We start from the raw sequence: 109,174 nt of genomic DNA, 5'->3' as shown, positions 1-109,174 counted from the left end.
TCTGTAATTCTATTATCTATTATTAGGTGCACTGACCAGTGTCTTGTTAAATGAACTGCCTAAAACAAGCAAGCGATGAAAGTCCAAAGTACATTCAAATCAATAAAACTGCACTGGCACAAAAAACATGAAGGATTGTGACCATCAGACCACGCAGAAACAGAGAAAAGTGACAGGAACAAACTCAGGGCATGGCTGAGCAGATGCCACAGATGCCACATGGTTCACAACTGGAGCAGGGGTGTGATAGCAGCAGCACAGGAGTTTTTAAGAGGCACCTAACCAAGGAAAAAAAACGTGGGTTATTAAATGACTGTACACGTACCAACGTTGCCTCAGACGGCCAAATTGCTGGTTAGTGGAAACCTTTAATTACAGAGGTACAGATGAGTGACACAAAGATTAGGGTGATTGCCAATCCTTATGCAGATGTGGTACAGAACGTTTCTTCTATGTTGCCTAAAGAAAAATAGATACATTTAGGAGATATGACAAGCAGCAAAGAAGAGTAAATAGAACAGAAGATGTAAAAGTAATGGGGATACTGGGAAACACCAATAACAAGATTAGTTTCGGGTGAAAGCTCAACTTGAGCACAACTACTTGTGTTTTTATGATTATTGACCCAACTCAACAGAAAGAAACAGCATTTCCAACACCACAGGACAGGAAACCTGCACTGCTTCACTGCTTGACACTGACTGGGGTAAATTATGGGCAGATCAGTGCAAGTGTGGAACCAAAGGAAGCCTCTCTCAGCACTGTGTGTAGTTACAGACTCTGCATTCCCAACACACACGGGAGCTGGGAATTTCCTGGATGAGAAAGGCGAAATAACTCCTCCAGATTTATAGCAAAAGCTGAGCAGAGTACCTGAGCAGGGCGATGGGGTTGTCACCTTCAGTCTCACACAATAGGAACAGTAATTTAACTCCAGCCAGGCTACACAGGCAGGTTTCATCCCAAATAGCCTGAATTCCAGGCTGTCTATATTCCAATTATTGTCTGTATATGCAAATTATTGATTTTTTTTTCCTTGCTACCCCTTTTCCAGAGGTGGCTCCTAATTCCTTGGTGCTGTTTTGACCACTGGCTGACCTCACATGGAGCGTGCCAGGTAAAGCCTCCAAGACAAAACAGAGCTAATGGTACACTATCTGAATTTCTCCATTTTCCAATTGCAGTAAATTTTTGGCATGTGTTCTTAGCTTAGCATTCACCCATAAAATCTCTATTTTACGGCTTAGGAAAGACTATGCAGCTGCTTAGTTTTTGTATTGAAAATATCCTGATGGGTGCCTTATTAAAAAAAAAAAAAAATTACCTCAAGCCGTATTTGTATTTCTGCTCATGGTTGTTCCCACCACTGGCATCAGTTATACGGCCTAAAAATCTGATTCTTTTCAAACCAAGTACCCAGTGGTTAATGTACCGTAAGATTTATTATTGCGATTATTTTCTTTAGCAAAGACAATCTGCAAGGCCATTTTAAAGTCGAAAAATCTTTCTACTTTTCAGGGATGCTTCTACCAAGGTGCACTAAGGACATGGTGGTCAGCGCCCTGGACCATCCCACCCGGGGTGCCCGGACACCGACTGCGGGTGGGGCCGGCGGATGCTCGGCCGGAGCCGCCCGGGCCGGGGCCGGGTGGGAGCGCAGCGGGTCCCGAGCAGCACGGGGCGGCCAGCGGGCAGCCCGACAGCTGCGGAGCGCTGGCCGCGGTGCCGGAGCTGGGCGGAGGAGGCGCGGGTGGGTCCGTGAGGGGAGGACAGGGACAGCGACAGCGACAAGGATGAGGGCACGGCCCCGCTCCCCTCACGGCCCCGCTCCCCTCACGGCGGCCCCGCTCCCCTCACGGCCCCGCTCCCCTCACGGCCCCGCTCCCCTCACGGCGGCCTCGCGCCCCGCCCGCCGGTCACGCGGCGCGGGGGGCAGCGCGCGCGGGGCCGTCACGTGAGCGCGCGCGCGCGCGGGCCGTGACCTACTTTGGGCCAATGGCGGGGCCGGCGGGCGGGCGCGCGCACGGCCCCTCAGCGCCCTCAGCGCCCTCAGCGCCCTCAGCGCCCCCCGCCACGGCCAAACGGGGGCGTCCCGGGGGGAAAAGGGGCGTCCTGCCGGCAGGGGTCTGCGAAGGATGCGGACCCGGCCGCGGGTGTCCTGCCGGAGGAACGCGCTGTCCGGGCGGGACGGTTGCCGTGCCGCGGGTTGTTGCCCTGCCGTGCGATGCGTTCGTGCCGCCGAGGCGAGCGGCGGCTCCGGCACCGATCCCATCATCGTCCCCGTGTCCCCCCTCATCTCCCGCCGGCCCCGGGCGCCCTGCGGGATGTGCCCGAGCTGCCCCGGCCCCTCGGGATCTCCGCGGCCGCTGCGGGTCGGAGCTCGCTCGGCTCCTCACCGCTGTGCCCCGTTGGGTGACCCTGGGCCTGCCCTGCACTCGCTCCTGCCCTTAGGTCTGAATCTGTTCGTGCCCCTTCGCTTAGAACTCAGTAACTATCCCCGCTCCGCACCGAGTTATTTTAAACGCGTTCTACAAAGGAGGGACTGCAGGGTTTTTAGGTAAAAATCTCCAGTTCATGAGATTCATTTTCTCCACTGCTTTGAAGCAGTTCCCATTCTCCTACACATTGCCTTGGCATAGCCTGTAATGGAAATTGGGAATTCTGTTCTGAAATATCTCCTGGAAACATGACTGCGGAGTTTTTTCCTCGTACAGAAAGCTGGAGTGAAATTGGTTTTTTAGGGATCCAGCTGACCAGTATGTTCCAAGGGACCTACCTGTATTTTCTCCATAAATATGGATAAAAGTGGGGCAGGGAGACAATGCAGCAATCATAGCTCAGCAGAAATATGGTTACTGATAGATGGAGAGACACTCCTGTGCTGGGAGACAGGGACTGTACAGTCAGCTTGTGATCTGGAACTCTGTGTGTATTTAAATATAGACTGGTCTGAAGAATCCAGGCTTTTCTCTTTCTCTCTCAGGGCTAAATGGGAACCAGTACTGTATGTGCAGTGTGAGAGATCTCTCAAACCTGAGCAAAGCTTCCAGTCAGATACATGTATGGTCACAGCTGAGCTGCTACTGTCACTTCATTCCTCTGTTAGATATGTTCTGTGTGGAGAAAAGAGTTGCAGAAGTGGGCAGGCAGAGAACAAGGTGCAAGATGGAGAGGATAAATAATGCAGAAGGATTGTTTGGGTCAAGGCACAGGACAGACCGAAAAAGCAAATGGTTTGCAGTACCTTAAATACCCACTGGTCCATCCACTGAGTGCATCTCCACCTCGGCCCTTTGGGAGCCAAAACAATGGATTGAGCGAGATACACGAAAAACCCAACAAACAAACTAACAAACAAAACCCCCCGAACCACAAAAAGACTAAAGGGGAGAATTGGAAGAGGCTCATGATTCAGCCTTTGTTTTAGCCCTGGCTGTCCCGGAGCAGTGCGAGTTCCCGGGCTGGCCTCACAGGGCAGTGCATTCCCAGCTGTGTGACGCAGAGCACGGAGGGCTGTGAAAAGCCACATGAGAACGCTCACATACCCACACCCAGCTGAGCTGAAAAGCAGCGGCTTGTGAAGAGAAGGTCGAGAGACACCGAGGAGCAGTGCCTGCCCTCCACCTCCCTCCCCTCCTCAGAGGTTCTGGCCAGAGCCCCACTTGGCTTTCCAAGCAAAGCTGCTACCCACAGCACTGATTGCTGAAAAATGGATGTTTATTGTCCCCGTGAGGTGCAGCTGAGGGATGAAAAATGCCTGTTGAATGAACCATGAGCTGCCCCCACCTTATTTTTTTTTCTTCATTATTTTTAATTTTTTTTTTTTTTTTTTTTTTAAGTTTAATTGAATGTGGGAGAGACAGGTTTGGAACTGCTTTTGGGAGATGGCAGAGGAACTTCTCTTAAGTAATCTGGGGTGGTTCCAAAAGACATTCCAGTTCTCAGAAAAAGAGGTATTACTAGTCATTGCTTATATGCTGTGAGTTGAAAGATTAATAATTTTCTCTGCCAAAATTTACAGGCAGCCTTTACCATGACAGGGTAGATCAAATACATGTTCTTGCCTGGGCAGCTGACCTGGTTTGAACTCAGTAAGTGTGGCTCTCAGTGATGACTACAGTTTTGGAACAAATACTCCACTCTGCTTTTTAAAGCAACCTTCCCCCTGTAAAGCATTAACCAGACTCTCAAGGCCATTCCAGGCACCTCGTGCCTTTGGTGCCTTGGCAAATTTTTTAGACCCAGTAGGTGTAAGCAGCCAGATGACAGAACTGGATTGAGAAGAGAGATAAAGGAGAACTGGCCTGTTTTGCAGTCAGACCTTCCCCTGATTAAGGACAACTCCCAGATGGTGCCAATGGGAAAAACAACTTGATCCTTCCGTTTATTCCTCTGCACTCCATTCCTCTTCCTTTTTCACTCTTGGCTTGCGTGCTGCAAAAAGACAGTTTAGAAATAGCTGTTCTTACATGCTCAGGCTGTTTGATTTTGGAATTTGGCATTGGTTTTACTGGAGACAGAAGAGCACCCACGAGCACAGAATAAAAAGCCCATCCCCAGGCAGAGCTGCAGCAGAAGGGAGGAGTGAAAGGTGCAGGAGCTGAGCATCGTCCCCTCCTTAATCAGAGTTTCTGTTGAAGTCAATGACCCAGATTTCTCTGACTTCAAATGGCTGCTTTCAGAGAGCTTGCCGGAGGCACGGTGCTGGGGAAGGTCAGGCAGAATTTCGCCTGAAGAATTCCACATGCACGGGCTTATCAGCTCGGGATCTGTACAGCTTGATACTGCAAACCCCTGCTCTCCAACCAGCTCTCTCAAAGTCACCCAAGTGATTGCTGCCTGGGCTTCAGGCTTGCTAGGCTGCCCTAAGCTTGGGATTTCTTCCTGTGATTAATTCTGTGACATCCACCTTGCTCCCAGGTTTTGCTCTCGAAAAAACAAAATGCAGAAAGCACAGAGCAGTTCTTAATCGTATGGGTTTAAATTACTAAGAAGCCAGAATTGTGATAAACCTTTCTTATCTTTGGCAGGAAAGCCTGACCTGTGCAAGACTGGGAAAATTCCTACAGACAAAAATCAGGCTTCTAAATGTAAAGCATTAAAGTCATGCTATGTCTTCTTATGAAAGAATTATTGTAACAGCAGCAAGTACTGCAGAAATGCACATTATTAACTGTATGCAGTTTGTCCTGCAGGTTTAGATTAATTAAATCATGGTGATGAGACTGAGGGTGTTCTTTTCCTCTTCTTTTTTAATGTACTCCCCCTCTCAGTTCCATGCAGTGCCTGAGCAGATTGCTGACAGTGCTGCCAGCCCTGCCTGGGTACCCCAAGTACCCCCAGCCAGGGCATTCTGCTAAATTACCACCTCTCTTATGGCCCATTTCATTCTATTTAAATCTCTCATCAGGAATTTCAGCTGCCAACTAGTTGGCATATCATATCAGAATATGTTAAATACCAGCCTACCAGGCTTCCCAGGTTTTTGTAAACCTGCTTATGCAAATATCAATGCAACACAGAGACTGAACACTGTCTTAAAAAGCAAATGCACTGTGGATTCTATGTGTGTTTATCTCCCTACTTTATTTGATACAGAAAGTCCGATTAGACCTCTAAAGATTACAGGTTAAAAGGGCTTGGAAAAATAGAGTATTAGTTAGCCAGAATTTAAAAAAATGTGTATTCAAACCCAGAATCAGCTTTACTGATAGAGAGCATCCCAGAGCTGGGTTTGAGTGGCATGGCTGGGTGTTTATCAGAAGGAAAAGATGATATTTTCCCATAATCATATGTTGGCTTTGTCTTACAGTGTCCAGGGTGACACAGGACAGAGCAGCTGCACCCTGGGGACTGTGCTCCAAGGGACAGGGACAGATGAGAGCCCTCCTGCCTGTCTGCAGAGTCCTGGTGCTCCTCTGCTATTCCAGGCTCATGGCTTGTGTCTGCTGCAAGGCCTGAGCACACAGAGACAATGAACACTGGAACACACTCCTCGTGTTTGCCATTTCAAGCAGCCCTCAGCTTTGAAAAGTTTTTCTGCATTAAAGTGAAATGTTGAAGTTAATTGAGATGAATACAATGATAGCTGGCAGCTGTATCATAACAACCCCTCAACATACACAGACACAAGAAAACAGAGCAACCCTGCTATTGTTTGTTGCTTTATTCTGCCTTTGACTTTTTTTTTTTTTTTATGTCATGATTTCTTTTAAAATTATCTGCACTGATCTGCAGCAATGTGGGTGCATAATTGACTGTATTTGGACTAAAGATATTCTTGTCTGTATGTTTTCCTGGCCAGGCATTTAGACTACAAGCTGTATGGAAAGCATCAGGCAGAAAGTTATGCAGAAAACATCAGGCAGGACTGGTTTAATATTAAACCACCTTTGTAATATTTTTATTCCTATTAATTTTTAAAGCATTAAAAAAATAAAACAACAACAACAACCTGTATTTAATTGGCTTGCAGAGTAAGTTGGTTTTGAGGGCTTAAAACTGGCATTTTCATAACAAGTTTGGGGTTTTTTTGTTTGTTTGTTAACTGCCAAAGGGCATAAACATATAATTCTCTTTAGCCACCTGACAGCATCCATATAGGGAAATAAAGATGTCCTCCTCCTGTATTTTCCCTTAAATGACTTTGACCTGGAGAATACATTATGTTGATTGGCATGAGAAAGAAGGCTGTGATCTTATTTTTACTGTTTGTTATAGCGGCTTCAAACTTATCAAAGAAAGAAATGGAGGCTTTTTAGATGGCTGCTTGCCAACAGCACTAATCAGAATTTTAATGAGATTTTTTGAGGCCTAAATTAGGCCTAATTAACAATATATAAAGCTAATGTATAATGCCATAGAAGGATGTACCCTACTGCATATAGAATGGGTTCTGATCTCTTCACAAATAGAAATGTTGAACAAAATCCACATTTTTATGCAGGTTTCCATATCTGCAGCTCCCTGGCACTTCTACTGTTGTGCCTTATTAACAAATTTGGAAAATGTGGCCCTCAACTTCATAAAAACTTTGCCATCCTTGCAGGGGAACCATGCAGGTTCTTGTGGCTGAACCCCGAGTGGTTTCCACTGACTGGCACAGGCTCCTGTGTCCTGCCCTGCTCCCTTTGCCATCCTCCTGTCTCCCTCTGGCCCACGTGTTCCCATGGTTTGGGGGAGACAACTGCCCTGGGACTCCCATTTCCCAAGCTGCACTAAAGGCAGGTTTATATTTAGTCCACACACACTGTTTTTCTCCAAGCATTTAAGACAGAAAATGATTAACAACTCCAAAACCTTCATCTGCAAAGCAGAGCCCTGTTTCTGCCCCCAAAGGATAATTTGTGCAAGGAGGATGAACCAAAAGGATTTTGCTCTATACAGGAGTGTGTAGTTATTTATGGTACAATTCAGTTTTATCTTTGTCTGGCTGACCTTTTACATATAAACTATTAAAAAAAAGTCTTGAATCCCAGTTGTTCATATGAAGCTTAATCCAATTAAACACCTCAAAATATGGAATTGCTGCTTCTGCCTAAGTAAACATTTTTATTCACATACTCAGACCATTAACTGGGAACCCTCTTGCAAAGCCTCTTTCCAAATTTCATGTTTAGTAAACAAATCTAATTTCTTTATGCCAAATAAATCAATACCTCTTCTGATTCATTGAGCTCATGGAAGATGACCAGCAGCAGTAACAATGGGGGCAAAGATCCCACTGAAATAGGCCAGAACAGAATGAATATAAACCCCAAAATAAACTCTGCCCCTCTCACAAACTCAGCTCACCAGTTCTGTGCTGTTGGGCTGAAGTGTTCACAACACCTGAGTGGGCCTTTAAGTGCTGCTCCAGAACAGGTTTATCTGCAGAGCTGTAACAGAGCTTACACTAATTAATAGAATCTGTAGTTAATGAGGCAGTCTGTCAACTGACCATAAACATATAACCAACTTCAGACACACTCCAGGGAAGCTTAAATAGCCATTTCAGATGTGTATTTCTTGAAGTGTTTAAATAAATATATTCACATTAAGTTTAAGCAAAGAGCCAAACCACAGGGCAGAGGGAGCCAGAATCATTTTGCATCTGTTACAACACTCAGAATAATGTTTGGGTTGATTTATAGGGGAAATATTTGTTTTTGAGCTGGAATTTTTGGTAACTCAGAACAGATGTTCACAGTGTTGAAATACTGTCTGCCCATGCAGCTCTGTTAAATCAAGTGCTGTTACACATTTTAACTAATGTAGGAAAAAAATAATATACTGTGAAATTTCTAATCTTATAAAAGGTACATACTAATGGGATTCCAAATTGATTATCTTTCCATTTCATTGGAATCTCAAGCTATACAATAACACCTGTGAAAAATTACCAGAGCAGTGAGATTTCATCTGGTTTATGACCTTGAGTGGAGAGGAAGTGCTTTTCTATTAGGTTTTTTTTTTTCAAAGTGTTGAACCAAATCAGCTTTCTGACTTTCTTCCCACCTTCGCCGAGCCAGGGGATATTTAAACACTGCGGAGAGAAGAAGGTTCTTGTAATGAGAGAGTTATCTGTGCCTCCTAGAAATCATTAAGAATTCGGTATAATATATTTTACAAGTGCTATTTCTATCTCTTGGAGAGCTCTGAGTGCAAAGCAGCCTGAGCAGAGCTCTGTCTCCGCAGGGATTCGTTCACTGCCGTCCATCCAGCGGGATGGAGTCTCCAGCCTCCTGCTGTTGGCTGGGGGAGCAGAGAGCTCTGAGCCCCACGGATGGCTTTGCATTGGCCCAGGGGCACCGAGCAAATTCTCTCAGTTTGGAGAGGCTTTTTGCCTTTTCCCGTTTTTCACAGGCAGGCAAGTTACAGTCTCCTCTCCGAGCGCAAACATCCCAAACTATTTGCTGATGCGAATTCCAGGCTGCCAGCAGAGCTCTCTGCCTGATGACTTTACGAGGGCTGCGATTCCTTCTAGGAACTTTCAGATATTCTAGTGCCTTGTTCTTGCTTCCCAGGAGAGGTGCAGTGAGGTGTGCAGTGTTTAATGGCTATCCCAGTTCCAGCCACCTCTCCCTCCTGTGCCATCGCTCTGTTCTCAGTGACCGATGGCACTGCCCGAGCCAGGGGCTCGTTCCTGATTGAAGCAGATATTTGGAATTACTGCAGGCTGAGCTCTTGCAGTGGTTCCCAGCCACGTTCCCTCCCTGCCTTGGTGCCCTCATGGCATGGCATGACCCCTCCCTCAGCCCCTGCCCGGTGTGATGTCCCTGGATGCCACCAGCTGGGACAGAGCAGGGGGACCCTGGGATCTCTCCTGTTCAAACCAGGGTCTCATCCCGAGGGATGCATTGCCAACCCCGGGACAAGCGGAGTCTCAAGCTTGCTGTGCAAAGGCAGTTCAAATGCAGATTTTACTCCAGTGTGCTCTTTGCAGGCGAGTTTGTATTTATAGTGGTGCCATGAGTCACTCCTCAGCTGCCATGGATACAGAGTCCCATCCCTGGCTCCATTCAGCACCATCAGCCCCTCACAATACTCTGCATTTCTGCTTGTACAACTCGGGGATTGTTTTTCTCCTTGGGGAACTCCTTCCTCCTTGTCCTGGAGCCATCAGGCAGGGCGATGCCTCCATGGCCAAGAATCTTCCATGCAACAGAAACAAAAACGTCAGCTGCTGCAGACTTTTAGACAAGATTTTTGGAACATTTCTCTGATGCTTTGCTCAGACCTTCAGCATCATTATTTTATCTTGGTCATTATCTAACTGACTTGTCAACTATTCTGTTGTGTAAATTCTTTCCTGTTCTGCAAGAAGCTTATATATTTTTTGTTTGTTTGTTTTTATTTTCTTGAGCTAGAAATAAAAAGGTTAGAAACATATATATATATATATATTACTACTGTTTTTGAAGAATAAAATTTTCTTATGATTTAAACCTTTACATTTGATCTGCACCAGGCTGGTGACCTCAGCTCTCTTTGCCACCACTTGCTGCATGACTTTGGAAAAGTCATTGAGTTTTAATCAGTGTTGTCTCTCTCTCTCTCTTTGTCCCTGTTTCCTGTAGGATCAGGTAGATCTTAAGAGGGTAGCACCTTTTTTTTTTTGATTGCTCAGTGTTGTGAATAGGTGAGACTGATTTACTTAGGACTTGCACTGAGGTCCTTTGGAAGTCATTCAAAGGCTTTGTTATGCTAAGATTAGTCGCTCTTGAGTAATCTCTACTAGAACAATTCACTCTCACTCTTGAAACTTCGAAGCTGCTGCAGCTCCCTGCAACAGTAACCGGGTTTGAAATTCAAACAAATCTGTGGAAATGTCATATTTCTGGCATAAGGGTCAGAAAAGGGTCTGTGGTGGTCCATACAACTGGATTTTCTGAAAAGGGAACACTGGCTTTATTATAAACATGGGATTTGCTGTGTTCTGAGTGTGCTTGTAAATTTGAATAAAAAATAAAACATGCATGAGTTCATGGGAGAGGATCCTGTAACTCTAACACACACTGCAGTTGCAGACATAAAATGCTGCAGTTTTGCTTTGTTTAGAGAACAAACTTGTCAGCAGAGACCCCTTTGTGACACAGCAGCAGCACCAACAGCATTGATGGGAGTTTGAAACAAACCAAAAAAGTCCATTAGGCTTTCCAGTTTTATAATAGTTAAGAGGAGATGTGATTTATTTTTTATTATTTTTAACACTTTGCCTCACTCAAAATCACGAAAATCAGACTGATTTTTATTTCAGGTTGCAGGTTCTCTGTGCAGAGGGCTTTGCCTACAAGCACTGAGCACCGTGCAGCCTCTCCCCGGCTCAGGGAGTGAGGCTGTGACAGAGCATGGCAGGAGCTATTCTGAGCTCAAAAGTCCTCCCTAGTGTCACTTTCCTTTCATTCAGGCATGGGTTTCTTTTTTCTGTTCCACTAGCTGCTATTCCCTTTTGCAAAGAAAGTTCTCAGCTGGGTTTTCTGTAGCAGAACTTGCTCTGCTGGAGCCCTGTGTGCCAGCAGCCCCTGGTTTTTAGGTGCTGTTTTACAGCTGTTCAAGCAGCTGCTGTGAATACCAGAGGGACACCCGGCTAATCCATCAGAATATTGGTTTTTCCAAGAGCAGTAAAATCTCACTCCAGCTCTGGATCTCACCAAAGCAGAAGAGGTTTCCTGATTTTTGTGCCTCAGTGTATGGAGGATGATGTTTGCCCGTCTCGAGAGCTGCAGAGGAGTGACAGCATTCCCAACCTTGCTGGGAGCACAAGTGAGGCTTCCCTGGAAAGGTGGATCCATTTCAAGAGGAGACTCCGGGGAGAAATCTGCCAGCAGCCTCTTCATCTCTCTGCACCCTGGCTCATGAATCACCGTGGGCACAGAGGGAGGGATGGAAAGCAGCCAGGTGTGTGTTGAGCAGAGCTGTGCATCCTCCCGGGCAGTGCCTGGGGATTCTCCTCTCTCTCGGGGCTGCCCAGGGTTTTTAGCAGGTGTTCTGGTGTCTCCCTGAAGGGAAGCAGAGCAGCCCATGGCACCCGCGTGCTCAAGCAGCTCCCACTGATTTTAGGTCACATTAGCAGCAAATCTGGGGATTTGCTCTGCTCCCTCTGCTGCCGTGTCTGATCTGCCTTCAAGGGAGGCTGGAATCTCTTTGAATCCCACTGGTACCTACAATTTAAACACGTATTCCACCTCCCAAAATTGTGTGAACGGCACAGGGCTATCATGTGCAATACTCTTAAAAATCTTGGCAGGTTAACTTTGAAGAAAATCTCTGGTTAAGCAGTAGTTCCTGCTAACAATTACCAGGCTTTTATCTGTAGCTGTCAGTGCACTGTAAAAAGTGGCTGTTACTCCCATTTTATAGAAGCAGCAGATGTTCTAGGGACATCTGAATAGATTTAATGCAGAAATTGCATGCCTAAAAGGTGTTCTAGAAAATCCCATCATTATCACATGACTGATTTTATTCAGTGCACCCAGGAATTCAGATCTGCTGGCTGTGCTTTGCTTCTCTTATTTGTTTTAAAGCAATAGTTCTGAAGTTTTCATTTTGTTACCCTGCTTAGGCAGAGGAGCTGGAATGCGACTTTATTTTTGGGGCAAACTTTCATGTATAGATTTATCCAAAACTTCTTGAGGTTTAATTTGGTTTTGTGATCAAGAGGCACAGAAGTCACATTTGTGAAATCCAATTAGGCTGCAGTGCTGGCAGAGACACATGACGTGAGGCACGTACATCCATCCGAGTCCCTGTGCCTCCCTCAGCCTCCACAGCAGAGCTGTGCTTCTTATCTCAGGTATTTGGGATTACTGCAAACTCAATTTACCCACTTGGGAGCTGTCAGAGCTGCAGTGCCTGCCTTGGAAACGTGCCAGTGGCAGGGAGAGTGAGCTGAGCACTGCTCTGCTCCAGGGGAGGATCATGGCCAGAACTGGCAGGGCAGGAGATGGATGGATGGATGGATGGATGGATGGATGGATGGATGGATGGATGGATGGATGGATGGATGGATGGATGGATGGATCCAAGAACCATTTTTTGGATGCAGGGGGAGGAGGCTGAGCTGTGGCTTTGGCCAGGAATTCCAGCCTGCTCTGCACCTCTCTGCTCCTTCACCTCCCTGCCTGCAGCTGCAGCTTGCTGGTGCCTTTGCAGAGCACACTGGATTTTGGATTGAGAGCTTTCCCTCGTGAGCTGAAGGTTGTGAGAGCAAGGAAGAGCACCCCTGGTAACTCTCCCTAGGGTCCAGCTCCTGAGCTCAGGATGATGCCCCTGGCAGGGTGCCCCTGTCCTCACTCCAGCCCCAGAGCCCTTGGCTTGCCTTTCCCTTCTGGCTACAGCAAAAAAAGGGAACTCAATCCTTTCCTCACCTGGAGAGTTGTGATTTCCCTCAGCCACATCAGAAGCTGAACTGATAATTCCCCCCGTGCTCCAGGCAAGTGTCCCTGGCCCAGAACAGCCCCTGGCAGCAGCCACTGGTGCTGTTCAAAACTTCAGTCATGATGGCTATTGAATTTTCTTATAAATGAGAACCTGCATTTTTATCAATGTGGTGAAATTACCACGGGCTTTTCTTCCACTTTCCTGTAAGTGGATTTATGAAACATTGGGAAGAGCAACGGTAACAAACCTGGTCTGAAACAGACTTCAGGGTTTTGTTCCAAACAACCTCTGAGCACAGCAGTAAAACACTTTGCTGTTATCCTCAGCCAGCCACAGTAGTTTTCCTGTTACTGAACATTTACTATTGATTTAATTTTTGGCTTTTGTATCATTTTCTGCAGGACTCCAAGTGGTTATTGGAAACAGCAGAGCCTGCAGGATTGTGCTGTTTCAGCACCTGCAGCCAGAATGGGTTAAACACATCCATGGTGGGATTAGACTCAAGGAACTGAACTGCATTCCCAAAGATGAGCAGAGAAAGGAGTAAGAAGAGATTAACTGCATTTACACATTTTCAGTTAATCCCAAAATGACTCCTTTTGGTTGCATCTTTCAATTAGCCAAGTAACAATAGAGCCATACTTCAACAGTTAGGGCCTATGTCCTGATCCTCTGTATCTTTATTATTTACAACAGTTCTGCATTTCTTGAAGGGGTAATATTGTCTGAGAGGGCCAGGCAGGTTCTTAGGGGCCTGTCTGCTCCTGCTCATGCCATGCCATCAGTGCTGAGCAGCTGTCTTCATTTTGGAACATGTAACCCCCCAATGACTAACTCCAGTGCCTAGGGATGGGTCCCCAGTGGCTCAGGCTGGAGATGAACATGTGCAGCCCAGCCAGGGCCTGAGATCTCCCCTGTCCCTGGAGAGCCCCGGGCTCCTGCTGCTCCCAGGAACAGTGGGCTTGGAAAGGAGCAGGGGAGCATTACCAGCCTTTGGAGTGAAAATGAAAACATCAGCAGGAACCCCAATGCTCTGCTTTCATAGGAGCCTTTCTCTTTCCCATATAAGTGCTATTATTGTTTTATTTCTATTTCAGGCAAGAAACACAATTTTATTTCTTTTTCCATTTCAATCACGTTTTAATGAGTTCTCTTCACGTACAAGAGCAAGGAGAGTTCTTGATGATAACAATAATTGGACTACAGGGAAATACTGCTGTGGGTAGCTGACAGGCAGGGTACTAGAGAGGAGATGAAGACATTTCTGATCAGAATGTAGCTTTTAGGGGTCAGGGTGAAATAGTGGCTTATCAGAAACAGCAGCAGAACTACTGATTTTTCCTGGTTTGCTTTTAGCCAAGAAGCCTAACAATGAAACCAAAATTCCCCATAGTGTACTGTCTGGAGAAACTGGATTCTTCCTCATCAGGATGAGGGATCCTTTCAGCACCCTCCCTCACTGCAGCCCTCAGTGAATAATAAGGATGGTGTAGCTGCAGTTCAGTGTCTCCATAACACCATTCCTAAGGTGAAGGAAGAACACAGCTCATGTGTGCTTTGGAAAAGTGCTGGACTAAATTCTCTGGAGTCTTGAGCACTGCTGTGAACACCAAACACATCACTGCCCTGTGTGCTGAGAATTCCTGAGCTGCAAGGCACAGGCAAGGAAACATCCCTGGACAGCAGTTAACCCTGCACACACTTAACCTCAGCTAATCCTGGAAGTTGTAAATGGAGATCCTGACAATGGACATCAGATCAAACTTGTGGCCTCAGGGCCAGAATTTGCAGGAGACAAACCAACCTCTCAAAACATACCTGGGAGCAGGAGGGATAACGAATTTTTTTATCCACTCTCTTTAAATTATAGTTTTAATTAGTTTGGGTTTGACTGATACTGTACATGAGAACAGAATCAGCATTGCTTATCAGATTTCAACTTCCCAGCTTCACACTGGGAAACATGAGGCTCTATTTGGAACAGATCTTTGGCCCATGCCATTTTTTTTTTCAGCTCTACTGATTTCATAATGAACAATACAAAACTCATTTCATCTTTGTGGGAAGAGAATTAAATACCATTATTTTGTAAAAAAACAACTTATTTTAAATTAATGTTATGAAAATGCCAACCTACTAAATCCATGTCAACATCAGCCATTGTTTGTGGAAAAAATCTAGAATGAGTAACAAATAAGCCACCATAAAAATATGAGTAGAGTCTGGATGGTACAACCTGTGAGCTGGCTGGTATTTTTAGTGTTGCATGAAAACAATCCCAAGGGAAAGGCAAAGCTGGTTAGAGAGGACAAAGGTGAGGCTTTAGTCACTGGCATTTGATTTTTGGTACACTATCACTGCAAACAGCCAGGGGAAAGATTTACTAAGGTATTTAGGTACCTAAACATGCCTAGCAGCATTTATAGCAACATCTAAGTAGGTTAGGTGCCTAATTCCCATTAACTCCACGAACATGTTTAAGCTGCTAACATCTCTGCAAAGCTGCCCCAGTGCCTGGGCTGACAGGTGCCACTCTGAACTGGAGTGACTGGGCTCATCCCTGCAGGCTGCTCCTCCTTGGAGTGGGGAGTGCTGCTAACTCAAGCACCAGGAACACAGAATTGAACACAGCCAACCTAAACAGTTGCTGTTGACTTAATATGGAGCCACATGAAAGTCCCTCAGAGCAGCACTTGTAAAAAGGCCACTGAGTTTTGGAGCTGGGTTTGGAGTCCTGTGTGTCTTGAGCTGAGGGTTAAGAATCCCATCAGTTCCCAGAAAATGAAACATTTCCCAAGCCAAGCCAGAGCAGCATTTCCTGAGCTCCTGGAGAGCTTTGCCCACAGTCAGTTCTGCACAGCCCAGCCTGTTCCACAACCACAAATATTTTTCTTAAAGGATTTTACTTTACTTACCTCAGTGGTACCAGGCACCTCCTGAGTGTCAGAAAAAGACTTAAAACTATTCCTACAGCAGCCTGCTACAAGAGGAATTTCAAGAGATGAAGAATGTTATGTGGTACAGAATCACTCCAATATAAAGGTGTAGTTTTATTAATTTAAAGGCTATCACATGCACTTTAATATCTTTCCCACTTACTTTTTAAAATTCAGAAATAAAAATGAAAATTTGCTGTTCACAGTGTTGCACATGTTGACAACTGCTCTTTACAAATTCTCTTCCAAATTATGCTAGAACCATTTTCTCAATATACACAGTTGAGCTTAAGCAAAATAATTTTCACAAAACTATTTCACAGAAAGGAAGAGATAAGGGGAGATCAAGAGAAATAACCTAGGAAACAAGTATGCCAGTGCACAAAAATAGACTGGAACATTTGGAGATTGTAGGTAAGAAAATGTATTCTCAACCCCAGAGAATGTGAACTGGTGGATTATCTGAGGAGGGAAACGCTCACTGGAGCAGCTGAAGAGATGCAGAGATCTATTTCTAACATCTTTAATTTCTAGGCAGGTTTGTAGGAGAGAGAGGGAGAGGCTGCAGGTCTGTGCCACGCTGGGTGTGTGGGAGGCACAGGCAGGCTGTCCCCTGAGCTGATCCCACAGGACAGCTCTGAGCTGCTCTCATGCAGCCCCTGCTCCTGCCTGAGCCACAGTCCCCATCCCAAACAGCTGCTGCCCTTTGGAGAGCTCCTGGCACAGCCCTGAGCACACTGAACCAGCCTGCAAGGGGCAAGTGGTGCCTCAAACCTCTCCTGAGCAGACCTGGGGAGCTGCAGTCTGTGAGCAGGCTGGGTATCACTGAAATATGAACAGAAAGTGCTGTCACAAAGCATCCAAATGACTGCTACAGCTACAGCAAATACCACAAGAAATTCAGAACATCACATGTCTTCTGTAGGTCATGAATCTGTGCATTCTGAGAAAAGCAATTTAAATAAAAATGCTTCTGGAGTGTGCAAGCCTGGAACTGAAGCACATGCTCTGTCCCTCTGGCCTGATCTCTCTGTGCTCTCTGGGAGACAAAGGAGGCTCTGGAGCACACAGGAGCCACTGGAGCAAAAATGGCTAAACCATTCATGTGTTATTGCTAGGAGAAGTTTTCTTAGAAATGTAAGTTACTGTGGGTCTGCTGAGCAAGCTTTTTTTCCCTAATCCACACCACCTGTGTAGATTCACAGATAATTTGGGTCTGACCTAGTTAAAAGTACAAAACAAATTTTTCCTATTTGCTTATTCAATACACCCTGACATCTACTTCCTGCAAAGCCTCTAAAGGCCTCTTTTGTGAGCTTCAGGAAGAACATTTGGGGATGTGCTCTCCAGCTCTCAGGCCAAGCACAGGAGATTATTGGGCTGCTATTCAGAAGCCTGACTTGGATTTCAAAAAAAAAGGTCAATTATTTTGGTTCAAAAGGATCAACCATTCCAGTGAGCCTGACCTGGCACTGCTCTGCACTGCTGAGGACTGAGAGCGTGGTCCAGGCACCAGAGCTGTGAGTGAGTCTGGTTTTGATCTTCATTCCTCAGAGGACAAGGATTCCTAACTCCAGTGCCACACCTGCTGAGGACAGACCTCAAAAAATGCAGCTGCAGCCTGTGCCTTCCTCACACTGCCACAATTCCCTTCTGCCTCCTGGAATGAAGCTGAGATAGAAATTTCCTTTAGAAATCCATCAGTGCTTCTGCAGGTTCAGGTCTGTCTCATTCTTTAGTAATGCCCACTATTGTATGCACAACACATGGATAAAGAACCTCCAGAAAATGTAGAATCATGAATTTGACAAAGCTGACATCAGCCATTGTGCTCTGAATAATGAGATTTAAAATATCCTGTGCTATTGAGGTACACAGAAACCTCATTAACTTGCACTAGCACCCCCCATCATTTTCTTTATCCTCTTTAAAACATCACTGATGTGTACAAAATGATTTTGTTCTACTTAAAAGACCAATTCTGTGGAGGTGACTGCTTTCTGCTGATCCTGGAGGAGGTTTCACAGGTTTCATTGTACTTGAAACTTCACAGCTTCCACTAAAGTATTTGATGTGTGTCTGTATCAGTTTAGCAGAGTACAAATGTAGAATAATTTTCATATTGCCTCATATTGTCAGAGTATGATGTCCTCTACAAAAACTTCCTTTTCACTTGACAACTTATCAAAGAAACCTTTTTTCTAAAGCTCAACAACCAATCTTAGTAAGTATTTGTTTAAAAAGTCATCAGGGCTCCAATATTTGTAATAAATCACTAAATTTCTAGTAGCAAAACTTATTTGCAGATTTTGCCCATAGAAATAAGAGTTTTCAGTTAAGTCATCTACATAATTCTCACTGGCATTGGTTCAATTTTACATCTCTCAGTCAACCATCAGCTGGAATCTACCACCAGTGGTCCCATCTTAAATCTCACGTTGCTCAAAGCTGTGCAAATTTCAGCTGACCTGGGAAATTCAGCTTCAGGTCAGTGAAATTATGGGTCTGTGGGGAAATCATGAAAAGACTGGACTGGGCCCTAAGGTGAGACTGATCCTGGCACAGCAAAGTGGGGCAGATTAAGGACTCCTGTGGCACCTGCATCCTTTGCAGCACAACAAACCCATCTCAAAACCAGCACAACTTCCTCCAGCTTGGAGTTACCAGGTACTACTACATCACACTAGAAAATAGGTGGATTAAAACCTGTGCATCTTCTAACTAAGGGACTAAAACCAGACAAACTACTGTCTGTCCAGAGCTGTCCTCAGCTCTTGGGGGCAGGAAGGTCCCTGATGGCATCCTCCTCCTCCTCGCAGCACAGCAAGCTCAGCGCGCTGGTGACGGGGTGGATCCAGGATGTTGTTTGTGTCACGTGGCTGAAAACCAACAAGAAATGCTATTAGCAACCCAAAAGAGGATTACCCACCCCAAAACAGGGAATTCCAGGTGGAGTCTGCAGTTGTGACAATTATCATGACACCTTCAAACACTGAATTGTCTTTTTTCTTGAAAAGAAAATGTGGATTCTTCAGACAGCCAGAACTTGGATTGGAGGTTCCATTTCCCAGTACAATAAAGAGAATGCTTTTGTATGAGACTCCTGGTACAGACTGGTGACATTTCTTGTTAATTACTGGAGCTGCAGACAATTAGCACAGCAGGATATTAACACTGCAGTCTCACTGGTAACAGCCTGAGGGAGGCAGGGTGGTCCAGGGGACGTTGAGTAAATGTGGAGTCACATCACAGGAACACACTCAGCTCTTCACATCAGGAGCCCTGCAAGTGCCCAAGGCCAGGCTGGATGGGGTTTGGAGCAATCTGGGATGGTGGAAGGTGCCCCTGCCCATGGAGTGAGGGGGTATTTAAGGTCATTCCCACCCAAACAACTCTATGTTTTCTATTCTATTATAATTAATTAATCCCTCTTCTTGCAGAAAGAATCAATTAAAAAATTATGGTTTTTCCATGTCCTCTAGCCCAAATTCTGGATGTGCTCCCACAGCCTTTACACACACAATAAAAGGGCATCAGTGCTGATTTTTATGTTTAAACCTACAGTTGACATGCAGGCTAAGCTGCTTTATAGTTTCTGGAAAGCTTCTGTGTGAATGGAAAGAGCCCAGGCAGGACTCAGTAAGGACAGACACATGGACAGGTTTGGAGTCTGTGCTGAGAACACTGCACACCTTGTGAGTGGTGTGTGCATGTGAGCCATACTGTGTGTGGGCAACACACTGCCTCTTCTCCCTTCTGGAATAATGTGTTCTTGGGAAAGGAAATAGCTCCTTTTCACTTGAAAAAAAAAAAAATCTTGCTAATAAATTCACAGCTTTTATAGTAAAGTCAGTGCAAAGATTAATTTTGTAATATAAGTTCACTACAACAACAAGCTGAAGAATATTGCAGGTATACTAAATGCCACAAGGGATAAATGGCACTTCTCACATATTGTAGCACAACATCCTTAAAACCCAGGTCTGTACTCACTTTTCAGGTTAAATTAAATTTGAAGGAACTACTCTGGATTTACCTTTTCAAGTGAGAACAGGTTTTATCTTTCTCTGTGCAAGATCCCTCTCTTGAATAAGTGATTATGGAAACACAGATTGAAGTAGGAAATCCAGCCAATGTTCCAGTACTGAGTGATGGGTTTGGGATTTTTTTTCCCATCAACATGATCATACCATTCCCACCTTTCAGCTGAGTGCACTGAGCTCAGAACCAGCTGGGTGTGATGAGGATGACACTGTTCACCAAGAGGTAAATATGATCCTAATGTACATCCCAGCTGGGGCTGCTCTCAACAGGTAACCTGTGAATTCAGGCACTGAGGCAAAGCCTGAGCAAGGAAGACAAAGTAGAATACAAAGGCCATCCCCTCAGTTCTCATACACTAAAAAAATAAAACAAAACAACCCAACCAAAAAAACCACAAAAAACCCCCACCAACAAAAAACCAACCAAACAGACAACACAAACAAAAAAACCCCCAAAGCACCAGTTATGTGCAAAACCAATTCAGAAGTGCTCTTTTGGTCAGAGCAGGACTGGATGGACTCCATTCATTCTTTTCTTACAAAAATTTGCATTACTGGGGTTGTAGGATTAGTTTCACAGGAGTTAAAACAAAAGGATAAATAAAAAACATGTTCCTACAGAAAATACACTGCAGCAGACAATGACCACTCTCAAGGACAGGAATTGTTTCATTCTAAGAAAGCAAATGTACTTTTCTTACTAGGAATAAGAACAACTTGCCAAACATTTCCAATGTCTACCTTTAGAAAGTCAGGTGACAGCCAACACAAAGAACATAAAAAGAATAGTTTTACAATGTTTTATGAGAGACTTGAGAACAAATTCTGCAACCAAGAGCAATGTTCCCATTATTCCACAACACAGGGAAATGTATGCATTCACATTTATATTATGAATATATTACATTTGTAAATATACTCAGAAAAATATCCTTGCAGCATATTTCTGCAATGTTTTCTATAATGTCAGGAAATACCTTGTTTCCCAATTAAAATGTACTGGAGATGTGCTCCAAACTGAAGTTCCAGCATTTATTGGTATAACAACACAGAACTTCTTCCAATACCTGTAGAATTATGGGAGCTGAATGAACTGGATTCCATCCATTCCACCTCTGCCACTGCAAGATTTATTGCCTCCAGCACTATTTTAAGTGTTTATATTGCCTACTTCTATCAAACCATATCTGAGCAATCCATTGCTGGATTTAAATAAGAACAGAATGATTTTAAAATTTGTTTCTTTTTCCCATTTGACTTCCTTGTGTAGCATGCCCTGACCTGCTGTGTACCTGAAGCCTTGGCTCCATTTTCTCCTGAGCATGCAGAATCAACCCTGTGAAATGGGAGAGACTGCACAGGAGTGAAGAGTTACATGGAAAGGCATCCACAGGTCTTTGATGTAGCCAACTAAAAAATTCTTTGTAAAGTGTTTCTTCTTCTTCAGATTTTTCTCCTACATCCTCCAGGGCCAGGAGGCAAATGACAGCATGCCCAACTTCCTGCTACTTGCTGTAAGAACTTCAGCTTGCTCTCACACAAATTAAATGCACAAAATTCTCCACATCTTTACCAGTGCAAAGCTGTGGCACTGAAATCTGGGTTAAAACTCTCTGTATTTGATGGCATAAGATTGTTTCATCACTGCTAAGAAAGGAAAGAACCAGTTTTCATTCCTTTTCAAAACACAAGCTTTGCTCTGTTGTCATGCTGCTGCAAATGCTGCTGGTTTGAACCCAGCTCCTTTCAGCTTGCTCTAAACTTTATCCCATGGGCAATTCTCTTAAGACAGTTTGGTTTAAACCCTTTGCCAAAATCCTTCCTAGGAAAAGAGCTCTTATAAATAACCCTTAAGTCCAGATACCATGTCTCACACCGTAGACAGACACACACAATATGCACAGATTATTCTAGGTAGAGAATAAATGTATAAACCCTGCTGCTATTTATTTTTAGCTCTCCAAAAGTGCTGTGACTAAAGAGCTTTGACATAATCAGTCCGAAGAGATAATCCCAGATTTACTGGTTTGGAGAACATTCTTGTATTAGAAATACATCCTCTCTGATTTGTTGTGTTAGGGCCAGCAACAAAAAGTGAGAGGGAGTCAAAATCTACCTCCAGGTTTTGCTTAATTGATGCAACTGGTTTGAATATTAAAGGAATGCTTGGAAAGCCAGCATTACAAAGTTTAAATGTACAACATTTTCCATTTGCAAGTGTTCTTGCTCAAAAGTCTAATTTAACATTTTCAGAGCAATTAGCAACATTTAAAGATTTTTAGGTTTTCAAACAAATTACTGCTATCGGAGGGCAGCCAAATTTATTGCTAGAAAACAGAAACATTTGATCTGGAAATATGTCAATAGATTAGTCTGTCTTTTTAACATTAGCAAACTGCAGGACAAATTTCAGAGCTTGGGAAAACAAAATATGAGAACAGAGGGATGTTTTGGCAAAGAAATAGCAGCGGATTATTTCAAATGCCATTATAATTACTCTCCTTATGGCTCTTCCTTCTTCACATGGAAAATTATTTATTTTAAAACTACAACCTCAGATTATCTTTTAAGAATAGAATAACTCAAACATTCAGAGAAAGGCGAGTGGAAAAAATATCAGCATATATAGATATAATACAGATTTTAAGCATTGTCAAGACATTTTTTTCAATTTAAACTGTGTTCTCCAGCCAGGGCCAAACTCTGGAGCCTCACAGGGAACTGTGAAGTCTTGCAGACACCACAAGTGCTGTGGGTCTCACTGCAGGATGTTGAGCTACAAACCTGACATGCAGCATTACTGAAAGTTGTTTTTTTTCCCCCTTTTGACGTGGAATGACATTCACAACACCTGGCTCAATGTTTCAACTGCACCAGGGTTCCTGAGCTTTAAAAGGAGCCACCTTGTGAAAGACTCATTTCTCTGAGGAGATGCCACCTTAAGCAATTATTCAGTCAAATATAAATGAATAGGGACCATTACTCAGTAGGGGCCAAAAGGGATTTAGTTGTATCTGAACTTAAAAAGCCAAATTCTGCCCCCAGATGAGCCCTGTTCTCTACCCAACTGAGCAGTTTGGAAGATGAAAGTGAACTCTGTTTGTGTAAAACAACACAAACCCCATGTTTTCCTCCTTAATGAGCATACCCCACAAACTAAATCCATGTAATCCATTGTAGTAATTTTGCTAAACTTTTAATCTGCCCTTGCTTTTTGATTTCCCAATCTTCACTAGCCCTTTAACATAAACAAGAGTGCTCAGCTGAAGAATATTGGTTCTTGATGAAGCTGTTCCTGATCTCTGCACAAAATTTCTGCACACTGGTGGCCCCCAGTGCTGCTGAGAGCCTGAGCCAGGGCTGCACACCTGAGAGCTTCACCCTCTGATGCTTTCATGTTGCCATTGCCATGCTCATGAAAAATGCAGCAAACAGCACTGCCAGATGTAGATGCAAAGGGTTTGAAGGGGACATGCTCTGCACTACCCAGAAATGTATAAATTCCTCATTGTGCTTTGGGAGTTTTCAGACTTGCACGTGTCCCAGTGGGAAGGGCTGGGGTTGCTGTGACAGGAGTGTGTGCCACCTGCCAGAGGACTGGGAACACCAACTCCTCATCCCCCCCTGCCCATGCCCTGCAGCCCCTGGGCACTGCTTGGAGGGCAATGAGGAACAGAACTGCAGGAAAATAAAGAGCAGTGCCCCTGAATGAAGATCCTGAAACTTAATCCTTCATGCAGAGGCTCTGCCATCCTCCCTGCTTGCTCAAGCACAGACTGTGTCACTCTGTGCTGGACTACACACAAGATTTGCTGGAATTTTTGCCTTTGGCTTTTGTTTTCAGGCCTTTCTGTTCCTGCTCCCCTTCCCCTTGTGCTTGGACAGCTTTTGCTTTGCAAGGATCCTTTATCCCTTTCAAATCCATGTCCCAAATGTCACACCTCAGAGAAGGCTCTCAGCTCTTGCTCTCATGCTTCTCTAAAGCAACTCTCTTAAGCCATGATCAGAATCCCTTGGGCACATTTGGAAATGTATAATTAGAAAATATACAATCAAACATAGATCCTGCACAAAAATGGAGCTGCCCCAGCTTGCACCAGCATCTTGAGGACCTTCACATCCTGGCAAGGAGAGAGAATGATCCTTCTATATTAGAGCAGATCACAGTGGAGCAGGAGTTCAGGAATTCCAGGGAATTGCTGCTGCTGCAGGCAGTCCATGGATCATGGCAATAGCTGGCCTTAGTTACAGCCAGGCTCCCTCACATGGCTGTGCAGTTTAGATAAATGCTGCAATATTTGGAAGGCAGCATGGCCAAAATGCTGGAAGTGGGTTAATTCTATTGCCCTCAAATCTCTACCTGCTTCTGAATCACTCTACAATTCTATTAAATATAACATGGAGCTGCTGCTCCTGCATCTCACACATTTTGGGAATGCATTCCTAACTTGAACTATTTCTCAGCTTTCCAGACCAGTGCTTTTAACACCTTGCTGTTGTCCCTTATGAGTTTAAACTTGTATTCATTTTTTGTTCCTTCAGCTCTGCAGAGCCAGCCAAGGTGTCTGTCGTGGCTGGAATCCCCTTTGGAAAGGCCAGGGTTGGAAAGCAGATACTAAATGCTGTCAAGCACTGGAAAACTCTTGCTATTTTGAAGAGCAAATGCTGGGAGGATCTGCCAGGAATAACTTATTCTGAGCTGTAACTAAAGCATTTTAATTTAGCAGATAAGCAATTAGAGCAAAACAAAACAACTGAGTGATATTGATGCAAGTCTAATCAATCAATCAATCAATCAATCAATCAATCCTGAGAGCATCTAAGGATGCAAGTTCCAGACATGAATCCAGTTTGGGAAGGGTTTTTGCACTGCATTTATCAAGATCTGATTATTTGAATGGAAACATTCGTTTTTAATTTTTCCTTTTTTTTTTGTTAAAATGAATTTAAGCCTATATCCTCTTTCCAACCTCCAATAGTACCCCAGGAGATGCTGGGCAGGTCCTGGAAAATGTCAATGACCTTAATTTTACAGGCTGTAATAAGATCAAGAGCACTTGTCACCTCATGGAGCTGTGTCCTGAGGCAACATAAATGTTTCTTGTATTTCCCTCAGGGATTGCAGATTTTGCTTGAGTATTAATTAAAGATTGAGGGATATAAAGTGAAACCCCAGAAGACAGTCTTGCTATTTATTCCTTGATTAAACCGATTAAATCCTTGTCTACTCAGAAAAATCTATGAACCATTTCAGAGGGCAGTAATCACCAGGAAGAAGATTTATCCAGCCAAACAGTGTGTGCTGCATCATTAAAAATTGTCAACAATAAACAAATGGTTTGAGCTGAAATAAAACCAGAAACAACAGCAGGATCTGAGCCAAGGCTGAACCAGAACTCAGGTCTGAGTGACAGCACAGGCACTCCTCAGCTTGAAAGCTGTACCTGAAATCTGCCTCCCCCAGCACCAGCCCAGTGCTGCTCCTGCTTTAATGTGTGCAGCTACTCACACTCCTGTCTCTAAGTGAGCTGCATAAAAAATTTAGTGCTGGGTATTTGCAAATGAATCAGAGCGTGTTCAAAGCTTTTGTTTAAAGTCCTCAGTACTAAAGTGACATGAACCTGGAGCAGTGACTTTGCTCAGGATGAAGCACCTTGCTGAGTGCTTTGATTTGCTTCTGATGGCCCTCCCAAAACCCAGGGAGCAAAATGATTTCACTTTCTCGTGTTTTCTCACAGAAGTTATAACAGATTCCTTCTGTGACAGGCCAGGAGCTGGGCAGAGTGTGCAGTATCTGTGGAAGCTGAAAGAATGTTTCTCCATTTTGGTTCTTGATATTAAAAAACAAACAACCTCTCAGGAAACAAAAAAAAAGATTGCCCAACCAAAAGCAGCTTAAGGTCTTAACATTCTTGTATTACAAGCTCATGTTATCATAAAATCCAATGCCAAGTTTCCTAGTTCTACATCTGAGATTATTTTACTTATAGTCATGCAAAATTATTTCAGTGAGAATCAGAGACACTGAATTCTAAAAATCCAAGAGAAACATGTCAGGACTACCCAGATTCACATGGCTACATCTATCTGAATGTATGTGAACTGATGCTGAGCTGATGGATGGAGACAGCTTTGGATCCCTGGACATTAAACAGCAGTAACAGCAGATAGCACTTGCTGAGTGCTCAGCCAGTTCTATTTAAATATTTGCCACTTCTTCTGACTTTATAACTATTCTTTATTTTCATTCAGGAGGATTTGAGGATGACAGGTAAAAGAAAATATTTTCAAAAACAAACTTTTTTTTTAAATGTGTGAAATGTTAAATAGAAAACATCTAAATTTTAAGAGATGCAAAGTAACTGCAGCTTTCTCTGAACTCAGTGGAACCAGCACTGCATGCCTCAAATTACCCTTCCCTACCCACAAAACATCAGAGTTAAGATGGGGACACCTACAATGATGATTTGGAAACTGCTAATTTTGGTGCAAGTAACTTGCCTACTGCTTTACAAGGAGCTGGGAGCAGAGCTGGCACTGGATTCAGTCCAGGGGAATTTCAGCTCCATGCTGAAATCAGTATGGCAGATCATGGGTTTTCCTTGGTTTGCTGCTCTGAACTAACTGAAAATTAAGTGGAACATGCAGAAATTTACTTCTACATAATGTCTGCTATGATTTGAACCTAAATGATTTCTTCTAGCAAGGTCACAACCCTTGCTAGAGATAAGCTGCAGATAACCAGGATATTTTAATACACCAGAGTCTTCAGGAATGAGCTGAGCACACCTCAGTGTTTAGGGGTTTGCATCCTTCATTTTTAAAGCAGCAGAAATGTGCAGAGAACATTTAGAAAAGGAACAAATTTATATGTACAAGTTATCATGCAGTAAGTAAAATCAATGTGATTTATTTCCTTTTATTATTATATTGCTAACTCTAAAGCTGTAAAACTTCAATGTTTATACCCCAGAAGTTCTTAATCTGTCACACATGCTCAGCTATTCTTAGCTCAGCTAAAATGATAAACAGTTTCTGTGAATGCCCAGTTTTCAGTAAAATGAATGGTGTCTCTTTCCCAAGCAAGACCAAACAAAACAGAATTTTATAGTATCTAAGTACAATGTGTGTGCTTTCCAAGCAGAAACCTGATTTGTTAGGTGTGATTTAAAAACCCACTAGAACACATCATATGTATTTTATTAGTATTGACCTTAGGCTTCTACTTAACCTGGAGCAAATTCTTCACCTTCCCATGGAGGCACCTGAAGTACACAATGCCTCCATGGGAAACTTCTGATTTTTAGATAAATTGCTGAAAGACAACCCTAAACAAAGAATTACTGTTTCCCCTTTGTTGTAAGACAGAAAACATCACAGGCCCTAGTATATCTAAAGGACAAGATCCCAAAAGTTTTAAAATACTTGAGAACTTCTACTTGTCTTTTGTGAAAATTTAAGATAAGTGTTCTTGAAGAAAAGAGCTGTTAATGTAAAATATTTGGAATCTAGTCCTATTAAAATGCTAGAAAAACAATGTTTGCAGGGGTAAAATTCACAGCTGGTTCTTACAAGCCACACACATATGCAAGGAGTGGGTGGGAGTAGGAGGGAGCATAGCAAGGCCTACCTAATTTTAGGTGCCAGCCTCATGATACAGACCTGCCATATGTTAAAGGTGAACACAGTGGGAGGATGGAAGAGATTAACTAGAATGGGTTTTCTGGGGGAAAATTGGTGTGTCCCAGCTATGGGGTTTTATGCTGTTCTTCTGTGATTCTAAACTAGCAGGATGAAACATGCTAGTTTAATTAATTAATTGGAAGATATGGTGCCTTCCTGGGAGGGCATTTCTGCACTGACTCTTTCTCCTACTTGAAAATCAAACCCAGAAAATTCTAATTCACAAGATCAGTGCAGTGGTAGAATGAATAGACACAGTTTGCACTGCTGGAACATACAGCAAAAGTGAGATTTTGTTCTAGTGGTGGCTGGTTACAAAACTTTGTAAACTCATTTAATGCCTGAACTAAGCCTGGGCAAAACCAGCCACATAAAAACTTTAAAAGTGGATAAGATGGCCTTTCCCCTATTTACAAACATTTTCCCATCCTAGTGTCTCCCAGCTGTAAGAGCTCTCACACTCATCTGGGTGTAGGTGATATTTCATGAGGGCTCACTGGCCCTTTGTGTTTCTGATGAAATGCCTGTTTGGGACAGAAATTCCTATTAGAAATTCACTAACTTGAAAAAGGCCTTCATCCATCATCTCATAAGGAAAGTTAATTAATGAACCTTTTTACCTTATTACATGGGGTCTCTTCAATCTCTGATCCTCAAGTTCAAGACTGAGAATAAAAAATGGGGGAGGATCCAGAGGAAAGTCACCAAGATGATGAGAGGGTTGGAGAACTTGGTACATGAGAAAATCCTGAAGGAATTGGGTTTGTTCAGCCCACTCTTCTCACAAAGATGTTGGGCACAGACAAGAAGCAATGAGCACAAGTTGATTTAGGGGAATTTTAGATTAACAAAGTATTCTTCATTGTGAGAGCAACTAAACATTTAAATGGGATACCCAGCCAGTATAAAAAGGATTGAAATTCCAAATGTAAACAGGTGAGGAAACAGGCACCAGTGCTTTTTTCTCTTGATGGGGCATGAATCTGGTGCCATGTGTGAATGACTGGAGGAATTGCTATGTTAAAGTACAACAGTGTTTGTCCCCTCTGTTATTTTAAAGTACACCAAGTTATCTTAAAACACATATGGGCCCAAATTTCACCTTTACTACCTGGCAGGGGGGAAGTTACATTTGCAGTGAAGTTGATCCCTGTCTACTGCTGTAATTTTTTTCCTTTTGAAAATTGTTTATTTATTTTATTTTAGTAAGACACTTGAACTTGCTTTTTTCCTAGTGCACACTGAGCTGTAATTCAGAAAGGCTTCCATTCCAGTTTGCTGTTCCATAGTAAAGCTGTATAGATGAGTTTAATGCCCAGACCAGGCTCAGGTCAGTTTTAGCAGGTTTCTCACACTTGCAGCACTGACTAGTCCTGATAATCTGCTTGATTGAAAATAATTAAGAGGCTGAAATGATTTGCTGGATAAAAGTGGTAATTTCAAAAGTTGTCCTAAGGTCAGGATTCATGGACAAGATGCAGCTTTGCCTGGTAGGGACAAGGAGCTGCTCAGCCCCATGTAAATGTTTTATTCATGTCACTTATTCACATAAGTGGGTTTCACTTTAGTGTGTAACACAAGCCAGCTGGTTTGCTTCTTTTAAACTCTGATTTCTCATGCACCTCATATTGCTACACCCCTTCAGAGATATTTATGGAAATTTCACAGCAAGCTGTCTCAAGCTCCATGTGCTATTAAGATTCCTTTCTGGGGTGTTTACTGCATTAGATTTATAATGTATAGATTTATGGACTCAGCTACTTGATGGCCCAGTAAAGCATGTTGGAACTGAAGGCAACTGCTAATTAAAATAATATTTGATTGTATATCTGTATACAGGGAAGTGGGCTAGGGTTGAAATACTCTTAAGCCCCTCATGGCTTTGGCTGGGCTAAAAATGAATGAAAGGATTCTGAAGGAGAATAAAAGGATTGACATTCAGAGCCAAAGGGAACAAGAAGGTTACAGCATTAGTACCAGGGCTGTGAAGTACCAACTATTCTGATAATCCCCATTTAAACAATTAAGATTAAATCCTACTGGAAAGGATCAGCTGATAAGATGGCCCCTCAAGCAAAGTTCCTTCTAGAAAAAGGATATTTTCAATGTTGGTTTTCACCCTGAAATCTCCACCAGTTGGTGTTAGAAACAAGGGACAGTGCAAGCTGTGCTCCTTGCTGCAAACAGTTAACCTGACAGGTGACTTCATGTGCATTGCACAGTGTAGTCAGAGTTAGGGATTGCCAGGCATGCAAACAGCCTGGCTTACACTCTGCAAAGGCATTTGCAAACAGTGATGAAAGCAAAACAAGGACATAGTTAAAAATAATATTAATTACCATGATGTGTTATTGAAATGCTCAGTTAATCCCATTCTAATGAGCTGCACTAAGAGCTCCTAACACCACTGCAGTGTGGTGACTCCACTCAGATGAAGTTTTCAGCCAGTGATCATAAAGGGTGATTTCACACCCTTCTCTGCCATTAAATGGGTAAATTTTCCTTGTCTCCCTTCCTCACAAAGACTGACAGGCAGAACTTTTTAGGACAGATTACAGAAGGTAACAGCAATGGGAAACCTGGGTACAGTCACCAGGAGCAAATGAAGAGTCACTAACAGTGAGACCTGCAGAAATCCCTGAAAAAGCTTTTTCATGTGAACTCCTGAGTTCCAGCCTGTATTTTCAGCAAGTGGGGGATAAGATGCAAAATGTCTGATGCTTTCTGCACCACCTAGAGTAGCTGAGATTCTACTCTTGCTAATAAGCATCTGCTTGTCACATCTGCAATGGTTCAGCATCCAATGCAGAGCTCAGAAAGAAGTGTCTGACATACCCAGCAAACCCATTCTGCTGAGTCACTGAGATACATCTGTATGAGAAACACAGGAACAAACCCAAAAAACCCCAAGGGGGATGCTTCAACCATGTGTAATTTCTTCTATTCTGATTCTAAATTTTATTTGTTATTATTGATAATACAATCTTCCAGCTCAGTTTCCAGTCACACAGGTACAAACCCAGAGTTTTACCCAGAAAACTTCCCAACTCCCTGCATGAACAGAGTGCCCAAGGGAACAGTGCTCTATTTTAATAGTTACTTTTATATTTATTTCTTTGCTATGAAATTGGCTTTTAATTCCCTTTCATTTCCTAAGCTATTTTTCTAATTTTTTATTTTCTTTGGTATAAATCTCATGTAGTAACCTACATCTGTCTGCAAATAAAAGGCAGCCTTTGATTAGAGCTGGAATGCAGGATCATATACAGTGTGTTTGGAAACCTCTGCAGAAAAAAAACATGTCTGCTTTAATACATCTCACTCGAGGCAGCACGGGGTGAGGCAAGGACAGCTGAGCAGTGTGCTTGAATAAAAAAGGAAAAAAAAACCCTGCTTTTCTTGGCCAGTTAATACATCAGTGTTATTTATGTGACTTCTGGAAGAGTTTGGGATAAAAGTAATTTCTTTGCTGCCCTTCCTGTCTTTTAGGAGACTGGAGAAATCCACCTGCAAAACTCTGTGTTTCTGGCACCTATAACAATTAAATACTGGAAGTTTCAGCAGCTAGAATACTTACTATTAACTAGATCATTATATATATGGAATGGAGGTGAGTTATATTTTTCACCATTTCCTTCTATCTTTTAGAGGAATAATAAAAAAACCCTATTATATATATTCATCTTCACTATATTACAGAAAAAGCAAAGCATACAGTGCAATGTGAAGTATTTTTTTTCCATTAATTCTAGGACTGAAAATGTGTTTAGTTTGATGTGCTACTATTTCAACTCTGACCTGTTTTCCCCAGCACTACTCACTTGATAAAATATTTGATTCCATCAGCTGTATAAGCTTCTTCCCATCCATAAGGCAGACCTAAGAGGAAATAAAGAAATAAGAAGTCTCTCAAAACTCAAGTGACCCAGAGAACAGTTTTGTGATAGTGTAAGTTACAATGCTGTCATTTCAAATGTCATAAAAAGATTACAAATAAATTCCTACTTTTGTAACAGATAATAATATAAATATTCTATAACATAAATAATAAATAAATAAATAAAACCCCAGAAAACAATATAAATATAATATAAAGATAATAAAATAAAATAAGTATAAATATAAAATATAAAAAATAAAATAAATTTAACTAATGCTTGCTGTGCCACAAAGCTACTAGCTTTGATGATACATTTATCATTTTTGATGATTTGATGATACATTTATTACCAGATGATACTTTTTGATAAGTATCATTTGATGACACTTCTATTACTAGAATCATGAGTAATACTTTTAGTAGGGTACTATTCTATATTTCTTTAAAAATTAAATTGTCCTAGCAAATTTTTACCTTTTTAATAACTATTTGTTCACAATAACTCTTTGTAGGGTTTGAGAAATGCTGGAGAAAGAAGCATCAGTCACTGTGTAAAAATGCTCCCTCTTTTGTGATACTGTACTGTAAAGTAAATAATGGCAAGTGCAAAGTCCTGAAAAACTGTGGTTTTTTTAAGACTAGAAATATATAATAAATTTAAATATGCAAAAAAAAAAAAAAAAAATCTTGAAAGGTTTTGCCTGAACCTCATCTTGAAATGTTAAGTGCCTTAGGAGTTAAACTATTTTTGTTCCCATCCCAGTGTATCTCAAAGACCAGCTCATTAGAACCATCTGTGAGGCTGCTTTTGGTTTAAAACTTTTATTTGGAAAATGTGCTGGACTGCACGCACCATCTGAGCTTTGAAACTGCCTCCTCCCAAGGACTGCCCTAAGTGCACATGTTCATTTGTTAAAATATCTTTTTTTTGAAAGGCTGATTTTCTTCTGTTGTCACACCTTTGTCTCTGGTGTCTTGTCTGGAGAGGGGTAACTTCAGTTCTCCAGTGCAAACAGAGTTCATTGCAGCCACTGAACCAGGACTGGGCACTCTGGAGCTGGTACAAACCTCCAGGGAAGGAATTACACCTGCAGGCACCAAGTGAGGAGCAACAAGTGCCTCAGGAAGGGAACTCTAGAATGGGGAACTAGAACAGCACTGTGATCACTCAGTACAGCTTGAAAAAGAAAAAAAATGTATTGGATTGTTTTTTTTTTTTTTTTCTATCACTTTTACCCCCATTAGTCACTTATCTCAGGCTTCTTCCCATTTTCAGTTTAGAACAGATCTATACAATCTGTTCCTCAAAACACACCACCCACTACCTTTCAAAGAGAATAATACACAGCTACTTCCCTTTAAACACAAGGTAGCTGCTGTGTAGCAGTTCTCAGGCTGATTCCATTATGAAGGGAGGAAGAAAAGGATGTTTTAAGCTATAAATATGCCAGACATGCTCACTGGTTTTTCCTTCCTCTCCCATGAAAGATGGGACCTTTATTCAACATGGGAATTTTCTCATTATTTAAATGGCAATGGGATTCATCCCTCAATTGCTTCCATCTACCCTGGCCTTTCCTTTTTCCTGCATGAAACATGCATGTCCAAATAAATGACAATGGATTTGCTCAATTTTGAGTAAAAGCTCAGCATCTGCTCTGCACTCACATGGATCCCCTACATCACCTGTTCCATTTATCGGTGATAATTTCCACTGGTGATTTGATTAAAATTATGTCTTTTTTTCCTCTTCTAAATGAAGAACTGTACATAGGCAGCAACAACTGATGCTCTGTATTCTTCCCTTACCCACTGAAGACTTTGCTTTTCAAAAACACTGAATACATTTGTCACCTAGAAAAGAAACTCTGGAAATATCTCCAGTGCTTTATTTGCCTTTTTGGCTTTGTATGCATTAGATTGTGTATCTTCTCCATTTCTTTATATGCTTCCACATTCTTCCTACATCTGTAGATTTTTTAATGCTTCTATTTTCCACATTTTTACTTCTCTCCACTAGTTTTTCAGTGCTGTTCTCTTTACTACTTTCCTTCCCTTTCAGATTTGTATTTCTGTTTCTTGTATTTCCCCTGGTAACTAGGAAGCTCTCATATTTTGCATTATATTTCCCCAGACATCATCTCCACTTCCTCCAAGCTCACTGTCTCCATGAATCATTCATAAGTTGATCTACTTCCTCCTGCTTTATTTTTTCACACCCTCTGGCATCTAATTTGTTGTCTGTCCCAGGACTTGCTTTGAAAGGCTGCTAAGCTCTCACCTGGAGGAAATGGGAAGTAAAGGAGCTGAAAAATCAGAAAAACAGTCTGAAATAAAGAGGATTTAGCCTACATAAAATCCAGCAAAATCAGATTTCCTGCATATTTATAATTTCTTGTGTGAACTGCTACAGTCTCTTTGATGAATCTTCATAAATAATATATTTGGCTGCAGCTGTCTGCATAGATCATCTTAAGAACTTACAGATTTATAGTATTTAAAAACTAGTTCATTTCAGCAGAAAACACAGGGCTTCTTGCTATTCCAATATTTGTGACTATTTTACCTTCTGCAAGGTAAAGAAAAGGTAAAACTGCAAAAAGCAATTGTGCATGCAAAAGGAAGAGAGGTCTCCTGAGGGAGAGCACTTTAGTCAAAACACACAATAACCTAGCAGCATTTTGTTCTGAGTATATGCATTTCATTAGGGTTAATGCCAAAGAAATGTCTGTAATTCCCTGTGAAAAACACAGCCAAGGAAGCAGTTGCTGCTGTTTGTGCCCCAGCAGCAGGGCAGGGTCCCTGGGGACTGCTCCTCCTGCCAGAGCTGCCTGCTGGGATAACCACAGCTCTGCAGTTATATAAAGCTGAGAGGAAATGAAGCCCTTGGGCAAACAGAATCTCCCTGATAAGTGTGCAGCTCATTGATCTTTATCACCTTGTTGGTTTAACAGGACAAAAAACTGCACCAGCACTGACACTGTGGGTCCCAGGAAAAAAAACCAACCAAACAAAAAAAAACAACAAAAGAGATGAGCATCAGCCTGAATTATAAAGCTGGAGGAAGTGACAGACATGGAAGAGTTTGCCTGTAGCTCCCAGGAAAAAATGTGTGTACTCTCCCTCAATACCACTGGACATGGCATGAATCCCTCATCAGGGGGAAATAGAGGTATTAGGGGAAAAGCCTCATTTCCCTGGGCACTTATCAAACCTAGAAACTGCAGTAATGTAGTTGGGTGATTTTTTTCCCCCCTAAATCATCTAGTTAAAAATTATTAAAGCAAAATATATGTGGAGATCAGCAGATGAAAGCAGTAAAGCAGATATGACAGCAGAATATTCAGTTGACTCAAAACTGACATCAAAATACTGCAGTCCAAACTTGCTCTATTTTGCTTATTTTTTGATGAAATTACTCAAAGGAAATGAGAGATTTAGAGCCTATAGTAAGAATCAGAAAAATGCACTGTGCATTCTATCTAGATTTGGCCTATTTAGATGCTTCAAGATAAATCTGTCCTTAAGTGCTTTCTTCTGGCCTTGGGGCCAGAGTTTAAAACCCTCCTTCCATGGCAAGCAGGCACCAAACATCTCTGGTGAGTCTGGAAGGAAGGATTAGGGACAACTGCCTCCCAGAGGTGCTAATCTCACCCCAAATGCTCTTCTGTGAAACACAAACTGATTTCCAGCACTGTTCACACCTTTGTTATCTATCATTAAACGGGTCCCTGGCTGAAATTCCCTTCCTGTTATGGGTAAACAGTCAGTATCTGGAATTAATATGAAGTTTAAGGGATGTAGTAACTATGTGGAATGCTAAAGCCACATTGTACACATATTCTGTTTCACAATGAACCATTCTTTGATCAACAACAGAAATAAGGATGTCTTTGTTTCATATCCTTTTATGATTTTCCAGTTGTACATATCTTTTTTACATACTAGACATGGGTTAGATTATACCCTTTATTTATCTCTGGATAATTTACTTGTATTTAGTATCAGAGTCTCAGAAATGATGTTTGTTTTAAGAAACAGGAATTGCCTGCTAAAAGGGTTTCCTGTACAGAGGATTCGCTAAAGGACATTAAAACCAGTTTTCTCTGTCATTTGATAAATGTGGTTTTGAATTCTGATCTCTTTTCAATAGCTATCATTTTCAGCTCTTATCAACATTTAAATCTTCCTCCAGTGGCTTCAATAATATAGGAAAATGTGTTAATTAAGATCCCAATGCCTTTGGCTCTTCTCTTCTGAACTATTTAAGCAATGCAAAGAGGATGGAAAGCTGCAGGTCAGATTTCTTGGATCTAACTTGACTGGTTTTGGACTCCTGAGTGCTACTGGAATATGGGAACATCCCAGAGATGAGGTATCATGGTGTGAGACCAGCAGAGGAAATCCTCTGTGACTTATGTAATTTGATACAGCTAAAGCAAAAATACATGGAGAAATATCCACCCTTGTCTGTCCAGAGTGTGCCAGGGAGTGCAGGCACAAAATGGACTGCTGTTTTTTCAGGCTATCAATGTCACAAGCTGTATTTTGCTGCTTTTCTGTCAATTAAATCATAAACACTCAGGTTCAAGAAAACAGCTTTCACAACTGAATATGCACTTCTAGCATTTGCTTGTGTGTCACTTCAGATCATTTCAAGTGCTCTTCCCAAAACCAAATACGTTTCCTTTCATAAATAATACTCTGCTGAGGGGACATTCCATTCTTCTTTTTACATATCAAATTCCATTTTAAAGAAATCATTCTTTTGTTTTGTTGTTGGTCACTTAATGAAACAAAGATGGACTCAGCAGTCTTCTAGTGGAGACATCTGGGAAATACCAACAACTGAAACTTCTGCTGATTTGGACCATGGGTGGCAGATTGGCTTGTGTTCCTTCAGTCTGTTCCTAGAAACCAGGCTTCAGGAACAGTATTTGTCATACTTTGGACATTCAGGCCATGGTGAAAGATAAGCTTGTGTTTTCCCACTGCCTATTAATCATAACATATTGACCCATCTTTGTGTTGGCAAACTCATTAATCTTGGATTAAAACAATTACGACTTACAATTTAGAAGGAGTTATTAAAGAGTTTGTTTCATGCTGAAGGATTATATGACCAACTTTTAGACAATTCTGAAATTACAGATTGTTATAAATGTCTTTCTTCTATTCTAATACTTGTCTGTGAAAAGCTTAGTACAGTTAATTAGAAACAGTTTGAATACAAGAGCAATTGCAATTTATGAACAATGACCAGTCAACTGACTAAAATTTAAGGAACCAAGAATGACCTCAAACAGCACATGTGGTCAGACATCAGTACAGACATTTTCCTCTCCTACCTAACAAGGAAGGAAATCCAAAGTTAGAACAAACTCTGCTGAATGTGAGGTTCTCCAGAAATGAGTGAGAGCTACAGTCACCTGAGCAATGAGGTTCCTGCTATGTGTCTTTAAGAAGAATAGAGAATTACCTTCAAAATTGCACCTTTTCAGAAGTTGAGTTTTGGAAAAACAACAGAAGAAAAACCCCCAAAGTACATATTTTTCAGATTAAGACTAATTGTTTACTTTCAGAAAACTTTTAGGAGCTGTAGGTTCCAAGCAATTTGGGCTGTTAGGATGAGAAGCAAAGAGAGGAACTGATGCACAATCTGTGCAGAAGGTTAGTAGCAGTCAAAATAATATAAAATAATCACCTCTTGGGAAAAAAAGTAATTCTTTAGCAACGTGGATTTAAAGAAAAACAATCAACAGCTTATTTCAATATGCTTCTAATCAAGTGGCTTCCAAAGTCTTTCCACATCACACATTTGATAGTCAGATGTTCAAAAATGGATTTTGAGGAGGCGAAGATACCAGGAAGCTGCTTGTCCCTCAGCATTGTCACACTTCAGTCATGGCTGCAATGCATTTGTTTAGCATTAGCTCAGGAGAGCACAAACTTCAGGAGTGAGGGATAGTGAAGGCTGGGAGGGGTTTCAGACCAGCTGCTTCTGACCAAACACTGGATCTATGGGCTCTTAATATTTGCTTTAAAAAATACATTTAACACACTGATTATCTGACACTGATTTTTGCATTTTTCACCTACACTGCTTCTAAAATGTGTCTGGCTGTCCAGTGAAAATACAGAAGGATGCAGTTACCAACCACTCCAAAATATTTGCTTACTGTGGTCAAGAATCTGTTGATAAGGTGGAGGTGACACAGAAAAATCAGAAAACTGCAGAATGCAGAAATCCACCTCTTTCACAGAAAAGGCTGCAAAGAAGAAGAAATAATACCAGTGTTCCATATCCTCTAGTGGCTCCCATCTGTTTAGTTTGCCAAGTTGAAGATGCTTTATTTCAGTGTTAATAGTTTCTATAGCTGTCTCTCAATTAGTGACACAGAGAAATGCAGTACCCAAGGACCACAGGGCTGGTAGTACTCCTTGCTAAGGTAGAAAAATGGTAAAAGCATGTTCCCCATCACATTTTTCTCAGCCTCTTCCAGTTTTTAAAAATAATATTAATTTCTATGAATTAATTGCAGGCTTTTTTTTTTTTTTTTTTCCCCACTACTGACTGTTAACATGATGCTGTCCACTTGGGATGAGTCCAGAATGCATTATTGCTTCCACTGCTGACTCAATGCACTGCAAGTTACAAAGTAATTCTGGAGGAATAGTCACATAAATTAAATTGAAATTAATTTTGTTTATACCTATGAATCTCAAACTGCTGAAGAGCAGACAGGGAACATGTTATTAATTCTTAAATTAGAGAAACAGTTCTTCACTGGGGAATTTTACACCAATGCCATGCAAGCTAAAAGAAGTAAAATTGATGGAAGTACCCTCTGGGGGTCATTCTTGTTCTGAATTGGTACAAGCCACTTTCAGCTGATTAAAAAGAACCTGGATTAACCCATTCTTACTCCAGAATTACAAGACTCTGCACACAGGGCATTCACCATCAGGTAATTAGGAACAGCCTGGAATACCCCACTGTATATCCCAAGAAATCATTTTTTTTCCCCCAGTTTCCCTCTTTTCCTGCTCCCCTGGTTCCTCTGTTCCGGAACTCATCCATCTCCTTTCCCTGCTGGATCAAATCCTCTTGTCACCTCCATTGTGCCACCCACCCACTGCCATCACTGTCAGCTCCCAGTGCTCACTGACGCATGTGAGCCTCAACTGCAAGTTTCATTAGAAAGCATTCATTGGTAACAAATGAAAATGACTGCCTAAAATTAGAATTGAGCAAAAATCGTCTGAGATTTAAAAAGCAATAGTATTATATTATATGCCTTGCTTGCTAAGTAATATCTCACTTTTTTTGCACTGATGATGAAATTAAATTGAAAAAGGGGCTGCCATGAACCACCTACAATTGAGAGACAGAACCACTCTGCTCAGCTCATCTCACAGCAAGGATTGACCAAAGTAATATTTTTTTTTTTCCCTTTGCATCAAGAATTGTAAGAATACATCAACTGAAGCTATCCTTTTAGTCTGATATAAAAAAAAAGCCTGTAGCTAAATACAGGTAAAAAAGGGGGCTTTAGAAAGAATGTTAAATATTTTAGAAATAATGTTAAAAGTTCTTAAAAATCTAAGATAGATTTCCTTTTTTATTATAAATTCAAAGGGGAAAAACAATCCCAAAGTGCCTCCATTTAGCATAGCGAACTCTACCTGAAGTGTAAAATTTACAGTGAAAGGAAAATTTCTGTTACCAAACACAATATCACTAAAGCAATTACTAAAGCAAGGCAAAAATCTCCCTCCTTAAGTCCCAGTTAATGATCCATATGCCTCATGCCATGAGGTAACACATTTAGTGTGAGTTAGATTAATTAGAGCCATACATACATTCTGTACCTCCTTTAGGTTGCTTTGCAAGCACCAATGATGTTTTCCTCTAGCAAATTCTCTTTAAAACACACTTTTAAAAAAGTTTCCTCTCTCATTCTTGGCAATCAGCTTTCCTTGTACTTCTTTCCATTTAAATGAACACTTGTGCACCGTGCATGTCTGAGGAACTCTGCTGGCCCTCAGCTTCTCACTCCTACCTACTGAGGAGAAGTGAAAAAATGTGACAACTGCAGGAGATGACAGCAAAGCCTACGAGCCCTCTGAGACAAGATGAGCCCTGACAGCTTCAGCACACATTGATTCCCAACAAAGGGAATGCTGCTCATCCCCCTTCCCCCTGTCAGCATCAATCCAGATCTCTCAGGATGCTCAGAGAACATGGGCTGAGCACTGACTGCCAAAAGCACACACTCACTGCTCTGGACCAGCTCCACTGGTGCTGCTCACCTGCAGTGATGGCACAGGGACACTGGGGTTCCACCTCCCCCCACACCAGCTGAATCTGCCAGCCACAAAGGAAGGATGTCACACTTGGATCTGGGACTGACCCTCAAGGATAAATTCCTGTCTCTCCGGGGTGTTTTCTGGCTTTCAGACACTGATCTGGGGCTGATTCCTGCCTTGGGAACAATTTGCATCTCCGTGCCACAGAATTTCAAAGTTTGTTTCCTCCCTTATGTCAAAACACCATGCTATAATGAAGGATTAAAATATCAAAATTCTAAGCATTGTGTCAACAGAAATTAATAGAGAGACAGTTTAGGAAATATTTACCATCCAGTAAAATTGTTGAATCTGGAGAGTTTTGACTTCAGTCTCCATAGTTACCAAGAGCAAATACAACTTTAGGGGAAGAGGCACAAAGTCAACTAATTTTTTCATAAAGGGGTCACAGTCTGAACTAAACAAGCCCATAGACTTTTAATGAAGTTTTTTTCTCAGAGATGCTGGAAATTATCCTAATGAGACTGCACTAATCTTGTTAGGTCATCTGTATTTTAAGATATTATTATATCACTTGTTTTTCATTATTAAAATGTTTTGATTTGAAAGTCAGGACAGGCAGTGCTATTCAAAAGCTGACTCATCTTTTCTCATTAAAGGTAAGTGAATGGAGAGAGAATAATTTGCTTTTCTAGCAGCAACAGCAGAGTTCTGAAATCTAGGTCACATTAGAGAACTGTCTTGAAATACAAGCTTTAGACACTGAATTGTTTTTCCTTGCTGTGAAACATGGGGATTAACATGCATATTCAATCACCAATAAATCAGCATGCAACATTCATAACTGATATTTAAATGTATTTTCTGATTTGATCAGGGTCTAAAATTATTCTGTCCTTATTAGTGTCAGCTTTTATCTGGCTTCTCTGCTTGTCCATAATTGCTGTAAAGTTCTGATTCTTGGACACCTAATTAAATAAGCAGAGTCTAGTTCCTGGGTCCTGTAACATTCCTCACTCACACTCAACAAAACATGGGTTTAGTCTAAGGAAGGGGAGTTTGGGGATAAGTCAGGATTTAAAACCCATTGGTAAAAGGATCTTTCTTTGAAATGCCATTGAAAAACAAGATTAGAATTTCGTAAGGGTTTGATTAAGTGCATCAAATGTCTGAAATAAAGAAGGTGCATCTGAATAAATACAACAGCAAAGTATTGTGTTCAAGGTGTGGGGAAGTGGGCACAGCCAGATGCCTTTGGTTCTGGGAGGAGAAAAAAGCCCAAACTTGACAGGAACCAGTAACACGGAGCTACTGGGAAAGGAAACACCATTTGGGACTTGGTGTGATCCATAAGCAAACAAACTTATTCTGGTTTTGCTTCCTGCAGGAAACTCTCAAATACAGAACTCAGTACAACTTTGAGGAATTGGAGACAATCAAGAAAAATACAAAGGTAAAGAAGTGGCCAGGAGAGATGTGGTCTAGAGAAAAAAAAAAATCACCAAACTGGTGTCATATACTTGGGGAAACAGCAAACAGGGTAGAGATGCTACATGGTCTTCAAATGTTAAAAACTGCCACAAAGAGGAAGCAGTGAGGTGTTCTTAATAAGCACAGGGGCCAAGACAAGAAGGAACAGGCTTTAACCACAGTAAGGAGCATTTAAGCCAAAGGAAAAGATTTCTTGTGGCAAAGATAATTAAGGATAGCAATAGCTGGCCCAGGGAGGCAGTGAGATATGCTAGACAAATTCCTGTTTGGTTGAGCTAATTACAATAATTTGTGTTGCTAGAAGCACATGGAGGGATGGTCTAATTGTTGGAGGTCCTTCCCAGCTCAGTCTTTCCTGATGCCTTGGTGGCAAACTACTGAGTGCTACTTTTCTAAACTTTTGTGTAATTTACATTACATGCAGACATTTGTTCTGCTTCCCATTTGCAAGGCATTTTTATGTCTTGTGTTCACAGAAGTGATACATTTTAATTATATTCTGCACTGAAAACCTCCTCTCTCAACTCCTTTGAAGTATTTCTTGTAAACCCCAGGCAATCCTGGCCAGAGAAACAGGATTTAGGGAATGTTTTTAAGGCTTGTCAGACAGCACCTGTACTCACACCCCAACATAAACACTGAAACCAAACAAAACAACAAACCACAGCCAGAGGTCAAACAGCAAAAGGGTTTTGGGTTTTTTTTGCTCATTCTTTATTGAGTTGGGGGTTTTTTGGTTATATTTCTTATTAGCTTTGATTTGGCTGCACTGGGATAACTTATTTCTGTTACAGTTTAGGCACTGCTTTTAAGTGTTGCAGTGAAACATATTCAAATTCTTGGACAGCTTTTCTTTTTGAAATTATAGTTCTATGAACACTGTCAGAATTACAACTCTTCATTCTTATTTACCACGTAGGCAAAATTGGACATTTAAATGATTTCCAGAAAATTAAAAGTCATGTTACAAGTAAACAGTTATGTAGTAAAAATATTTTGAATTCTTGACTGCATCCTTGTAAAACTGTATTAAATATGATTAGATTTTTTTTTCCTGAGGATTATAGAAACCATTTTCCCTCTTATGCAACTTGGAATTTTAACTTTTCTGCAAGCACATAAGTTGTTCACCTTCAGGTTTCTTACTGTGATTTGATTTGCAATGTATCTAAAGAGTTACAGAAAAGCTATCAATTTTTTAATTAAACATTCCCATTTTCAAAATAAGGCAAAAGTTTAACAAGGTCTGTAATAGAGTGTGAAACAGATCCACATCTTGTGTATATTTGATGATGTTTATTGGAAAAATTAAAATAATGTAATTCTGAGATTCATTTTCTTTTAATGTCAACTCAAATAAGATTCAACAGCAAGAAGTTCATTAAGTAACTTAATATTATTACTTTTGACAAAAATGAAACTATCTACCCATTAAATATTTTTGTTTGGAGGGGAAAAAGAAAATCAACCTTCAGGAACTAGCAAAACTGTGAAATTTTCCTTTGAATGAAACAGTTGATAAATTCTCTTCTGGGAAAACACTTATTTTGCTGTTGTTTAAAGTTTCAAAGGAATAATTTCACCAAATTAATATTTTCTAGTGGAAGTACTGTCTCAGATAATGTTTAGCTAACAAAAATAAAGCTTTTTACCTCTAAAGCACAAAGCAATGATATTAATTCTTTTGCTAGCAAAAACTATTAAAAAGGGAGCTGTACAGCTGTGTTCAGGATCTGCTCTGTATAATTTATCAGGTCTCTTCTATTTCTGATTTCAGTAATTCACTGAAATATTTATGGCTTTGCCAGAACCAGGAATACACAGTGTTATCTCTTTAGTTATCATTATGCTGCTCCTTCCCAAGCAGCTCTTCCAGTGAGGAAGGAAAGGTAAAATTTTAGTTCATCACCTGAAAGAATGTCAGAGGTATTCCCTCAATACAAACTGGACCTTGCAGGAAATAATTTTGCCTAATACTAAAAGTACAAAAAGATATGAAAATATTTTTAGTATCAGGAGCCAAACTAACAGAAGTGAAACAGGACATGCCACAGTTACAGCTGGATTTTGATGTACAGCTGGATTTTGAGGCAAAAGGTAAAAAGGAGAGGAGGAACAGCCCATGTTCTGGCTGATAAACTACAGCCAATTACCTGCACAAAGTTACAGCATTGTTGTGTTCATAAAATGCAAGATTAAAGAACAAAATAACAAAAATGTATCAATTAATGCATAATAAATGTACAAATAAATAGCATTTATTCTGTTGTAATAACAAACACACCAGACCTGCAACAAACAAAAGAATATGAATACTTAATAATATTGTCTCTTTTCAAAATAGCAACATGATTTGTGAAGCCCTGCTACTCAACTTTATAGCATAGTTCCACCCACACTGTCAAAAGAATGGGAAGGGATAACTGACACTTTCCTGACTGCAGAATGGTTTTGGCATTTCAACACAATATAGCTGAAAAATCCCTAAACTGAAGAAATGGATAGATCCAATATTTCAGCTTTTAATGCCAAAGATGTAAGGCATTGCCCAAAAATCCAAAGCAATTTAACCATCAAGAGAATGAGCACTAATGGATACTGAGCAGCAGCAGCAGTTTCTATGATTTTCTTTTATCTAGTCAGCATTCAAGGGAAATGAATATAAAATCCAGGCAACTAAACTTCTGCCTGTAGGATCTTCAAAATCAAATGCACAGTGACTGGCAAGACCAATATAAGTAAATTAAGTAGTTTTGGAATCTATTAATTTGGAGATCCTTTGAGTGAACTTCAGCATGATTGCCTTGTGTCAGATCCCAGGCTGAGAGCAAATTAAAGGAAATGTGATGAGATAAAATAGCTCAAAATTCAGTGCTTGAGTTGAGAACCTGGCTTCAGAGCACTTCCAGGATGTGGATGGTTGGGATTGCATCGACTACAGCGAATCTGTATTTTTGGACAGAAGTTTGAGAGGCAGAGGGAGGAAATTGGCAGCCAAAATACTTGAAAGCTGTGTTATATTGAGTGCCTATTTCGAAATGCTGATTGCCTGTTCTTTGATGAGGAGATAAGAATGTTCCAGGGTTAATCAGGTTTTGGTCATTACCAGTACCCAGTGTATTCCTTTTCTAAATCTGTAATAGGAAAGAAGAAAATGCTATCTCTGTTCTTTTCAGCATGATTTGCACCATGTGGATTACTAAGTGCAAACAGCAACTACTTCTAAATGTTGCAGCTCTTCACTGAGGCATTATTACCCTCTGTATGATGAAAGCAATTTCCAGTGTTCAGGAGATGCTCACATTCTGTAAAGCACAATGGCCTCTCAAGGCTTGGTTTCTAAAAATAGCTCACAGTCTTCAAAGAAGATGAAGAATGGCTCTTTCAAGGGATGAGCTTGATAATTCTGTTTATTACTTCATTATTTGCATTTTGGATTCTGAAGTAGTAAGCCCTGGAAAACGAGCTGTTGGTTTTTTTCAGAGTCTTCAATTGAAAAATCACCCAAGTGCCTTCACAGAGCTGTCACTCAGCCTGCAGAGCTGCAAGCTGATCTGCAGCAGTATCACAAGGCAGTATGTACTTGAAGATTTTCAGGAATACACTGAACTTCTTCAAGCCTCTTCCCTCAGGCAAAATGTCAGGCTATTACAGAGGAAGGGGACAGTTTGTGTGGATAACTCATAAATATGTCATTTTGACCTGGTTGTCAAGGAAGATTTTTTACCAAAACACAGTTTTCTGTTGCAGAAATATTCCACAACCTTTTCTTGGCACCCAGACTTTATTTCACATGTACTGCAAATGAATCAAAGAGGAATTTTGGCTGGGCTCCTTTACTTCATATTTACAAGAATGAAGCAAATAATGAAAGAGAAGTTCTATTTAGAAGGGAAAATCTATCACAAAGATTGCCCAGCCAGACATTCTGATCCACTGAGCAACCTCAAAAATATTAACTCCAGTTCTCTCTCTCTGAATTCAATAACAGATTATTATGTTGTGGACACCTTCCTGGAAGGAGAAAACCCTTCAGTCTGCTCTGCAGTCTCTATTACACTTTTCTCTTTGATGGATGATATTTGTGAAATGCCACATACACAAGAGCCCCCTTTCCATGACAGCCCTGCAAGGAAACTTCAGATCACACAGAAAACATTTAGTGAGAAGCTGGCAGAGAACACTGCAGACAGAATGCTATTACACAGCTCCTTTGCCTTAACTGTTTATTTTTTTTTTTTTTTTTTTTTTTTTTGGAGGGAGAAAAAAGCCAGTGAGGTTTAAAGCTTTAATCTCATACCCAAGCTTGTCAGAGCCCAAATCTATCTGTAATGCTCTCCAAACCAGAATGAACTCAGAAAGATGACGTTCAATCTTCAAATCCTTCTCTGCAGACTTATTTTTAATTCTCAGGTTCATAAAATGGATCCCTGCTGTGGCTCCAGAGCTTTCTAACATGTATTCTACCTATTATGTTTGACATAACCACATGGTAGAATTCAGCTGCATTGAGAACCAAAAGTTTTCTTCACACAATTTCCAGTGTAGTGTAATAAAACCAATTCAGTGTGACAGAACTATGACTGTCATTGGTGGAAAACCAATTATCTCCTCTCCTAGTCACTGTTACTCTTTTCACTCCATCAGTAACTTTAATATTCTGAACACTTTTGAACAAATTTTATCTTCTTATTTTGCTTCCTTTGCCACAGAGTAATAAATAAATGCTTTATAAATCATGTCAAAAAACTATTTTTCCTCTCTCATTTCCTCAACAACCATTTTTTCAGTCTCTTTCTAAATGTGTTCCTAAACAATCAAAGCTATTCAAATATTTGATACAATAATTATGGGCAACCATAAATAATCACCTTTCCAAAACCTCCTGTGAACATAACCATTTCTGTTCCATTTTTGTATATCAATCCATTTAAGCTTAGAACTTAGAACTGACATGCCTGCTCAACTATAGGCAAATACCATCAAAACACACAATCATTTCAATGATCTGAACCAAGAATTATGTGATAATTCAAAGCTGTTTCTTAGGTTTTCATCTGATGCAGTTTATTACAGTCACTCCCATGAACTACCATCATTTTCACCAATGGGAACAGATTTCTGTTCATGACCAGAGGACACACACAGATATCTCCAAATGGAACTGCTGCCTACATGTACTCCCTACAGCAACAACATCTTCATTAAAACACTTTGATACATGTTCATGTAAATCCAGCAGAATAACATTTTGCAAATATTCCAGTATGAAAAACAGAGCATTAAAGTAACCAAATTCTGCTAGTTTTACATGATTCTGGTAATCATCATATTTCTCACTTTGGCATTAATTTTGTGCTTTAAGTTTTCCTGTAAAGAAATGTACTCTGGAATAACTATATATTCTATTTATAGTTTGATGAAGATGCATCCTGAGGTGACACTGAACCTGCTCTGTCCTTCTGTGCTACGAATGATTTATTCTACCAGTTCACATCCAATTTTAAATGAAAAATTATCCATCTTCTTGGCTGATGAGCTGATACCAGATTTCAAAGCACACAGAGATGGACACACTCACTCACAATCTACTTCCAGAATGGCACGGACAGACTTGGCAAGGTCCCTGGCTTCTGCTGCAAGAGCTGCTGTGACAGTAGGTCCAACCCTTCCCAGCCGAGCCAGAAGCGCTTTAGTGGACAATGACTTCCTGTCACTAAGACAATAAAAAAATAAGTGTTTATTTGTAAGATGATAAAGGAAACGACTCCTTTTAATAAGGTAAACTTTCTCACTATGTGAACAAATCAGTGAGTTTGCCCCAGCAGCAGTGCTGGCTGAACAATGAAGTTATTTGGAAAGCTCAGTTCAAATAACGTTCACTCAAAATGCAGCGTCAAGAACTCAGTGGGTGTCAGGAAAGGAACTTGAATGGAATTTTCATACCAGCATTTAAGAAGGGACACTGCTTGATGGGACCCAACTCTTTATCTTCTCTGCTGTGAGTGAGTCAGTTTGTCACCTTGGCTTAGTAGTTGATAATTAATCCATTCAGTAAAATAAATTCGATGAACTTATTAAAACAGACAACATCATTGCTGTGTGCAGTGACAATGGGAACTGCATCTCACTGATTATCTGTGATATCCTAGTTTGTCTGAGCCTGTACAGGTTTTTTGAAATAAAGTTCCAGTTCACCTCACTTAAATACAATAAATTTCCTTGAGAGGTGAATAGAAAAAAAACTGCAGGAAAGAGACTGAAAAATTTTAAGTTACATAAATATTAATGGAATGCTATCTGAGATATGTAGGCACAATCATGCCAATTTTCTGAAGGACCAAAGGCTGCTTAAATCTTCTTTAATATTTCCAGCAGCTTTTTAAACAAGAAAAGTAATAAAATGTAAATGGATACACATTTTATCCATTTATTTATATGCTACTGGATTCATTGTGATGCAAAATCACCTAAGAGAATCTAAAAAATATTAAAAAATATAACCCACTGTTAAGGTTCCTTGCATTTTAACTAATCCCCAGTACATTATAATTACTTTATGGAAACATCCAGACAATCATAGCTATGTAATTACTAACTGTTTTAATTTAATTCAGAGGTTTTTAATGAAGCTGTATCTTGAAAGCCTAATTTATAATTCATGCCATTCCCTCTCCTTCAATAAAATGACACTCAGTACATACAGTAAAAGTATAGGGAAAAAAAAATAGCTACAAGGCACTTTTTTGAGACTTGGAAACAAATAATTTTTCACTATTAATATTGCCATTTCATTACCTTAAAACTGTTGAAGAAGTAGAGTTATCTGAAAGTATTTCATGCACAACCTGTTGGTCATAGTCAAGAAGTTAACAGTTTATAAATCAACACAGTCAAAAAGTTAATACCTTATAGTTTGATGTCCTATCTGGGGGTGGGGGTTGTGATTTGCAATGAGAGTCTATGTATTTCCCAGACAGAAATGCAAAAGTAAAAACCAAAATCTTATAACCCTTTAAATGAAGTGAATATAACCACATCACTGCTTTTGTTATTGTTTCATAAGATGCCAAAAATTATCAAATTCTAACTCTTCTCCCTTTTTCTTCTGAGAAGTTTCACAGAAATTGATAGAGTTTAGGTGGAAAAAATTATCTGATAATTTAAATTTGTCCAGTATAGCAAAACACAAAGATTATGTAAACCTCTGCATGGATCTGTACACTTATACATCATCTATATTTCTAGCAATCAAAGCATCTCTGCAAACTAGTTTATAGCCATTTCACTATGCTCATTCCTCACAAACATCAACACAAACCTTATCCAAATAAATTATTGTTAGAAAAAAAAAAAAAAAAAGGTAAAGTTACCTCTACAAATTGTAGCAATTTTTCAGTGGCCACCTCAAAGGTCTTCCTGGCTGACTCTGATTTCCGCAGCTGGCAGTCCAGCACTGTAACCCTCTTTTTCAAGTCTTGAATGTTCTCCTGGGAAAGGTATTTTAAGGTTTTTAGTCTAATAATTTTCCTCCCATGGATCACACAGAGACAGAACAGAGTGTTTGGAATGTTTAACACACTCATTTCTCAATTTCTGTTAAACAAATAACTGGAATGCCTGAGCAGCTGGCAAATCAGCTCCAAACTGCAACAGATTTTGGCAAGTGATAGAAAGGTAAATTAAAATTGGAAGATAACAACAGGGATAGGGCTGAAAATTAAGTGAGCTTGAACTGACTGATGAATGGATCAAAAATACCAACCTGATGGTGACAGTATCTCTCATCAGGGTGCCATAAACAGCCAGAACAAACTCAGTCCAAGTTTGCATCCACACATCCTTTGGCCAACACAGTAATTATGGCACATCTTGGAGGAAACTGCCCCCTAGGATGTCTCTGCATGCACTTGTATAACCTATTGATCAGTGTTATGTATCTCTCCCTTCTTCAGTATAGAAGATGTGAGCCCTGTTAGCTCCAGCCCTGGGTTTCATTAGAGTCCCTGGCACTGCTCCTGTGACAGGACCACGAGTAAAATCCTCACATGTACCTGGGCATGCCTGTTTAGCTCAGCTCTCTACTGGACACAAGATCTTATTAACTTCACTGGAAGCAAATAATTTGTTTGTATACACTATCCAAAGCAGCAGAACCATCATCACCCTGAATGTCAAAGATGTTGATTCAAACACCTCCTTTTGAATTCCAGGAACTCAAGCTAGAATCTCTGTAACAAACCTCCAGGAAAGCAACCACACCCATTGAATTTCTTAAAATTTGGCTATTTAGAAAAGCCCTAGAAAACAAACAGTGCTGCAAGAATACCTGACATAAAAATGGGGCATCACACCCAGATGTTCAGAAAGAACATCCAGGGTGTGATTCACCTCATCACTCACAATCAGATGAAGGAATTCCTCCTGGGAACCACAGGGACTTGCTAAGCTGTTCTCTTCAGCTTGCTAACCACAGAGCTTGACTTTACCTTCTAACATCTTAAAATATTAAATTAATTGTCAGGATGAAATCATGCAACATTTCAGTGGGTTTTCTTCACCAGGTCATATGCACATCCATTTTTCATGAGGAAAACAAGGTAACCTCACAAATGCCAACCTGCTTGCACTTGTCAGTTCAACACTTGCTCAGGTCAGGAGTTAAAGAGAAAAAAATTTTAAGTGCCTCAACTATTTTATTTCTTAGCCTGTTCTGAACTGCCTCACTGAAGATGAAGTAGATTTAAAATACAAGGCTCAATTAAATGTTTTTGGCAGGATTAGTAGCATTTAAATGATTGCCTTGATGAAATCTAAATTCACTTTAGAGCAGGATTGGACTTTACAAGATTGTTATTTGCCTAGCAGAAACACAAACCTGAAGGCCATTTACACATGAGTACAAAAGCATACAGATATATACAAGGTGTAGTCTTTACAGACAATATATCTGCAGCCCAGAAAGGATTCCATGCTCAATGCTTGAGATGTGCCATTCTGACCTATAACCCACATATGCTGGGAGCTCCTGTTCTTGCAGCCCAAAGATGTCTGGATAAAGGAAGCCTAGTACACTTCACATTATCCCCTCCACTACACATCATCCCAGTTATTGAATAATACAAGACAAACAGTGACCTACTTTAGAAAAGCAGATGAAAAGAAAATGAAAACAAGATACATGACAACAGCAAGGAAACCATGGTAACTCTGACAGGCTTTGCTTACTTTATTTTGGCCAGAATGCTCAGTGAGCTGAGCCTTCAGCTCTCCAATTTCAGCCTCCAACAGGCGAATCACTTCTTCATAGTCCAGCTCCATGCCCCGGGCCTGCCTTTGTGCAGCCTCTGCAAGGTGAATTCTGCTTCTCAGGGCTCTTGTCTCCTCCACAGCTGCCTTGGCTTCCTGCAGATTGTATAATTCAGTGGAAAAGTTACAACTCCAGCTACCAAAAAAGAGCAGATTTAGCTCACAAGTACTGCAGTTGGCATCAGGGCTACCTGTTAGTGTTCATGGTTAGAGGGCTTAATTGCTAATTTTTAATATATGATGTGCCAATGAAAAACAGGTATGTACAGAGACATAATTTGCCTAATAATTTAAATAGCAAGTTCTATAATTACTGAAAATCTACTTGAGTGAAAGGTTTTCTTGAAATGCACCAGATACTGTTGATCTGTCCCACTGTTTCCATACCAAAAAAGTACCTAAATGAGATGTTACTTCATTTCATTACTATTGCCTGAATTCACACTCTAGTCACAGCTCCCACATCATATAGATGGGAATATCAGAATCAGTGCTTTTTATAAAATCTATTTTTCTGCCGAGTTCCTGCTCCTATTATGCTCCTAATCTCCTGGATTATCACAGGAGAGCATTAGATTAAATTTATATATAAATAATATACAGAAAATCAGAGACAGTTAGCTTTTAATTCAGCTAACATAATCCCTAAATGTTGCAAAACCTTTCAAGAAACATATTGCATTTTAGGACTGAATATTAATTGAAGTTAATTTTGATTAGTAAATTAGAAAGCCAAACTAAATGTCTGTACAACAGATGAGTTTACACTCATCTAGGAATAAAACAAACAAACTGCTCACACAAAATGTACAGGCTCACTGGCACCAAAACCACTAAATCATCTTTTCCCTCAGCTATTAATTAATCTGTAGGAAAAGTCACTTTATATCAATTTTCTGAATAATTAAAGTTAGCAGATTTGCATACACAAATTCACAGAGGTAGAAGTTTTTTTGTAGAAGCTGCTCAGTTAAGGATACTTAGGTGAATATTCTATTCCTGATCTACCTATTACATCTTACTATTGTAATTGCATCCTGGTTGGGAATGGAACTAGAGGGAAAACAGGTGGGTAAAGGAAAAATACACTATGACTCTTTAAAATGGAGGAAATCACCTTCTAGAAGCTAGGCTTGGATTGCAGTTTCTAAAAAACCTAGATAACCAGATCTTCCTGTTTTGTGGAAGAAATCACATTTAACAAGAGTCATCATAGAAATGTGTAGAGAGGCAAGTTAAACTTAAAAATGTAGATTTAAATCTTTCCTAACACAGAAGCATTTCTTCTGTACAATCAATATCCTTCAAGTCAGGTTTTCCTATACTTCATGAGAATGTTCTTTCTGTGAATTATCTACCAATCTCAGCTTCATATGACTTTCAACCTCTACACTGTTAGTCCTAATGAACAATATATTCCAGGCTATAAATCAGCTAATCTCAGTGACACATAACCAGTACATCTTCCTCATCTTTGCAATACAATACCAATTTGGCCCATGGCCAGGGACACCCTGGTCTCTCAGAGCAGCAGCAGAACCACACATGAAGAACAGCAACACCATTAGTGAATACAGGTGCCACTGCTGTTGTATAATTCAGGTTTCTGGTACAGGGCACAAACACTAAGATCCATTTAAGTGACCTTTCATTTGAAAGCAAGTGGAATCATTTCCTTTTTTCCTTTGGAAGCAATGGGTGAACTACACAAGGACCACCTGCACCTGGAACAGAGACATCCCCAGCTCCCTGCTCCATGGGTGTGTTACTCCATGTTGGTGTCACAGCTCTTTTTACAGCACTGAGAGCAGTGGGAGGGTTATTACTGCTCACACTCCCTGGAAGCACAGCAATTACCCCTCCTGCAAGCTGCTCCTGGCACCCTTTTTTCCTAGAAATAATTTGGGGAACACAGGGACTTCTAAGTTATCAACCTACAGAAGCAGAGGTCAAAATTACTGCCTTTGGGGAGGGCACTTTCTTGCCACTGTAAGAAATAAAATGTGTCCACAGCAAGAAGAGCTGGGCCCTGCTGCTTCAGAGGATGTGTTGGGAGCCTTCAGCAGCAAAGGCATCCTTGGGAAACAGGCTGGAGGTGGGAAAAAGATTCTTGGAGACAAAAGTGAAAAGATGCTCTGACATTAAGTTTGATTAATATAAATGAGCACAGAGGCCTTGAGAAAGGGTGGCATCTTAAAAACCCACACTTAGGAATTATTTAAATAAACTGACATGAGAAAAGTGAAGAGAAAATTGCTATTATGAAAAGGGAGGTCTTCATTTTGAAAGAAGACCTCCTTGAGATAAAGATTTAATCTCTTATAATCCAGAATTTACTTTACTCCTCCATTGTTTTTTGAGAACCCCAGTTGTTGAATATTAATTTCTCTGTAATAGCAGACTAAGTATGACCAGATTTCAACAGCTAAAGACCTAAAGGAATAATTAAGGAACAATGGCTTCTTACATTGCAATGAAACAATTACACACACTACAACTGAATTAGTAAAATCATCTGACACACCAGAGCTGTTTGCTGGAGCACAGGGGCACAAAGGGAAATGATTCCATCAGGTTTTCCCATTCTCCAGTTACTGGAGTTGGCACTGTGGGGACAGTGGGCTCTCTCACCTGGCAGGTAAGGGGCCCCCACCAGGTGGGTAACACTCACTTCAGCAACATGAGCTCCTGTCCCTCTCAAATGTATGAAAGAATTGTCCAGGGCCAGGCTGGATGGGGCTTGGTCACTCTGGGACACTGAGGGTGTCCCTATCCATGGCAGGGGGTGGAATGAGATGAGCTGTAAGGTCCTCTCCAATCCAAACCAATCCAGGATTCTAAGACACAGCAGATAGGGGATCTGCAGCTGCTAATATTCCATTTATATAAACACCTCATGGGAATCACTGTCCTGGTATGAAGCCACTACAACCAGGAAGGAACTAACAGCTGGAGGAGAGAAGCTGAATTCTTAAAAAAGCAATTGCAAGGTACAGGTTTCTTCCTAAGCCAGGTTCTATTTCTTCCTTGGATAAATTTGAGTGTCACAAGGTTTTATCCAAGTTTTATTCCAGCTGCCACAAACACCAGAACTAAGATATTCTTTCAAACCACATGAAAATAGTAGTTACAAATCTATCATGCTTGTTGATTAGTTCTACAAAAATTGTATGTTGAAATCATCCTATAAAAGAACTTTGATTATCTTTACTATGTATTAAAATAAAAAAACCTAATGAAATAAACCAAATACTTCTTTCAGGCAGGGTGAAATAAATTAGATACTGCTTCCAAAATATCAGCCATTCAAAGCCCCTCTTTTCCCCTTAGAGAAAATAACCACAGAGTAGCAAATCTCAGCCCCATGAACCAAATCCAGCAGTTTGGGATACCACAAACACTATCTTATCTTTACAACCTCTCCCATTTCCTATGTTTAGCTGAGTGCTCCAGCTGCCAGAAACTGCCCCAAAAAAAAAGCTGTAGTACAGAAGGGATCATTCAGGCTGAAACAGCCCAGGACTCTCAGGGAACACAGGATCCAGTCCAACTCCTCCAGGAAGACAGAAGACATCATTACAGATTTCACATTCCTGCTCTTGGCAACACTTCAGCTACTCAAAAGTGCCTTTCTGTCTTTTGTGCCAACTTCAGCTTACATGTGATTTCAAGGAAGCCCCAAAGATACAGTGCTACAGCACAACTTCAAAGCAAAACCAGATCAATTAATGAATTTTAATTGTCACATACCAATATCAGAAAATAATTAGGACCTCACTGCAAGTTTAGCAGCATTTCTAATCTTAAGAGTTTCCTCATGCTGTTAGTTACTGAGTCAAGCACTGTTTAATGAATTGGTACTAACAAAGCATGTTCATTAAGCAGAATATTTGCACCCCTGTCTTAATTAATCTGCAATCTCAGCAATTCACAATTAGTAGAGAAGAGAAGTATCACAAAATACACCCCAATACATGATTGGTAATCTAAATCCTCATTTAAAACCTTTTTTTTCAAGGTTTTGAGTTTTCAATGAGGAAAGCAGTTATTTTTTAAAAATATTTCAATTACACTGAAGTCAGAAGACCTTAAGCACAGACTTAAATTGGGTTTTTTTGTTTACCTTGGTTGTTTGTTACTTTTAATCAGGCCATTAGGGCTCAATAATGTACTCATTAACATTTTACTAACCAGCTCAAGCAGGAATGCACATTAGAAGTTAAATGGCAACTTGCACTATAAGTAGCATGTTTTTAAAAACCTTATCACCATGAATCTCAGTGCCAATATTGGTTTTTAAACAACAGAAAAATATAAATAATAATATATATAAAACACTTGAACATGCACCAAGCACAAACAGAAGAAAATGTCCATTAAAAGCCCACTTATAGCTCCTAAAAAGATCACACAATACTATAATTATATATAATTTATTATTTCTCTTTCACTTCACTATATGGAACCCTTTCAATTCCTACAGGAAAATCAGTATTTATCCCTGGGAGGTTTGCAGGGTAAAGCTGAATTTCACCACCACACAGCAGTACCTGAGAAAAATAAAAGTGGGAGGACCTCGAGTGGTGGAAATGGGCACTGCTGCCACTTAAAACATCTTAAACCAGCCCTGAGCAAGGCTGCAGGAAAAGCAGGTTTGTACTGGGGATTGTGTTCTCTAATAGCTTTAGTCTGGACTAATACACTCAACAAGTGTTCTGGTCTAGAGTAACAGTCAATCTACCAGAGAATGGAACTTCAAGTGCATTACTGGAACAATCTTCCAGTGAAATTTCATCCAGAAGATAATTCAATTTATTTCCCACAGTGTACATAAGGAAACAACACAGTATTAATGGAAAAAGCTTCCAATTAAGTTCTCTTATAGTCAAGAAACAAAAGGTGATAATGAAGGTGTTCAACCAATCTTACGAGCAAAAATATAAAACTAATCTTAATACAGGGAATTTTTTAAACTTTATCTTGCATTTTTACATCTGATATGAGAAACCTGCAAAGTATAGGTGCAGCAGTGCAGGAGGGAAGGAAAGCAGCCAGCTCATTAGAAGGAAAAGCTGTTCAGGAGCAAGAGGGAACAGGAAAGTTCCTTGGATTTCAATCCAGGCTATAAAAGACACAAGACTTACATTTAATTAGGAATTTCCTTTAAGAGACACAAGGAAGCCAAATACTCTTGATTTATTGGCTCATAATTATATATAGATTTGGAGGCAGAAAGACTTTCCTCAGAAAAACCTGACTACAACTTTTTTCCCTGGTAATTTTTCCCACTTAAGACTGGCTGACATATAAAGTAGTTAATGTTGGGCCTGTAAATTAGGCAACTGTTGCTTAAGAACAGCAAAATCTTTTCAAGAACACTCAGGACTAGAGAGGTTCTACTACATCATTATCCCACTTCATTGATCCAGCTGGTCTCAGGGTTCCTGTCTCAATTCAATAGCAGAGAAATAGATTACTGCTCTAAAAACTGAAGGATCAAATCTCCACTTTGAACCAAAAGCTCTGTAGTAACACAAGAGCCACTTTGTTTTGAAATCAGTGTGAAAGTATAGTCTATATGAGCACCAGGAGAAAAAGAAATGCCCCTTTCTCTCTTCCACAAAAACCAATTAATTTTAAAATAATTATAATTTCTAGAGACTTCAGCATACTTGCTTCACTACTTGCAGCTGCTCTGTTAACTGTTTCTGCAAGTTCACAGATTCAGACAATTCTTCCTGTTAAAAAAAAAAAAAAAAAGAATAATAAATAAGTTTGATAGAGAGAGTTTTGGTCCTAAAGCAATGAGCTCTTTCAAAACAACAGATAGCAATACTTCTATCAGCAGCTTTGATAAAACCTGTGATAAGACCATCTCTAAAAGCTAACTTTACTGTGAGTTCACTAATGCTGTTTAAGTTTCTTGAGTATTTTAGAATTATTTACTGAACATTTCTGGGATGTGTCTAAAAAAATATAAGAAAACAGGCAATTAATTATAGATTGATCATTGTCAGGTTTTTTTTTAATCAGCAATTTAGGGACTCCTGGTCAGTATTCACTGTGTTCACTGTAAATGGTGTTCTTTCATTTCAGTACAAAGCTCTCAGAAGAAGAATCCTTGTGCACAGAACAGAGAACTGATCTCTGGCCATTTCAACCCAATTCTTCTGTAATTTACAGCAAGAAATTTTTAGAATTGTCTTCATCCCAAGCTCAATATTCTTGTCCAAGAACCAGAGTTATATATGCTGAATACAGATTTTCTTATCTTATGGTTTGTTATAAAAGAAATTCAGGACCATGGCAATGTAGCAGCAACCAGGGGCAAGAAGAAATAATATTTATTGCTTTAGGACTTGGGAATTTTGCAGTATCTGGGAAAATATGTATTAATTTTGCACACAGACTAATTTATCATCCAGTTCTGATTCCTTTTAAAAGTATCAGCACACGCTCAGACTCTGCAGTTACCAACATCACACATTTTTAAATAAAATTGCCATGCAAATCAGTCATTTCTCCAAATTCACTTCTGTGAAATGTCTGCTTAGTCTCATTTCTCTGTGGATCAGATTAAAAAATGTGTTAGCATTCAGTATAACAGCTAAAATTCACTGTCTCCACAAATACATTGTGAGCAATCTTCAAACATGATCAGGATTTTTTGCACTGCCATTTTATTTATCTATGAAAAACTCCACATGAAATTGAAAAAAAACAGTAAATTACCAAACACTCTAAAAAAATTAATCTCTTGAATAATTTAAAGCAAATAAAAATTAAGTGTTACCTTTAATTTGCTAATTTCTTTTAAAGCTTCATTTCTTTCTTGCTTAAATTTTTCCACATCATCCTCCAAGCAATCACAGGTTACAAACTGTGTGTATACAAATACATAAGGTTGGAATGTATTGCTAACTGTGTCTTCCATAATCTATAACATCTTATTAAAAGTTTTGTTAATAAAACAAGAAGAAAATCTTAAGTTTAGGATGATTTATAGATCTGAAAATGTTAAAAATGCTTCATAAAAATTTTAACTGACATATCTTCCAAAGGAGCAATTACTTTTCATTTTAAAATGGATTAATAAAATGTTTTTAAAAGTATCAAGAATACATCACTATTTTACTATTTTAAATAATATTAATTATAATAAAATTTATAATATTTATAAATAGAAACATATTTAATTAAAATTTTAGTGTTCATATACTAAAAATGCTCTTTTTTCAAGTCACCTCTAGAATAAAATATTTTTCACTGTAGCTGTAATTCAAATCACTGGGCCCAGTAATTGTTTCTCACTCACACATTGTAACAACCCAAATTCTATTAAGATACCTCAGTAAATCAATGTTGTCCAGATTTACAACAAACCACAATTTAATTACATCAATTGCTTTCCACAAATTAGGCTGCTTAAAAAGCTTCACAGAATCTAGGTTATCCTAAAGAACCCCATGCTGTGGAGCTGTTTTAAACACCTACCCAAGATTTGGAGTTATTTTACATACAATAAACCCTCCAAAAATCTCCTCCCAGCTGTTAAAACATGAATCAGGCACATACTTTACCTGTGAGTCCTGCAAGCTGCCAAATTCACTGACCCCAAAGGTTGCAGATTTGTGGCCATCATGAGCTGCATTTGATTGCATGGACAACAGACTCCTTGAAACCTCAACAAAATCTGGAAAAAAACAGATTTTGTTGTTGTAGCCCAGAAATTCAGTTTAGTAACAGATCCCTGATGCAACACAACTGCCAATATCACCATGAACAGTCACTCTGATAAATGCAGTGTCTGCTCTTTAAGCTGTCTAAAGCAAGAAAAAGAAATTCAGAGAGATATCTCCAAAGAGAAAGTTCTGGTAAAGCTGGTAAGAATAAAAATGCTCAAAGACATCATGGAATGAAATATCCTCAAATCAAATTGTGAGGGAGAAAAGAAAACAAATGTGGTGTGAAGTTCACCTTCAAAGGACTTGATGCACAATCAACATGATTTGGATTACCCTTACATTTTGAATTAAAAAATTCTGCTACACTGTCCAAAATGTGGTAATATAAAGATCAGTTTACTCCACATAAACTCTAATAGAATATCCAGTATCTTTCTTGCTGAAGATCTTTCTGGATGTTTAGGTAGAGAATATTATTTTCCACACTAGTGTTTTTCGTAGACTTTAGAAAAAGTGAAATTCCCATCAGTTTTAGCATCTGAACCATCATGTCTAGCAGTTTGTGAAAAGTATTTTTAAATTGTCAATGTCATCAACCAAAATTGTTATAACCAACAGAAGCAACTCATTCCCATCAGAATTAGGTTTAGCTGGAAGAAGTGTGATGGTCTCCCTGCAAACCTGCTTCTCTATGCTACAGTTGAAATGTTCTTGCTTCCCACATAGTAAAATGATCCACCAGTTTATGTGCTTCAAGGAGTCTCTTTAACCATCAAAACACTCCCCAGAATTTTTTGGAAAAATTACAGTTCCCTATTGTTAAAACAAAAAATTCAGGATTTTGTGAGCACAAAATAAGACTTTCCCAAGGCTGCTCTTAATAAGATAAATTTGTGATTTGTATTCCCATTACTGTTTCATAACTTCAAGCTTATTTTCATACAGTAAAATAAGATTCTTGCCTCAAATTGTCATTTTATTTGCAGCAGCAACCAATACTGACAAAAATATATTAATGGTTATTATCTATCATTTCTGTATTCCTACTTTTCATTATTTTCCATGGTAATTAACAAATTATTACCTCCAAAAGACACTGTTCCTTTAGAATCTCTATGAAGTTGCTGCCTTAGGGCTTGCTGCTGTTCATCTGTGAGCTGAATCCCAAGATAATTCAGTGCCTGGAAGGAAAAAACTTATTTTGGAGTGAAAAAAGAAATGAGTAAGGATAATGACTGCAGGGACATGGGGGAGTAATTAAAGAGCTCCACTTCAAAGAGCCTTTGTATCCTCATACACTCACTGACAACACTTTTATTCCAGAGCCACTCAGTGACTTTTCCTTCTAATTGAGAGATGTTCATATATTATTTAACCTTGAATACAGATATGTGTAATAAGCAAACCCCTTTGTCTTTAATAACTGCTTTAAAAATTGTGAGGGATGTTCTGATTCCCAGAAGAGTTAATCAGTAATTAGATTAACAAAAACAGTAATTTGCCTAATATATAAACTGAAATGCTGCAACATGAAAGAACTACCCAAATAGAAAATTCTGTGTGTCATTTATACTTTAATGCTTGTCAGCCTAGAAATATTGTCCAGATGTTTTGTCTGGATCATAAAGGGGGAGGAAGGAGAACTCAGAAGATTTTAAATATTTACCCTCTCCAGCTTTTCTGTTTTCAGATGAATACTCGAGTTCTTTCCTTGGGGCTCATAATCATCATTCTGGCTGGGGGCAATAACTAAGAAATAAAAAAAATGAAGTAATAATGAAGTAGTGGTAACTATTGCTTTGAAAAAATTTGTTCTGAAGCTCTGCTCATCAAATGGATGCCAGCTAAATACCCACTTGCCAAAAATACACGTTAATCCTTAGATTGACTTTGTTTTTTAAAGGACAAAATCAACAGAAATTATGGATATTAATCACATCCACTATTTTTTTTTTTTTTTCACATAAAGTGACAAGTAGCAAATTAACAGAAAATAACCAGGAATAGCTTTGAGTGATCCATCAAGCATATGGCTTCTCCTTGTGGTATTTTCTCTTCTCTACTCAGGAAACAGAAGGGGAAACACAGTTGTGAATTCCAAGAGAGATCTCCAAGACACACCCTTAGTGTAACTGACAGCTGCCAAAAGCACATGGAGTGATCCAGAAAACACTGGGGAGAGAGAGGGAGTGACCTGTTCCCAAACATGGGCTGTGTGGAGGGAGCTTAGGCTGAACTCCCCAGGTTCCTCAGGATTTTTTCCTAGGCAGGAACTCTTTCCTAAGAACTCCAGTCCATGAGGCATCACCCATCAGCCCCTCCTACCCTTACAGTCAGAAAACCAGGTTTGAATGGGTGTTTTGAACTATCACTTTGGATGTTACAGGTATGCAAATTAAAAAAAAAATCATTGTTTGCATTCCTTTATTAATAAACATAATTCATAATTTCATTAATGAATTAAAAAGCTACTGAAACCAAAACCAACCTTTGACAAGTAAAGAATCTTGCAGTTTGAGATTCTCTCTAAAGGAACAGAAGGAATCACAGAGAATTCGTTTTAAAATTTTTTTAGTTTCACAGCATATCTGTTTCCAAGCTCAATGTAATTTACATTCTCTTTACATGCCAAAAGCATAAACCAAAATATCTTGAAAATCTCTGACATTAACACCTCTCACATGCTATATTAAATTCTGAAGACAGTGGGCTAGAACCTTGGTGGAATTGGCTCAATTTCCCTTCAGCTCAGAATGAAAAAGCCTTGTGTGTGAGTTTGGGCAAAAACTTCTCAAAACTGTGCTGATTTTTTCATAAAGTGTTTAAAAAAAGAGTTTCTCATCCAAGAGATGCTTTAATTTTTCAAGGTTATCTTTGAAAGTTTATCCTTGAAAAAGGGCAGCATGAAAGAAGTGGCAGGTTTGACAAAGGATGTGCTGTTAAATAAGAAGGAAATGAAACATGACAAGAAGCAGCACAAACTGGAGCTGACAGTGTTTGTGCTTTCTGCTCTACTCCCTATGTTCTTCAGATGTGTTCAGAGACTCTGCCCTTCTTGGTGTCTTCAAACAAAGAGGCTCCTGTGTACTGAATTATATTAACCAAGAGTCTTATATTCTGAATATATTATAAAAATAAGACTTTTGTCTTATTCCTTTGAGTCAGTTGTAGTGTTTTTCATGGCCAATATGTAAAAATTGTGTGATCATTAATCTCCAGGTGTTTTCAATACTGAAACTTTGCCAGTTTCAACAGACCACATTTGGTCAGCTCATCCTTCAAGGAACAGAATCAACTGGTCAGATTTGAATATGGGAACTATTTCATTTTAAACTTGAATATCTAATATGGAGTATAATAAATGCAGGTACAATTTAAATAACATCAGTAGAGAGACATCTGGAATGAATCAGATCCTGTGTATTTGTTCTTCCTCTCCTCATGAAGTTGAGAAAAATCAGCTTATGCTTAATTGCTACTGCTTGAAGAAAGAGAATAAAGTTCAGGTCTGCACAGAGAAATACTGAACAGAGTCAGTTCTACCAGTGTGTCAAAGGGGACTCCCATCATTGAGTCACTCTTGCATTTTCACTGTTTCTAAATACTATGTATTTATTTCCCACAGGAATTGCAGTTGTTCAGCTCAGATTTGGTTCTGACCAAATTTCCAAACCCTGTTTTTCCTTAACTGTTGCTTTTGAAATAGATATTTACAGATGTGATCAAAGTGACTCTTGTCCTTGTTTGAATGTCATGACTATAAACCACAAATATACATGATAGATTGTATTTGTTAATAACTGAGAAACTGTTAAGAGGGCTGCATGTTATTTCTATCCTTTCAATATGCTGCCCTGATTTAAGCAAAAAAACCATGCAAGCAGCATACGTGCCCAGAATTTGATTAAATTAAGAAAGCACAGTTTCTATGGCAACCTAATCTTGATCTATATGTGAGTCTTCATTATCTGGTTTCTACTGAGTCTATTATCATTACTGCTGTATAGCAAATGTTGTGATCACTCATTTTTGTTTGGTTTCAGCTGTTTGTTAGAAACAATGTAAGTTATATTTGACAGAAGCTACTAAAAATCCACCGATCTCAGTCCTTTATTTAGGAGTATAAAACCATGCAATATTCCCTTTTTTTTTTTTAAAGGCTGAGTCTCACTATGCACTATGTTCTGTTTGACTGTTATTGGAAGAACAGGGGAAAGGGTGGCAGGGAATTAAATCAGCACTTACCCGTGGCAGACACATCAGCAGGATTGCTGTCCAGAGCAGTAATTGGAGACTGCTCTCCCATCTTGACTCCAGTTTCCATCTACAAGAGGAAATGAAAAGTCATGAAATACCATTTCTAAAGCACATCACAAGCCAAACCAGAAATGCACATTAATGAAAAAAGAGACAGGAAGGAAGACTGAGGGAAGAAAAAAGGGCTGGGGAGATCAAAACAACCCCAGGAGAAAAAGAAAGGCATGGAGGGGGTGGTGGTGAGAAGGAATAGCATTGGAAAAAAACCGATCAGGGCCTCATCAAAACTTTGGGTTTTGAAAATCTACAGAGATTAAGATAGGAAAATCACTCTAGGCAACCCACTTCAATGTTTATATCCCCAACAGAAAAGAAAAATGGGCAAGAATTTTACCTACAAATACAAGAAGATTTGAGAATCACCTGTTTTGACTTCATGTTTGAGAACGTTTTATTCTTCCTTCTTCTAAGGCAATACTTTATTTAACTTTAAAAATATGATAAACTGAAAATGTTCTTTCCAAAACTGAAATATTAGTTTTAAAAATCTTCTTTCACATGGTCAACATTATTTCATTACACTAATGGTGAGCTGTATAAATTAAAACAATTGCTGCTTAACCAAAAGAAAAGGGGGAAAACCCCACATACTTCTAGGACTTTTTTTAAGCAAAAATATCATAATCATAGAGCAAGTGTGAGATTGTCTTGTACTCACACATATGTAGCAAACAGGGAGTGTTTTATCTCTGAAATATACAACTATTTATATCTAATTCCAAAACTTCAGAGAAATAGTAAAGGAGAACTTGGTATCTAAGGACACAGTTAATGCTTATGTAATTTGTTTTCTTACCCCAAGTCAACTAATTCCTCTCATCAGTGTGATTTACTCACCTGTTACACAACATGGTTTTTCCAAAAGTTTGGATATTCCAAAGACAATATTGTGCAGGAAAATAGACAGTCATTTTCTTACTAAAATGGAAACTCAATTACAATTAGGAGAAAAACAACCATTTGCTCAGTTTGTTCTAAGAGGAGTAGCAAATCCACTCACAGCATTTGGAGGGAATGTTGAAAGCAGCCTCCCAATAGGAGAGGGCAGAGGACCAAGTGCTGCAGCCTGTTGCTCTCCATGTGCTACAGAAGCTGTGAAGAGGCTGAAAGGATGCTGCAGATTCTCTGGATGACTGGGTATGTTTTTCTGCCTAATAAAAGCTATTTCCCAAAAATTTTCAAACCTAGAATTAAAATTTTATAAGTTACATACTGTGTACTTATATATTACTCATAAGATGATATTTCTGCAAAAGTTACACATTTCTAAACACTGTGTGTGGGTTTATTTAGTTATTTTTCTAAAAGGATGTAGTGTTACCCATCATTACAAATAAAAATACTGTAATTTTTTTTTAAATGTTAAAGTATCATAATTTTGTAGGTCTAAAAGTGCACTTGAGTCTTTTCTACAAAATATTATAACTGAGTATTTTTAAAAATGAGTATCCCTCATTTCCTCTAAGCACACAGAAACACATTTCACATTAATCTGACCATAGATATCATCTATGAAACCATTTTGGATGGATGGCTGTTTGACAGTAAATTACCTCATTTTTGTTCTGCTGATTATACTTTTTGCCTCTTCATAGGAGACTCCAATCATGGACTCTTTGTTGATGGACACAAGCTGATCCCCAGGCTTCAATCGTCCATCCTAAAATGACAAATACAAAACCAAACCCACAAACTTGATATTAATTGCTAACTCTAGAAAGAACAGTACTTAGACATATTCCCCTGGTTCTATTAGGACAAGAAATGTCAAGAACAGCTCTGCATTCTGCCTGTGCTTGACAATCTTCCAGAAATAAACAGATTAAACCATTATCCATCACCATTAAAGCAGCCTTTTTAAAAACTCATCAGAGAAAACAGAGTTCAGAAATTGTATTAAGAAGAACTTTGGACCCAGCTAAACATTTCTGTAAAAAAAAAAAAAAAAAAAGAAAGAAACAACAGATTTTTCTAGCACCAACACATCTGACTTTAGGAAACTTCTTCACTAATTAATTCAGACCTGGGCTGGATTAATTTGTATTTCAAAAGCTAATGTTCATGGCAATACATGGAACTCTTCAGACACTCACTGGCCATGTTAATGAGAAAACCAGCTTGATCTATTAGTACTCACCAGTCCAAACCATGACAGAAATAATACTGTCAGCTTTGTGCTTCTGTTGAATTAATTGCAACTCTCTACCAGCACAAGAACATCTCACATTTTGTCCCAGAGACTCTAAGACAAGATTTTAAACATGCTAGACTAGATTTGTCACTAAGATAGAGCTTTCTTTACTCACATTTTAACAGAGCCCTCAACAATTTAACTGGAAATTCATGCAATTCACCTACAGCTAGAGGGTTAGTTATGACATTTGTGTAATATAATACACATCAAATTACACAGATCATGTCTCTGCTCTTCAGCTCCTAAGGAATCAAACAAAAAAAATCAATATATGTGAAAAAAAAATTGTAAAATACCTTCTCAAGGCCAGGACAATTTTACCTACTTAACACCCACATATAATTTTAGCTGTGTTGTTTCAAACCTATGCCAGTACTTTACTACCTTTTTTTTTTTTTTTTTTGGTCACTTAGTCTTTTGGTTAAAGAATAAAGCTGTAGATCTTTTTTTTGCTTTCATCCAGCATGTTTTAAGATATCCATTTCAATGGTGCCCTCACGTGGCAAACATTTAAAATAAGATTCCTACTTCACCTTCCCAAACAGGATAACCAGGACTGGGAAATTACCTCTATTATTGCTAATATTAGAGCCTACTGAAAATTGATGTCTTAGCCTCAGTCTATTGATTATGTATGATAGGCTTTAAATTATATGCTCACAGGGAGAAAATTGTTTTAGAAGCCACAACAAAACAGGAGAAAATAAAAGGGGAATGATTACTATTTACCTACTGAAAGAGGCCTTTGAGAAACATTGCATTTTTATCTTCCAGCTTGCATTTTAGGATTAAACTTAGTCTACAACAATTCAGTAACAAATAGTGATTAACTGCCTGGGGACAAAACTCACTGCTCATGAACTGAGCTCATCCACTCCTGCTGGGCCAGAGGCAAAGGATGGTTATCTACAATTCCAAATAACCACAGTTACTCAGGATGCCAGAGGAAACACTTGGATAAACAGTTCTGTGTGCCTGAACCAGCCATTTAAATTATTTATTTACTTTTTACACAGTGACAAATGCCCCTGATGTTTGCATATTGCATTTGTCACAAATTCAAACAGTAATAGACACTGATTCATACATTTTATTAGTCTGCACTTTCAGAATATTTTTTTCTACTTTGCCTACACAATGATTTTCAACTGCAAGGCTCCATCTAAATTAAGTCTCAGGGAAATATGATTGTTTGAATGTCCAAGAAAATAAAAAAGTGCAATCTGTAGCTGTGTTTATCCTTCCTGATTTACCTTGCATCACACACTCTTATAGGATTTGATTTTGTACCTGCTCATACATGAACTGAGGAATAAGATCCTCATTTACCTCAAATGAACTTATGAATAAATTTTCATTACCATGTAACTTATAGTGCAGTGAGACAATTCTGTTAAAAGAGAAGGAAAGGAGGAACATAAACACATTTTATTTTTAAAATATGACTGCAGATGTAGCATACCAAAGCAAGTACTAAATTAAGGCAAAAATACAGGTGTCTGAAGGGAAAGGAAGGGAAAAAAAAGCCTTTACCTTATGGCAATCACCACCAGGGATAATTTCTTGAATATATACCAAAGGCCCTTCATTTCTGTTAATTCCTCCTACAATATTCAAACCTAGGTTTGTTCCTTTGCAAACAGAGATAATCTGAAATGCACTGTCACTAGAGACACAAAGAGAAAGAAAAGCAGAATTACTTCACAGAACTAGATAATAAAGACTGAAGCAATAACTTGTCTTTATTTTACAGGTTTTGTAAATATGTATTACAGTAACAAATAGAAAAGAGTGGAAATTTAATCTCAGTGTTCAAATATTAGACTATTTACAATAAAATCATTAATCTCAGGCACTTCTGACAATTACAAAAATAATCAATACTCTATTTTACAAGGCTAAAAACTCCTCTCTACTACATATATATATTTACATATATATATACACTATATCCCAAGGCTTATGGGAGTATCTGGGTACACATAAACCAGGAACATTAATTCATTAGGAGACACTAAAAAAATCAACCTGATTAATCCTCTTTTACCCCATAAACAATAAATAAATAGAAAAATAACATACTAAAATGTAAAGTCTGCCATGTCAATGGTATTATGAGCTACAGCACTACAAGTTAATAAATAAAACCAAACTTTAACATTTAGTGCTCAACCCAAATTTTCCTGACCAGCCAAATACAGCATTTCCTGCAGCTCCCACATGAGAGGTACAGTCAGTTTTAGAGATTACTTTGGATGCTTTGGGGATGGTGGTGGGACAGAATTATTTCTGCTGCTGCTGATGGTGATGTTGTCCTTTGGATGCAACTGAGGACTCTGTGACCTTGAAGATGACTCAGAAGAAAGGCTGTCCATAGATTTTGCTTAAAAAAAAAAAAAAAAAAAAGGTAATACTAAATAAATAAATAAAAGCCACATTTGGGAAAAAGCATAAAATTTCAACCCATGTAAGTAAGTTCAGTAGGACTATTTTCAAATCAGAAAACAGGCAAACTAAGCAATCAGACAACCAAAAAAAAAAAAAAAAAAAGCCTGCACAGTCAAGAACTGAGAGCCACCCAGGGTTCCAGAAATAAATTTTAAAACATAAAAAGTGATGATTTTTTTTCAAATTGGGTTGAAAATACAAAAGTGACTAATCCCCTGTACTATATAAAGGCATCTTAATTAGGCAGCAGTTCCAGAAAGATTCAAATTTATAGTGCTGTAAATCAAATTCTACTAGCATTTGGAAGCACATTTCAGCTACAAACATAAAAAAAAATTCACATAAATCATTAATTAAAATTGAAAGTATATATCAGTATATTTATTTTAAGAGCTGGGGAAACTGACACATGAATTCCTCAAGGTATTTCAATGTGTTTTGTCTGACTTTCAGCCACTTCCTCCAATACATCTCCCCTCAAATAAGGAATTTTAAGCACAAGTTTCTCCTCCACCCAAGGTGATTCTTGTCCCCTAAGATTGCTTCAGGCTGGAAGTGATCTCTCACCAGCTAACTGATGTGTTGGAGAAGTTCCTGCAGAGCTGGTGTCACTGTGAGAGCCATACTTATCCATCAGGTCATGAAATTCTTTCCTGTGCCAATAAAAACATGTTCTTTGTCAGGATTTGGTGTTAGTTTGAGTGGACCCTGTGAAACCTGCACCTGCACAGCTGCTCCTCCTCAGGGAGGAAAGCTCATCATCCACTGAAAGAGCAAAGCCCTGTCAAATGGTCAGAAAAGGCAAAAAAGATATCATGTAGTGCATCATAAAGATGGGAAAACAATAGACTATGAATGAAAGGACTGTTGGTAAAAGTTTTATTTTTACCTCTCTTTACCCTGAATTGAAAAACTTTAAAAACTTGTAAGACAATAAACTACAGATAATATGACAGTGGTACTGACAAGTTCCAGAACAATTTATTTAGTTAGAGGGAATCAGATTATACATCTATAGCATATTCATGTTTTCAAAGAATGCTTTTAGTTCAATTATACTGAACAAGAACCCAGAAGAGACTGACTGACTGTGACTCCTTAAAAAACAAGAGGATAGAAGAAATATTTATTAACTACTGAAAGCCAAAAAGCAGAAGTTCCTTGCTTCATATTGAAGCAGACTGGCAAAGTTATAGATCAAGTGTGACAGGCATTGAAGAGAATACAAACACTTGATTCATCTGATATTGACTCCAGCCTAATTTAAGAAAAAAAGTTTATAATCTGAGCTCTGAATACCTCAGTGATAACTGATTTAAACTATGTAAATAATCTAGAGTGATGTAAGCCAGAAACATCACTGAATTAATAATACAGAATTAGTCAGAAAAGAAATTAACTGATTGCAAGGAGGGTAATTCCCAGGTAATTCCAGTTTGACTTCTGAAGGTTGCTCAAAAATGCTGGGTGCATTATTTTTTAAAAATACCTCAACATTTATTGTACTAATGCTGGCCCCAGGTAGACACACAAACACAGATGAATGTAAATCAAATAATCCTTCAGCACAGAATGCAAAGTCACAAGAAATGAATTCACAGGTGGGTGATGAGGGACTGCATGGAGTGGCAAATTCTGCCCAGGCCACTGTAGAGTGGTTAAAGGACTGATGGATTTTAATTATTCAGGGAGTTTACAGGAACTAGGCCACTAGATAAAAGCAGATTAAGAGTGGACCTCACATATATCTGGGCAGTCTGAAAAAAGGAGACATCAGAGGCTACAGAGTGATTTAGATGTCTGTCAAATAGAAAAAAATAAAAGAACAGAAAGAGGAAGCTTAACTCGGACAAAAGGCTAAAGGAATTTAGAGAAAAATCCTTTATGGGGAGATTACTCTGGAAGTGGAACATCCCAGGAAAGGCAAATAACAGCAGCTACTCTCTCAATGATAATCAAAAGTAGTTACATAACAGCTGCTTTCCCCTGAGATTTAAGTCAAAAGGGGATACAGACCTGGATTGTCATTGCTGATGATTCTCTGCCAATATTGGTTTATATGCTTAACTTCCAACAGTCAGGGTAAAGCAATATGTAACACAAATGTCCTTAAAATGAATATATTTTGCACTACCTGCTGCAGTGAACAGTTTAACCTACTAATCCAAGCTATTCAAAGCTAGAGGTTGAAAAGTTTTGAGGGGAAAAAACCAACTAAATTTGCCTTTTGTCAGAAGGTTTAAATCTTATAGTTTTGGGGTAGTTCTAATAGAGTCCTCATTTTTCATTATTTTAAAATGTGAGAAGCATTTCAAAAACTATCACAGCAGGTAATTTTTAACTGAACTGAAGTTGGCCTGAGATTGCTACTTGAAGTGATGGATGCAAGTGATCTCAGAATGAACTGGTATCAAATACTACACAGAAAAATGTGACATGTGGTACAATTCTGCAATTAAAACTAATCTGAAATAAAAATACATGCAAGCCCACCCATCCACCCCGAGATACAGTACTGGATTTTTATTAGTTTTGAGGTTAAAACAATTTTTCTCTTACTTTGCTTCTTCATCTCTAGCAACCAGCAGAGACATGTGATTAGAGGCTGAGGCTGTTCTCAAGATGTCAACAGCTCTAGAAGGGGGCAGAAAAAGGCCAAATAAATATACCAGGGTGTGGGCAAGAAGTAAGGAGTGCTAGAATAGCAGGAAAATGGACAAACTGTTAAGGTAGTTAACAATTTTCATGGCTAGATACAGAGAAAAGAGCCTGGCAGCAGCAAAACTTAAAGTGAGCACTGGAGAACAGAGCAAAAGACAGGCTGTGGTGCATCTGCTGAGAGAAATAAACTGGGACTGATCTCTCTTTCCCTTCCCTTCTGTCCCCAGCCCTCCTTGGCCCATCCTGCTGCCTTCCTGAGCCTCCTTCAGGATTAACAGCTCACCCCAACAAAAGCTACTGCTCTGGTGTGCCTGGCTCAGAATCTCCCTCAACAATACAAACAGCAATTTACCTTTGAATTTTCCATCTCAATCTCCAGCACTGAAAGCTGCACTGATCTCTACAGATCCAGCTACAGAAACCATCTACAGCTTTTTCTTTCCCCTTCATTGTATGATTGCTGCCATCCTTCACATTCACCAATACAGGATGAGCAGATAGTTGTATTATAACAGCTTAACTGCTGTTTTCACACACACAGAATCACAGAACCACTAGATTAAACAGACCTTCAAGATCAAGTCCAATCCATGCCCTAACATCTCAACCAATCCATGGCACTGAGTGCCACAGCCATTCTTTTTTAAACACATCCAGGGGTGGTGACTCCACCACCTCCCAAGGCAGACCAATCCAGTACTTTATCACTCTTTCTGTAAAAAACCTTTTCCTAATATCCAACCTATATTTTTCTTGACACAGCTTGAGACTTTGTCCTCTTATTCTGTCAGTGCTGTCTGGAGAAAGAGACCAACCCCCACCTGGCTACAGCCACCTTTCAGGAGCTGTGGAGAGTGATCAGGTCACCCCTGAGTCTCCTTTTCTCCAGGCTGAACATCCCCAGCTCCCTCAGCTGCTCCTCACAGGGTTTGTGTTCCCAGCCCCTCACCAGCCTGGTTGCTTCCTCTGGATGTGCTCAGGTGTCTTAATATCCTTCCTAAACTGAGGAGCCTGTAATTTGTGTCATTCACAAACCAAGTGATTCTGCTGTTACAGAAGCATATCAAGTCATTCACTTTTCCACAACAGTTTTGCTGAATTAGATTTATAGGATCAATTCCTGCAAGTTGAACTCCAAGGATCTCGGGGGAGTTGTGCTCTTTCAATCAGTCACTGATAATGTCCAAAATAACCCATATATAACATTCCAGGCTCTAATAAACACTCAGGAATCAATACAAACATACCTTTCATTTGTTACTCCAACCAAGTTTTCTCCATTGACATCTAAAATTAGGTCTCCAGTGAGCAAACGGCCTTTAAATGAAACCAACAGTGATCAATCAACAGGAAAATGGTGAACACATTGTATTCAACCAGGACTTTCCCTTTCAATTTTTATGTGACTTAATTAATTAAACAACTTTAAGACTCTTGGCACCTGATCCTAAGTAAGACAAATAATTGAGGTAAGACTAGAAACTATAAATCAGTCTTATTAACAACAGAATAGCCACTGAAAAGAACTGCCATTTAGCTATTTGTATTATATATATACAGCATCAATATTTTTGAGACTAGAATTTGTATTTCACAAATTATTGTGGAACTAATTTTTATTTGAATCTTGCTCTTTACATTATTGTAAATTACCATGTGTAGATATATTAATGTTTTAGGTATTAATAAAGTCAGCTAAAATATTTTTAGAACCAATTTTTGACCTCTTGAAAATCTCTATTAAAAATAGTAATAAAAATTATCAGAACTAATTAAAAATACTAGTTCTATACAGAAACCCTACTCTTACAAATTAAAAGTGATTCAGCATCTCAACACTTATTCAATAGTGCTGAAAGATTGCCAATTGCCTTTACCAGCCATATCTAGATTTGAACACATTTTCCAGACCTGTTGTATTAAAATCTTTTCCCATAAAGGGTCCAAATTCCATTTCTCTATATTAAAGTAAGCCAAAACTTCATGGATCCTGACTAAACCATACTATTTGAAATATCCTTACCCACAAAATAAAATAAAAACTTCTTTTGACAGCTTTTTATATGCAGTGTGTGTTTGTAGCCAAAAAATTAACATTACTTACTATCTACAGCAGCAACTCCTCCAGGTAGAATTCTCTTTATGAAAATCCCATAATCTTCTGCTGTTTGTGCCCGATAACCTCCAATAATTTTAACTCCTGAATAAACAAAATAAGAAAAAAATTGGTTATTCCACCTACTGTGCTAAATGTATTTGCAGCCAAATAAACTTTCCTGATGCTAAGTATGAGCTAGCAAAGCCCAGCAGGTGTTTTTAGGTTTGATTTCTGCAGAATAGCAGAATGTGCAGTCTCAGTTACCTAATCCATTCTGGCAATCAGAGAAGGAGATGCGGTGAACAGCTCGATTAATTCCATGAGGGCCCATAATGGTCCTAAGGAACAAAATTAAGTCATTAAATTACAGAAATGTAGGGGGAACATGTTTAAAAATGTTTATTACAGTGACTCTGTGTTCAGCTCAAATACAAACCCAAAACAGTTTTCTCAACTGACAACTTTATATTGTTTGATATCTCTGAGCCACCATTGTCGCAGCTAAAAATTAATCTACTTATCACAAATATCAGATGAAATGGTACAATAAATATACAGAATTTGCTTCCTTTTCCCCAAAAGCATTTCAGGCAAAACTGTGAATCCCATTTTGTGTAATAAAAAGACTGTGATTAAATATAAACAAAATTCCACAAGCTGGTTCACCTTAACATTTAGGCAAGAAAAACATTCTGTAAAAGCAGTATTCATTTGGTAGTGAATATTTCAACAAAAGCACAGCTAAACCAGTCCATAGTTATTTCCTAAGATATTTAAAATATAAATTTCTGGCTATTTATGGACATAATCTTTTTCCAAATCTCCTAATTTCTTAACATTAATTTCTTTTTCTGTTGTAGAAAAAGACTTAATTTCAAACTCTTTTGCCTGATCCTCTGTGTACCTTCCCATTCCAAATGAAAACACCAGAATGGCACTTGGAATTGTGTAAACGTGGAAGAATATTTTGAAGACAGTTGGTCATGCTACAGAATTGAAAAAGAATACAGAGTAAAATTAGATTTTTGAAACCTCAATTTACAGGTTCATCAGACTCATGACCAGCATACTGCTCTGAGAATCCAGAGTATTAAGAATGCAAATAAATCCAGATTATCCTTCACCAGGTTTTACTTTCATTTAGATTAATTAAATGTAAAAAAATGTAAATTGAATTATAGCTCCTCTGTTCTTCCACTGCACCATTTTTGGAGAAGACTCTGCAGATTTCTTCTAGAAAAGAGCAGGAGCACCACTGAGTTTTTTCTGCTTTGACCTACATACTGTTCTACATTAGATAGAGAGTTGTGTTTTCTAGAGTGTTCTAGTGAAATGGGACAACAAGAATTCATTAGCAGGGTGGGAAAGAAGATCAAAGTGGAGGACACAGTGACCCAAATCCTTGCACACAACCTAATCCAGCACACAGTCTGAACTCCGTGCCTGAAATTGGGTACATCTGAAAAAACCAGAGTACATCATTGAAAGGTGTTGTGCCAAAAGGAAAAGAGAAATCCAGAAGGTCCAAAGGTTCTTAAAATTCTAGCACTAGCCAAGAGATCCAGTTTCTAAAGCACATCTGCAGTTCTTTTGGTTTCACAGAAGAAAACTAGATAAGTTTTTTTTTTCAAATTTTTTTAATCAAGGGGTAAGCACTAGCTCTGAAAAGCAACAATTTCCCCAAACCTCATATTTCCGATTATTTGCAAAATTACCCTTTGCTTTAGAAAGGCTGGCCACAAGAAGAGACCTAATAATTCTAATAACCTTTAGAAACAAAAAAAAAATAAACCTATGCTTCAAGCATTGCATGATTTTCACTGTTGTATTTTTGAAGTATTTGTTTCACAGGCTGAAAAGAAATAACTAGACCCAGTTTATTTGGTGTGTGTTTGACAGGACTGCACAGGACCTTGCCATGATATGTCAGAGCACCAGGTGCCCTTTGTAAAGCTAAAAGTGAACCAAACTTCTTTTATGTAATCACAGCCTGAAAGGAAGGAAAAAATCCCCAAGCCTGACATTTCTTTATGAACATCCTTTGGACAACCTCCTACTCCATAAGGAGAACAGAGTATTTTGCATTACTACCCAGCACTGTCACTGCAATTATCCTGCAAATTTGTTTGGACAATGAATGACAGCACTAGTCACGCTTTGTCCTGACTTGTCTCCATCTCTGAAATCTTAAACACGGTACACTGATCTTTAAAAAAAGCCATTTCTCTATTTTTTTCCCTCTTGCACTTTTCTCCTACAGCTATTGTTTTTGCTCTGCCATTTCCTCTCAGCAGTTTTCTTATGGCAGTTTTTTTTTGTTAAAATGAAAAACAAGTCAAAAGTTACTTCAACTTTGCATAAACCAATACAGAGGTTTCAGTTTTGTGAAGGCTGAAAAGATCAAATCCCAGACTTTAAGTCTGAAGTTTAGAGTTCACCAGAAATTGTAGAACCTCTTTATACACTACCATATAAAACAATCATGAAACATGATCAAATCTAAGAACAGGACAATTTATAGGAAAGGATCTACATTTTCACAAGTAACCAGGATCTACATTTCAGAAATAACCAGCAATACTTTCAAAAGAGAGATCTTAATGAAACAAAAATGGATACAAAGAGGATACAGAAAACACACAACTAATAATGGACAGTGGAGAGGAATGAGATCTCTGAAACACTGGAACTGTGATGCTGCCACCTACAATTAGAAAGAACTGACACTTTGGACAGACAACTTTTACAAGGTACTCAGGTCTGTTTATGCTCTAAAGACTAAACAGCTTAAAATTACTTTATCACATAAAAGTAAAGACAAAGATTTTCAAATGTCCCAAATTTGTTTAGCATATCACATCTAGCTGACTTTCAGTGTTAAGGGTTTTTTTCTCCATATATCTTAGATCTTCAAGTCAAGCTACTTGTCCTAGTTCTAATAAAAAACAGAGCTTTAACAATTTCACTGTGGAATGACTTGGATTCAGCACCTATCCAACATTTATTTTATGTCATCACTTTTAATAGTGATGAAATGTTAGAGTATTTCTCACAGAGCATTAGAAACATGCTTAACTGTATAAATAAGGAAACAGGCTCCTAAATCAGTTGGCAGTAGTAACAAAAAATAATTGAATGTTCTGTGCAGAAAAAGATACATATTAAATAATCAGATGTTGCTACTCATTCTTTGAGGTCAGGCAAAAGTACTTGTAAGCAAGGTTTTAGCACACAGAGAAAATGTGAGGCAAGAGATGAAATAAACAAGCAAAACTCACCAAAATGTACACTGCAACCTTCTTAGACTAAAAAATACTAAACTCAGCACTCCAGCTGAATGCTAATAGACTAAGTGTGCAACATTTTGTCTAGATGCTCTAGTAAGGGCAAGTAAAATGTACTTGCTTCTATCACTTTTTAGCAGCAAACACAAGGAAGTTCAACACCTTCAGGTTTTATTTCTTGTAGTAGTTATCAGAACATACAGCTCCAGATATTCTTCTGATCTCTATTCCTGAGAAATTATTAGTCATTTATGTGCAGAAACAAAATATTTACCTATGTTTATCAATGGGAAAATAATACACTTTCCTCACAAAACACATGTTACTTGACACACAAAAATCTAAATTATAAACTCTGGTTGTTGATGAAAAGAAGCTGAAAATGCCCACAGCTTTTAAATTATCTTTCCTGTATTTTTCCCAATTACAGACTAGAGCAATGCCCTCAAAACTGAATGGTTCAGCATACCAGTATAAGAGAGAGAGACCATCAAAACGCTCTGGTTCATCTTCAGCCCCCGGAGAAAGCAAGGACATCCTTCAGCACAGCAGGAGAAACAAGGACAACACAACCAAAACACACTGAAGGTTTCCAGTTCACCCAGATAAAGGTTATGAGCAGGATGATTTCTGCTACCAACTAAAAAACCCAAACACAGAGCTCCAGCTGAGCGTCTCTGCCCACTTAATCTTCTCTGAAAGCCTCTGCGTCACATGCACTAATTCACCTAGAGAGGTAATGCTGACTTTTTCTCCCTCTCAAATGGCCATTCAGAGCAACCTTAAAGACTGATAAATGCAAAGGAGAGAATTTACTACACTGTGATTAAGCAATCTAGATCCAGCAGCCAAAGGCAAATGTGATGATTAAAGGAAACTTATTTCCTCCTGTTCTTCTAATAATTTATTTACATGCTCCCTGCAAACAAGGTCAAAAGCAGTAACTCATGACCTTTCCAAAGCAATCTTCCTAGCAGACTGGATTATGCACAACCACACAAAAGGGAAAGCCAACAAAGCAGACTGAAAGTATTAATGAAATGAATCCCATTGTGCTGTTTTGATTCTCATTCACAGTACTGGCTTGTGCCATGATCTGACTTGGTTTTTAGACTTTCAAGATAGAACAGTCAAAAGTCAACACTTGGGGCATTTATTTTCTCTAGAAATGGAAGCTGAAATGTGCTTTTCTGAAAAAGGAAATAAAACTGCCAAATTGGTGTCACTACACTGAGAATGATCTAGTTGAAGAAGTCAGAAGTATCACCCCTGTTCCCAGAGGTCAGAGCCTATGACAGGAGACTTGCTCTTGCAGACAGATGCACATTTTCAGTTCTGAGCCAAACACCGGTTTGGTTAATGAACATTTCCTTCCAGGCTTGCCTCAGAAGTACCCCTACTGCTCCCCCTCTCTCAGGAGATCATAACAAGGCTGCAGCTTGAAATGAAAGCCAACTACCCTGTATTCACTGAGGGCTTTAAGTAGAAAGGTAAATCCTCTCTAGCCAGGAGCAGCCCTGTGATCAGACAGCATCTGTCAGGTCTGGAGGTGCAGCAGGAGGGCTCAGCTATGCCAGGAATGCAAATACTTATCTCAAGCACTTTTTTTTTTTTTTTTTTTTTTTTTTTTTTTAAAAGCTGCAGTGACTGTGGTTTCAATAGCAGATAATCCTTCTGAGGAAAGGATACCTTTGCTGAGAGATAACGTTCTGAACAGTGTTCAGCTGGAGAGTGGTCAGTCCTGAGAGCCTGCAATGCACACACAGAAGGGGCAGAGTGACCACAGATCAAGGAGCAGATCAGAAATGGAAATGGGAACACAAAGCAGCCTTCTCAGTTCCCAAACTGTGAACAGCCCCACTGGCACAGTGATCACATCCATTCAGGGATGAAAATTTGCCCCTTTGTTGCCTTTTCTCAGTCACTCACTCTGCTGGTGTTACTGGCATTACAGAAAAAACATTGATATTTTAAGCCTCATATCAATTAGATTTGCTCTAGGCAAGGTTACAGAAGACAAAATACCAATAGATTTTCTCCTACAAAGCGATCTCTGTTCTTAACACCAATGGGGTTCAATTTGTGGTGTCAATATCAGGAGTATTTGTCAATATACATCACTCAGACCAACCAGTGTCACATTTTCTGCTGTAGAAAGTCCCAAATTAACACATGGCTCAAGGCTCTGCAATTTCCTTGTTAAAAAGCAAAAAGTTATTTTTATTAAACCAGACATGACCAACTTCTGAACAATTTAACCAGATACAAAGAAGTATTAGGCTTATTGCTCTCATTTTATTAGAGACAGTAATACAACACAGAAAATTGCTCCTCCACCCCTTCTTCAAAGTAAACTCTGCTTTCTTCAGCTTCCTGAACCCACCTCAAGGCTTCTATCCCTCTTTACCTTGAAATTTTGTTGCTGTGCTGCTTTTAATGAATGACAGCACCATTGCTTCTCTTGCAAGTCCTCTGCCTTTCAAGAATATGCTCAGAGGGACACAAATTACTTTTTACTTCTAGAAAGATCTAGGGAAATTGTAACTCAAAACTCCATTAAATTTAGTATAAATAAATAAGATTAAATTTTCAAGAGTTATCATTTGTTGTTAAGTAGGACTCCCTTCCAAACAGCTGGAAAACTATTCCATTCTGACCACATTTGCAATTACAACTTGACTTTCTCAAGGAAAGTTTTACAGTGCTTTAGCAACTGAGATAGATGACAAAAAGATCTGCAGAATCTTTGGAAGTTCAATTCACAGGATCTTTTTTTGCTATAAATAAACCAAAGTCTGTTACAAAAATCCTATACAAATCCATTATGCAACTGTAGCCTTTCAGCTTCACTAACCCTAAACTCAGATTTTAAGGACTACATGCAAAGGAATGCTGTATCACATAACATGGATGAGCACTCAGTGTGATCCATCCAAACCCACTCATCATTCAAAGTCCATTCTACTGATTAGGTTATAAAGATTAAAAGAAAATATCTATCATTATACTTCAACTGTTAAGCCTGAAAAAAGCTTGGGCAACATTATAATTGTGGAGAAGCATGAAGGGTTTGAGGCTAACCCCTGCATAGAGAAGAAAGGTGTGATTTAAAGTTTAGGTAAACCTCAGCTAACCTATAACCAAGTCCATTCTTGGAAGCATCAATGCCATCTCCCATTAAAAAAAAAAGTACAGAAATGACAGCCTGCCATCAGCCTGCAGCTGGAGTGCCTTTCCTGTTCATGTCTAACGTGAAAAACTGCCTTTGGAACACAGCAGAGAGGAACACCCATGTAAATACTCATCTTTCACATGACTCTAGCAAGTCACAGCTGTCTGAAAGATGGATCTTTGTGATCACATACCCTGAATTTCCATCAGACAAGCAGAGTTTTGGCTTTTTCAGGTCCCAGTAAAAAGCAAGTTAGCTTTTTTAATGTTTTGTGGTTTTGCTTTTCAAAACAAACACGTTATTTATGAGGTGGCATAATTCAAAATCTATGTTAAATTGTTTTATTATCCTTCTGGATACTCTTTGCTGGATTCTATTGCACAAGTACAGCAAACATGGTAAGTCCAGCAAGAGCTGCCTGTGCCTGGTTTTAATTCTGGTTTTGATGACAGCACTGGTGTGGTTATTTGGCAGTTTGGAAAGGGTATGGAGTTACACTTTTCAATCATGACTGAATCCATGGTTGACATTGAGAATCTGATCCAACTCCTAACTGGAAAATATTATGTTTTATAGAATGAATATAATTATTTCATACCCATGGCATTGGTAAAAATATGATGGCTCCTAAGTACTACATATAAAAATTAAAGGTATGGAGACAGAGTATTCTGAAAAAGTAACTCACTGTAATACAAAACCACCAGTCTTATGCTACTGCAGGTACCCCAGATGTACACAGAAGTGATCTAATATATACAAATATGTTTTCAAAGTTCAGAAGCATTAAATTAAGGAATCTCTATGCAGGGTTTTATCTCTACAAAACCAGCCTTTACCAAGTGCTGATTAACTTAAAGAAAAGCTTGAGGGAAATTCCTCCCTAAATGTGCAAATTTACTGGTACTGGTGTCAGCTTTCTACAACATTACTGCAGACTGCTTCAATATCAAACTTATTTTCCTTTAAGACATCATCAAGACAAGATCCTACCAACAAAACTGCACGAATTTTCGTAAAATAATTTAGTAATTGTATTTGTGCATCAAGGGAAAAAAAAGTACTTACTCCTTCTCTGTATTTGTGAGGGGATCTGTACTGGACATCTTCTTGGAAGCACTATTAAAGTTCAAAATGAAGAATTCGGACACATGAAGAACAGGCTCCTATCTAAGCTCAAAACTGATGAAAAACAAAAAGAGAAACGACTTTCTGAAATGTACATGGCCATGTTTATTTTCAGACATTGGAAACAATCTTATTTATTACTGGCTACTTGAAATCAAACTGGAAGAAACTCCCAGGACAAAATTGATACAATTCACAGATGAAAACAGTTAACAACATGGACCTTGCTGTAGTAATACTGAAACATTTGACCTTGCTGGAACCACCACAAAACTCTAAAGCAGTAAATTTAAGTATTGCTACAGCAAAATTTATTACAGTGCATATCACCAGGAGTGTGAAAAACTATTGTTTGTGAACTGATTCTGCCCGTTCTAAGATTACTGCAATTTACTAACAGCGCTCGCTACCTTCGCAGCGTGTACCTGTGCTTGAACAAAACCAAACTCCTAAAAATGAAAATAACGTGAAGCAAAACACCGGGGGGGGGAAATGAACACACAAACAAGCGGTGTCAAATGTCCACAAAAGGGGAGAAACTGCAGGCCCAGGAAGGACCACCCGGAGCAGCCCGGAGCCCAGCGGAGCCTGCGGGATAACCAGGAGCCTGCGGGATAACCAGTGCGGGATAACCAGTGTGGGATAACCAGTGCGGGATAACCAGTGCGGGATAACCAGTGCGGGATAACCAGGACATCCCTCCGGTACCCGGTGCCGTGTGGTTGTCCCATCCCGCCGCCCCTCCCGGTGACCTCCCGTCCGGCACATCCCGCTGGCAGCGGGGCCGGGCGCTGCTGCAGTTACCTCACACACACCCTGCGCCCGAGCCGTCACTGCCGAGCGACGAGGGGACACCCGCGGCCGGGACAGCCGCGCTCACCGCCCGCTGAGGGGGCGCGGTTGCAAGGGTGCGATGGCGGCTCGGCCCGCCCCCGTCCAGTTATGGTTCCTCCTCAATCCCGCCTTGTCCCTCCCCAGTTCCTGCCCCGTTCCTCCCTCAATCCCGCCCCGTGCCCGCGGCCTGTCCCGGGAGTCCCCGCGCCGCGGCCATGGCGCTGTGCGGCCGGGGCTGGGCGCGCTGTGCCCGCGGGCTGCGCCTCGGGGCCTTGCCCCGGCCCGGGCTCGGCGGGACCCGCGGCGTGCGGGGCTCCAACCCCTTCACTCGACAGCAGGAGGAGGAGTGGCGGCGCCGGAACCGCTCGGCCGTGGGCTACATCGCGGCGGCGGCCGTGGGCATGGTGGGACTGTCGTACGCGGCCGTGCCGCTCTACCGCCTCTACTGCCAGGTACGGGGGGCCCGCGCGCGGCGCCGCTTCCGCGGGCGCGGGGCCCTCACTGCGCTTCCCTGAGAGGCCACGGGGCTCGGCGGGCATGGGACCCTCACTGCGCTTCCCTGACGGGCCACGGGGCTCGGGGCCCTCACTGCGCTTCCCTGAGAGGCCACAGGGCTCGGGACCCTCACTGCGCTTCCCTGACGGGCCACGGGGCTCGGGGCCCTCACTGCGCTTCCCTGACAGACCACGGGGCTCGGCGGGCATGGGACCCTCACTGCGCTTCCCTGACAGGCCACGGGGCTCGGCGGCACGGCGGGCACGGGCGGCGACGCGGAGCGCATCGAGCGCATGGAGCCCGTGCGGGAGCGGCGCATCAGGGTCACCTTCAACGCCGACACGCACGCCAGCATCCAGTGGAACTTCAAGCCGCAGCAGAGCGAGATCTGGGTGAGGCAGCCTGTGCCTTGCCCGGCACGGCTGGCAGAGGCCTTGGCTCCAGAGCCACGCTGAGCACAGCGCCTCTGGGCAGCTCCAGCGCTCCCTGGGCAGCCCTTTCCAATAGGAAAAGTGTTTCCATATCTCATGGCAATCTCCCTGCCTCTTCCCGAGGCCATTGCCTGTCATCATTGCCCGATCCCCACCTCCTGTCAGTATTGCTAGACCGCAGTCACCTTCCCCTTAAACCTCCTCCTCGAGACTAAACCCCCCCAGAGATGTTGTCTGAACTTCCACCAGCTTTGTTGCCCTTTTCCTGGACATGCTCCAGCATGCCAATGTCCTTCTTGCAACTTTTTGCAACACTGTTGTGTAGTTGGTCAGCCACCCCATTAAGCCATCAAAAGTTACTGAAACTGTATTTATTTGTACACTTCACGGTATATACACCACATGCCCTGTAAAAGTGTATATTTATGTTTAAAAAGATATAGTATAACAGTATATCTAAACCTGTACTGTTTCTCCTATTGTCCTATCCTTACAGGAACCTACCTGTTTTTATATTTTAAAAAATCACAAATGAACTTTTCTGTTTCAGATTAGTTCACAAAATAAGGACTCATGCTTCTTACTAATTTCTGAGTCTAGTACTGAAAGAATAACCTCAGAAATTAAATGCACACCATATCTAAATGTGCTTATTAAAAAAGCTCTGTGTGCTGTTGAACGCTGAGGATAATAGAAGACTCAGGCAAAATGGGTAAGATTATAAACACACAAGATAGTATTTTAATTTTGAATATGGGTGAATTGCACATAATCAAAAATATTTGTGAAATAACCAATTTGAAACAGCAAAAGAGAAAATTCTAGATAAAGCCTAAAGAACTTGGTTTGAGGGGTGGAGGGCTGCAGTGGATTAAAAAAAAAAAAAAACAAAAAAAGAAAATCACTGTACAATTATGTTACACAGGTGGTACCAGGAGAGACTGCACTGGCATTTTATAAAGCAAAAAATCCTACTGACAAACCAATAATTGGAATCTCCACCTACAACGTTGTCCCCTTTGAAGCAGGACAGTATTTCAATAAAATACAAGTAAGTCTGAACAAAGCAAAGATTGCATTTTCCTTTACACAAATGAAACCTATTACCCATAAATTGCACTTTAATTCTGGACACCATTCTTCATATGCCAACATTTTAAGAAAATACTTTTGTTTTTTTGAAATGATAAAGTACATCAATTCATTCTTAGCCTTACTGCCCTCACACCAAGCTGCTCATCCCATCAGAGTGGCTGATATATATAATATATATATATATAAATAACAAAATCTGTGTTATTAATTACCACTCTAAGGGCGGGTGGAATGATGTGAGGTGGCCTGGCCTCTTGACAGCTTTACACAGCTCATTAACAGCTAATTCATTTTTTTCCTATATCACCACAGTAACAGAATTGCTGTCTTGTTTCTCATCTTACTGATCCTTCCCAGGATTTCAGGGGTGTACAGAGAATGAGATTTTATTTTAAATCATAAAGATTTCTCTCCTGTTGGCAGAGATAAATTTTATCATCACTGTTGTTGTCTAATTGTGATTTTTTTCCCCTCCCACCTGCAGTGTTTTTGTTTTGAAGAACAGAGGCTAAATCCTCAGGAGGAAGTGGACATGCCTGTCTTTTTCTACATTGACCCAGAGTTTGCAGAGGACCCTAAAATGGCTAAAGTTGATTTGATCACCCTCTCCTACACCTTCTTTGAAGCAAAGGAAGGACAGAAGTTGCCACTTCCTGGGTATCACTAACAGGCCTTCTCTACAAAATGTGACTTTTGCTACATCTGAGGGCCAGTTTTGATGCCATTTTTCCTTAGAAGAAAAAACTACAGGACTACTGTGCAGAAATTATATTAGTAGACCTCCAATGGCACATGCTGTTATGAACGTGTACATATATTTTTTTTTCTTGGAAACCAACTTAATGTATCCCTGTTTCTTAGGGATAGTATTTCTTCATCAGACAGTGAAAGGGAACACATTGTTCCTGATACAGAGAGGGTTTTCTCAGGCCATCTTTTTATAAGATATTATCTGAATGCCACAAGACAATTTTTAAAACCAATATGTAAAGTAATATCTTCATTTAAATACAGAAGAAAAAAATCAGTTGTTTCAGCATCTAAACTTCCATTGCTGGCTCTGGAAAACAACTTGCATGTTAAGTTACTTTAGAAAAAGGTAAACCCTGATAATAAATTAAGGTAATCTCATAACTAACAAAGTAAGACTGTTATTTCTGTGTAAGCCTCCCTGGCACAGGAGGAGATGATGATTCAGAAGGTGATGCACCCTCTCATGTTATTACTGAATCAGTAGTTCATTTGGTAAGAGCAGACTGCTCTAAAACTGTAATTGTGAGAACAGTAATTGAAGTGTAAGGACATCAGATCTGTGGGCTGGTTTCTGTTTGGGAACACCATCTCATTTCCATGTTGTGTCCCCCTGACTGGAAGTGTCTGTGCTGTAATGAGTGCTCTTTGCAGAGGGCTCTGCTCTGGGCACCTCCAGGAGACAAGCTTGGCTTGTGTCTGACATGCTTTGAGGGGAGGGCAGTGTATAAACCACTGCTCTGAACTGCAGCTGAGTGAACAGCACAGGTGTCTCCCCAAACACCAAAATCAGCACATTCAGAGGCTGAGTTGGCCAGAGTCTGCCCAGCAGTGCAGCAGCTCCTCAGGGGGACTCTGTTTACCATCAGAACACTGTATTTATGTAACTTTGCTCATTATCTGTGGGCTAGGTCTAATAACACATTATCACTGCCTTGTAAACCAGGAGCAAGTTGCAGAGCAAGTTCAAGTAACCTGCTCATTTTCAGACAGAAATTACTATCAGCCAGTATCTCTTGTGCTGGGCCAGGTCTTTACCCCTTCCAGCAGAGATCCAACAAAGTAAGGCTGATGTTGGTTAGCTTGGACTCTGAAAAGGCAATGGGTACTTAAGAAACAACTTCCAGTTACTTAAGTCTCAATTTTATTTGCATACAGTAACTCAGAAACTGCTTTTTTGAAAATAAATGGATGCTATCTTTAAAATGCATTATTGTACCAGTTACTTGTTTTGGTTAAAACAGATTCTGGATGACATACAGATCTTCACTGTATATTAAAAATTGAAAACTTTTCATTCTTTCATCTCTCTAATGCATTTTATTCAGCAGAACATGTGGAGCCCACACAAATGAAGTACCTCTGCATACAGATAGCAGCAAGCTTTATAATTCCAGTATGCTTCAGGAAATAAAAGGTAACATCAAAACAAATCTTTGAATCCAGGCTAGGGGGGAAAAAAACCCAACAACTTCTTACCTCAGTTGTCTTTAGTCCATTGTCCTTCTGAAAGCTGAAGTGATGATGGCAGTTCTCCACCCATTGCTTTATTCTGGTCACATTCTTTAGAAGACAAGGAATATCCCCCTGGCAACTGACAGCTCCATAAAAATGTGGGTTCTCCCCAAATTTGAAAGCCTAAATTTGCACAGATGCTGAGCACATTCCCTCTATAACACAAGTATAACCTTGTAGCCTTGGTAATTCCCTTGCATCTCTCTGTGACCACTGTGCTGCTTTAAACACAGAGAGGTTCTGTCAGCAATCACCCATTCTGGATTAAACTGGAACAGCCCAGTTTGATTTGTTTCCCTTCACTGTGAGGGTCTGCCAATACAACACAGCTGTAGGGGAAAAATTAAAAAAAAAAAAATCCACCTCAAGTTCTATTTTCAGCTGTTTTCAGGATGCTATCCAGACCACAAATTTCCAAAAAAAAGAGAGTAAAGCAACTCACATTTCACCACAAAATTTACAAAATGCCCAGACTTCTTCAAGGTTGTGTTTTGGATAGAAGTAAGTGGTTCTAATAGTCCTGCAGCAAACTGCACAGATTCACACTAAAGTACTTCCAATGCTACCTACATTTATGTTTCAGGGAATACACAAATAGAGAAAAAACTTGGAAGCAATAAGCACTTACTTCTCAGTGAGCATTTGCTTTTATTTGGAATTTATGCTACAAAAATTGCAAAAGCAGCTGAGAACTTCTTATCCCTTACAGAGTTAACATAAGGTGTGTTTAAAATGCAGTTATTTCACAAAAACTTAGCTTATCTGGTATGAACATGAACTAAGTTTTCAACTTTTGTACCAGCTATAAGTTCAGAGAACTATACCCGTTAAAGTGCAGAGTTTACATTCAGCATTAAAATAGATAAGGCACTTACTAAAAGATAAAACAGTTATTAACAAGATGAAACAACTTAATTAAAATAAATGGGTAACTATTGCTCATCTGCATTGTAGATGATTAATTTTTCCTTCACCAGAATAATCTCTGCAGGGCAGGAACATTGAAAGAAACAATTGATCCCCCTCCAGTATTTACTGAGTAAATAAAAGCAACAACAACAACATAGGAACAAGCAGGTTTTTTTCCTGTTCTGTTAATTATGGATGACAGCACTTAGTGTCCCAGCTTAGGTTCTTCCCAAGATAAAAATCTAACTACATTGTGGGGTTTTAGGAAGAAAATTAAAAAGGAAAATCTCTATTAAGGATGTAGGAAAGTAACACTGCACATCTTCAGACATCTATCAAGAGGGTAATTTTAGAAAAAAAAATTGTATCTCAAAACCCCCTTGTAGATTTCTAGGGAGATGAACATAGCAGTGAGGGCAAAAGAGAAATTGGTTTCTGCAGTTTCTCTGAATATAATGTCTTCTTTGTTTACTTGTGCCAGATGTCAGGTGTTACTTCATACACAGGTGAATTTGGAAGTCACATTTTACAGGCCCCCAAAATTAAAATAACCATGCAAGTGACCTTGAAGAACACACAGCTGAACATTTAGGACAAATTGCCAAGGTGTGGAGCCAAGTAACTCTTCAACTTGCACACAGCTTAGTACTCCAACACTAATTACTGTGCCAAAATGCAAAACCTCTTCAGTTATTCACTTGTAGTTACAGGAAGCACTGCACAGGACCAGCACCAGAGAGTGTTTAAGAAAGGATTCCACCCCCACCTTCAGTCTGTGTTCTTTTTAACTTCTGTCTTCAGCACAGCATCAATTTCTTCATAAATAGCTCTGAAAGAGAAGGAGCAGGGTGACTCCTACATCACACTTCATTTTGACACAAGGCACCAGGGAAATCCTGCCCCAAGTTTACAGTGTAGCTTCCCTTGCAGGATGCCCAGGTTCCCATGGAAACAAAGAGCCTGTTCTGATTGCCTGATTGTACATTTAATGAGGAACCTCTGGACACTGTCACTTTGGATAAACAAGTTTGGGAACAGGACTGCAAAACAAATGGCAAGTGCACCACTGTGCAATTACTGCACTAATTAAAAAAAAAAAAATGGAAGCTTTTTTGAGACTTCCCTACCTCAACATACAGTGGCTTAGAAATAAGTTTTGTATAGATGGCTCAATTTCTTTTGGCAATTTACTGTTAGAAAGGGGAGTTCTGCCTGTTAGGTTTTGTATTAGTTTGCTGTCTCACTATTTTGGCCTTCTGGAAAAACACAGCATCCATTCCCTTTTGTAGTTTATATTTAAATTAAATGATTTTCCATATGCAGTAGAAAAACATTCTTTAAAAAACACATTTCCTACGAACATGAATTTCTTTGGTTACCTTTTCCCAGAACTACCTATGTTGGTTCAATCAACTTTCTCCAGCAGGACCCTGATAATATTTCCTTCACCTTTATCTTATCACCTGGATAAGATTTTAGGAATTTTGATACAGCATTACTCCTCCATTTTTACAGGTGCCAGTTAATGAGCACACTACAGTTTATTCCTTAATTGGTTATGCCAGAAATATTGGAAGAAAATATACAAAATGCAGCCACTCTCATTTACATCAATGATGCAGTTGGTCAGTTAAATCAGCCTAAAGTAGAGTGGTCTGTTTTTCCCTCACAGAACAAAAAGCCATTTTGCCTTTGGTACCTCAGAATTGTAAAATTTCATTTTAAGAGTTACTTACTCAGTGGGAGCCAAGGGATCAAATTCCATTATGTCATAGTAATGAGGTGACTGTGACTTGTTCTTTGATGTAGCTGAAGAATAAAGACAGGCAGAGACATCCAGATTTAACAGAGACTGAAAAGCATGATTACTACATGATTTTTGTGTCTTCCTGAAAGCAGCACATTATCTGCTATGGATTCAGCTGCTTCACATGCTAAAATGGACAGACAGAATCCATGAGCAATATGACTTTGTCAATGTTTTCTGCTGTTCCTAATCACTGTCAGCCATTATGTAAGGGCCTTAAGTTCTAACAAGAAAATGAAACATGGAAGAGGTGATTTGCAGTGTTTGTTACCTGCTGGTGATGGTCCATTTGAAGGCACAGTCTGTCCAGCCTGCAGATTTATTGGGTTCAGAGGCACTGGGCTTAAAAGAGTCGCCAGCTGAGGACATCAAGCAAAGCAATGCATAAACAGATAGTTCTGTGAGAACTGGTTTGACCTAACTTACATAACTGCTGACTTATCTTTAAACTCTCTGACTACTGCAGGTAAAGTTCCAAGGCCAACAGTTAGCAACCCAATTAATCTTCATTCTCCACATGACCTTCAAAGCACCATTTAATGCTCTATAGCACATGTGTATAATTTACTTCTGTGTGACTTGTTCTACCACACAGATTGAAACATCTGCTTTTATTTGCAGTTTAAAATAAGAACTGTGCATGTTGGTTTGGGAGCTGCTTCTCATATTTTCTATTTCAGACTGCCTTCATAACATTACCTCAAAATCCCTTCAGATTCTTTCCATTCCTTCTGTAATGGGTGTTTCTCTGCAGCATGACACTTGTCCTGCACTGTACATGGAGTTTAAGACATTTTTTGGTGGGCTGTGTTTCTGTGGGGGCTTTGAGGTTTTTTGGGGTTTTCTTGGTATGTTTGTTTTTAATATCTTATTTGAGATAGAATGTATACCAGAGCAACATCACAACAACAGGAGGAGATCTCAGTTTGCTTTGCACAGCAACAAATTAAACACAAATAATAGAGCAAATGCTTTCTGCAAATTTCCCTGGGATTGTGCTGGACCCAAGGAAACAGGTTTCCTTCTGTGGCAGCAGAAGAGGAAAGTTGACCTGGTTACCAAGTTGAATGTTCCCTGAGGTATGGAGCAAGGACCCAGAAGAGATCTTTGCATCACACTGGGACAGCAGCTGGGGGAAATCCAAAAGTTCCCATCTGACAGCTGCCAGACAAGAATGATCACCCTGAACAGGAGTATTACTCACATTGCTGTACATGTTCACATTGCTGTATGTGTGTCCAGCTGGGCTGCTTAAACTATTGTTTTGTGCTTCAGCTGCAAATCTAGGAGAGAGCAATACATGGAATGTAAAGAAACGATCAAAATTGTTCATTCTGACTGTTCCATTATTGTTTTGGCTGTCTTTCCTGTGTGTCACTACTGACAGCAGCATGGGCAGATGGACCAGTGTCCCATGCACAGGAATTACAAGGACACCTCTCCTGTCTTGGAACTCTTTTACTGACTTGTTTCATGTTTCACCCTTTCCCTGCTGAAAGTCAGGTACATTTATGACAAAACAGTGATGCAGGCATAAGTGCATTTTGAACCCTCTCAAACAATGTCTAGCACAGACAGAATTTTCACTTGTTTTACTGGACTAATGTGTAAAAGCTGTAAATCTGTGTCTTCAGAACTTCCTATGTTCATTAGATGAGTTACAGAGCACTGAGGATCTGTTATCCATTCCTTTATAAGAAACTACTCACGGGGGTTGATGAGCTTTTGGAGGAGCTGCTGAATCCAGCTGTGGGTAAATTGATGGATGAGGCCTTGTTTTATCTTCAGGGTGTGCAGATAGGCCATCTGAAATTCAAAGAGATAATTAATGGCAATTTAAACATTATTATGCAAAAGTAGCTACTTGTACTTTGAACACTGAAAGAATAAAGTTTTTGTTTGGAAGGCCTATAAAGAATCTGAAATGAATTGCTGTTTATCACATGAAAGGCAAAGTTTTAATGACTCTGAAGTCTTAGATCCAAAAAATTTATACTTAGAGGATCAGCAGAGCTCTACATGATAAGATACCACTTAAAACTCTTGTCACTCTTTGTAAAGGATTAAAATGAAATTCTAGGGATTTACTTCCAGGGGGACATTTACACCTTTAGCTTTAGTATATGGATGTCCCTAAAGCAGGTAAAGGAGGGGCTTCTGCAAACAGTAATTCAGGGTACCTGAAGCCAAATCTTTCTAACACTCCTGAAAAAACTCCTGCTTCTTCCTGCCAAGTCTACAGAACAAGCAGATACCAGAATGTTTTACAGGCCTCACTTCAGTAGAAAACAGAGCAAGTTCTACTGCTCAAATCTATGTAAAAGGGGAAAAAAGATTATTGAGAAAAAGATAATTGCAAAAAAATACAGGCAACTTTATAATACCTTACAGTTTTGTTCCTATGAACAAATTTCAATTCTCCTTTTAAGAAAATTTAAGAAACATCCTTAAGGAGTAACTTAGTTTTCTCTATTACAAGGAACTGCTTGATTCCTCCACTAAGCTCTTGTGGGTTTGTTTTAGGGGATCAGAGGGGAAGGGACATTCAGCACTTACTTCCTGAAGGAGACACTGCAGGGGGACTTTGCACCACTGCAGACACAGAAGATGGAGAATCTATGGAGAGGCCAAGGAGATCACTTGAGGGAGCAGATGGCTGTTTCCTGTACAGCTTAACATTTGAAAAAGAGTAAGTTACTTGGGGTTTTTACTAGTGTTTTGTTTTTTTTTTTTTTTAAGGAACTTAGCTTTAAACAAGTTTTCACAAAATATAAACTATAAAAATCTTAGTATTAAAAACTGGTAAGTATAAGAGAAGATCAGGGCTCTGTGTGCATGAAACGTAGCCAATGAAACAAAATATGCGTTTCAGAAAAGATCAATTTCAAAAAATAAAGAAAACTAATTCTGAAGTAGAAAACAGGAGTTGATTCTATAAAGCCATTCTGAACTTGTTTAGAGAGAGGTTTGATATTTATCTTCTGATTGATCCTGTGCAATTCTTTCCATGCTACTTACTTGTGTTAATGAGATTTGATATGTACTTAGATTGATTTTTTCCAGTCCCATTTTGGGTAGAAAAAAAAAAATCAAAACCACAATAATGTTTCCTAGGATATAGAAAAGAATTCCCTTCCTTTCTCCTGTGCATGTGCTGGAATTAAAAACATATCCAGCCAAAGGTTTAATAAAACCCATGCTTGAATCATACAGATTTGGTAACACCAGATGAAAATATAAAAGAAGATGCATTTAAAACTCAAAGTCTCCTTAATAATATAAAAATGCACAGACTGCACCATATGGGTTATTAACTAACCCAACAGTGCATCCATCCAGTAAACCATCTACCTACATAACCAGAATGTTGTAATAGTGGCTTTTCAAGGAAAACAAAACCATCCTCCACCTTTTTTTTTAATAGTTGTCAGCAATATTTCAGCATTCACAATGCATTTTCATGATGACTGCACAATTATGTGCTTAGAAGAAGGTGAAAAATGTGCAAAACTACTTTGGGTAATATAATTAACAACCACAATTATCAATCAATAAAGCCCAGTCATTAAAGATATGCTATAAGCCATTATTCACAATTCAGTGAAAGCTTTGACTCAGGAAAAAAAAAATCAATGGAAGTGAAATCTCGAAGTGCAGCAATATTTCAGTCTCTAGATCATTAACAAGAAACAAATGAAAAGAACCCATGGTTTCTCATTTTTTGCATGGCAGATAATTGTGCTTAGCTGGAAAGGCAATAAACCAGTATTTGAATAGATCTCTCCCTCATTTTTCATGCCCTCTTACATTTGACATTATTTGTTACTTTAGTTACACAAATTTGCATTAAATTCTGCAAGTAAGACTTTAGAAAAATCAGTAAGAGCAGTGTCTGTTGTCTCCTGAACCTCTCAACTAGAGAATAAAATTCTGCAAGGCTCAGAAGTGTATTTGTCACAAGGAAGAGCCAAAGGAATGTGTGCAGCCCTGCACTCAGGAGCTCATCCCTAATTACCTCCTCCTGCTCACGCTGTATCCTCTGGTTCTCCAGGAAACGAACTCTGTTCCGTGAGAACCTGTTGGAGGTGAAGTTAAATGTCAATTCTTACATTCCTGTCATGTGCTGCAGGGTATGACACCAGTTATAATCAACTTTTGGTTCTCCAAAGACTCCAGAAGCACCAACAAGCACTCAGGTGCTGCCTCTGGGGCACTGACTCCCATTCCAGGGCTCTGCTCCTGGCACCTCCTGCAACACCAGGTTTGTTCCTGGCCAGCATCTGCTTGTTCCTAAACAAACCCAAGGCTGCCCTGACAGTGGTTTGTCACCAGGCAGGTAACTGTGAACATCCACTGTGCCAAACCCAGCTCCTTCTGATCAGAACCTGCTGTCCTCAGAGCTCTGGGCATTCCCTTGTGCCCTCCAAGACAAAGCACACACCTATTCTGGCACACAGCCTTCTCATTGCTGCAGGCCTTGGCAATAATTTTTTTTTAATGGAAAAAACAACAAAAAAAATCTACCTGCATAAATATGTGTGTTCTAGGAGTGATAACAGTGCTACTGTGGGTCCAGAGCAGACCCACACAGGTGACATTGAGCATGCAGAAGGTCACTGTGTTTTAGCACCAGGAGTTGTATGAACAAATGTATAGACAATTTATCCAACTGCATTTGCTTTTCAGGGTCACTGTACTAGGCAGACCCAGAAAAAGAGCCCAGATGCATGAAGAAACAGCAGGAAAAAACCTTTCCAACTGTACAGCAAAAAGTATTTATGTGAAATTCAGGGAGAACCAAGCAGCTGCAGAAACACTAGAGGGAGGCACTGTTACACACCAGCTGTGGCTGCACAGTGGAGATTGCTCTGGATTTAATTTGGATTCTGCATTAATAACCAGAAATAGAAAATGCAGCACAACTCATCCTCCAGCAGCACACACAGTATGAAACAGATGCAGCTCATCAAAATCAGTTGGCCCTTTACACCTCATTGTTCAGAGGGAGACTCAAAGTACATAAAATTAACCAGATACATTTTTATACTTATCCACTCTGTGCACTGGATCTGCACTCAGGAAGATCTGTACCACACAAACCATAGCATTACATTACTACAATACAGTAGTTCCCTGTCCAAATTAATCACTTTTTCCATCACCACACCTTTAGTGAGGAATCTGTTGAATTATATCCACAAGCTCCTGTTCACAGACTGGGGTTCCCAGCCTCACCAGTATTCATCACATGTAAAAAAATGTAAGCCTGCATCTGACTTCAGTGGATTTACACAAAAGCTGAATAAAATTCTTTTTTTGCTTATTAAAAGGAAAAACCTCCTTAAGGAAGAAGTGAGCACACAGTTCTTTCAAGACAGCTGTTGTAAAATCCACCAACACTACAGTAGACAAGAGTTAAAGAGTAAATGAAAATGTTGTCATGCTTAGGCCCAAAGTTTATGCCTGACACTTAGAAGAATTAGTGATAATGTCATTGCAGCACTCAGAAGAGGATTAAAAAGAAAAGATGACTAAATTATATAAATTTGCCAAATTTAATAAAGAACAACTGTACTTGATGTATAATAATTCCTAGAACACTTTTTAGCCATGGAAGAGGCCAACTTCTTAAGAGGGAAGGGTATCTCCTATTAAACCAGAACACTCTTTATGAATATTCTCCAGTGATATTCTGGGGAACAACACTGGAATTTTAAGTTGAAAACTAATTTCAGTTTTGCCAGCACCCAGTCATGCTACCAGTGCCATAACAGACAAATACCCAGGATATCAACAGCAGTACTGCTGTGCTTTCATGTGTGAAAGAAAGAAACATTTTCTGCTGTAAGACAAGCAGAACAGTATGTTTCAATCCAGCTGAGAACAGCAAGCAACTCTCCTAAGTGTGCAATGAGGCAGAAGGCTGCTCCATGGCCAATTCCTTCAGTAAAGCTGTCAAAATTGTTTAGAAAGGAGGACAAGTATCCTTTCCTGAAAGCACAGACACTTAACAGATATAAGCACCAGCACCAAAGGATTTGTAGCAGCTGTTAACAAATTCACTGGACTCTGGCAAAAAGGGATGTTAAATTCCAAATTATTTTTGTGTGCCTCCATCTGATTTCCTGCCCATGCTGTTAACTTGCTTTACACCACTCTAATGTTTCCTAATTACTTTCCTGAACCATTTCTGAAGTGTTTAGGAGGCAAAAAATACATAATTTTCTCTTTTTGCATTCATATTTATATTCTGGATTTAAGGATAAAATCTGATAAAAACTGTGAGGAGGATCAACACTAGGCACAGGGACTATCTCTCCATTAAATGCATTTATTCAGGCAGGATTCCAAATGTGAGGAGAGAGGCCCTGCACTTACCTTTCATGTCCCAGGAGGACATTATTCAGATCTTCATTCACTTGTATTAGCTCAACAATCACATCTTCATTCTCCACTGTCACCAACAACTCCATGATCCTCTCCTGCATCATCCGACAGGTCTTGTACAATTTCTGCCCAAGAAAAGGGAAGGAAAAAAATTTAAAATCCTAACTGTGGTTTTTCAGTGTGTCAGTTCTGGGGAAGAATGGCAAGATCACAGGTAAGATTCCTTCATTTACACAACCCACACCACTGCAAATTGAACAATGCCCATGTCTCTGATCTCTGCAATGCAGGGTCACAATTCCCACCTCACTCCTACACAACCCCTACCTCTCACCACACCTTCATTTCCAAAGATATACGTGTCTCTAAAGCCTCAATTACAAACTGCAAAATAACAAAGACCCCTCTGGGTGAAGGAGAGCCAATGTGATTTGATCCTGCTTGAAGCTGATTAAACTCAGCAGGACACTTGGCTGTAATCCTGCCCAATGTCTGCTTGAAGAAAAGACAATATTAGTCTAAAGGTCAGAAATGCTCTGTGACAAGTCTCAAACTCCAACTATTCATTTAAGGGGAAGTCTGGATAAACTTAATCTATGGATTTTTGAGAAAGTAACACAAACCTTAGAGAATAAGCATATAGGAGAATTATGAGAGTTTATTATGCAGAATTTTGCAATATTGCCTGGTGAAGTGGAAGACAGACTGTTTATATTATTCCCCTCTGCAGATTTTGCATGTTCAAAGATACAAATTCTTTAACAACAGGAACTTAAACTCAGCTAACATTTTTTCTGCTTCACACTGCATTTGCAAATGAAGGCTGGGTCTGCTTAAAGAAACAAAAAAAAAGAGGAGGGAAATGACTCTGCTTGCACACTACTATTCATAAATTGCTTTAATATTCATTGATGTGGACCCAAATTCCTGCACATCCATCCACTATCTGTTCAATGTCTATTCACCATCCAGTACAAAAGTTTGTTACTCTTCTTTGCTGATCCTGAACTATTCTTTAACTGCACTTTTTGGCCAGCACATTATTTCCAGTGAAATATGGTATTTTAAGCCTTGTCCAAAACAGGGTGGGGAAGGAGAGGAGCCTGGCCACTTTAATGAAGATAAAGAACTGTAAACATTGATCAAGTTTACCTTGTTACAGTTTTTATTGAGGAACTCCAGATAATCTCATGGACTAAAATCAATATCTCCAACTCACAGTCTAAACAAGAAGCTCTTTTAATAAAGTATTTTGTTCTGTGACAACAAATGTCCAAACCAAGTAATCCAGGTAGTGCCAGAAACAAAAAGAGAATATTGAGTATTGTTCAAGGAACAGGCTGGCCTGACCTGATGTTTTACACCACTCTGTGCACAGGGGAAAAAGAACAGAAAGAACAACAGTGAAAGGAATGAATTTTCATTCACTCTCCCACATATGATAACTCCACACCCTGTCCTCAACCTTTTGCCAACAATATTATTACTGGGAGTGTCAATAGGAATCCACTGGGTTACTGTGGGCAGCTGAATCTGGGCACCCACATACAAAAGAACCACAGCAGGAGACAGGAAATAAAAGACAAACTTTTTCTGTTTTCCAACTGTGTCACGGACTGGACAAGAATAATTAATCAGTGTATTCTCAACAGCACCCAGTAAGGGTTTGCTGCACAGGAAAATTTCTACACTGGGCAGGAGAAGTGCACCAAGGCTTGCAAAAATTAGATAATCACTTAATGCTGCAAAACTGCCAAAAGTGCTTCCTCATTGTAGCAGTTTGGAGGTAAGGCTAGAAGCAGAAGGATGTGGTAAAAAGCTTTTTAAGTTCTCACAGACAACATGAAACTGGAAAGCTTCCATTAACATAGGTCACTACTGCAGTGCTAAAGTAACACTGTACTTTTAATTTCTAAACTGGAAAATACAGCATAAGCACATAATGTCACAGAAGGAGCATGTACAGGTTCACTGTGGCATCACTGGACTATTGCAATTCACTTCCTTCAGGCTACACTTTATGAGCACATGAATTCCTCTGCAGCACAGCAAGCTCCCAACCTTTGAGGTCACACACACAAAGCCAACAGTTGATATTGTTCACTGGCCCTCAGCCTGCCTCTGAGGGATGGTGGCAATAAAGAGAGCTCTGCAGACTCCAGGAGGGTGTGAGGGACACTGTGTCATCACCCACCCTCCAGCTGGAATGTTCTCGGGGCTGTTTGACAGAACATGCCCAACAGAGAACGCTCCATTATGAAATTCCTTTGCCACTGGAATTCCCTAGAGCTTAAATTTGCATTGCAAGCTGTATTGTCCTTTCCTGTCTATGGAGATGTCAAGGGAAGGTGAAGGAGATGAAAGAAAGCTGAGCAACATGAGAGACAGAACCTGTTGTTGGGTTCCATCTGTCAATCTGAATCCAGATGTTAAAAGACAAGATATAACACTTCAAAAAGCAACTATAACCAAAGCAATAACCCCATCAATGAATTATCATGTACCTGTAAAAGATTCATGTCATCTGGATTTTCAGAGCCAGGAACATTATCTTTCAATATTGATGACATGACTCTCACATTCATTTTTGCCATATCCAGCTCACTGTACAGCTTCCCAATCTGTTGGAATTCAACAGGAGAATATTGTGTAGGTGAACAGAGCAAGCAGAATAATTCTTACCTCTAATACACACTTTCTTTTCCATTAGGTATAATATAAACTTAATAAGAATTATTTTACTCTGGTAACACACCATGGAAATGAATGGAATTAGCTCAGCTTTTAAATGTGCACTCAAATTAAGATCCAAGCCTGATAGCACTACTTGTTTTCCTTACAGTGAATCCCTCTCACTGATGTTAGTGCTCCTCCTTTTAGCTACAGACAGAGCAGGCAGGAATGGAAGAGAACTGTCCTTTCCTTCCTGATTTTTACAACAACCTCTTCACACAAGCCTTATGTGCAAATAAATTTGGCTTTCTCACTTATCTCTGAACAAGCTCTTCTCAATCTACATAACAGCACTGAAAGATGTGATTAGATATCCACACACTCAAGCAGTAACTCCACAAACTGAAGAGCAGGAGCCCAGAGCTATACCCTGGGAACTGAGGGTCCCTGCAGTGGCACCCAGGCTGCTCAAGTGACACATCCACAGCAGATTTTGGGGCACCCACCCTCCCCAAAACCTGCAGGGCTGCACCTGCTCCGGGGTCAGCAGCAACGTTGGGCCCGTGGGAAGAGGCAGGAAGGAACGTTTGGCAGGACTGGCAGAGGATGGGGATGACTTTGCAGAGAGTGAAATCTGTGAAAACACAAAAAAAACACAGCTTGGGTTGAACAAAACTGCAGCAGGAATCTGCTGAGAGAGGAACATCTCCCAGGCTACACAACTGGGCAGGAGCTTCCTCACAATCAGTGCTCCCAGGAATTTGTTGAGCAAATCCTATTTACAAAAACAAATCTAATGGCTATTTTGTAATGAGATAAAGCTTGGAAATCAAGTGTCTTTAAAAGGGTTTGCAAGTAAGTTCCATCACAGGATAAAGTGGGAATGGCTCAAGAACAGGCTAGCAAGGAATAATTAAAATCTAAGAGCAGAGTCCTTCCCAGAGTGCCAGTGCAAGTTTGCAATAAAGGAAAGCTTGGAATGTGATCACATTTGGAAGCAGTAGAAGGGCTGAGTCTGGGTGTCTGCAGAAGATAAAATACAAAAATGTCCTAGAATGGAAAAGAGGAACAGTCTAAGAAAGCTTCACTTGCATTGCATCTGAACTGACTGCTAAAAAATTCAAATATAAACCTCAGCCTGCACTACACACTACCAACCCTCCACTTTCTGGAGACTGAGGTAAAAATTGTGTTCAGGTCTGCTGAGACAAACACAAGGTTTGCCACTGATTCTATCTGGCATGAGACAGACAAAATAATCTCTAATGTATTAGGTAAAGGAAAAAATGAGTATCTATTGAGAGCATTCTTCACACAGCTTGTTCAAACAACTTTAAATACATAAGCTTCTGTGCACTCCACTATTCAACCAACAGATCAAACTCAGGATAAATCTGAATTATTCCTGCCTGCACTGATTATAGACATCTAATTCTGTAACTGCAAGATGCCATGCAGTGCTGGATGGCTTTCACACTGCCCAAAGCTCTTGTGAAAATTCTTCTTTATCTAAAAAAAAAAAAAGAAATCTAGAAAGAATGGCATTAAATAATGTACTATATTTTCAGCTGCTGCTCAAATCATACTTATATTTAACATCCTAAATGCCACACAATACTGCCTATGACATAGACTTATAACATTTACTGTGCAAAGCTGGAGAGACATGCAGACAATATTATTTTCTTATAGATTTCTACATCTCTCCATTCAATCTTAGAGATATATGATGCTCATACTCTTAACAGTACGTGTTTTTGTGAACATCTTACTCATTTTTGTTGAGGCTTTCAGAAGCTGACAAGTTTGGAGCACTAAGCATTCATTTATTTTGAAGTAAATAGCATGTGCAGATCTTGAAAGTCTCAAAACAGAGATGCTTCATTTCTGAGAACATATCCATGAATCTGTACTTGGAAATTAAATAAACTAATATATAGGTCAGGTCTCTTTGTTGTTACCTTAGCTGCTATAACTGAAACTGATTGCTGCTCACGTGCTTAAGTAGTTTGGTCATATTCTGCCCTGGAGCATTTAAATTAAAAAAAAAAACAGATCAATCACGCCTTCTGTGTCCCATAAAATGAACACACCTAATTCTGAAGTGTCCTTGTGTATCCTCACCTTAGATCCACCACTGCTGGTGTCAGAGGATGGAAACTCCACTCCTTTCTTCAGCAATTCTAGGTAAACTTCTTTTACTTCACTCACATCCACCATCCCTTGAAAACCTCGTGCCCAAACCTGGTTTTGAAATATCAGGGACAGTAACAGCCACAGAAATGGTCAGTCAGAGGGTCAGAAAAATGCTTTTAAAATGTGTGGTCCTAAAGACAGGCTCATTCCCTTCTCCCACTCTGGATAATTCCATTTAGTGCAACAGGAACCACAACAGCTCCAAAGTTCAGGTCTGTTTTCAGAAGAGGTTCCCAGGATTTAAACAGCTCACACAGTTAAACATTTACCACATGGCAGAGACACTGTGGACACTCACAGCTTACTCCAGACTCACCATGATAAAGGTCAGGATTTTCTCCTGCATGTCAATGGGAAGGTTGAATCTTGGGTTCAGCAGTTTCACCAGCTTGTCTTTGCAGAAATCCTTCTTCACAACTAAAGACTGGAATCTTGGGCCACAGTTCTCCATGCACATCTCAAGAAGCTGCACACACAAAAATCTTCTGTTACACAAAGAACAGGAGAGAAGAAACTCCCACAACCTGATGGCTTTTGCTTCTTTTTGTTTAATTTGTTTCAAGGAGTTAGAGGGAAGAGTAGGAATTGCTAGAATGCCTGATGAGCTCAGCTCAAGGAACAGCAGCTCCCTGTGTGCTCTGTTATTCCTGTGCCAGCCAGAGTGACACTGTTTTTAAGAGAGAAGCATGGCCACACTTCTTTCTATGCCACAGAACTTACTGAACACATGGTACCCATATCTTAAAAAAATCACTTGTACAGGTTCAGCAGCAGAATTAATTTACTGCCTAGCACGTAAGTCTGACAGACTCTGAAGAAGTCTGCAAGAGAAGAAAATCAGATTACTGAATGCCTGTCCTCTAGTCTGCCCTGTAAGTGAGAGAGTAATGATAAAATAGGAAAGAACAAATTCACCAACTTGGAGCACCATTTCTCCATGTGTTTCAAAGGTCACACTGATTTGAAACAGATGAGCTGAAATGTTCCAGCTGTCAGATTCAAATTCATGAAGGCACTTCCAAAGCCCTGCTTCAAATGCTTAGAGCAGAATCCCTGCAAGCACCATGCCTGCCCTGCCAAACACAGCAGGCTGAGAAGGACATAACACCTCTCCCCTGTGCATCTGGAGGTGGCTGATCCCAATTGCCATTTTGAAGAGATGTTAAAAACTGCCATTCCATCCCAGTCACCTGGGATTGGTGGGATCTGGGGTCAATCAGATCAGGTGAGGAATCAGGAACAGAACTCATCTTGCCTGGCCCAAATCTGAAGGTGGATGATGACCCACATAAGAAAAATGGTTATTCTTGTGCTTCTTTCTCTTCAATTGTAGTTTCACTTTGTCTCCCAACATAAGAGGGAAGATAGAAAGTTGAAAGCAAAGGGCTGACATTAACAAAAGCAAAATTTCATGTGTTTTGAGACAAAACTTTCCCTGAATCATGTAACAGACAGGACATATTCTCAAAAGAATACATGTATTGAAAGGGATGATATAGTGATCTTGATAAAAGTAGGTTAAGCACACTTTCTTATTCAGAGAAGACTACATTTGACTAAGTGATATAATTTTAGTAACTCATTTTCTAGCCCCAAAACTCAGGGATTTTTCTCTCAGTGTGATCAGGAACTTACAGGAGAACATGTTGAAGACCAGAAGAAAATACATTGCCAAAATGAAAACAGGGTAGAACAAAGAGACACTGACAGACTGCTGTGCAAAAAGCTAACTGGAAGATAATTATAAAAAACATCTTGGCTCAAAACACTGCTTTTCATAGAGAGTACATGAAATACATGCTAATAAGCCAAATCATTTGCCTGTGCAGTACTTCAAAGATGCTTTGTGTAAAATACTTTCAACCCAGTGCATGGGAAACTTGTTATACTACTCTCTATTATTAATTCCCTACTTAAGGGACTGAGTATTTACCCACTGAATGAAAGTACAGAACCAAGGGTCTGGATCCTCCACTCAATTATGCCAGCCCAGCCCACTCACTCAGGGTAAAACTAAGCTGGTATAAGAAGAATTTGACTCAATTATTTTGAACTGGACTATTCATGAACAAGCCACTTTCATGCTAATAACACCTTTCATTAGAATTTAAATATGGGTGTTTATAGTGCAAATAGGATTTCATAGTCCCAAGCACTTCCACTGGAAGGGACAGATCCAAGCTGGCCAAGCCAACCACTGCCCCATACAGCACAATGGAAACTCAACAGAAACATGCTTTAATAAAAAAACTGGCAAATTAACTTCAATCAAACCATTAAACTTCCTGTCAATGGCAAACAGGATGTGAGAAGTGTTGGGACTGACAGAGCTGCTGTGTTCCAGGATAGCTGATCCCAGAAACCTGCACTGAGCAAGAAAGGCAAACTGTGTAATCCAAGGGCTCTGCTTTACAGGACTGAATCCCAGAACTAAAATGATAAAAGGCATCTAGAGAGAGGTGAAGCCAAACTGTGAAGAAGAAACAAAAACTGGGAGAAGCTGGTGAGAACAGCAGAAAGTCAGCTATGTTCCTTATCAACAGAAACCTCACTCAGACCTCAGGACTCTGAAACACCTAAAACATCTCTGAAACATTCAAGATTTCACTCCACATCTACAGCAGCCTTGTATGGCCCATCAAGCTCCAATAAAGTAGGATAAAATAGACTAGAACTCTTAATTGAGGAGCTGGATGACTCTCCCATGCTTTTGTGTTTTACAGCCTCTGCTTTGTGAAAGGTTAATTTAACAAATTAAAATCTAAAGGCCACATGTGCCATGCTGAATTTTTTCTGCATCAGAAAAATTACATACAATTAAAAGGAAAAGTGGGAATATTCTTAGGAAAAAATACCCATCAAAAGTTAATTCTAGGCAGTTACTGAATGGCATATGTTGGAAGGAACCTTCAAGATCAACTAGTTCCAATTCCCCTGCCATTCACCAGATAAGGTTGCTAAGAGCCAAATCCAACCTGGACTTGAACATTTCCAGGGATGGGGTGTGCACAATTTCTCTAGGAAAATGACTTCCTTTAAAATATTTTCCAACAATGCAACACAGAGGTGAAACAGTAATTTAATCTTAAACTTCTGTCCACTGCTTTGAATGCAGGAGTGAGAGGGAAACATTCAATAAACAATTTCCCCATGTACTGTTCAGCTCCTAAGACCTTACAGGTATCAGCACTGCTTTACAAAACCAAGGGAGATCCATGCAGGAAGCAGAACAGCTCAGGGGTCATTACATAATCAGAATTTATGTATCTAAAGTATACCAGCAGTAAAAATTCAAGTAACACACACAGAATCTGTTTGATTCCTGCCTGAAGCTCTAATGCTCTTCACTCTGATTACACAACCTCCAGTGCCAGCCCTGATTTCTCAGAGTTATCAAAGGCTGGGCATGAGGCAACTCCACAGCCTGACACAAACACCTCCATCCCCGTGACTGCAGCAGCTCAGAGCACCTGGAGCCAAGGCACAGGCAGCACATCTCCCAGCTGGCACTCAGCCTTCCTCCTCCAAGCAAATAAAACATCACCCAAGAGCAAGGAGGAGGAACACAGTGCTGAGAGTCAACCCATCTCAGTCACAGAATCAGGGCTAACATGTGCAGTCCAGCTGCTTCCATTAGGATTTTCACACTCCACTCTGTGTGTATCCAGGATGGGCTCCTTAAGTAGCTTCATTAGAAATATTAAATTCAAGGATGTCAAGGCTGAATAGACAGAAGTGGATCACAGTGCACTTCTGAAGAAATTGGATTTGTAGATCCTTCTTAGTTTCATCTAATGTAGGTAGGAGAGACAATCTGATGTAGAGTCTCAAAAGCTAGAGGACCACATTTGCTGGAAGAAATACAGGCACTAACAGTTCATCCAAAAAGAACCCTTATTTTTGCAAAACTCTGGGAGGAAAACAATTTTAAAGAGATGAGAGTTGCATGGGAGGGAGGGGCTGTGTTTCAGGAAAATTATTTCTTTTTTTCCATTTGCAATCAATTGTTGTTGTCATCTAAGCATTTCAAAATGGAAAACAGGAACAATTTCATCAAGGCAATTAAGAGGATAAAAACAGAAGATGCAGCACATAGGAAGAGGGATGTGGGAAAGGTAAAAGCCACACATGGCAATGAGGTCATCAAAGGAAAGATTTTACACATGCTAAAATTATGGCAGTACTGGTAAAATAAAAAGAAAAAGGAAAAAAGCCAGAGGCAGTGGGAGAGGCAAAGCATAAAAGATCTTGTGTAAGAACTAAAACTAGAAAAAGAGATGGGGGGGGGGGGGGAGAGAGAGAGAGTGTGAGAGAAGAGTAAATAAAAAAAGAGGAAACAAGATTAAGGAATACAGGGAGAAGAAATATGCAAACAAAACCCAGCAGCTGTGCCAAGAGGATGTGGCTGCCTGGCAGGCAAGTTACAGGTGTGCATGGGAGTGGGGGAGGACAGAGAAAAGGCTGGAACAGGACAGGAACTGCTCTCCCAGCTGAACCTGCTGCATGCTCCACCTGCAGTACAATGAGCTCCAGGTCAGTGTGATAAAGCTCTTCCTTGGACAGACCTGGAACAAGATCCTTCTCCCACTTTTACATACTCAAGAGCTAAGCTAGAATGTCACCTTGTGCATATCTGCACTGTAAATACCCAAAGAACAGCTCCCAAACCTAACCCTGGCTTATCAGCAGAGACTGTGGCAGATAACCAGAACACAAGTGCTGCAGGAGACAGCCCTGCTGCAGGGATTGCAGGTACACTGGAAACCCAGTGCTTCCATTATGCAAACACACACAACACACTAAACTGTGACTCATCAGACAGTGGAGGAGGAAGCAGGGAAGAAGTTCGGAAACAGAGTGAGCTGAAGGTCTATATTGAGATGTTTAACAATTATCTGCATCTCTAACTTGTCAGGAGACACTTGGGCAATTGCTTAGTGACCTACAATTTGGCACTATCCATCACCCATCTTCTTTAATCACTCCTCAGCACCTCTTGATATGGATAATGATTTTGCACAACAAATACCAAACCCATGAGTAACAGCACTCAAAGTGATGCAGACAGGTCTCTAAAACCTCAAAATAGGAAATGGTGAAGAAAATACTTTAAGCCAATTGAGGAAAGAGTAAAATCTTCAAGAACTTAAAATACAAAAGATATGACTCTTGCCACAGTTGCACTATTGGTAGTCAAGAGCAACTCAAGCCAGAAACTCAGGACTTAGGAGAGTATTAGAACTTCCCACAGTGAATACTTCAGTAAATCTTAATTTGACTGAAATCACAACAGCTCCCCAAAGCCTGGGGCAGTCAGGAACACTGGCAGATTCTACAGGCCAGTAGAATTATGTCAGGTGAAGATATTCCCAGACAGTCCAACCTTTAACCATAACATCTGAATTTAACACAGCTCACCCTGCCTCTCACTCCCTAAGTCACAAGGGTTACCTTTTCCTTCAGGTTTATCATTTCTATGTGATAACACTTCCTTTTACCAAGCACATACCACACATTCCACCATGCTGCACACTGTGCTTAGTTTGACTAAGATCAGCACCACAAGGTGAGTAATAGAAGGGTCAAATGTAGCTTGTATGTCACATCCTAACCTCCAGGTCTCCACAAACAGGTGGGGCTCTCACAGAGGGACAGCCTCTGGAGCAAAGAACTATCTTACTTTTACACAGAACCAGCTCCCCCACCAGAATTTGCATCATCCAGGAGTCCATGGAATGCCAGCAAACCATCTGATCTGCACTGTGGCAGTGCTGCACACACAAACAACAAAGACTGAAAACATCCTGGAGAGTTGTGTCAGGGGTAATTTGCATGCCACCTTATCGTTCAGACTGTTTGCCTTCCTTGTGTCTAATTAATATAAACATAGCTGTACTCACAGACAGTGTAAGTCTGATCTCCTTGTGGTTACAGTTTTTTGAAAGCTTCTTCTTCAGTGCTTTAACTGCATCTTTAGGCCTGTGACAAGAAATGAAGGTGAAAAGTTACCAGTGAAGTTTTCTAGTTCATAACTTCAGCCAAGAACCAAAAATACCAGCCTGAGATACAGGACCAAATCCACCCCTGTGTTTACACCCACATAAAACCAGAGCAATTGCCTCATTGATTTCAGCAAAATCTCTTCAGCACTGAAGTAGAGCAACAAAGCAGTGAATCAGGTTTGTTACTGCAGACTGTGAATTACTCCAGAGACTCGTGCAGAGTCTGCTCCAAAATTATATTTTTTCACAGTTGTACAATAGAGTTATTTATCTAGCTTTTATTGCTGTGAAAGAAAATATCAATTGCCAGATGTATCAAGAGTTGACTGGTGGTTTTCATGTATGATGCAATTAGAAAATATTCTCCTGGGAGTGCTGTCAGGATTAGGGGTGTCATGGATAACTTCCACTCTTATAATTGCAGGATGCACTTAACTCCTCTGAGTAATTACCAGGATGGATGGACAGCCCACTCCAGCCCAGAGATTGGGGCATTTCTAACCCAGCCATTTTCATTTCTATATATACACCCCATATCTTTTATCTGTGTAGGAGGAGGGTGGAAGATGGTATCGAGGTTATCACATGTGGGAAGCAGTTTTGCCTCATTAATATTACACTACCTGTAGTGTACAATTATTAGGGCCAGCCCAACACTCATGATCAACATAAACAAGATGTCCTAACATCTCTTCAGGATCTCTCTAGAATCTAAGATGGGGCAATAGGCCCAAAAGCAATGTTTCACTTAAAAAAACCCCAAGAAATCTTTGCTGAAAACATTTAAAAGTCAATGAAATTAAGTGGGTGTTTCCATAACTGCACTTCTTAGTTTGAAGTGCTGTATTTCATGATTAAAAAAAAAGACATTTCTCTATTTTTCTTATCCATGTGTCATACCCAGACACATCAGTAGAGCATCAAGTGATGGATAGGAGCACAAGAGTGGAGAAGTAGCTTCCCCTGCAGAGAGCTGTACTACAATTCCACTCCTGCTTGCTTCCCTCGCTGAAGCATCTGGAAATGCTCTGGTCAGCAGCTGGATATTGCATTAAAATAACCATTTTCCTAATGAGATGCAGAAGTTCTGCTGCTCCTACTATCCTGTTTCAGACTGTAGTAGCTGCCTAGGAGGAAGTTATAAGGAATTCCTCTGCAAGCCCAAGCTGTGCACAAGAGGAAAGAGTTTATTAAGAAAAGGCTGTGTTGCATGGAAACTTTACATAGAAACTAACACTGAGGGTCAAAGCGTGCTGTTGCTTATGGCAATAAACAGAAGGAAGTCATTATTACTGACATTCCAAGCACTAAGAGCCATGGGTGAGAGCGTGGAATCCAAAACAACGAGAGGAAAGAAAAGTTGATAGAGAAAATAAAACCACCTGTGCAGAAAGTAAGCCATACCTCATTGTTCTGGAGAAAACTCTTCAGCTAGTGTTAAAACGTGCCACTGCTAGAATGAGTCCTTGCAATGCAATGCTGAAGCTGATCTTACATGAGAACAAATTTTCTTTTTTCCCCTTTTACAGGTGGAAACAAGGAAGCTCAGAGCAGCAAGTGGCTGAGCAGATCTGGATGTGGCTGTTCAGTGCCAGAGCCCAGCTCAACCCTGGGAGCACACCTGGATGGGATGGATCCCATGGCACAGGATCCCACACCTGGATGTGATGGATCCCATGGCACAGGATCCCACACCTGGATGGGATGGATCCCATGGCACAGGATCCCACACCTGGATGGGATGAATCCCCCTGCACAGGATCCCACACCTGGATGGGATGGATCCCATGGCACAGGATCCCACACCTGGATGGGATGAATCCCCCTGCACAGGATCCCACACCTGGATGTGATGGATCCCATGGCACAGGATCCCACACCTGGATGGGATGGATCCCCCTGCACAGGATCCCACACCTGGATGGGATGGATCCCATGGCACAGGATCCCACACCTGGATGGGATGGATCCCCCTGCACAGGATCCCACACCTGGATGGGATGGATCCCCCTGCACAGGATCCCAGCCTGTGCTTCACCCCAACCTGGCAGAGACACGGCACAGAACTCGAGGGCAAAAGCCAATTGTTTTAACCAGTGCTGTAAAGTCTTTTTCCAGGTGGGTTTGCAGAGCACAGGGGCACCTGTTCAGCCTAACGAGCAGCGCAGGTTGTACAAACCACGTCATACTCAGATGAGAAACCTTTGTCACCCGTCTCCCTAGCGAGTGTCTGCGGGGCAGAACCTCCTTAGAAGGCTCCGCTTTTCCTTGGACACCGAACCAAAGCTCGCCGCGCTGACTCCCACCCGCTGCCGCCCGTGCCCGCGGTCTCACCCCTCCTCCGTGGCGTTGATCACATCGCAGATGTGCAGGAACTGTCCCCACTCCTCCGTCTGCAGCGACCCGAGCGTGGCCCGCTCTGAAAGGCCAAGGGACCGGGGTCAGCGCCCGTGGGGAGCGGAGCGGAGCGGGCGGGCCCCGCTCCGGTACTCACCGACCAGGCTGCCCACGGCCGTGCCGAACGGGTCCCGCGGAGCCCTCGCGAAAGCCATGGCCGGGCGGGCAGCGCTCTGCGGGCTCCAGCCCCGGCTCCAGCCCCGGCTCCAGCCCCGGCCCCGGCCCCGGCCCCGCCGGATCCGGCCGCTCCCTCCGCCCCACCGGGCGCTCCCTTCCTGCGCTCGGGCGGGGCCGCCTCCAGGTTCTGATCCCGGCACCTCCGACCTGAGCCCGGCACCGGCACCGGCACCGCCCCCGCGGGGCTGGGTCCCACCCGGGCATCCCCCGGGGCAGGGCTCTCCGGGACACCCACTGGGGCTGGGCTCCCGCTGGACCACGGGGCAGGGCTCTGCTGGACACCCTCTGCAGGATGGGGCAGGGCTCTGCTGGACACCCACTGCAGGATGGGGTACTGTTCTCCTGGATACCCACTGCAGGATGGGGTAGGGTTTTCCTGGGCTCCCGCTGGAGCACGGGGCAGGGGTCTCCTCGATACCCACTGCAGGATGGGGTAGGGTTCTCCTGGACACCCACTGGAAGATGGGGTATGGCTCTCCTGGATACCCACTGCAGATGGGGCAGGGCTCTGCTGGACGCTCACTGCAGCACGGAGCAGGGCTCTGCTGGATACCCTGGGGCAGGGCTCTCCGGGACACGGCAGGGGTGTCCCGGGCCGGGCTCAGCCGTGCCTCGGGGCTGTCCCGTCCGGGGGCTCCAGCCCAGCCCAGCCCAGCCCTGCCCGGCAGAGCCGCACGGATCAACCCAGAACACCCCCGATTTCCCCGGCTCACACAGCCACGGGCTCATTTTGCTGCCCCACGGCCAGTGTTTAACCTGCGAGCCCCCCGCCCGAGGGCAGCAGTGGCTCAGCCGGATCCTGGATGGGATTCCAGAGCTGAACCCAGGGATCCAGCGAGGAGAATCTCAGAAACACCCCCAGAGCCCCTTGTGCTCTCTGGGATGGGATTCCAGAGCTGAACCCAGGGATCCAGCGAGGCGAAGCTCTGAAACACCCCCAGAGCCCCTTGTGCTGCTCCGGGATGGGATTTCACACCTGAACCCAGGGATCCAGCGAGGCGAAGCTCCCAAACACCCCCAGAGCCCCTTGTGCTGCTGTGCAGACCCAGTTCCAGCCTCTGCACCACCACTGCACAGCCCCTGCTCCCACAGCCTCCCGCTGATCCACACAATAAAAAGAATACACGCAAAGATCTCAAAGAAACGGGGAAAAAAATTCCCAACGCTGCATCCAAGTTACATTCATAGTCATGCCTTTTATTCTGGAGGCAGCACTGACACCTTCCTCCTGCCACACTCACCTTTCCACATGTGAGATTTGCCTTCTACAATTACTGTCAATGATTTCCATTGTGTCCCTTCATCTCCAGCCTATCTCACACCTGCACAATACCTGGGAATGAACAGAGGATGAATGAAAATTAAGATCTCAGCTGTAATTTCTGTTGTCTGAGGGTTGTAATTATTTCAGTATCACACACGGATTCATATTAACAAGCCTTTGAGTGGAGCTTAATGAGTCATACAGTCAAGACACAATATAAGCAAATAAATTATTTGCCTGACATTAGAATTTAATAGATTAACAAAGCTCTATTTGCACTAGGAGAGCTTTTCTTTGGAGAATCTAATCTTTCTTTTGGGTTTTGTACAACTCTGTGGCCCCATCTACTGGATGGTTTTAATGTGAATGCAGGAGAAAAACACATTTTTTGGTGTACCTGCAAGTATTTATATGAAAAACAAGTTATCAAAGATCTCCTAAGCAAACTGCTCATGTACCATGAATGGAGGAGTTATTTTCTTACTCAGTCTGTAGTGAATGGGTGGAATCCATCATCAGCCCAGTGAGGCTCTATTTGAGACTGTTCTAATGAACACATCCCAATTTTCCACATTTCTGTTATCCTGATATTTGGCTAAAATCAGACACCAGTTGTCAAAACAGGGAGTCTGTTTATTTATTCTTGTTCACAGAATTTTGAAAGAGATCCTCTAAACTTAGGTGTTTAATTCCTTTGCTGTTTAACACTGGAACTGTAATGTGGGCCTATTTAAATGATCCC

At 40.3% G+C, this 109,174-nt stretch overlaps 3 protein-coding genes across 10 annotated transcripts; 1 reads left to right on the top strand and 2 right to left on the bottom strand.

The window, feature by feature from the left end:
- Positions 1–15,891: 15,891 nt before the first annotated feature.
- STXBP4 (syntaxin binding protein 4) lies at positions 15,892–80,438 on the bottom strand. Of its 5 annotated transcripts, none has more exons than XM_079323824.1 (23): positions 80,305–80,438; positions 79,441–79,491; positions 72,181–72,254; positions 71,923–72,018; positions 71,066–71,135; positions 69,717–69,791; positions 67,725–67,810; positions 66,960–67,092; positions 66,243–66,375; positions 64,069–64,175; positions 63,516–63,699; positions 62,444–62,522; positions 59,865–59,947; positions 59,283–59,379; positions 58,094–58,206; positions 57,307–57,393; positions 56,186–56,251; positions 50,433–50,609; positions 48,578–48,694; positions 48,003–48,052; positions 46,790–46,920; positions 31,345–31,402; positions 15,892–18,676 (listed from the first exon to the last, which is right to left on the bottom strand). In XM_079323824.1, exons 2-23 carry the CDS (start codon positions 79,476–79,478, stop codon positions 18,565–18,567), a joined length of 2,166 nt encoding a protein of 721 aa, XP_079179950.1. In that variant the 5' UTR covers positions 79,479–79,491; positions 80,305–80,438; the 3' UTR covers positions 15,892–18,564. The 5 variants fall into 5 exon arrangements, with proteins under 5 accessions (XP_079179950.1, XP_079179951.1, XP_079179952.1 ...); XM_079323825.1 differs by having other exon boundaries at positions 80,316–80,351; XM_079323826.1 differs by lacking the exon at positions 79,441–79,491 and having other exon boundaries at positions 80,305–80,371.
- Positions 80,439–80,495: 57 nt separating this feature from the next.
- COX11 (cytochrome c oxidase copper chaperone COX11) lies at positions 80,496–83,146 on the top strand. The gene is made up of 4 exons (XM_079323832.1): positions 80,496–80,786; positions 81,066–81,221; positions 82,186–82,311; positions 82,840–83,146. The coding sequence occupies exons 1-4, from the start codon at positions 80,550–80,552 to the stop codon at positions 83,020–83,022; spliced, it is 702 nt and encodes a 233-aa protein (XP_079179958.1). The 5' UTR covers positions 80,496–80,549; the 3' UTR covers positions 83,023–83,146.
- A 2,098-nt stretch (positions 83,147–85,244) lies between these two features.
- Positions 85,245–107,314, bottom strand: TOM1L1 (target of myb1 like 1 membrane trafficking protein). Of its 4 annotated transcripts, none has more exons than XM_079323830.1 (15): positions 107,089–107,314; positions 106,929–107,013; positions 104,493–104,571; positions 98,909–99,058; positions 98,521–98,640; positions 96,929–97,030; positions 96,228–96,344; positions 93,715–93,848; positions 91,352–91,412; positions 89,893–90,007; positions 89,046–89,142; positions 88,559–88,619; positions 87,608–87,695; positions 87,266–87,338; positions 85,245–86,358 (listed from the first exon to the last, which is right to left on the bottom strand). In XM_079323830.1, the coding sequence occupies exons 1-15, from the start codon at positions 107,144–107,146 to the stop codon at positions 86,298–86,300; spliced, it is 1,401 nt and encodes a 466-aa protein (XP_079179956.1). In that variant the 5' UTR covers positions 107,147–107,314; the 3' UTR covers positions 85,245–86,297. The 4 variants fall into 4 exon arrangements, with proteins under 4 accessions (XP_079179956.1, XP_079179954.1, XP_079179955.1 ...); XM_079323828.1 differs by having other exon boundaries at positions 88,541–88,619; positions 96,228–96,353; positions 107,089–107,313; XM_079323829.1 differs by having other exon boundaries at positions 88,541–88,619; positions 107,089–107,311.
- Between the last annotated feature and the right edge of the window lie 1,860 nt (positions 107,315–109,174).

This window comes from Erithacus rubecula (assembly GCF_903797595.1).
Source record: "Erithacus rubecula genome assembly, chromosome: 20".
In the NCBI taxonomy this organism is placed as follows: Eukaryota; Metazoa; Chordata; class Aves; order Passeriformes; family Muscicapidae; genus Erithacus; species Erithacus rubecula.
This window is presented reverse-complemented; position numbering and strand designations above follow the sequence as displayed.

Excerpts from the sequence above, each read along its gene's own strand:
- STXBP4 (XM_079323823.1), bottom strand. The coding sequence starts at position 75,737 with ATGTCCTTGCTTTCTCCGGGGGCTGAAGATGAACCAGAGCGTTTTGAT. Across the intron at positions 59,948-62,443 it reads TGCTGATGTGTCTGCCACGG|TTATTGCCCCCAGCCAGAAT; the intron begins GTAAGTGCTGAT and ends TTTATTTCTTAG. Across the intron at positions 59,380-59,864 it reads AAACAGAAAAGCTGGAGAGG|GCACTGAATTATCTTGGGAT; the intron begins GTAAATATTTAA and ends TTTTCCTTCCAG.
- COX11 (XM_079323832.1), top strand. The coding sequence starts at position 80,550 with ATGGCGCTGTGCGGCCGGGGCTGGGCGCGCTGTGCCCGCGGGCTGCGC. Across the intron at positions 80,787-81,065 it reads TCTACCGCCTCTACTGCCAG|GCCACGGGGCTCGGCGGCAC; the intron begins GTACGGGGGGCC and ends CTTCCCTGACAG. Across the intron at positions 81,222-82,185 it reads CGCAGCAGAGCGAGATCTGG|GTGGTACCAGGAGAGACTGC; the intron begins GTGAGGCAGCCT and ends TATGTTACACAG.
- TOM1L1 (XM_079323828.1), bottom strand. The coding sequence starts at position 107,146 with ATGGCTTTCGCGAGGGCTCCGCGGGACCCGTTCGGCACGGCCGTGGGC. Across the intron at positions 99,059-104,492 it reads AGATCAGACTTACACTGTCT|CTTCTTGAGATGTGCATGGA; the intron begins GTGAGTACAGCT and ends TTGTGTGTGCAG. Across the intron at positions 97,031-98,520 it reads CCAGCAGTGGTGGATCTAAG|ATTTCACTCTCTGCAAAGTC; the intron begins GTGAGGATACAC and ends GTGTTTTCACAG.